We start from the raw sequence: 144,179 nt of genomic DNA on the forward strand, positions 1-144,179 counted from the left end.
TAAGTTCCTGGGTTAGTGGTTCTGTTGTGTGGTATGTGGTTGTTGGTGAGTATTTGCTTCAGGTTGCGGGGCTGTCTGTAGGCAAGGACTGGCCTGTCCCCCAAGACTTGTGAGAGTGTTGGGTCATCCTTTAGGATAGGTTGTAGATCCTTAATAATGCGTTGGAGGGGTTTTAGTTGGGGGCTGAAGGTGACCGCTAGTGGCGTTCTGTTATTTTCTTTGTTAGGCCTGTCCTGTAGTAGGTAACTTCTGGGAACTCTTCTGGCTCTATCAATCTGTTTCTTTACTTCTGCAGGTGGGTATTGTAGTTGTAAGAAAGCTTGACAGAGATCTTGTAGGTGTTTGTCTCTGTCTGAGGGGTTGGAGCAAATGCGGTTGTATCGCAGAGCTTGGCTGTAGACGATGGATCGTGTGGTGTGGTCAGGGTGAAAGCTGGAGGCATGCAGGTAGGAATAGCGGTCAGTAGGTTTCCGGTATAGGGTGGTGTTTATGTGGCCATAAGGAAAGCCTCTGAAAATGCTTTGTGATGAAAGTTCAGCCCCATCTACTGGAGAATGGCCTTTTAAAGCCAAAGTTTTAACACTAGAAATTGTACTGGCAAAGTATATATACACATGCACACCTAGAGCTGCATGAACCAGAGGTATCTGTATATATACAAATTGGGTAACTGCAGGTACACTAATATAGGACCAGATTAGGATGTGCAGTTACCTGGTGCAAGTGTGGGTTCGGCATGCTTACTATTTAAATGGGCATTTTTGAAAATTTGATCCATGATGTTTTTATGTAGGTTCTATGCAGTAACCATCACCTTCCCCCTGGGCATCCTTTGTGTTCTTTCCCTTTCTTCTCTGTTGTTTTCCCCTATAATTTTCTTTTTAAAAATTACTTTAGTCCTGTTCTGTCTCTAAAAAGCAAGTTTCCGTTTTGTGTGGGTGTCCTTTGTGTCTGTCATTGAAAGTTCTTCAGGGCAGGGATGATCTCATTTTCTGTCTTGTACAAACACATCATCCCACTTAATAAATATTAATAAAATACATTTCCATTTCCAGCCCAACAGAGTGTGCTGCTCCTCCCATTGCCAACTCACTGAAGCCTCTGGGTGGCGCAGTAAGATTGGTGACTGTGTGAATAATGTAAGCCATTGCATGCGCCCCCACTGCTATGTATTAGCCCTGTGATAAAAAAGGATCTAGAGATCTGGGGCATGGTCTCTGCTTCTGCCCCTCTTTTTTGCCAGCAGCCTCCAACAGCCAGCTGGAGATTTGCTGAGGCAACTTTAAATTAGATTGCAGGCTGCACTGGTTTCCAGTTATCTTGGGAAAAAGGGTAGCTTGAAGTCCTCTTTGCTCCTTCCTCCTCTGCTTCAGAAGCTCTAAGTAGAGCTCTTGTGCAAGTGATGGTCAGGGCCCAACTGTTAGCTCAGATGCATTTTGCATTTTGATTCACACAAGAAATATTCATGACCTCACAGACTAAATTAGGGGATTAGGGGACTGGAACACATGAGTTATGAGGAGAGGCTGAGGGAGCTGGGATTGTTTAGCCTGCAGAAGAGAAGAATGAGGGGGGATTTGATAGCTGCTTTCAACTACCTGAAAGGGGGTTCCAAAGAGGATGGCTCTAGACTGTTCTCAATGGTAGCAGATGACAGAACGAGGAGTAATGGTCTCAAGTTACAGTGGGGGAGGTTTAGGTTGGATATTAGGAAAAACTTTTTCACTAAGAGGGTAGTGAAACACTGGAATGCGTTACCTAGGGAGGTGGTAGAATCTCCTTCCTTAGAGGTTTTTAAGGTCAGGCTTGACAAAGCCCTGGCTGGGATGATTTAACTGGGAATTGGTCCTGCTTTGAGCAGGGGGTTGGACTAGATGACCTTCTGGGGTCCCTTCCAACCCTGATATTCTATGATATTCTATATTCTAAAGGGCCTTAGCAATATAATCAATTATTACATGGAAATGATAAACACAGGAAGGTGACTAGATTTCTGAAGCTAACTTTTACAGTCACAGCTATTTTAATATCTAAGGCTGAGATTTTCAAAGCAGCCTCAAGGAGCTAGGCACCTGACACCCATTGAAATTCAATGTGTTTTGGGCACCAAACTCCATTAGGCTTTGTTACAATTTCCAGGCCCTCTGCCCTCCCCTCTCCTAGGGGCCACAGGGACGTGGTGCCAGCTGCTTCCGGGAGCAGTGTGGGACGAGGGCAGGCAGGGAGCCTGCCCTGGCTCCGCTGTACGCTGCTGCCACCCCGGCGCTGCTCAAGGTAAGCGGCGCCGGGCCTGGAGCCTGGAGCCCGCACCCCTCCTGCACCCCGCACCTCAACCCCCTGCCCTGAGCCCCCTGCCACAGACCACACCCCTCTTGCACTGAGCCCCCTGCTGCACCCCTCCTGCACCCCAACCCCCTGCCCTGAGCCCCCTCCTGTATCCCACACCCCTCCCACGCCCTGCACGCCCTCCCGCACCCCAACCCCCTGCCCCAGCCCCACATTCATGGCCCTGTATGCAATATTCCCACCCAGATGTGGCCCTCGGGCCAAAAAGTTTGCACACCCCTGGGCTAGGCACACCATCCCTGCCCATCCTGGCTAATAGCCATTGATGGACCGTCCTCCATGAACTTATCTAGTTCTTTTTTGAACCCTAATTGTTTTAATCTATTATTTTTTTTGGCCGGGGGGGGTGGGGTCAGGAGAAAGTATTTCCCCAACAAACTCTAGTTTATACATGCCCCTTCTATTAAATACTATAACAGACATTGCCAATATCCCACATGGTCTTTTGCAGGTTGCTTTGTTACACATGAAAGGAAAACCACAATACAAACTGTGAATCCAAACTGAATGAGAAGTGCTCTCTCTCCCCTTACCTGATGTTTATTTCTTTTGTTCACTTCCACCACTCTTCCATGCCTGTTAAAGAGAATTTCTCAGAAAAGCATTCATAGTTACTGTGGAACAGCCACTATAAGTGAGAGATTTAAATAATACCGCCCCCACTACGTAAATGTAAAAGGCTTATTATTGTGTTGAATATAGTGAACACTTACTGTGCTGCTTCAGTACTGCTAATAAACCATATCAAGCCAATTTACCCTGTCCATTCAGTAGTCCCAGATATCAAACCTGCTGCTACAATGCTGATTTTAGTATTGGGATGAAAAGCTGGAAGCTCTGAGGCTTGACCAAATATCAGTACAGCAGGAAAGCAGGAAACCTTGACGCTTTAACTGCCTGACCAGTTGGGCTACTTTCTGAATTTCTCCAAAACAAGAGAAAAATACTGTACTCATACATCAGAATTGCACAAATGCATCTTTATTCATTCGTTTGTATTTCTTTCTTTTTTTCTTGCCTGCTGTCTGTCTTGCTTTCTTGCTCATACCTAAAAGTTAAAAACAACAAAAAATTATAATTGGCCCTTCCTTCTCTCCTATTACATGTAAAACTGGAAAGAAATGCATTGTATCTGGAAACCAAACAACCAAAATCTAGACTTGAAACCCAAACAATTTGGTGATACCACTAATGATACACTTAACAGCAGAGATACATTAATTAAGATGCAGTTACACTGTAATTACAATATTTTAATTTTTGATACCTGTAATCATAATTAATTCATATAACTTGAAGCTTAACTTCATGTCTGAATTACTTCCAATTATTCTTTTAGTCTCAAACTCAATACCTTTTTTTTAGACTTCTGGTGAATTAACTACATGGTAGTTATGCTCTAATTAATCTGAAGTTATATTATTTCATATGTGTATTTAATGAAATATACTACAATCAGTGGTTTAACAACACATCTGAATTACCTTAGTTTAAAGTGAACCCTTTTCACTGTGTATTTCCTAACCTACCGATCTATATAACTACACTGTAATCAATAGCTCTGTATTGTCAAGTGTATCCACGTTGTCTTTCCAGCTATTTGTCTAGATGTGTATCTGTTGGGTATAAGCAAAATGTGCAAAGGCACCCATCTGAAAAGTGCACTGTGGAAAAAACAGGATGGTAAATTTAACCCACCATGTTATTCTGTATGATTTGCACTTGGGAAATGCATCTTCCTTGTCCAATAATTCCTCATCAAAGAGCAGAATAAGCAATAACAAAACTGTGTGCACGTTTTGTCTCATTAATTCAAGGATTACTTAAGATATTAATGATCTTTTAAAAGTTTAAACTATTAGTGCATCTTGGCTTTGTTTCATATCACAGCTTTATAATGCAACTTAAATTGCATTAAAATGGAATCTCCTTCTTTGCCTTAAGTCACCATGAAAAACCAACCACCTCTATTTACTGTAGAAATTTTAAAAAAGATACTAAAGTGGTCCTAAACTTTGCTAAGGCTTCACCTTCTTTTCAATCTTACCTTGCAGCTCTTTTCAGCTTCCTGCCTTCTGCTAAAATTCATTCTCTGACGAGCCTTTGAGCTGTCAGTCTGTCTCCCTAGCCTCTCTCTCTCTCCATTGTAACTGGCAATTTGCTTGAAATTGTTTTATTCCTTCCCTGGCCATTTGACTGCAGGGAACAGTTACTTAATGTGTCTTCTTTTATAGGGGCAGTGCGCAGAAAAGGCAAGTAGGCCAATTAAGTGGCTACTGCATTAGCATTAACCTTTTTAGAAAGTGTGAGCATGGTGTCTAGAAAAGATTCAGTACTCAATCAGTTTCTCACAGCTAGAAAAGTACTATTTTTGCTTACTGACACTAATTCTTCACTCAATCTCTTGTATTGGTGAAGGCACATTGCCAGAGTCCCTTGTTGATAGGCATATCCATTTCCAGCGTGTGGATAATTTACCCCTTTATTTCATGTGCAGTGGCAGGTTAAGAAAGTTCTTGACTTGACTGCCAATAGACCACACTTTATTAGCTGTCACTTTGCCCCTCCTGTAAATCTCAAATGGGACTATTATGCCTTTTGGACATGGTTTTCAGCCATGTACCTGTTGTTTTTATTATATTAGCATCAGTGGTGGCTAAACTTCCAAAGGTTCAGTGGTCTGGATAAGTATCCAGAATTGTAAATACTTTCCCGAACTTTAGGTTCCCCAAACCAAGCCTCAGGACCTTTCCTCATGATACAACCAATCTCTTTCCCCAGTGCACCTCTTCTCCTCCTGCATCTGCTGTCTCCTGTGGGGAGAAAGCATGACAGCTTAATATCCATCTCCACACAGTTCTTCTTCAGAGAGTGGCTTGCTCCATCCCATTCCAGTGTAGGTTTGCGCTCTCACCAGGTGAACTGATCTGATGTAGCACAACGCAGTAGCCCCTCCACTAGGTCCTACTGATTTCCTCCTGGATCTATGCCTGGGAGTGTTCCTCAGTAGTGTGAAATGCTTGAACACATGAGATCCCTCTCTCCATTCTTAGTAGATTAGCAGTTTTCTTGGGCATGGAGGAAGGAAGGAAATTTGTGCACTTTCATATTTCATAATACCATGAAGCACTATGATAGAACTACACTCATGTTTTTTCTAATTGTAAAAGCAACAAGATCAGCAGGAACTGATGGAGGGATGTCCATAACACAGGAGTGGGAAAACATGCCAGCTGTTTTTCCATTGAAGATGAGATACTCGGGGCTGGACTGAAAGACATCCCACTCTGGATATACCTGATAACATAGGTTGGTTCTAATTTGAGCTGGTTGAACATTTTGTAATCAAAGCCTTCTTCCAATGACAAATGGCTTTTTGACGAACCAGAATTTTTTTTTAACCAAAATATATCAATAAAGAAACAAAATAAAACAAATGAGTTTATTGAAAAATGTTGTTTGTGTTGAAAAACCAAATCTCATTTTTTGTTTGTGTGTGTGTGTGGTTTTTTTAATCGGTAACCAAAACTTACCAGTTTTTGGTTGATGAAAAAAATCTGGTTTGGGATTTTTCATCAACTCCCCTCCCACAAACAACGGAAGGAAAAAAAATGGTGGGTTGGGTTTTTCTTGGTTTGTTTTCCCTGAAATTTTTCACAGGGTTAAAAAAACCAAACACCAAATACATCACTGCTCTAGTTCTCATTTGCTTAGTCTAGTCTATCTGTGTTGTATTTCAAAAGCACTTATCTCAATTTCTCAATGTCAAAAGTATTAATCTCACAGACCTCAACTGGTGCCTGATCCTGCCCTGTTGAAGTCAATGGGATCTTCACCATTGACTTCAAGAGGTTGAGGATCAAATCCCTGGAGAAAAGAGAAAATGAAGTAGAGGAAGGAAAATTGTGGACTTCTTGCTGCCCTGGTCAAGATGAGTTGCTTCTGGAGGGTTAAGTGAGCATGTTCAGTCCGTACATGGTCTATCATAGATTCATAGATTCCAAGGCCAGAAGGGACCATTGTGATCATCTAGTCTGACTTCTTGTATAACACAGGCCATAGAACTTTCCCAAAATAATTTGTAGAGCAGATCTTTTAGAAAAACATTCATCTTGATTTAAAAATTGATAGCAATGGAAAATCCACCATGACCCTTGGAAATTGCTCAAATGGTTAATTACCGCATGTGTTAAAAATTTACACCAAATGTCCAATCTGAATTGTTCTAGCTTTAGCTTCTACCCATTGGATTATGTTACACCTTTCTCTCTAGATTGATAAGCCCATTATCAAATATTTGTTCCCCATGTACATACTTAGAGAGTGTGATCAAGTCACCGCTTAACCTTTCTCTTTGTTAAACTAAATAGATTGAGCTCTTTGAGTCTATCACTATATGGCATGTTTTCTAATCCTCTAATCATTCTTGTGGCTCTTCTCTAAACCCTCTCCAGTTTATCAACATCCTTTTTGAATTGTGGACATCAGAACTCGACACAATATTCCAGCAGTGGTTGGACCAGTGCCAAATAAAAAGTGCCCTAGCCTCTTCATTATTTACTACTCCCTCAATTTGTGTCTTATCTGTCAACTGTATCAGTGATAATTTTATATTTTGTTCCAGGTCATTGAAAACAAATGTTAAGTAGTGTAGGGTCAAAACCAGATTCTTGCAGTATATATATACTAAAAACACATCTCTTCAATGATGATTCCCCATTTATAATTACATTTTGAGACCTATCAGTTAGTCACCTTTTAATCTGTTTAATATATGACAGGTTAATTGTATAAGTCTAGATTTTAATCAACATGTTGTGTGGTATCAACTCAAAAGTCTTACAAAAGTCTACATATATTACATCAAAACTGTTACTTTTATCAGCCAAATTTGTAAGCTAATAAAAAATAAAAATTGTAGTCAGCCACAAATTTGAGTACAATGGAGCAAGATCCCAACACAAATCCCTTATAGATGCATCCCACAATTCACAAATTACTTTTCAATATTACCTAAAAAGTTGTAAGGTTCAAAACAGTTTCAACAGTCTTAAGCATCCCAGTTGCTTTGCTAGTGATTATATAAATAACCTTTAATTTTGCATATCTGTTCTCCTAGTTAAGCTGCTCTCTTAACTCTGAGAATCAAATGTTCACAAAGCAAATGTCAAACTGAAAATTAATATGTTATGAAATGAGAAGCAGTGAAATAGAGAAGTGATATCCAATGAAAATTGCAGGCAAAACTTTAGCAATAAACTACTTAGTCTGGTACTGGTTTCTTATCACTCATATTTTGAGGGGAACCCTTCACAGGTCTTTTGCTTTTATTCTTGAGGCCTCAAATAGCTGACTTTTCCTCTGGATTCTTTTCACTGTTGCTTTGATTGACAAGAGTGACATGAGATGCTGCTTCCACCAGGCACATAGAGCCAAATGTTGTTCTCAGTTTACCCTGTTGTAAATCTGAAATAACTAAATTTGCATCAAAATAGTTACTCTGCAAGTACATCAGTGCAACCGAGAGCAAAATTTGTGCAGTGTCCCCAGGCCTTGACAGCCTGGAAATGAAAGACTGCATGATGGGTCCGAACTTAGATTCCCCTACAGCAGCTAGATTGCAAGACTACCTCCCTGCACCTCCCACCCCCAGAACAGAACCATGCTTTCTCAATCCCATGTGTGTAGAATGTCTGAGGGATTCTGACCAAGCCAAACATCAGCATTAAGAGTTAACAATCTAATCCACTAGCATCTAGTCTAATATGCTTCCATGCTGGGAGGAACTGCAGTTACATTTTCAATGTGTCACCGACGACTGGACACATTAGAAACGTCATTCCTTGTCAGCTAAAAGAAACACTTCCTTTCTCATCTCTTCAGAGACGGGTGATATCAAAATAAGTTTCAAGTGCAGGGATAGTGATTGAGTGCCCAATCCTGCAGCCACTGAAGTGAATGGCAAATTTCCCATTGATTTCAGAGATGCATAATCAAGACTTTAGGGGCATGATGAGGGAAGCTGTGTCAGGATATATAAACCCTGCACCAGCGAGGAAGGGATTAAGCAGCTGTTCTGGGCCCAGGAAGCCCTACCCCACCACTCCTGCAAAGCACGCATTGCTTGGAGGAGGAACTCAAAAGGAGAGCAGGCTAGCTCAGTAGGGCAGCAGATAGTGGAGGTGAAGTGACTTACCTTCTGAGCTCCTGAAGAAGCTCTTGTGAGATGATGAGTCATCCCTGAACTACATCCCAATTAAGTCACATGCACTGATGAATCATTCCTTTTGCTAGGTTACAGCCAATCCACAAGCCTAGAGTGGGTCTGATGACTCTCAGGGCAAAGATGTAAACCTCATACAAGAAACAGCATCTCAGTTTGCCCAGCATCACTTAATGGTTGGAACTCTTCCCAGCCTGATAGTGGTGACAGACTCCACAGACTTAAGCCTGCTCCAGCCCTGCTCTGACTCTAGTCTTGTTCCCAGACCAACTCCAGCCCTAGCTCTCAGCCCCACTCTTGCTTTGTTCCCAACCTTGACTCTTGTGTCCTTATTCTGGCTCTGACCTTTTGGTTCCTGTTCCTGTCCTGGCTGCCACTGCTTTAATCACCAGGCTTGACCTCCAGGATTTGGTTTCTGACAGCTTTGCAGGAGCTCCTGAGGCCTCACCGTAAAGATGTGGCCAACCCAAAGGGAAGAGACTTGGATTCTCAGAAGGGGGAGACTTTATCTTTGATTTCCAGTTATTTAATGTCTTTACTTTACCTGTTGGAAAAGATGTGACTGGTAGTAAGTGATCCAGGGAGGCAACAGTATAGCACTTAGGTCGTACAGGATTTAGTTGCTTACACTGGGCCCCGGATTCGATCCTGATGGAGATGGTGGGCCTGGGTTCACCCAAAGGGAGACTTGTACACCCAAAGGGGGTGCCGAGGGGAGAAGCTGATCTATGATTTGGGGAGTCTAGGGAAGAAAAGCCTCTGAGGATTGAGGAGTCAAGACTTCAGTCCAGGGGATTCAGAGGGCTAACCCTATTGCTGGATTTTCTTTATATAACCCAAGAAGGGCAGTCATACAACACATGACGTGGCTGGAGGGTTGAGTCATGGAAGGGATACACCACAACTGGACCACAGTGGCTGTCAAGATGGCTGCCAGGAAAGAAAAGGACCTGCCACACCCTGTTTGACCACTGAGTGGAGTATCTAGTGATTGATCCCTTCAGAGAAATTATAGGAACTCATGGAAGGTAATAGTTTAAACAGCTACTTTTGTTTTACAAGCATTTGCAGAAACTGAGGGTTGTAGCAGTGGCAGGTTTGGTGGTGCAGTAAAATAGACTATTTAAAGGCTGAAGAGAGCAGGAGATTTTTTTTTTGTGGCTAGTAAGCTATCTAGATACCTAAAACAAGGAACATCCCTGCAGCCAGCCATGGGCATTAGTGAGAACCTAAAAAGCTAAATAAAGAGTCCTTTATAAAAGCTCACTTGGGGTGTTCAAATAATCACTTTGAACATCTTGTAGCAGCCACATGCACATAAAGTACTTTCCCTTCTTTGTGACTAATAATTGGAGCCAGAGAGAGTGCATCCATGGTGTCACAGATCCACAGCCAGCATTGTAAAAGCAGTAAGGTTTATCAGATGTCTGGAACACAGCATAGAAAGTCCTTGATTAGCACAGGGAAAATGAAGTTACAGCACGATCCATTCTGGTTACCCAGAGCCCCAGCCAAGCGGTGTCCACTCTTGGCTCCCTCTCTATCCCCTTCTGTTCAAGTTTCCAGGCCAGTCCCACCTGGCCCCTCCTCAGTCCTTTGTTTTCCAGTTGATCAAACAAGGCTGGCTTCCAGGAAGGGTGGGCCCTCCAGGGCAGTTAGTTGCTAGGCACCAAATGTCCCTGTGGTCAGATTTACCATTTTCTTCATGGACTCCCCAGTGACGGGGGACAGGCCAGTCAGTCACACCTGTGAGGTAGCCTGCCCAAGAGTAAACAGCCCTTTCCCATCGTCTAGTTAACAATGCAGCATGTAGAGGAAACTGAGGCACACAGTCATACAAAATATTACAGAACATTCCCACTTGCCAGTGAGAGATGTATCACTGGTACAGCAGAGCTAATGTGGACAGGGCACATACCTCTGCTTCAGAGCAGATCTAGATGATACAGTGGTTTGAATGCTGGTGCCCAGTATAAGCAGTCAGGGGAGCTGCAGTGATGGGAATGAAACAGTGAGAGATCCTCCAATAAAGTCTAATGTGGACCAGTCCTACAGAACAAGATAGCCTAAGGCATCAGTACTACTGATGCAATGGGTCTATACTTTCTTTCTTCTGTAGAGGAAGTCTGAGAACAGTTATTACTGAACAGGTCATTTTTGTGTATAACAGGGAATAGAAAATGACAGACTATACCAAGGAAGACTTTTTTTTGTGGGGCGGCGGTGGGGGGAGAAGATGACTTTCAAAACTACAGATGGGAAGTGGGCACTTAAACTGCTCTTCATGTCTTAGAAAATCTCACACTGTCCCAGGAAGCTTTACTTGCAAGGTGTACACTGAAGGAACAGAGAGGTAGCAGAGAGTGGAAACAGAAGGAAAGAACCACATGACAGTCACTGATACAAATTTAAACCACAAACAGGTGATAACATCACTCAGTCTGAGGATGCTGGAGGCTTTTCATGTACCACGTTAGTAGCTGCATCCTTCCCTATTCCTACCAAGTCCAAGCCATCAACAGTAGTGATTCCAGGCATTTTTAGTATGCTTTTAATGAACATTCTCACACTTCAGAAGTTCAAGTTGGCATTTCAATACTTCTTTTTAATGTATCAGAAATCGCTGTAATTTGTGTCCCATGAACCATGCATTACAGCAACAGGATTTGAAGTTCACATTATTAGGTCGCTCGCCTTGATATCTAGCTAATTGAAAGAAACCTTTCCTGAAGGATAAAAAGGCATCACTCTGTAAACCAAGTGCTTGGTTTTTTTTTTTTTTTTTTTAACTGATAGCACTGATACAGTCGGCTCACAAGTGACTGGCTCTGACGCTTTCCAGTTTGGAGAAAGCTCTTTGTCCATGTCAGATCACTTCAAAAATTGTGCACTTTTGCTTTTCAGTATTTATTTTTGTAAAACGTGGCCCATCCTAGCCCCTCTATGCTGATGTGGTGGCACAAGTGTCAGCAAAGGAGCTGCAAATGGCTGGGGGGATATTCTCCCAGTGCAGCAGCACCATGTGGCCCTTATCTTACCATGGTGGTGTAATTTATGCCCAGAGGATTATATCAGCCCCTAGAGCAGCCCAGAATGCAGATGGCACAAAATAACATCTCTCTTCTTCCCTCAGCTGCAGCTTCTGTGCTCTCTGGAGGTGCAGCACAGAACCTACCCCTGTTTCTCAATGTACTTGGGGACTATCACTGGAATCTTGCCCTTAGATAAAAGTCCTCTAGAATGTAACAGAAAATTAATCTTTTACAGATTTGTTTTACCCATCTTATTGAATTTATTAGAGAACGAGATCTCTGCTGTAAAATTTTGCACAATGGTTAAAAAAAACAAAACAAAACCCTACAGAAGACAAATCATTCTCTAATAAATTCAATAGGGTTCTCTAGTAATTACTCTAAAATCCTATTTTAATCCTTATTCCACTGTATCAGATTTTTCTTTTAGGGTGAAATCCTATAAAAATATTACCCCTCTGCAGCGGGCCTTTTTGAAAATTGTAATCCAAATCCTGCAGCATTTTGGAGGGAATTTCTGAGAAAGTGTGGCAGATACAGATCCCTGCAGCCAGGCAATTCTTTTGATTAAGGTTCTCAGATTTAAACAGTGTTTAATCAAGGACAACAAAACCGAGGGAAAGCCAGTTTCCAGGTGTGCCTTCTTGTGCAGATGGTCCTCTGCCAAAGAGAATCAAAAGAGACTTAATTACAAGAATGATCAGTAGAGTCAGGCAGAATGAGAAATTGTGCTCTCTGATGGAAGCAGATCATTACAGAACAGCAGTGCGGCTTGGCACCGGGGCAGGAGGAAGCTGCTTCTGAAGGACCATACTCTGCTTTTTGAAGTCTGTAGAGACAGCATAATCCTCACTGTAGTGTTTAAAGCATTTACCCCCCCCCCCCCCCCCAAAAAAAAAAAAAAGGCACCATGACCACCTTCTCTGCTCTTCCGTCTCTGTGCAGCTCTAAACCAGCAGGGCAGGCAGCATAGGCATGGCTGCTTGTCTCCTGCTGTGAGTGTGCCAGGGTCCTTTCCAGTCTGCTTCCAGTCAGCCCAGGCTTTCAGCATTTGGTAAATCCTAGAAGGTGCTGCCTGTAAAAGGCAATGCTGTGGGTTGTACGTGTGTGTGTGTGTGTGTGCCGGGGGGGTGGGAGTGGGATGACACTATTTCTATTCAAAAAGAAAAGGAGGACTTGTGGCCCCTTAGAGACTAACCGATTTATTTGAGCATGAGCTTTCGCGAGCTACAGCTACTGCACGCATCCGCTGAAGTGGGCTGTAGCTCAGGAAAGCTGATGCTCAGATAAATGGGTTAGTCTCTAAGGGGCCACAAGTCCTCCTTTTCTTTTTGCGGATACAGACGAACACGGCTGCTACTCTGAAAACTATTTCTATTGCAGTTAGGTCCCACGTAAGACCTACAGCTATGCTGTGCCGGGTGCTATTTGTGTTTGATCAGGAAAACGTGGCCCCTGCCGCAAAGAGTTTCCATTCTGAGTGACTGCAGAACCTCTTTTTGGTAATGCTGAATGACGAAGGGTTTGCCAAATACTGTTTTGTATTCATACATATGGAATGGGGCACAGCAGGAGCAGCAAGAACATAACATTTCAGCAGGGCTTTTGGGTCTTCAGGAGCTAGATTGACCTTATCAAGGCCCATCTGGGTCAAGGAGTTTAAAATACTAAAATGAGATTTGGGATGTGATGTTGCCATTTGTGTGTGGCTGGGCAAGAGGAGAGAACAGGTCAGCTCCTCCCTTTCTTCTGTTTGCTCCTCGCTTTCTTTCCCTTTCTCCATACTATTTACTTGTAAGAGTTTTCATTTTGCAGTTCCTCTAGTGCAGACTCCACTTCTGCCATTAGTCTGTTGGCTGCCTGCCTTTTGATAATTCACAGGAGATAGTGCTTCTGGCAATGTTGAATCACTGGGGGAAGTGGACTAGCAGTGCATTTAATAATACAAGGATCTCAAAGTGCTTTACAAACATTAATTAATTCTCTCAACACCTTTGTGAGGAAGGCGAGAATTACTGTACACATTTAAAACTGGGATCAGAGTGCGTAAGGTCAACATTCCCCAAAATCATTACTAATTCTAGATGCCTCCGTTTTTGGGTACTCACCTCTGATGTCTAACTGGGCACCCCAAAACTGAGACATCCAAATCAAAAATCACTTTTGAAAATTCCTAAGTGACATTCCAAGGTCACTCTGATGGGGCAGAGTGGCCCTGCACTGGCACAGCAGGGGTTAACACTTCCTTCCTAGCAGAGGAAGCCCCGCCCTGGAAGCTCTGCTGGGCATGCTCCAACTGGAGAACAGGTATAAAAGCCTGGTGGGGAAGGAGGCATGCTGCCAGCTGCTGAGGGGGGAGGGACAGCCTGCACACCAGGATCCGGAGGCCAGCCAAGCCGGGATGCACCCTGATACCCAGATGGAGTATGTCACAGGAGGGGAACAGACTGGAGGAGCCCCTGAACTGGAGAACCTGGTGTTTATGGTAGGAAGTGACCCAGGGAAACTTTAGAGGCAAACTGTTAGAGCCACATGGACACTTGGTGTGTTGTGGGAGGATCCCTGCTGAACTGGTGGTGAGGGTAGCTTGCCAGTACCAGGGCCCTTGGTTGGGACTTGATAGAGAGGGTGGACCTGGGTCCACCTACCAACCCCTGACACTGTGGAAATCCTATGGACTCTGGCCGTTAGGCTGCACTACCCTGCTTACAAGGGGGATTGTATAGACTCTGCCCATTAGGCTGCACTGCTTCAATGTGGGGAGTGTTTTATATGGACCCTAGTCATTGGGCCCAGATACTTGGGGCAAATTACATGGATTCTGGCCAGTAGGCCACACTACCTTGCTGGCTGGGGTGATTGTGTGGAAGGAGGCCATTAGGCTGCAACCGGCTGCCCACAGAGAGATGGGCATGGGAACTTGTGAGTGGTGAGATTCTGACACTCCATCTCACCCCTGCCACAAAAAGGAGCGGGGCGGTGCCCAGACCTACCACAGTCGCACACAACCAGCAACACAGCCAGGAACAGAACTCAAGAGTTCTGACTGCCAACTGCTGCTTTACCATCTAAACCACACTCCCCCCCAACAGTAGCAGTAGTGTAATTTAGCCCATTTAGAGGGAAATTCGGTATAGATACCCAAACTTGGAAAGTACCAGGGAGAATTTGGGAGGTCTCAGGACAATACTGAGTTAATCCAGTCCCACTTTTGGTATTTAGAAAATCAGACCTGTAATCTGTCTCTGTAGGGGATCTAAGCATTCACAAGCTTTTCCTTTCTGCTGCTTTCTGCCTCTTTTTTGCCCAAAGACCTAATAACTATTTTAGGTAATGTCATACTGTGATAAGGCATGTGTTCTGTAAATGAAATGAAAGCATTCAAGAATGAATTAACAGATAAGGCAGGACAATTTTGGAGAAAATGGCCAAGTAATTTTTCAGGATTTAAAACTTGTATGCTATTGACTCAAGTGCATTTGATCTTCTTGGGTACTTTCTCTGATCCTAAAGCCTGCTTATAATATCTAAGATAAATAGATGGAGCATTGTGCTTTCCTGATGAAAAGTGCCTCCTTCTGCTCCTGCTGGGATGAGGTAGCCCTACACTGCTCCTGGGCAGCCCTGTCCTTGGGAGCCACAATGGCTCCCATAAGTAGTTGTCCACAAAACTCCAAAGTGTGCAATTCTCTGGCAACCTCAATTTTCTTTTTCAGAAAAGAGGAAGGAGGAGATCAAAATACAAACTTCTACTGAAGTCATGGCGTGCTTTTGAAAAGGCATAGCAGTAAGCTTATAACACAACAGCACCCCTTGATGAAATGTAGGTATTAAACCACACCCACATAACTAAATTACACCAGTGTTATATATTCACATGCTTCTATATACGTATAGATAAGTATCAGTGATGAAGCTAATTGGCAAATTCAAGAATGAATTAACCATTTCCTGCAAAAATTGTTGGCTATATAACACTTGAGAAACCATCTTTTAGTGGCTTTTCACACTCATTTTGTAGGTATTCCATTTTTGCAAGTTAGCCTGGAGATTAATCGTCACTGTCCACCTGGTAAGTTTTGGTTTTCAAAGTTAGTGGCTTTTTGCATGCATAAGAAGTCTTAGTGTCTTTGTATACCATTTTTATCCTTGCATTTACCCAAAAGAAAATTAATTTTAAGTCACCTTTGGTCCAAGACCCAGCATGGAAGATTTCAGTTGAAAAGGAGAATTTATAAGAGATCTCTGTGCATTTGAAAACACATCATTATAACCAAGAATGTTAAAGTAGCTTTGTCGCTAGTATTCATTAACTGTGAATACTAAAAGGTTGCTTTCTTTTTTTATTAATACAAAGTGTGATGAAACACTTAAGGTGTAACCCTGCTGGCAGGTGTTGTCATCAGCAATAAGGCCTGGATTCCAAATATCTCGGTTCTATCTTGACAAATAACTAAACTAGCCCAAGTCCCCATCTAGAATTTCTGGGATCACTAAATACTTTCCCTGGTGCCCTTCTCCACTCACAAGCACTGAGTTTGTGAATGAAACCAAGGAAACTTCATTATGGGGGGAGAGGAAGGGAAAACAGCATCAACTTTGGATAAAACAGCAAAAGTCTCTGTACACAAATGATAAGAGAAACATACTGCATGGTAACTTTGGTAGTCCATTAATTTGATTCCCCATGTCTTCCTATGAATAGCCAATAGGTATAATACCCCTTCCTCATCCACCATAACCCACTCACCATTTGGTGCCAGTGGGTACCACAGTCCAAGTAGTAAAGTGCACTCAGGTATGCTTGTCTCAGTCCCTTGAAGTGCCTGTACCCTGTCCTGTCTATTTCCCATCAGAGTCCCCTCAACAGTACAGGATCCTATTTGGAGGAAACAATAGCATACCAGATCCCTGAGCAGAGTCCTGGCCACAAAGCAGGAACCTCTCTTCTGTTAGCGGAATTCTGCTACCCAACCAATTCTGAGTTTGTATGCAGTTATGGTGATTCCACAGTGTCACTGGAGGAATTCTGGGTAGAAATTTTCATGCTCACTAAACATTCTTTGTAGCTATACATAGATTGGATAAATATGTATTTGAGGACTGTTTAAAATATGCATTATATTAATAGTATAAACATTTTTCTCCATGAAAGGAAGTAAAAGATTTGGAGAGTTTTTATTACTAGTTTATTTTTGTACTTCTGACATTTAAATGTAACTCTTCTAGTCTACTTTTAGACCCTTTTTAAGGGATAAAATGTGCTCACTAGCCTAGTTGTGCTCTGCAGGGTGTTTATAAGGCTTAGTGTCAGCTTAGGTGGTACACCCAGGAACTACATTTTAAGTATCAGCACTTTGCCAAGGAGTGCTTTCTCAAATACTCTTACTGCCAGAATGCTTAAAAACAGAACATGCTTTTGATAAGAAAAGGCCTAATTGGGTTTAAAGAATAAAGTTATTTTTAGTTCTTTCCTTTTCATTGTCCTGATGTCAAGACTTCTTAAATAGTAAATAACAATTTCTGAAGCTATCAACATGCATCATTGGAAAATAGACATTCAAAAGACAGTTCTCTATCCAAGGATCATGCAGTTTGAATAAGGCATAAAACCACAAGGGATTACAATAAAAGGAGGGGAAAGGGGAAGGATGGATGAGGCTTACATCCATGAAAGATCATGGGATAAATTTGTTAGAGCTGGATGAAAATGGGAACATTTTAAACAAAAGTCACACCAACTTGGTGACTTTAGATCTCTATAGAGATGGCCATAGATCAGGATGAATTTCACAGAAATTATGAACAATTCATCCTAGCCCCAATCCAAACCACAAAATATTGATATTTTTTACTAGCTCCATTTATTGTTATATGCAATACATTGCAAGTGAGTTAGCGCCCAGACTTGGGATCATATTCTCCCCTAGGGGAGAATATATGAACTCATTTTGAGAGGAGGGGAAGAAAACTCCATGAGCTTCAGCTCCTAAATTTTCTTCACCATCATTCTGTTGGTGGCAGGGGCATTGCTCCTCTCTTCCTTCACTACACTGTTTAATTTGTGCCAGGGCTGAGCCCCAGAACATCTGGGCTTGGCAGTTCATAGCCCTGGCACTTCTAGGCTTGCTGCAGCAGTTTTTCGTATTAAAAAAAATACTTGAGTCCTGGCACCTCTTTCATAACAAATTAAGCACTGCCTCACTATGGAATGCACAAGAGATTCAGTTCCTAAACCAGCAGCTGTCCTGAGTTCCAAACAACTGCTGGGATGCCCGTCAAAGAGCTGGGCCATGCCTACCTCAGGCAGGAGCCATACTTCCACAATAGCAGCCATGGAGGAGTTAGCATTAACTCCTATGCAGCTTTCTGGCTGGGAACCCATGGTCTTGACATCTGATCCTGTTGTGGACAGATGATCTCTGGCTTCATACCAGCACCTAACCTAAGTTCCCAGTTTTCACAGAGGAGTATGGTGTTAATGTGTGTCTCTGGGCCAACTTATTCTATCAACAAGTGTTAACAGACCCTGACAGCAGGACTGACCTGATGGCGCTTTAGCAGAGTGGCTTTCACAAACTCCGAGGGATGAGGACAGCATCTACCCATTCCCCTCCCTACCTCATTTAGGTTTGGCATGTCTAATGCACCCATCAACAAAGTATCCAGAAGCTTTTTCCTTGAAGGGCTTTTTCTTTCCTCCATCAGCATTTATTATTGCAGCTATGCATGCTATAGAACGGGTGCTTCCCCTTTTTCTATGACCACCTGATTATTTCTGCCTGTTATGGCTCCCCAACAGGAAGAACTGGCTCTTGTACTTTTGGTGTGTGTGCACCTTCTGCATCCAGACACACTTCCTCTGCTCCCCAAAATTTCATAAAGACACTGTTTACCTTTAATATTGGTAATGGAGTTGCTATAATAAAGTCATCTCTTCGCCTTGCACTGGAGTCTTTGGTGAAACTATTTTCATTATTATCTAAAATGCTGCTTCTAGCAAGGGGCGAGTCATTTCTAGAGCTCTCTGATATTCTAAAGTTTATATCTAAATCTAGTCAATGTTAGTAAAAATTCTAAGAATAGCTGTCATAGCAACTTGAAACTACAACCTTTGTAGGAAAATACCCTTGAGGCTTGCATCCTCAAGGTGATGTCATCTCACCAAATGGCACTATAGTTATTCCCCAGTCCCAGTGCAGAATAATTATAAAACTCTGCTCTATTAAATTTAAATACAGGCACTAAAATGTTGGCTGCATTGTGTACTCTCAGATTGGAGATAATGTTTACAGAATGCTCATTGAAACACTCAAGGGAAAAAAAACTTCTATAGTTCTATTTTTCAAATCAGTTTCTCTCTTTGGTGAGTGTCTGGGTTTTTCACCAGCTGTGGGAAATGTACCATGACACTCTCATAACACTAAGGCAGTGCCAGTAATTATAAAAAAGAGTATTTGAATGAACTGAGGGATTATACAGATGAACTCATATTTTACCCTGCGATCTCCACTGCCAAACTCATATAATGCTGCCATCCCCTATTCCCCTCCCCTGCCCAAAATGGACAAGATAGAACTCCAACTCCATGACATGCAGGTCAAAAAGGCCATTGAGGGGCTGACTGTTTGAATTTCCAGAAAGGGGAATATCAAGGGCAAGGCAGATGTGACCACCCAAATTCCAGGATTATTTAGTTAGTGGTAAATGGCAAATACAGTTCTATGATTGTTTTCTGATTAAAGAGTATGGGTCATACTCTAGTTTCATCCAAAATCAGGGTCTGGTTCTTGTCAAGATTCCTTCTCCACTCTGAACTCTAGAGTACAGATGTGGGGACCTTCATGAAAGACCCCCTGAAGCTTATTCTTACCAGTTTAGGTTAAAAACTTCTTCAAGGTACAAACATTGCCTTGTCCTTGAACCCTGTACTGCACCACCAAGCATGTTAAACAAAGAACAGGGAAAGAGCCCATTTGGAGACGTCTTACCCCCCAAGCCCTACACCCCCTTTCCTGGGGAAGGCTTGATAAAAATCCTCACCAATTTGCATAGGTGAACACAGACCCAAACCCTTGGATCTTAAGAACAATGAAAAAGCAATCAGGTTCTTAAAAGAAGAATTTTAATTAAAGAAAAAGTAAAAGAATCACCTCTGTAAAATCAGAATGGTAAATATCTTACAGGGTAATCAGATTCAAAACATAGAGAATCCCTCTAGGCAAAACCTTAAGTTACAAAAAGACACAAAAACTGGAATATACATTCCATTCAGCACAACCTATTTTACCAGCCATTTAACAAAAGGAAATCTAATGCATTTCTAGCTAGATTACTTAGAATCATAGAATAACAGAGTTGGAAGGGACCTCTGGAGGCCATCTAGTCCAACCCCCTGCCCAGAGCAGGACCAATCCCAACTAAATCATCCCAGCCAGGGCTTTGTCAAGCCTGACCTTAAAAACTTCTAAGGAAGGAGATTCCACCACCTCCCTAGGTAACACATTCCAGTGTTTCACCACCCTCCTAGTGAAAAAGTTTTTCCTAATATCCAACCTAAACCTCCCCCACTGCAACTGGAGACCATTACTCCTTGTCCTGTCATCTGCTATCACTGAGAATAGTCTAGATCCATCCTCTTTGGATCCACCTTTCAGGTAGTTAAAAGCAGCTACCAAATCCCCCCTCATTCTTCTCTTCCGTAGACTAAACAATCCCAGTTCCCTCAGCCTCTCCTCATAAGTCATGTGTTCCAGACCCCTAATCATTTTTGTTGCCCTTCGCTGGACTCTCTCCAGTTTCTCCACATCCTTCTTGTAGTGTGGAGTCCAAAACTGGACACAGTACTCCAGATGAGGCCTTACCAATGTCGAATAGAGGGGAACGATCATGTCCCTCGATCTGCTGGCAATGCCCCTACTTATACATCCCAAAATGCCATTGGCCTTCTTGGCAACAAGGGCACACTGCTGACTCATATCCAGCTTCTCGTCCACTGTCACCCCTAGGTCCTTCTCTGCAGAACTGCTGCCTAGCCATTCAGTCCCTAGTCTGTAGCAGTGCATTGGATTCTTCCGTCCTAAGTGCAGGACTCTGCACTTGTCCTTGTTGAACCTCATCGGATTTCTTTTGGCCCAATCCTCCAATTTGTCTAGGTCCCTCTGTATCCTACCCCTACCCTCCAGCGTATCTACCACTCCTTCCAGTTTAGTGTTATCCGCAATCCACACCATCTTCCAGATCGTTAATGAAGATATTGAACAAAACCGGCCCCAGGACCGACCCTTGGGGCACTCCGCTAGATACCGGCTGCCAACTAGACATGGAGCCATTGATCACTACCCGTTGAGCCCGACAATCTAGCCAACTTTCTACCCACCTTGCAGTGCATCCATCCAGCCCATACTTCTTTAACTTGCTGACAAGAATACTGTGGGAGACCATGTCAAAAGCTTTGCTAAAGTCAAGGAATAACACATCCACTGCTTTCCCTTCATCCACAGAACCAGTTATCTCATCATAGAAGGCAATTAAATTAGTCAGGCATGACTTTCCCTTGGTGAATCCATGCTGACTGTTCCTGATCACTTTCCTCTCATCTAAATGCTTCAGAATTGATTCCTTGAGAACATGCTCCATGATTTTTCCGGGGACTGAGGTGAGGCTGACCAGCCTGTAGTTCCCAGGATCATCCTCCTTCCCTTTTTTAAAGATTGGCACTACATTAGCCTTTTTCGTCTTCCGGGACTTCCCCCGATTGCCATGAGTTTTCAAAGATAATGGCCAATGGCTCTGCAATCACATCCGCCAATTCCTTTAGCACTCTCAGATGCAACGCATCTGACCCCATGGACTTGTGCACGTCCAGTTTTTCTAAATCGTCCCGAACCACTTCTTCCTTCACAGTGGGCTGGCCACCTACTCCCCATGCTGTGCTGCCCAGTGCAGTAGTCTGGGAGCTGACCTTGTTCGTGAAGACAGAGGCAAAAAAAGCATTGAGTACATTAGCTTTTTCCACATCCTCTGTCACTAATTTAACAAGTTCTAAAGAGCATTCCAGACCTGGTCCCGGCAAAAGCATCACACAGACAGACAGACCCTTTGTTCCCCTCCAGCTTTGAAAGTATCTTGTCTCCTCGTTGGTCATTTTGGTCAGGTGCCAGCGAGGTTATCTTAGCTTCTTAACCCTTTACAGGTGAAAGGGTTTTTCCTGTGGCCAGGAGGGACTTTATGTGTGGTGAAGGCTGACCTTTCCTTGGTGGATTCATCTAGCAGTACCTGCCAGTACCCATTGGTTAAGACCAAGGTAGAGATGAACTGGGCCCATCCCAGTTTCTCCAATAGTTCATCTGTGCTTGGCATTGGATAGTTGTCTGGGCTACTTACAGCATTTAGCTTACAGTAGTCCATGCAAAAACATATCTCCCCTTCTGGTTTGGGAACTAGAACCAGTGGAGATGCCCATGCACCACCAGAGGGGCGGATTACACCCATCTGTAGCATATCCTGGATCTCCCGTTCTATAGCAGTTTTAGCTTGAGGAGACACCTGATAAGGTTGGACTTTAATTGGGTGAACATTACCTTTGTCAATGAAGTGGTACGCCCGTTCAGTCAGTCCTGGGGTGGCTGAGAATGTCAGCGCGTAGCTAGTGTACGGCTCCTTGATCTGCTGTCGCTGCATACGCCCAAGGGTCATGGAGAGGTTCACCTCTTCCACGCCACCATCACTTTCCCTCCATAGTAGACACCTTCAGGCCACTCAGCGTCATCTCCTCCCTGGGCTGTAAACTGACAAACCTGTAATTCTCTGGAATAAAAGGGCTTTAGAGAATTAATGTGGTACACCTTAGGCTTTTGGTTGGAGGTGGGGAATTCTATGAGATAATTAACAACTCCCAGGCGCTCTTGGACCGTGAATGGCCCTTCCCACGACACTTCCATTTTATGGTCCTGGAGCACCTTTAAGACCATGACCTGGTCCCCTACTTTGAAGGAATGCACTCTGGCATGTTTATCATACCAGGCTTTTTGCTCTTTTTGAGCATCCTGTGGGTTTTCTTTAGCAAGGGCTAAAGAGGTTCAGAGGGTGTTTTGTAGGTTGGTTACAAAGTCCAGAATGTTAGTCCCTGGAGAAGGTGTAAACCCCTCCCATTGCTGCTTCACCAACTGTAATGGCCCCTTAACCTCGTGGCCACATACAAGTTCAAATGGTGAAAACCCTAAACTGGGATGTGGTACAGCTCTGTAGGCAAAGAGCAACTGCTGCGACATTAGGTCCCAATCATTAGAGTGTTCATTTACAAATTTTCATATCATGGCCCCCAAAGTTTCTTTAAACTTCTCCACCATGCCATTTGCTTGATGGTGGTAAGGAGTAGCAACCAAGTGATTCACCCCATGAGCTTCCCAAAGGCTTTCTATAGTTCCTGCCAGGAAATTAGTTCCTGCATCTGTGAGGATGTCGGAGGGCCAACCTACCCTGGCAAAAATGTCTGTTAGTGCCTGGCACACACTTTTAGCCCTGGTGTTGCTTAGAGCTACTTTTCTGGCTATCAGGTGGCAAAATCCATGAAAGTCAGCATGTACTGCTTTCCTCTGGGTGTCCTTTTCAGAAAAGGACCCAGAGTATCCACAGCTACTCACTGAAATGGAACCTCAATGATGGGGAGTGGCTGGAGAGGGGCTTTGACCTGGTCTTGGGGTTTTCCCACTCTTTGGCATACCTCACAAGACCGGACACAGGTAGAAACATTCTTACCCATTCCCTCCCATTGAACAACTTTCCCAAATGGTCTTTGGTCCTGTTCACCCCAGCATGGCCACTAGGATGATCATGGGCTAAGCTCAAGAGCTTGACCCGGTACTTAGTTGGAACTACCAACTGTCTGAGGATGCCACTCTTCCTGGTGTCCACCAGAAAGAGTTTCCTTGTATAAAAGTCCTCTTTCTACAACAAACCTGGATTGATTAGAAGAGCTGAGAGGCGGTGGGTTGCTCCGTGCTGCCATCCAAGCTCTTAGGAGGCTTTCATCTGCTTCCTGTTCAGTCTGGAACTGTTCCCTTGATGATGGAGACTTCAGTACCTCATTGGATTGTGGATCTGGGCTTGGTCCCTCTGGAAGCGATGTAGGGGATGAGGCTGTTTCCGTTGACTGTGAACTGCTTTCGGCTGGTGCACTACGTTGGGGTTCAGGCACCGGCTGAGCCTCTTGTGTAGGGTTATCTGCTGCTGCCAGTGCAGGTTCGGTGGGGCCCGCTGGTGTTGGGGTTGCAAGTTCTGGATTCAGTGCTGGCAATGGTTTTGGTGCTGGTTGTTCTGCCGGTTCCGATTCTGAGACTGGCTCTGTCTGGGTCTCTGTGACTGGATCCACTACTGCTGTTGCAGACGTTGGCATGGGGTCCGGTTCCATTATCTCTGACTGGGTCCTGGTATAAGTTTCCGGAACAGAGCTAGGCATGACAGCTTGCTTAGCCTGGCTGCGGGTGACCATTCCCACCCTCTTGGTTAGCTTCACATATTTGGCCAAGTCTTCCCCCAACAGCATGGGGATGGGATAATCATCATAGACTGCAAAAGTCCACGTTCCTGACCAGCCCTTGTACTGGACAGGCAACTTGGCTGTAGGCAAACTGAAAGAGTTTGACTTGAAGGGTTGAATCGTCACATGGGCCTCTGGGTTGGTTAAGTTGGGGTCCACTAAGGAAGCATGGATAGCAGACACCTGTGCTCTGGTGTCCTCCACACGGTGACCTTCGTCCCGCCCACGCTTGCAGTTTCCCTCTGCTCCGAGGGTATCTGGGCCTGAGGACCTCTGGTGTGATTCCAGTGCAATGAACTGTAATCTGTTGGGGTTCTTGGTGCAGTTGGCTTTTACATGCCCCGGCTCATTACATTTAAAACATCGTCCAGCTGACGGGTCACCGGGGTGAGGTGGGTTGCTGGAGAACGGTGTGGTGGGACAATAAGGTGTCTGGAGAGTTCCTTGGTGGGTAGTTGGGGCCTTGGGCTGCCCCCGGTAGTAGCGTGAGGTTGGAGGTTGTCCCTTCTGGTCTCCACTCCAACTGTGGCCAGGATTATTCCTCTCTCCACCTGTTTTGTTCCGGTTTGCCCCTTCTGATATTCGCCCCAACTGCTACTAGTTTTTTTTCTTTTCTGCCACTTCCACCCATTTGGCTCTAATCTCCCCTGCCTTGATTACAGTTGTGGGCTTCCCATCTAGGATGTATCTTTCTATTTCCTCAGGAACACCCTCTAAGAATTGCTCCATTTGCATTACGAAGGGCAACTCTTCTGGAGATTTAACACTTGCTCCTGATATCCAGGCATCCCAATGTTTCACAATGTGGTAGGTATGTCGGGTAAATGACACGTCTGGTTTCCACCTTAGGGCTCTGAACCGCCGACGGGAATACTCAGGTGTTAGTCCCATTCTGACTCTCACCTTGGTTTTAAACAGTTCATACTTGTTCATGTGTTCCTTAGGCATTTCAGCTGCCACCTCTGCTAAGGGTCCACTGAGCTGAGGCCTCAGCTCTACCATGTATTGGTCTGTAGAGATGCTGTACCCAAGGCAGGCCCTTTCAAAGTTTTCTAAGAAGGCCTCTGTATCATCAACTGCCTTGTAGGTGGGGAACTGCTTGGGATGTGAAGTGGTACCTGGAGAAGGACTGCTATTCTGCTGAGCCTTTGCCTTCTCCATCTCCAGTGAATGCTTCCACTCTTTTTTCCTTTGCCTCCATTTCTTTTTCCTTTACCGCCATTTCTCTCCTGTGGGCAGCCTCTTTGGATTTTTCTGCCTTGGGTTCTGTCATCTTAGCCTCTCTGTTTTTAACTAACTTTAGACCCAAGAGTTAAATAAAAACAAAAAACTGGCTTGTAAAATTTTTGGCTGTAATGTGATACCTATGTTCTCTGATAGCTATTCTCAGCCTACAGAAAAATCCTTTGTCTCCAGGCAAATAGACAGAAAACCCTTTAGTTGCTCTTAGCTAAAAAAAAAAAAAACCCAAAACTCTTCAGGTCTGTGAAAAACATTCCATTCAGCACAACCTATTTTACCAGCCATTTAACAAAAGGAAATCTAACGCATTTCTAGCTTGATTACTTACTAACTTAACAGAATTTCTGAAGAGCATTCCTGACTTGGTCCCTGCAAAAGCATCACACAGACAGACCCTTTGTTCCCCACCCCTCCAACTTTGAAAGTATCTTGTCTCCTCATTGGTCATTTTGGTCAGGTGCCAGCAAGGTTATCTTAGCTTCTTAACCCTTTACAGGTGAAAGGGTTTTGCCTCTGGCCAGGAGGGATTTTATAGTTTTGTATACAGAAAGGTGGTTACCCTTCCCTTTATATTTATGACAGCTCTATAATCCTTGTTCCTGTAACGAAGCGCCCATAACAGATTCGATATTGTATAGTTTCACCAAGGATTTGAGTCTCTGTTCTTATGAAGTTCTTTCCCCCAACATATGCTACCATTAATTGTTTACATAAAGACCTTCACAGATGATGTTCAACCCTTGAATTAAAATTACTTTGCTGATTTGTCTGACATCCTGCCAAATTATAAATTCTGAGACAAGGGGCTGAAAGGAGAGATTAGGAAATTGAAATTAGCCAGGACCAATGTTTAGTCAAAAGCTGCAGAAATATACTTGAACTTGTGGCTCTGAGGAAAAACAAAAGAAAAACTATGTCCTAAAAGAAGTCATGAAGTGCTATGAAATATATTACTACTGTCCTTATTATGTATTGAAACAGAAAACCTTATGTTCTTTATATTGAGAAAGGCAGCAAAGCAAAGACAATAAATGTGTTAGACTTAGAGTGGTTTGAATTGTGTTAATACAGTTCTATTAGTTCTGGGCTGCTTTGAAATCATTGATTGTTCCTGAGAGATTATGATACACAGAATTTAGCTATTGTTACCATGTGGTTTTCACTTTCGAAGAAAATCAAAAGTATCCCTCTGTCATGGTCACAGCCTGGGTTCAGACTAGATTTCAGCTGCATGCAAATTAAGAGCAAGACTGACTGATAGTTTGTCTGTGGGGGAAAAAACTGTGGGCTTTTTGTGGAAATGTCCTATCAGTCTTGTGAACTCCATTACTGCATTTCCATGCTATGAAAGCTGTGGTCTGTGAATTAAGCCCTTGATTTGTTCTTGACATTCAGAAAACCTTCCATTGGGAACTCAAATAAGAAATATATTAGCTTCATGTCAGGCAGAGCAAGGCCTCAGCCTCTAAAGGCCTACTCTAACAGAAAATATGCAAGGCCTACTGGGTAGTACAAGGTTTGAAAGCTGAAGATGCTGGCTCCCTGACAGATGACCCATCCAGGGTAAAGTTTGGCTGACTATATGAGAGTAAAATGGGAGAGAATCTCTGAAGTAGGGAGCTGTGAAGCTGCACAGAGGGATGATGAGCTCTGGTGAATGAGCTCCTTGTCTCCTACAAGCTACACTGGATCCGGTTTGTCCTCTAGATCTATGCAAAATTTTCATTCTACAGCACAAAAGGGCTTTAGGTTCTCTCATAAACCTTCACCTTTGCTCATGTTCACTGAAAGCTTTATCTAGGTTTATGAATCTTTTAAATAAACCTGGGACAAATTCACAGTAAAACTTAGCTAAAGTTGGCACAAACTTAGAGACCCACGACGCTACAATTAACTCAGACAGACATACAGAAAGATGTTTACTCATCTTGGCCAGTTCCATGTGGTGTGGATTATGAACAGCTTTGTGCTAGCTGAGAATTCTGTGGAGATAATAGTTTGAATTCCCATCCTCCCCACCCATGCCTGACAGCCCAAGAAATCAGGATATTTTCCTACTTGTATCTTGATCATGATAGGACCCCATTTTCTCCTGTTTTACAGGAACCTTCTTACCCTCTATTCCTCTGACTCCTTCACCAAAACACACAGACAGACAAACACACACACATTCAGAATACTTTTCTTCCCCATCCCATGGGATTGGAATACTCTAGCAGATCAGTAATGGAAAGGTGGTAGTGATGGGATGTGAACTTGTTACCCGGGGTTCTTTCAACCCAAAGCTCTTGGTAATTTTTACTTGGTGTGAGGTGGTGTCAGGAAATAAATCAGGGAGACCCAGCTGTCCGACTGATAAATGGCTGGCATAAACAGGACAACACGAGTGCTTTCACTTAAAGCTAAACTTTACTTAGTCTCAAGCACTTTTACTAACCTGTTGCAGACGTGTGTATAACACCCCCAACCCTTGATAATTACCAAAGCTGAATGTGGCTCTTGAGTGGCACAGTGGCAGCCCGTCTGCTAGTGGGGAACGCAAGATGCATCCAGAGAGAGAGAGTCCAGTCCTGAAGAGTCTCCCTACCTCAAACTTTTCCCCCTTATTTATACATTAGTAATAGAATGACATGTCCCTTAAAGAAAACTTGTTAAACAAGCAGTTCCAATGGGCAAGCGCGAGGCTCCTTCTGATTATCGATTAACAAGGTATGGGTTTTCCCAGAGTTTGCAGCCTTGAGGCCCCAGTAGACATTCCTGGGGCACATCCTGCTCTTCTAAGATGCATGTATCAGCAACTTCAACACAATTCTTATCAGGAAGGACGCGGGGTCAAGCTGCTCTCTCTGTTGCACCCAAAAACCCCCTTCCCCTCCTGCCTTGGTTAAGCTAAGCCTGCTGTCTTGGCTGCTTTTAGCAATAAGCCATCGTGGTTTCAGGCACTTTACTGGTTTGCCAAAGTCTCCCCGTACAAACTGAGCACCGAATCTTGGCCTTCCAACCAGGAGCTCAATACACAACTGTCGCAGATGGCTTCAGCTTTATTCAGCTTGAGGCCTCTCTGATCCCAAAACACTGCTAGAGGACTTTCTTCTGGAGTTGATTCCCACAACTTGAACTATGAAAGAAATATATAGGAAAAAGCAGAAAGGGAGAAGTGGCAAAGTCTGGATACAATAATTCTTTTCATTGTTTCTATATCTTTTTCCACTTCATTGACAATTACTGCCAGCTGACAAGAAACTGAATTGGTCCACTAGACTGGTCCTCATTGACTCTCTCATTACCAAGCACCCTTGGATAATATGACAGAACAATATATCTCTATCTATCTCCTTTACTCTAGGCACTTAACACACTTATAAAAATAGATTACTCCCATGACCTCTCATAGAGCAATAACTCTTCCCCTCTCCTTAATGAGTTAGGAAGTGTCTAGAGTAAAGGATAAAATCTCTCCTTTTATTGAATCAAAATCAAGAATATACAAACAAATAAGAAAATAATTTGTTTTGATAAACTAATAAATGGCACAAGATACTTTCCATCTCTCCTTATCTCTCAGCAAGGATTTAACAGTTGAGTGGTCTGCTGAAGTCTCATATTACTACTTAGCTTTTACTGTTTTTATACAATATACTGCAATACAATTATTAGTGCACTATGGTGCCTGTTACAGTGTGTATGTATAACAGCTAGCAGATTGAACCTGATCTTGGTTGGGACTTCCACGCATTGGAGCAATAATAATAAGTAATGGAGCAATATCAATAACTAAGAATAAATGAAAATAAACAAAATAAATGAACAAAGTTCAAATCTCTAATGCATTTCCATGCTCCTTTGTTGTCTTGTTTTCTTACTTTGTAATTTACAAATACACTAATTTGCAATGCTTCTTCTCAGTCAATAGTGCAGATTAGTGAGGTTCTATTGTACATATACATAAAACCCAGGAAAGCATTTGTTTTATTTCATTCTCACTGCTAAGATGCCTCTAGGGCTTTGCATTAGGAGAAACTATAGAACAATCAAAAGGCATTATCCTACCGCGGGTAAGTTGATACACAGAAATACATTAGCAGTTCTTTTTGGGCTTTACACCAAAATTGGTGTTAGATAAACATAAGAGAAGCAGGATTCAGAGTAGCAGCCGTGTTAGTCTGTATTTGCAAAAAGAAAAGGAGTACTCCTGGCACCTTAGAGACTAACAAATTTATTTGAGCATAAGCTTTCTTGAGCTACAGCTCACTTCATCGAATGCATTCAGTGGTTTTGTTAGTCTCTAAGGTGCCACACGTACTCCTTTTCTTTTTGCAAATACAGACTAACACGGCTGCTACTCTGAAACTTGTTGTTATGCAAGGCACTGAATTTAGCCGTATGGACTGGAAATCTATCAACTTCATAAGAGAAGCAGAGTGTTTTGGATAGCTGACATGCGATCTGAGAAGAGAATACACACAGAAGCCATATACCTTCAATGATGCAAATTACATCACCCACAATTTCTAGCAGGCAGGCAGGCTTTTTTTCAGAAACAGTATCTTTACTGATGCTTTTAAAGGAAAAAAACTACTCACTCTGAACTAGACTCTTCAAGACAATGGGATTACTTTGCATGTTTAAGTGCTACTCATACTCACAGCAGAGTACAGAAACTGGCCTTGTGTTTGTTTTCTTTCAGATATACAGGTGCCATTTCAAGCCATCCATGATACTGATTAGCTATTTTTAGTCAGTTTTCTTCTGTTTATTTCCACCCCAAATTCCTTCCTGAAACAGTCCCTGTGTGTTTCATTTTATAAATTAATTACTGGAATAAAAAAAATCCGAGTCAACAATGTAATGCTGAGTGTATCTCAGGATTGTTCATTGCTGTAACCTTTGACTCTGATCTTGTTTTGTTCTGCCCTTGTTATTTTCCTGTAAAGCACCTTGTGCATACATAGCACAATAGTAGAAATAATAATACAATAGCAAAAAAAAAAGTTAATGATTATTAACAATAATATTACACCATTTTAGTTTTTGTCGTGTTTCCCTCCATTCTCTACCACTCTACTTCAGAATATCATTTATAGGATTTTGGAATTTAGTGTGGGGAATTGTATGAGTGTTCATTGCAATTTGTGGGTGGCATCCAGTGTGGATAAAAATCCACTGAGCTAGTGACCAGAAAATAAGAGATATGATTTTGCTGGTAGACCCTGGTCAGTGGGGGAAAAAAGGAGACGTGAAGTCCTTGCAACCTGGGGGTCCCTCTTGGGTGTCATCTGTCCCTTTACAGGGGGGGAAGGTGAGAAGATTCAACAGAGCATGCTGAATCCTTGGGGTAGGTAGAGGAGAGTCTGCTACATAGGTCCAGAGTGACCTAGAGAAATTGGAGGATTGGGCCAAAAGAAATTTGATGAGGTTCAACAAGGACACTTAGGATGGAAGAATCCCATGCATCGCTACAGGCTGGGGACCGACTGGCTAAGCAGCAGTTCTGCAGAAAAGGACCAGTGGATGAGAAGCTGGATATGAGTCAGCAGTGTGCCCTTGTTGCCAAGAAGGCCAGTGGCATATTGGGCTGTATTAATAGGAGCACTGCCAGTAGATTGAGGGACATGATTATTCCCCTCTGTTCGGCACTGGTGAGGCCACACCTGGAGTATTGTGTCCAGTTTTGGTCCCCCCACTACAGAAGGGATGTGGACAAATTGGAGAGAGTCCAGCAGAGGGCAACAAAAATGAGGCACATGACTTACGAGGAGAGGCTGAGGGAACTGGGGTTATTTAGGCTGCAGAAGAGTAGAGTGAGGGGGGGATTTGATAGCAGCCTTCAACAACTTGAAGGAGGGTTCCAAAGAGGATGGAGCTAGGCTGTTCTCAGTGGTGGCAGATGACAGAACAAGAAGCAATAGTCTCAAATTGCAGCGGGGGAGGTCTAGGTTGGATTAGGAAACAATATTTCACTAGGAAGGTGTGAAGCACTGGAATGGGTTACGTATGGAGGTGGTGGAATTTCCATCCTTAGAGGTTTTTAAGGCCTGGCTTGCAAGTCCTGATACATTCCCCCCAGGCAGGCCGCTTCTTTCTCCAACACAGCATATCCTTACTGAACTCAGCATCCCACGCCACTACCAAGTCACACCCACATGCTCCTCTTCTTGTCCCCTTCCTCTCCACAATGGGCAGAAACAGCCTAGTGGCATCTTTGGTGCAGCTCACAAAATTCTACAATGCAACTCTCAAGTTACTAGAGCCGTTTATGTGCCAGAGTGTGTGGTTAATCTACAGCAGGGGTGGGCAAACTTTTTGGCCTGAGGTCCACATCGATGTTGTGAAACTGTATGGAGGGCTGGGTAGGGAAAGCTGTGCCTCCCCAAACAGCCTGGCCCTTGCCCCCTACCCGCCCCCTCCCACTTCCTGCCCCCTGACTGCCCCCCTCAGAACTCCTGACCCATCCAACCTCCCCTGCTCCTTGTCCCCTGACTGCCCCCTCCTGGGACCCTCACCCCAACTCCCCCTGGGATCCCACTCCCTATCCAACCCCCCTGCTCCCCACCCCTTTACCATGCTGGTTAGAGCAGCAGGAGCTCGCAGCCCTGCCCTACAGCTGGAGCCAGCCCTGCTGCCCGCGCTGCTCAACAGAAGCAGCGGGCCAGATCTCTGGTGGTGCGGTGAGGTGAGGCAGTGGGGGGAGGGGCCGGGGGCTAACCTCCTCGGCCGGGAGCTCAGGGGCCGGGCAGGATGGTCCTGTGGGTCGGATGTGGCCCGCGGGCCATAGTTTGCCCACCTCTGATCTACAGAGATACATCATACGCAAATGGCTATGGCAAATTGAGGGACTTATGATAGAATTTTATGGGCCTCGCTAAAGCTTTAGCTTGTATGCAGAAAAGCAAACATTTATCTTTGTGTTTATTGTACTATTTTGGTACTAAGCACTAGCACATGATATTATAAATAACTGCCTTGGTCCCCCTCACTTTTCTTCTTCCTTTCACTCTTGTGTTCCTTCAATCTAGTTTTCTTTTGTATCTTTTTTCCTCTGTATTTCTGTAAGCCATGTCTACACACAGATGTTGCACCAATATAGTTAAAGTGATACCACCATCCTAATCTGAAAACAGTTATACCGGTATAAAAATTCTTAAACTGGTATAGTTTATTCTCATATGGGAAGGAGAATAAGCTATATTGGTATGGGCACTTTTAATACTGGTATAACTACGTCTACACTAGGGGTTGTACTCATAACTATTTCAGTTAAAAATCACCCACTTAATTGAAATAGACAAACAGGTACAAAATCTGTGTGTAGATCAGGCCTTAATATAATTTCCCTTTTTCTCCTCCTTAACATTCTCTCTCCCCATTTTATTCCTTTCCTTCTGTGTTGTTCCTGTCCTCCTTATAGTCTCTTTTTTCTCTCCCACTCCTTCTCCTCTCTTTGTCCCCAATCTCTTCCACTTTACTGGCCCCATTACTATCTCCCCCCACCCGCCTTGTACTCTTTTGTCTAGCTTTGCATATTGTCCTGGAGCATGCTGTAGGCCCTCCCCTTCCCTCACAAACTCACCCACGCTCACACTGCTTCTGAGACTCACTCACACAAATACTTGCTCTGCTAGTTCAGACTTACATTGTCACACATTCACACTGAAGACCATGCTGAATCTTGCTCAGTGGCAGGAAGACTCCCTCGTCTGGGATTAATCTGAACATAGTTTATAATTTTCTCTCGCATTGGTAATCACAGATTTGCTACATGTTTCAGTGTGACATTTCAATACCTCTCTCATCCCTTACATCCCATTGTCACAGAATGGCAGCCCTGGGACCTTTACATTGGTGCCACTCACCCACATAAACACAAGCCCCCCGACCAACATACACTCCCTCATTCAGACAGTCGTCGTGCCTAGTTCTCATAATCATATACTTTGTTCTATTCAGGTTCTTATGTTGCACCCATCCCTGTAGCAGTATCTGAGTCCAGGTCTCCACTACCACTTACTTCAGCATAATTTACGTCGCTCAGGGGTGTGAATAAGCCACCCCAAATACTGTAAATTACACCGACCTAAGCGCTGGTGTGGACAGCACTGTCTGCGGGAGGCTTTCTCCCACTGACATAAATCCACTTCCGTGAGAGGTGGTAGCTAGTAAGCTGATGGGAGAGCTCTCGCTCATTGGCATAGAGCATCTTCACCAGATGCGCTGCACTGATGTAGCACTTCTAGTGTAACTAGCCCTATGCCCAAGCTTTTGGTCCAGCTTTCTAAGAGTATGATCCAAAGCCCACTGAAGTCAATGGGGGTCTTTTCATTAACTCCAGTAGTTTTGGATCCGGCCCTAAGAGCTTTCACTCTATTTTACACAAAACAATCTGACCTCTCTGCAATCATCATCGCCAAGTAAGGGGTGCATAGGTAGCAATACCGGCTCTGAAATAATTATAATTTCAAATTGTTCAGACACTGTAAAAAAATCCATTACATTCTAAGATGAAAAACTATCCGTATTCTCTTGCTCATTTCCAGATATCTACCAGCCTGGAGTGTACATCGGAAGAATTTAGATTCACTGTCACTTATTTTGAGATTACTTTCAGATTATGTGGAGATCTTAAGAGAACAGAGCAACACAGGAAAAATAAAAAACAAAATCGCACTCTTATGAAAGCTCTGGGATTTAGAATTTTTCGAAGCATGTACTGTATTATAACATACAAATATAAGCCTTGATTTCAACATCTTACATAAATAGGATAGAAAGTGACTGAAATACTGCCAAAGAAAGACCTAAAGACTTTTCTTTTTCTGGTTTTATACCTACGAACTGATCAGAATAGATTTGAATAAAGTACTGATATTACTTCCACTATTTTAGGTAAAATTAATTGAGATGTAGATGGCTTTATGATATTACACAGATATTGGACAGGGGTTTATTGACAGATAATACCTTTACACGGGATTTTAAAAGTCGACTCCCTTTTGAGATGAATGATGAAAGAGCACAGTAACACTTTCTGAAGATGCAGAAGCTCTATCTAAAGAAATGAATCCCCACACTTATCAGGAGAATCTCTGTCATATCCTATTGTGTTATGTTATGGTTATGATATCATAGTCACCGTCAAAGCACCTGGCTTGACCCTGGGCACTCATACAAAACATCAACAGTGCTTCAATATCACTTTCCAAAATAATGTACTATTGGCACCCAAATATTTATACAACCATACATTTAACTGACTGTAGTTATTAGGGATGTAGCAAACTAAGAGCAAATGCCCTCAAGCAATCCCCCAGAAGGCAAAGAAGGAGAAAAATAGTCTGGAAGGTCAAGAAATCTGTATTTAGCAGGACACAGGGAGGAGGCAAATTTCAGAGTCAAGAATCCCTCCTGGAAGGCATCCTCTTTTACAACAATGGAGGGCTAGTTTAAGTCTCTAATGATTGCAGCTGATGCTATGTAACAGAGGGGGGTGAAGTAATCTCTCATATATAGAGTTATCTGCCATACTCGTTGCTAATAATTTATCAATGCTTTTAGCCTTTTCTTTTTTTCTGAACATGGTTTGCAAACTGCTCCTAGCTTTTATTAACACAATTCCCAAGTATTTGCTTAATATTTGAGACTTGTTTCTGAGCTCTTCACTTTGGCTATTCCTGTGCTTGGAATGCTCATGACAATAGTGCAGAGCTGTGCAGGTTCCATGCTTATGGCAGAGAGCGAGGAGGGTTGCATGTGTTTGTGGGATTTTTTAAAAAGGCATAAAAATTACGGGATATGGATGACATTATGGGATGAAGAAAGTTGCATGCTGGGAAGTTCACCCTTACTCCCAGTCACTCCTGGGTGACTCATTTTTGACTCATCATGCATTGCCAAAACTTTCCAAAAAACAGTGAGTGGGATGATGACGAGTTGCACACTAGGATACCAACCACGGTGCACCACACTATGCATCGATACAAGCGCGTCTGATGAATATGTGCAGCGCTGACATGAGGAGACAAGTATACACATGCACAAGAGTTATACTAACTGTGGCGGCTTTATGCCGATGAAACGTGAATTGGCCAAAGTTTGCAGTGTAGACATGGCCTCGGAAAGGGAAAGGATTTTCCTCAAAGCAGATTTAACGTTATGTGTGTCCAAATATGTGTTATGGTCATGTGTTATGGTCATTTACACATGCAGGTACCAGAGTTTTGCACTGCCATGGTAACTACAGACACAAATTAGACACAATTGTGCACACAGCTTACATACACTATTGCACACCTTATTTAATTTAAAATCAGATCCTTCACTCTTCAGGTGCAATTGCAATTGGCCATTGTATGCTAAAATTCTTAAAGTATTCAATTAGCTGCTCATTACCTAAACAAATTCAAGTTTGACCTATGTGAAATGTAAAAAATGTAGAAAAGATGTGTTACAAAGAGGGCAGTTTTGTTTATATCCAGTTATGCTACACTTGTAAGCACTAAATTAGTAGTGCCGGGTATTGCTTGTGGATGTCTTGTTCTCTAGCTTACTCCCCTTTCCAAATGTTGTTGTAAAATTGAAAGAAAAACGTGTCTGAAATGAATGAGATATTTAAAGTAATAATATACTCAGCAGTAGTTGTCTCACATTGGTACATGCTCTTAGTATTTTTGATCACTTAACACTTGGATATATATTCTGCTCTCTCATTGGAGGGGAAACTTTTTTAAAATAGGAGAATAATGAATAACAAGTGATGAAAGATAAATTAGCATGTACTCTTGTACAGCTGTAATAACCTTTTCCATGTGACTACAGATCCAAAAATCAGCCATTCCCTGAACATGCAAAAATTCTTCTCTAGGCTTCTTAAAGACCTTAGTAAAAGTCCTTTAATCAACACCAAGACACCTTTCAGCAGTGGCTTGATCCTGTAAACAACTATTTGCTATACAAAGGTTTGTTTGAATCTCAGCTATGAGCGGAATGAATAGACAAGAAAAAATATTTTCTAACAAGTTTCCCTATCCTTAATTCACCTCCAATTTGTGATTTTTTTGCCATCTCAGATGGTATAATTGAGAGCGACGTACAGTGTAAACATCCAGTCTGAAACTATTGCGGGGGAGGATTCAGAAATCAGTTCTAAATTATAGTTATATTCAATCCAACTGGTATGTTGGGCAGTCCTGCACATATACCAAATTATGGAAGTATGCCCAAGGGTTTGACCCTCTCATTGCTTGCCATACCAGTGTGCCATTACACTGACACACTGCATTGGAGAAGGATGAATTCCAAGCTACTTTGCTGAGTCTCGCAGAACATAACTAATATGCCTTTCAGGCTATTTTTCACATCAAGGAACAGACAAGGGAAAGTGATATTTGCAGCAGTGACATCTCTTCAGTGGAATAGCCTTAGGGGAAAAAAATGGGTGTAATCTCTTAAAGGTATCCCATAGGAGGTTGACGCTAACTGCCTCATTATTCTGTCTATTTTATAAAAAATACTTCATGAGGAAATCAGATTTTAAATAAAAATATTAATACATCGTATATAAACACATTTTGGGCCAGGTCCTCCCTGTGTCTGAGCTATATTCAGCTCAGTGGAGGTAGGAAGCTATAGGAGGCTGTAACTTACACCACTGGTGCAAGATACCTAATGGACTTTATGCCAAGGAAAGAATAGCAGAGCATAGCAGAGCTCCACCATGCCTCAACCCACTCCTCTCCTAGCCCTACATATCTGCTCCATTATCCATCATGTCTCTTATAGTAAAGGTGAGGGTGGTGGGGCAGAATCTGACTTTGCTAGCCAGACTTAACTGGGGTTTGTATTAGGCACAAACGGAGCCAATTAGCAGGGTCAGTCGTCGGGTTCCATTACTCAGGGAGCAAGTGGGTATTTTGGGGCCCCTTGATGTTGCTATTGAAAGAGAAAAAAGAAAGACTATCCCGAGGCTAGTTAGACCGCTGGAAAATTTTGAATTTTAAGAATTTAAAAAAGTAAAATTTGGCTCCTGTGTCAATACTTTACTGTGATTTATAATTTATATAAAGGATGAAGCTTCTCCAGTCTGCTGCTGTCCTACTGCTTAACATTGGATAACTTTGAACCTCTTTTGGCCTTTTTGACAATAATTTGGAGCCCCTGGAAGACCATTTTGGGGTGGGAGGAAATGTCAGTTTTGCCTCTCTAGTAGCACCAGGCCTGTCAGTTAGGACATTAAAATTTATGCTGCTGTATAAATAGAACAATAAATATGCTAATGGTAATATTAATTTATATAACAGTTGACATATATAGGGCAATACCTTCACTTTGTATACACATGAAACAAGCCAGCAGGCCCATTTCACCTTAACTCATTTTGTGTAAAGCACCATTTTGAACATCATCATGATACACTCACAGTCCAACTCCTAATACATTTCTTGAGGGGATGATGAGCATTGGCAGATTCGCACCTGTCACTTACTGACTCATGGAGGTTGAAGTTACTGGAATTTTACTATATGTCATAGGGGTGTTCAGTTACTAAGGTGATGAGTTCAAAGAACTGACTGTTAACAATTAACTATGATAAAGGTCTGATTTTGATACTACCCAGGAGCTCAGTTGTGCTATTTAGACACCACACAGAGTGATGGGCAGCATAACTCTGCATTGCCCTTGGAGGGATCAGGGAGGAATTGTTAAGTCACCTATGTGCACGAAATCATCTCTTTCCCAGAGACACTTCTGTGATGGTTTATAAGCTCTTCAGGCCTGATTCTAATGTCCTTACTCATGCTGACAAGCACTTTACAGTACAAATATTCTCATTCATTTTAGTGGTATTACCTATGGAGTAAGGTGCTACTCACTGAAAGTAAGGCTATCAGATTCTCTCCCTTAATAACTAAGGATTTTGATCTTTGAATTTCAGAGACAATAAATGCATTATTCTAGACTACTATTTACTTAGAAAAATAAACATACCTAAATTGTGACTTACGTAAAAAATGGTTGCTGCAGCTGTATGTGGACAATAACAAAATATAGACCGAGCTCCACACCATCCATGTCTTTTTAGTGACTGAACTTTTATCACTGACAAGGAGTTTTATTTTTCATGTGCTTTTCTATCCTTAATTGTTCTTGCTTGAGGAGGTTACGTGAAAGGCTTTTGTAAGTAATTTGCTTGCTGTTTGTACGTGGACTTTACAGATGAGATTTCCCAAGCAAGTGCTACTTGGGTCCACCATCCACTATATGTTGTGGTTCTACTGTCCATCATAATATTTACTAACAGAGGTCCCAAGAGGGCAGGAATACAAAACTAGCGAGAGTGTGAAATATTTATTTCAGAATAATGATAATGTCCTAAAATGTTTTTTTTCCTTGTTGCTATGTTGCTCAGAAGACTATGCAGATCTAAAAGGCTCAAAAAGCTTTGTGCTTGGATGTTATAGCACAGGTAAAGTAGATTTTCAGGGACCCCTAATAAGAAGACTCTAAGAGGTCCACGTAGCACCTTACTTCTGTTTTTATTACCTCAGAAGCAGCTGTTTGTTTGTTTATTTATTATCAATCAATTTGATTTCTTTGATTGATGAGACTAAGTATAAATACACACTAAACTGAGCAATTATTCCATTTACGGAATTGACTGTCATGATTTTGGGCATTTCAGTTAGCCAATATTTTCAGAACTGTTTGTGCTGATAATGTATGCTTTTATAATGCATTGAGGCAATGCAAAATGTGCAAATGACTTTATCAACACCTACAAACATGGCATCTTCTGTGCTTCCTGGATTTTACAAAAGTGAGATGTTGTGAAACTAGAGTGAAAGCCACGGTCCCTACACCATGCACATTTAGGCATTGTCCTACAAAACGTTGCTTGTGTGAGTAGAGATTATTTACATTAATGAGGTGTGTCAGACTGCATGTTTTACTTTAAAAATTAAGTAGAAATATGGTTATATAATATAAATTATGCACTGATAATTTATAAGACACTTATTTCTAAGTACCTAAGGCATCTATATGCTTTGGCAAATTAGAGATATTTTCTCTTAGATTTAACTTTAATAAAACTTTATTATAATACAACTCTGTTAATGAACTGCAATAAGACATAAACAGCACATTAATTAAATTCACAGATGATACTAAATTGGGAGGTGGTGTGAACACCAGCAAAAACAGAGAATTAATATACAGGGATCTCAAGAGGTTAGAAATCTGGGCAAAAAATAATAAAATGAGACTCAGCATGGAAAGAGGCAAGATATTAGAATCACAGAATCATAGAAGATTAGGGTTGGAAGAGACCTCAGGAGGTCATCTAGTCCAACTCCCTGCTCAAAGCAGGACCAACACCAACTAAATCATCCCAGCCAGGGCTTTGTCGAGCCAGGCCTTAAAAACCTGTCAGGATGGAGATTCCACCACCTCCCTAGGTAACCCATTCCAGTGCTTCACCACCCTCCTAGTGAAATAAAATATTGTAATGCAGCAAGGGAACAGTAATCTGAAATACATCTATTCAATAGGAAGGAGTTATTTGGAATGCAGCAGTGATGAAAGGGTAATAGTGAATAGCAAATTAGATATGGGTCAGCAGTAAAATGTGACATCCTCCACCTCTGCAATGGCATGCTCCTTCCTATTCCTTGGTCCTCCAGCCAGGTCACTTCCAAGTTCTTCCCTCTCAAGAATAGTCCATAAACAAAAAGCCAAGGAAAATTAACAAAAACAAACTGAGTTAGTAAGTGTGTGTGTGTGTGTGTGTGTGTGGGGGGGGATACTACCCTGTCAGGGTGGATCAGGATCAGGCCTTCTTTTCTCTCAGGGAGGACCCTTCGGGAAGTTGTTGTCTGGGAAGGCCTGCCCTTCCTCAGGAGCTGAGGCCATGTCTACACTACAAAATAATGTCAACTTATATGATGTTGGCATATAGCTACAGCAGTTATTTTAAATTGCTTGTGTGTGTGCACACTTGGCTTCTTGTGTTGGTGGTGCATGTCCTCCCCAGGAGTGTTTATATTAATTGTTTTGACAGTGTGGGGCACTGAGGGATGGTTCCTGAAAACCAGTAACAGTCGATGTAAGTAACACAGTGTCTACGCGGACACTGTGTCAAATCATGTCAACTGTGATTCTATGCCGCTCGCGAAGGTGGTGTTATTAAGTTGGTGTAGAGAGGCACTTACGTTGGTGGGAGCCAAATTTAAGTGAAGATGCTTCCACAGCTAGGTCAACACAAGGCAGCTTACATTGACATAACCACATAATGTAGACTGGGCCTGAGAGTTGAAGATCTGTTCTCTTCCCTAGACAGCCCACAAGTGAGCTGTTCTGCTTCCTTTTTACCTCCTTCTGCTGCAGGTGTTGAAGTGTGATGGGGCAGGGCAACTCCTTAACCCCTTGGTGTCCATGTGCGGTTTGTATACCCCATCACAGACTAATGTATTTTGATACAAAAGGTACTATTTCTTGGGATGATGGTCAGTGTTGGAAAATGAGACATAGGAAATCTAGGGTTATTTCCAGAATAATGCCCTTTGAAGGTGAAGATGATTCTTCTCATATAAGTAGGGCTGGCAGAAAACAAATTCATTTCATGAAAAATTGTGAGGTTTTGAAAGTTGTTTTTGTTCCAACATGGAACAAAAACTAGACTTTTCAAATATTTTTTGAGAAATACCAACCCACACCAGCTTTTAGACTGTTGTTTAGACTCATGTCTTTGCTCTAAAATCAGGCAGAGCAGGGATATGAATCTAAGTCTCCTACATCCCAGGAAATTTTTAGGTTATTCTGGGATGGGTCACTATTTTGTCAATTTTTTGTTGACCAGCTCTAACCATTAGGATATAGCATGATTAATAAATAAAATAATAATAACAACAACAACTTCCAGACAGGGTGACAATTAAGCCATGTCACTCTAGTTATTAGTAAACAATAGCTGTAGGGAGAGGCTCTAATAATGACAAAGGCTTCTTTAGAAAATTGCAGTGCCACAATTCCCACTGTACACCTCTCAGTACAAATATCCATATTTTGGCCTCAGACTTATATACTTCCCAAGTGCAGGGACAAATCAGACTAACTGAGAATTCTGTTTACACAAACTGTATAAAATATAATAGCCATGAGGGACTTGTCTTCATAAAGTAGTATTTAATGATAAATAATTTTGTTGATGAAAATTGCAAAATGCAAGTTGCTCTTCCGAAATTCCTAATTCACATAAAATCTTTTGAGATGGTATATTATTGTAGTATAGCTTATAAAACTGATAGGTAGTAGCAATCAATTGATCCTCCTTTTTGCAGCTGTCTGCAGCCCTGACCACTAGGTCACTCTTCCCAACCAATCCCAGAGTGAAGACCATTACAGTGTCATTTCATTGTGGTCCTGCAGGGACTGGTTCTTGGCCCTACACTACTTAGAAAACATAAAATCATCATTGATAAAGTTTGCAGATGACACAAAAATTGGAGGAGTGGTAAGTAATGAAGAGGACAGGTTACTGATTCAGAGGGATCTAGATTGCTTGGTGGAACTGCGTGGAAACAAACAAATGTGTTTTTATATGGCTAAAGTAATATAAATGTATGCACCCAGGAACAAAGAATGTGGGCCATACTAACAGGTTGGGGGACTCTATTGTGGGAAGCAGTGACTCTGAAAAAGATTTGGGGGTGGTGGTGAATAATTTGCTGAACATGAGCTCTGAGTATAGCACTATGGCCAAAAAAGTTGATGTGATCATGGGAGGCACAAACAAGGCAATCTCTAGCAGTAGTAGAAAGGTCCTTTTCCCTCTATATTTGGCACTGGCATGACCGCTGCCAGAATACTGTGTCCAGTTCTTGTACTCACAATTCAAGAAGGACTATGATATATTGGAGAAGGTTCAGAGAAGACTCATGAGAATGATCAAAGGATTAAAAAACTTGATTTATAATGATAGAATCAAGGAGCTCAATCTATTTAGTTTAACAAAGAGAAAGTTAATGAGTGAGTTGATTACAGTCTATAAGTTTATACATGGGGAACAAATATTTAATAATGGGCTCTTCAATCTAGAGAGAAAGGTATAACATGATCCAATGGGTGTGTGATGGGGTCAAGACTCCCACTGGCGCCTCCCACTGGTTGTTCTGGGAATTAGTTCTGTCCGCTGCGGGGCGTCCTCAGTGCCGGACGTCTTGCCCGTTGTCCGTTCTGCTGCCCTGGGACCCATGTTGCTCCCCGCTCAGTGGCGTCCACTTCAGGACACTGCCCTTCAGCAGTGCCCATTACTCCAGACTCTCCCCCTTCCGGGGGGGGGGAGGGGCAGGGTTAACAGCAGTCTTTGGGACTGGCACCTGCCTCAGTGGCCAAACACAACCTAAAGTCTAGCCCCTTAGCTCAGGGGCAAGTTGCAGTCTGTACTGGCCATCTTCCATGGCCAGGTGCAGTGTAAGGGGAGAAGCGGGGGGACCCAGGCCCGCCCTGTACTCTGGGTCCCTACTCAGGGACCCTCTAGTTGCAGCCCCTTTCTGCCCTCCTTCGTTCCCCTCTTGTCTGCCTATTCTTCCCTGGACCAGTTCCCCTTTGGCCCCATGCACCTTCTCGGCCCTTTGTAGCAGGGTCTGCAGCCTGGCAGGTAATGGGGCTGGAGCTCTCTCCTGCTCCCCTGAGCCTGCCCAGCACTGCTCTGTCCTGTCCAAGGTGCTGGCTCCTTGCTTCAGGAGCCTGTCCTCCCTCACTAGTCAGGGAGAGACTGCCTTCTTCTCTGCTAGGCAGCCTTTATATAGGGCCTTGTCCAGCTCTGATTGGCTACCTCTTCCTTCCCCTTTTGGCCCTCCACAGGCCCTCCACAGGCCTTTATTGATTGGTGAGAGCCCCACCATAGGGTGGAAAATGAAAGTAGACAAATTCAGATTGGAAATAAGGCATACATTTTCAACAGTAAGAGTAATTAACCATAGGAACAATTTATTAAGGGTTGTAGATTTTCCATTACTGACCATTTTAAAATCAAGATTGGATGTTTTTCTAAAATATATGCTCTAGGAATTATTTTGGGGAAGCTCTAACATCTGTGTTATACAGAAGGTCAGAAGAGATAATCACAATGGTTCCCACTGGCTTTGTTACCTATGAAAAAGTAGAGGATGAATCCCAAGAAAGGAAGTGTGTCTTAGTTGGTGGGATGGCGGGTAGGTAGTTTAACTTTCTTGTCTGGCTCAGAGGTGGCAACTAGAGCTTGGTGGGAAAAAGTGTTCCTGGCCCAGCATAATTTTGGAGAATTTGAAAATTTGTCTCTTCCTGAATTACAAAGAAAGTTGAGATCTCAGTTTTTTCTCAGATTAGCAATGTGCAAAAAAAGTCAGTTTGAGACAATTTAAATATTTCATTTAAATAATTTCAAAATATTTCAGTTTGACTCTTTTTGGCTACAGTTAACTTAAAATTTTCAACAAAGTTGTTTGAAATTGGAAAAAACCCCCAAAACCAGAATGATTTTTGCTTTGAAAATATCAAATCATGATGATTCATAATTTTGCAACTTTTGTTCAAAATTTTTTTTAAAAGAGAAATTAATCAACACTGCCCCTTTCTTGCAAAGAGTTTTGGTTTCAATGAATCAGCATTTTCTGATGAGAAAACGTTCCACTGAAAAATTCCTAAAAAGCTCTAGTGACAACCCTATGACGACCTTAAAAATCTATATATACCGAGCAAGGACTGAGAGAATGGCAGCTGGAAAAGGCCACTTGAGTGCATAATGGTACCTGCATGACACACACCAATATGCTGAGAAAAATAAACGTAACTACAATATGTAACCCCCTCATAACAACACTGAAAAGTAGACGTTTTGTTCGATTTGTATTAGATTTTAGAAGGTTGGCTCACAGATTATTATTTCCCTCTTTTTCTCATAGAGAACTCTAAGGGGCACATCTCACAATGCCTAAGGAACAAATTATATGTTTTGTTGCCCTAAATAATCTTGCACCGGTGACCTCACAGTGCCTGAATTGTCAGCTCAAAGCATTAATGTCTGGGCTTGGACAGCACTTTTACTAGAAACCTAAAGCCTACTGGCATCTGGTAAGCATTTCCTACTTCTGAGCTTTCCTTTGTTAGAGAAAGGAAGGGGGAAACAAACCAGAAAAATGTGTGGAGTGGAATCTAAAGAGGTTGATACAGTAAACAGGCTTACTCTAATGATCCAAAGCTTAATATATCTGGAAGAAGTACTCTGACACAGAGCTGCTGAGATGGTTAGTAACTGTACCAGCAGAAACTTGACTGCCAAATTATGTAAATGCTCACACTCTTCTGCTTCTAATAAACAGAAATCTGACTCTGATGCTAATAGATAAACACCCAGGCTTTGGTTAAATAGATAAGCATTTTCCAATTTAGGGAACTGTGCTTGTCTGCTTCATGGGGGACATACTGTGCGGATAACAAAAAATAAATTAAAAAGGGGAAACTTTGGCTAAATGACATTTTGACATAATTTAGGATGATATTTTTTTAAAAAGACAGACCACAGCGCTGATGCCTTTGCATTTTAAATAAATTAGCATAATATAAGAAAGTGAGTGACATAAATTGTTACAGTGGATAACTACTAGTCTCTATGAAAAATATCTTTGCGACAGTATAAAAGAATTATACTCTTTAGGAGACATTTATCAACACAGAGGGACTGTTCTTTAGTATCTGTTTCTCTTTCTTTGTATTTGAGGATAATAATTTTATTTGTAAAGGGCCAAATACTCTCCCAAGTGCACAGCTAAAGAAATCAGCAGCAATTCTTTCCCCAGGCTATGGAGTTGATCTGCAGTTGCTAATGCAGTCTTCAAAACTGCAATATATCCTTGGTAGTGGGCAAAATGAATGGAGGATACATGTAGTGGCAGACCCACTACTCTCTCCCGTGCCTGACATGCTAAACAACTGTTAAAGGGAGCAGCCACAAAGGTCTGTTCCATGGTATGTGTGGGGTCTGTATGCATCAGAACCATATGAACTTCTTGCTGCTCTCAGGGTCATCCATCTTAGAAGAGCCAAGAAAGCATCTTTTGCCCCAAAGTCAGTCCTTTCCTACCAAGGCAGAGAGGTTGTTGCACAAACAGTTACAATATGATAATAATGTCAATGGGCTAAGGCCTTGGAGACGGAGACTCAGAAGATTTGGATTCTCTTCCTGCCTCTGCCACAGGCTTCTAGGGACCTCTGGCAAGTCACTTGTGTCCCAGTTCAATAAGGTGCTTAAGCACACTCCTAACTTTAGGGATGCGATTAAGTCTCGTTACAGTCTTCTGAGCTTCTTTGAGTTGGCTCCACTTCCTGGAGCTCAGATGACCTGTAGGGTTCTGCTCTTCTAGTTTGGTGGCTTCAAAGGCCAGATTAGGGGGGAAAGAAGTGGTGGGAGTCTTCCAAACACAACCATCTCCTGGCATTTAAATTAAATGTCACTCACTCACTCACAGCAGTTTGTACAGATCATCATAATATGATAGTCTTGTTCCTTCCTCACATGCTTTGATCAGGAGTGAAATAGCTAATGATCTTACCATTTAAGACCCCTGAATCAGGAACACAGCCCCGTTCAGGAAAGCCTACCCTTATTTTTAGATACTTAGATGTTTTCCTCAACTGGGATGGACTTACACACATGCTTATGTGTATTCCTGAATCAGGGCCTCTTACCATTTTGACATCTGAGTTAACACCTCAGAGAGATTAGTGGGTCCGTTTTAGACTTATTGTTTCAGGCTCAAACTCTGCCACATACCACTTTATCTGTTACACTCAGTTCATATTTTCAAGGTTATCTTTGCAACCATAATAATTAGACTTTTTTTTTTTTTTTTTTTACAGAATCCAAATATAAATTCTGCACCACTAGAAAGCAGCCTCAGAAAAAGCCATTGTGAGCTAGCTCAATTTGAGCCTTGTTCGGACACTTTTAATTTTGAAATAATAGAACACATAACTGATGATTTGGTATTGAAATACTTTTCAAAGCTACTAAAAATCAATAAATTATACTTTATTTCAGTCCGTTATTTGTTTTTCAGGGCACAGCTGATCTATCCAACTCACTCTGGACTGCTTATATTGTGGCTTCAGCCAAGTGCTATTGGCAAATTTGGTAATACTGGTATCTGCAATGATTCTACTGGCAAATATATAGACTCTTTCACATCATTGTCCTTTTCTCAATAATTTTCTCTGGTATCTCTGTCCATTTCTGCACTGTATGATCATGAGTCTTCTGTGCAGTTTCTTACTTGTTTCTCAGGTAGACTGATAGGCTGGATGTCAAGCCAGATTTTGTTTATATAAGATGTAAAAGCAACACATTTGTTTCTGTTGCATTTCCTTGAGTTATGTATGTAGATCTGGTATTGGTTAGGTGTGAGTAACTTACAATCTCTTGGGAAGTAAAGTCTTTGTTTACCTGACTTATGATTTGTGTTAAGGAAGCCAGTCTTTTGTTGATACATTTCTAAATTCCAAAAGGGTTAGATATAGATCTTTATTATCATGAATAGCTTTCTTTAAGACATTGTTCACTGTCCGCATATCATTCTTGGCCGTCCTTCATTCTGGGCAAGCATTCCAGTGAGAAGCTAATGTAAGCCTTGGTGAATTTCTGAAATTCTGCACTTGGAGATTTGGGGTCCATAGTCACTGAACAGAAGCTCTGGAATCCCATACCTTTCAAATTATTATTTGACTTTGATATCCATCTGTTGGGAGATTAAAAAAAATCCCACTGATTTTCTACATCTCTGTCATAATATTGATTCAGTAGCATAAAATTGACACTTCCTGCAATGTGGGCTTGGGAAGTTCTATATTAGAACTAGAGATGAAACAAATTCATGTTTCACAGTGTGTAAAATGACACAGAAAGGCAATCTGGATCTATCTGGATTTATTGCTACAGCTTCCATTAAATCTTAAAAACGTGAACATACGGGGGTATGAGAAAGTCTAAAGTGGGTTGATTTTGCAGAGCAAATATTTGCCACATTGTATTGAGATGCACAAGGAGAAGCCATGAGAGGCTTTCAGTGATATAACTACATATACAGGGTTAAATAATTCTTCTTCAGAGGAAAGCAGAACTAAAATATTCCTAAAGGTTACATGCCATCTCTTCAGACCATTTAAGGCTTTTGAAATGCCACTCTGAAGTAAAATAACTACCTCTCCAGAAGAGTCATTCCATTAGAGAGCCGGCTAACATCAGTACTGAGATAAATGGGAGTGCAGAAAATTGATTTTACACTTGTGCTGTAAGTGTGGTCAAATGTTATAGGCCAATACATCAAATAGGATTCTAAAGTATTGCTGTGGCTGAAAAATAATAATATAGAGGATATTGTTAAATACAGCTTCATATGTACTTTTTTGCTAGGTTTATATTAAAATGTTCACTTGCAATGTAACACGAGCTTCATTTTCTTTGTATTCCACTTCTCTCTCTGTCAATAATATTCATATAAAAATTGACCTCACTATTCCTTCAACAATCATCTCTTCTAATTCAACTCTCTCTCTCTCTCCAAACTCCAGCAGTATGGCAGGTAAATAGTAAAACACATACTCTGCCTCATACAAGATTGTTCAAACCTTAATGGAGTAGAATAGAAGATTATATGATATTTCAACATAATTATTTTCCAGTAGGACTGTTGTAGCACAGAGAGACCTCTCAGATTAAATAAAAAAGTACTATTTGCACAAATATGATTTGATGGTACCAGATCTGTTAGCAGTATTGAGTAAGCTACTAGCTGCCAGCCTGTTTTCCTCTTTTGATTTCTATTCTATCAGATGTTTCTGATTTGAGCAAGGCTGTGTCTGCTTTGGAGCCTTGCTTTGCTGATGCTGGTTAAGCTGCACTACTACCCAATTGGGACCAGCCATTTCTTTTCATGTGTTTCAGACTACATCATGGTTGAGTAATGGCAAGGATGATTAATGCAATATTATATTACTTTCCCTTCCTTGCAGTGTTAAATAGTCTCCAGGGTAAGTAGGCAGAGGGACGATGACATTTTGAGAAGCCCCAGTGTACTCTTGGCATCTTAACAAGAAGACATTTGTCATTATTTTCCCCCCGACATATACATTAAGAGAAGGATTCACAACAACACTAGCATAGTTCAATACACACAGTAGAGTGCTGGTAACTAATGTCATCAAAAGATGGCTGTTCTGATAAACTAGGAACCTAGACTCAGTTAAACAGGCCAAGTTGGGTAGGCACCAGGAGGAGGGGAGTGTTTTGTGGGACTTCATTCTTGGTGAGTTTTCCTTCACTGATGAGAGGGAGGTAGACAGGGAATGTTTCGTTTTTATCATCTTCCGTTGTGTGGCACTGTTGAAAATCTTGTTCTTGCCTTTTTCCTGTTGAGCAAAACAGTGAACCAGTGGAAAATACACTTACAAGTTATAAAATTAAAACTGAACATAATAATACATACCAAATTCTGCTCTCAGTTACTTTTGTGCAACACTGCTGACTTCAGTGAGATTGCACAAGTGTAACTGAGAGCAGAGTTAATCCATTATATTGATGGAAACATAAAATGTGATTTTCAGACCATCCTTGGACCGGTTGTTGCTCTGTGCTTATGATCAACTTCAGGCATTCCGTTATCCATGATAATGTCTGTCAAAACAATGTCTCCATCTGAAGGCCTGGGTTTTTTTACCCATGAAAGCTTATGCCCAAATAAATCTGTTAGTCTTTAAGGTGCCACTGGACTCCTCATTGTTTTTGTGAATAAAGACTAATACGGCTACCCCTCTGATACTTGTCTGTCAAAATGTATCCGTTAGGTTGTAAATTTGGGTTTGGAATGGAATAGAAGAAGATGGCTATCTATGCACACACCTGCTGAGTAACTTATGGGACAATTTGTACTGTATGAGAATAGAATCAGTACTGGAGCAAGTGTCTCTGTGCCCACAATCATCCACCATTCAGAGAAAATATTAATAGCATTTGCCAATGGTTTGAAGTGTAAGGACACTTGGGACATCCCTGTGAACATCCTCCATTTTGATTTATCTCCAAGCTCAGGTATATTCCATCCAATAACTATCAAGACACTATGGTGATGGAAACTGTGTAAGAATCTACTGTAGATAGACCGAGGGTGCACAATGACTATAAGCTGCATGAACTACACATGAGCAAAATGAAGTACTTGTCTATTTGTGGAATATGGGCCTTAGGCACCAGAAATATAATTTTAGTTATAATTTTATAAAATTGAGAAATTGGCTTATTTGCTGAACATTGATTTTTTTATATAAAATTCTATCTTTTCTGATCAGTACTATTTTAATGCTATTCTCCTATTTATCCTTAAAATCTTTGAATACAGTGACATGGTGTAATTTGTTTAAAGGGCTCAGTACAGTAATGTCACCATATGTGATGCACCATTCAATTAAAATCATAAGAAAATTTGGGAAGGGTTTAGGATTGACAGTATGAGCAGGGTATGTTATTATTCTCTTGCTGATGAGTCATGAATGGCTCTTGATTCCCAAAAAAAGATAATTGGGCCCTTTATGGTTTTCCTAAATAATGGAACCATAATTAGAAACAACATGAGTCTAGTATCTGAAACAAATTCTCCTGTTCCACCCTGTCAGATACCTTCTTCACATTCAAATACTTTAGGGGAGAGTTTCAAAGGCACAAAGGGAAGTTAAACACCCAATTCCCAGTGAAAGTCAACAGAGTTGGGGGCCCAATTCCCATTTGTATCTTGGAAAATGTCCCATCTGGTCCACATTAAATGAACAGTTTATCTGTTACCTCTGGATATGAGCTGGATATGAGTCAGCAGTGTGCCCTTGTTGCCAAGAAGGCCAATGGCATTTTGGGATGTATAAGTAGGGGCATAGCGAGCAGTTCGAGGGACGTGATCGTCCCCCTCTATTCAACATTGGTGAGGCCTCATCTGGAGTACTGTGTCCAGTTTTGGGCCCCACACTACCAGAAGGATGTGGATAAATTGGAAAGAGTCCAGCGAAGGGCAACAAAAATGATTAGGGGTCCGGAACACATGACTTATGAGGAGAGGCTGAGGGAACTGGATTGTTTAGTCTGCAGAAGAGAAGAATGAGAGGGGATTTGATAGCTGCTTTCAACTACCTGAGAGGTGGTTCCAGAGAGGATGGTTCTAGACTATTCTCAGTGGTAGAAGAGGACAGGACAAGGAGTAATGGTCTCAAGTTGCAGTGGGGGAGGTTTAGGTTGGATATTAGGAAAAACTTCTTCACTAGGAGGGTGGTGAAACACTGGAATGCATTACCTAGGGAGGTGGTAGAATCTCCTTCCTTAGAGGTTTTTAAGGTCAGGCTTGACAAAGCCCTGGCTGGGATGATTTAATTGGGGATTGGTCCTGCTTTGAGCAGGGGGTTGGACTAGATGACCTCCTGAGGTCCCTTCCAACCCTGATATTCTATGATTCATACCCATCTTCCTTTAATAAGTTCTGCCTGAGATGGATGTAGTGCCATAATTAGGGCATTAGGTTTTTGAGTTTGTTAAAAATATCTGCCAAAATATTATCTAAGTCTATTTTGTTGAGAAAGACAGGGTTATAATTTGCATATATCTGCCTAAGCCCACTCTTTTTGGTAGGAAATGAAGAAATTAACTTCTCTCTATTCTTTCTTCCAGAAAGTGGACATTCCATTTGTAAGACTCCAGTAGAAAATTTTAGGTGCATCCTATGTTCAAACAATTTGCTATCTCCCTAGTCTTCATTTTCCATGGTGGGAGTTACCATCTGAATACATACATGACTTAATTTATGTCTGAACCTATGACACAGTTTTCCAGTAAAGTCTTCCATTGGGAAAGGTGACTATAAACAAGACTGTCACAAACAAACAAACAAAAATAACTTGAACATGACAAAAAATCACACCTCACTGTTTGAGAGATAACATCTTTTTCTCATACTAATACTGAATTTTATACAGCATTTAGACATCAAGGTGTTAGGAACACTAGAAATACCTAGAATAGATGGGCTGATTCATGGAATCACTTTTTGAGAACTTTGCATGAGGTAAGCCACTTCAAAAGCCACAGATAATTTGTGAGGTACTAGAAATTCACATTTACAAAGGGCATTGAAGAAATAATACAATTTGGTGATTAATTAAAACCTCTCCCACAGTGTTCTGAATACAAAGAATCACCCTTAGGCACAGCTAGCTGTAAACATAACCATAAAACTAGGAACATACCTGTTTTTTCACCTTGTTCGTAAGGTTGATGATTTAATCAAAACAAGATAGCAGCCACCCTTTAAAAAAATGAAATGTAATTAATATTGCAAGCTGGAAGATTTTCAAGGATTTGATTATATAGACTATTATGATTAGATCTGTATGAGCTATTTGTAGGGAACAGTTTATTCAGTGAATTTAGATGATTTAGCATGAGCTTGGTATATTTGCAAACCTCGCGGAAAGTACTGTGGGAAAATCTGCAGATGCTGATGGAACATCCTCATCTTAGCCAGCTAGCTGGCTTTCCTCCATCATCCAAAAAGATGCCACTGCCCTGTCAACCTGCAGATCTCCTTCACTTGCTGCTATTCTCATTTAGGATGCTAATAGCCTTTGCCTGTTACATTCAGGGTAAAGCAGCCTTTTGAGTCTTTGAAAGGCTTCAGATGGCTCATGGCTGCACCTATATCTCTTTGCATTCAGCTCTGAATTCGAAAGTTCTCCTTGGCTGGGCAATCAGTGAACTAACTTGATCTCCTTAAAGCACAATGAGAAAGATGAATATATCATAGCACAGAGACAATACACTATGTTTTGTCCCAGGGTAAACAGCATGAAAGGATGGGAAGTCAGATGCAGGGAGTAAGGTGGGGTTCCACTGGAAGTGTTAAATAAGTTAATACTGAACTTCAAGTGAACCGCCAGGGGGTGGTACATTCCAGCTTCTCATCAACCAAACTGCAGGTTTAATTAGCAAAAATCACCATGTGAGTGAACTCTGGCGTGTTACCACAGCTGTAGAGGTCTATGCTTTATACCCCTCAGATCCTTTGCAATTTATTAACTTCAGTCTTTCTCATATACATATTCTCGTCATCTGGTACACTCCCCTTTTTGATCCTTGCATGCTATTCATCAAAACATGTTTCCTTTTTATGCAATAGGTCATAACATTTACATGGACTGAGAAAGTGTGGGGCACTAAACATTTTATCTAATATAAAATTCTGCTTATGAAAACAAACCACTACAATATCTTATGGAGAACGAGATATATTCAGATCAATCAGCTCTGTCAGGGAAAAACAATAACCCTCTTTCCCCCCACAAAACAAACAAAACAACTGGAAGTCAGTTAAGAAGAGGAAAACAATAAGAAAAAGAAATATGAAGGTCAAAACAAGAAGTATTCAACACTTTTCTTTGCCTAGTCTAAGGGTGATTTCCAAACAAGGGACCAGCCCTTAGTCTGGTTTTGCAGTCTAACTGAACAAAATCCTTCTCTTTTCCATTACTTTATCATCCCTACAATTCCTTAATCTAACACCCAGTTATTTTTCTCCCTTTTAGCAAAATTATACTATCCCACCCCCATCATTACCCTCTTCATGCTATTTCATCTATACTAGATGCCACTACCCAAGTCTCAGTAGGCCCTATCTTTGATGTTATTTCCACCATATGGTTGGAGTTAAGTTGTCGGCATGTATCAATCTCTGTTGGGCCCTAACCACCAGCTTAATTCAAACCTTTTACAGACCAGGGTTTCCCTAGCTCAAAGATACCCCATATTTCATTTCTTGGGAACAATTTCTCTCTTCAAGAAAACATTGCCAGTGTTACCACATCCTCCAGATGCAATTCAGCAAAGATAGAAAGCTAGATGCCAGCTAGGGAGGAAGGAGAGTACAGAGGGGGAGTTATTTATTCAAACATTTTCAAATTTAACAGAGTTACAGCTTATTTTCCAGATCTTAGCTGAGGTTTGAATCAATTCTTGGGATTTTTTTTTAAATTTATCCATCTGTAATTTTTGGTTCTCAAAGAACTGAGGGGTACAGGATGGAGCTTGGAAATGCTGGAACCCCCTAAAAAGTAACCAACTGTAAATAAATCAGAGAAACCGTGCAGTGCTCTATGCATTATTACTCTCTCCATTGCTATTGGAAATGTCATGCATCCCATCAGCTAGTTTCAATAAAGCATTGTTTGTATGAAGTATCAGAATAAACCAGGTAAATTGGGGATCAGGATTTGGTACATCACACAGCATTTAAGTAGTTAAATTGTTGGACAACAACTATATATCCATGACTCTTTTTCTTTCATTTAAATAAGTAGAGCATACCTGTGATGTGAGCTTTGAACAGGCTTAAATCTATGCCTCATTTAGTTGAAATTAAGTCTAGCTTTAATAAATACACAGAAAGACACAGGGCAAGCATGTCATTTCCAGCACACTTCTTAAAAATCTACTATGGATTAATGAAATGGGACTGAATAGAGAAGACAACTGTTTTGTCCAAGTGTGCCTTAGGAATCACTTGTCACAGGAGAAAATGTATTGTAAACACAGATGGATTCAGTTTAAAATGTTTGATGTCTAGTTTGGATAAACCCAAAGTTTTGACACTTAGGTTAATATTATGTGAATTGCTCTATTCTGTAATTTCCAGAAGATTAGTCTCTCTTTAGAGATTTCTAGTGCATCTTACATTGGCCAAAGACAGAAATACACTGAAATACCACCTATTTTGCAGTATTTTGTAATTTCCACTTTTGGGTGAAACTAGGATGTTTTGCAGTAACTGAAATTATGTTTCTAAATGTTTAATGAACCTTTAGACTCCTCAGATTTGATCTGGTTTCACTGTAGTTAACCCTAATGCTCTGGTCCAGTTTTGGGTGGTCAATGTTCATGTCAGTTCTTATTTTATCCAAGCCAGCTCACTCACTCTAAATTGTAACAGAGACCTCCTAAGAGCCAATAGTCACTACTACTAAATAATCCAACATTACTGGGGAAAGTTTGTTTCATTATATTGATGACCAGGGTACCTTATAGGAAATCTTTGGATGTGTGGTATATGACTTTACAGAATTATTATTGACAGTATGTTTTTATGTTCTTTCATCTTTGCTTTGCTGTATATATGGAATTAGGATTTCTTGCAAATTATAGACTTTTAGTTCATATGTTGTTGGTGTACATGAAAGGTAAGTAGCAATTGTATTGATTGGTATGTACAATCACATTCACTGAAAAGATCAGCTTTTAACCTTAGATTAGAGACTCTTCCATCACGGTTACATTTCAATGAAATAATATTTCATCACTTTTTAAACTCTGCTACTTCCATATTGGTTCATTTGTTAATAATGGCTCTCCCCTGTTGTTTACAATAATGCTACATAATTGCAACATAAGTATATTTATCTCTGAAAACACACAAATTAAAAGCCTTAATATGTGTGCATTCCACCCTGTGTAATTGTTCTATTGTCCCATCAGGCCTCAAAAATCCACTAAATAATGACCTGTTAATTCATATAAAGGAAAAGCAGTGAGAAAGGAGAAAATTTATTAACCTCCAGCTAAGGAAAAGAATAACTATCAAAAGGGGGCATCAACTCAACTATTTATTTATTCATAGACACTAACCAAAGAAACCAGAACTGGCACAGCAGGCTTCTTTTGTCCTGTCATATTTAGTAGGATTCGTATGGGATAAGAATGTATTAGAATCATATTAGTCTGCTTATACTGCAAGAAAGTTAAAATCAGAGGGGTACCACAAAATTCCAATAATCTGCACTAACAGATCAGGGCCTCAATATCCTAAACAAACAATTTACAGTCAGACCCAAATTAAGACCCTGCCTCCAAATAACCTTAAACACTGAGAAATTTTGGATTCAAATCCAAACTTGGAGGTTAAAATTAATGAAGCTTTATAAAAAGAATGTATTTGTCCAGTGCCTAGGACAGTGGGGCTTTCAGAGCTACCACAAAACAAATAATGAAATATATTAATCCTTTCTGTACTGGAATAATTGGTCACATTTTGAATTTTCAGTTTTAAAAGCCAGGTAAATATATCCAATCTGGGCCTGAAGTCAATGAGCAGTTGGTAGTTAAAATGGAATGTTTCCCTAATTCCTAGAATATGAAGAAATGTAGCCTTTGAGTTTATTTTGGTGAAATGAAAGTGATTAAAATTTTCAGCACTGGTTTATTTTTAAAAAAAGTTTATCCCATTCACTTTCACACAGTAGCATGGCCGGGGCCTCCAGATAATTTGGATAGATGGTGAAGCATGACAAGCAGGGCTGAAATTAAAAGGAGAGGGGGATGGATCTCTCTGTCTCTGATGGAGCCTATTCCCTAACTGAATGTTGATACATTATCAGTCAGAGATAAAAGTCATTGTTGGCATGGATAAAGACTCTTCTGAAGAGCTAATTGTTGCTGGTTCCCTCCCCCCTCCTCCCCCCCCCTGGGATGTGCCAGATTGCACTAAATGGCAATTCATTTTCATTCAGATTGCCCCATGTACCCTTCAAGACAGGCTTGATCTCTTCCTCTGCAAATTATTCTGTGTGAGCACTGTGATGTAGTATGTTCAAAGTTTGTCAATTTGGGGCAATATGATATTTGTTTTCTCTATTTCACTTTCATTCATGCACCGCCCGCAGAAAGCACGAGAGTCCAATGTGAAAATGTAAGCTTGCCTTTGAATGTTCACATTATGCTGCACTGAGTTTTTGCTGATATAACACAAAGTGTGGGTGGATATTTGTTTATTTGACACTACAAAAATTACAGCATTAACTACAAACCTTGTGCCCTGGATCTAGCTAGAATGTTCTGCTTGTAAATGAGCAGCGGGCAGTCGAGCTGTGACTCTCAAGACCGTGTGAGAAATCACCATGGAATGTAGCACACAAATTCACATCAAAACTGTGAAATGGGGTTTTCAGCTGTATTCCCCATGACACCTTTTCAACTCCTAGACAAATAAAAATGTTAAGAATTTGTATGTCTTTGCCTACTCTTTCATGCTGACACACTGGAAGCATTAGTATATCTTTCTGAAAAATCTGAAGGCTCTGACTATTCAATGTAATGTAAAGAAATTGAAAACTGTTCCCTGTATCATGCAGACCCCAGCACAGCTATGGAGAAAGTAAGTAAAACAGAAGTAGTTCCCATTGACTCATTACTACGGGCTGTTATTGGATCAATTTTATCTCCATATGTTCCCCGAATATTTCTCGTTTACACATATATTAGTTTAATTTTCTTTATCTGCTGCTTAAAGACAGTTCACCTACAAATCCTTCAGAATTCAACAGCTTAACCTCATATGTAAAGAGAGGTGCTTATGTCATTCAAAACTGATAAGAGACACATTCTACTCTTTTAGTTCCATGCTTCTATTTTAATAATTGGAGATAAATTAGTATTAGTAAGTAATAGATTCATAGAGTCTTTTTCTAAAAGCTCTTGTAATCCAATGGTAAACTACTTTCAAGATCACTGAACAGAATTTTACATTGCTATGATAAGCTGAATTGGATACTTGAGACTGCATTACATCAGAGCTTATTATTAATATATTTGCAAACATTCATTTGAACAGCTTATGAAGAACTTACTATTTTTCTTAAAAGTTGTTTCTACATTTTATTTGTAATCAGAAATGTTTTAATGTTAAAGAAACATTATGTTATGTTAGATATTTAAGAAATGTCTCGTATCACGGTGGAGTCTACTTCAACAAATTATCTTAAAAGTAGATATGAAATGTATTGTCTTCATGGGCCTAGGTACTGAATCAAAACATACAGAAAGAGTGAGATACCTTTAAATGAGCACTTACTAAAAAAGCTTATGAAATAATCAATTTTTTATTTAAACATTATCAGGCTAGCAAGTTCCTGCTATGTCATTTCTGTAAAAATGATCTTCTGCTCTGCAAAATGACTGTGTAAAAATGGGTTTACTCCACACGTTTCCTTGGGTTTATTCAGAATAGGATCTGCTCATTGCAGTGAGAAAGTGTTTTGCTGCATTTTATGCTCCTATTATAGGTCCTGCAGAACCAATGTTGCTAAGAGAGTATGAACTGGCTTCCATTTCTTCAGCATAAACACAGTGGTTTACTTAGCTCCACAAATCATACTTGTGAAAGCCTATTGAAGGGGATGAAGATAGATATCACTGTGGGAATAATTTGAAAACAAGGAGATGGGATCCTGAGAAGTAGTATCGGTATTTGTAGCAGCAAAGTGTTAGTTAGTTTTTGTTTCAAGTGAAACTTTCACACGAGTCTGCTATCTCCAAATCACAGTCAGTTTGGTTTCTGCCCAAACCCACAAATATCAACTTGATTACACAAAAGTTCAGTGGACCTTGGGTGATACTATTTGCCTGACTAGGACACCTCCACCCTATCCTTTTTCTTCCTTCACATCAGTAAGTTCAGATCCAGTTATGCAACTTGATGACTTCATCTAAAACTCTTTCAAAAAGCCATGGAATGGGCAGGATGCCAGAAAAAGGAGGCAAATTTAAGGATTTTGAAATAATTACTAACATCAGCGATGTTACTGTACTGCGATCCTTGACCCATTGAATGGGATTATGTGCACAACAGCTGCTTCAAGAGGAAGGCTGAGAGCTGTATTGCTACAGAGACATGGGACCAAATGACTTCATGCAACAGGTGGAGAAAATGAATGTACACACACACACGCAAAAAGGGAGAGAAGCTGGGTTTTGCATACACACAGCATGATTTTCTCTATGCCTGTATCTCCAAGGTGATACTGATAACAGCTCTCTGATTGCAGTTACACAAGAAAAGACTTGGAGACGCTCCATCAAGGAAATAGTGATTCCGATATACAGTATTCAGAAAAGTAATGATCTGACCCTGGAATTCCAGTCAAGATGTCATCTAATATTCACAGATGTATTGTCAAGAGTGCATGTTCCACTTGATGACACACGACCAGATGATCTGGAACAAGCAGTAACTGTTCATGTGAACAGCTATATGCACCAGGAATATGAAATGAGCAGAAAGATTGCGTATTAATCTATTCAGCCAAAGACGAATGAAACGTTATAAGCAGTATTATAAGGGATAAGTGGTGGATGGAAAAAGCAACACTTCCCAAGTGAATATTCTTAATATAAAAATCAGCTTCAGTGATGTTGGGAATATTAACTAAATGTAAGAAAGAATAGAGGAAGGATACCCTCATTTTTTACTGAGAGGGTAATTAACCATTGGAAAAATTTATCAAGGGTCATGGTGGATTCTCCACCGGTGGCAATTTTTAAATCAAGATTGAATGTTTGTTTGTTTGTTTTTTTCCAAAAGATGTGCTCTATTTCAAACAAGAATTAATTCAGGGAAGTCCTATGGCCTATATTAGATAGCAGGTCAGACTAGATGATCACAGAGGCCCTTTTGGCCTAATAATCGATAGGTAAATTAAAATGAAGAACTGGAGAAGTTGCATTCTGGTTATGGATGAACAATGATCTTAATCTATTGGTAAGTAAATATGGAATTTGCTTGAAGTATGAAGTTGTACAACAGCAAAGATTATGACAGGACCTATAACTCCACATGAATGGCCTATAGTGACTTGGGACAAGGTTGAAATTTGTTTGTTTGCCTTGGGAAAATATGTTCATATGATGATAATGGATTGTTTTGGCAACTTTCTAGAAGCAGTAACTCATGGAGATACCGCAGATTCCGCTATGGTCAGTCCCATTAAACCCATGTTTGTACATTTTGGAATTCCAAATATTGAAATATGAACAGTGAACTATGATTTCCTTTGTGTAGTGGTTTATAAAAATGTAAAATTAAACAAAATGTAAACAAAGCTGTGACAAAATACATATTTCTGAAAATGAATAGCATGAGAACTTTAGATATAAGGTTGAAATCCTGGCCCAACTGAAATCAAGAGGAGTTTTCCCATTGACATAAATGGGGATAATATTTCCCCTACATTTATTAAGGACTTTAGGAAGATACTGAAGCAATTTGAAGTTATGTCATTGGGTAAGTAGTCTTTTAAATTTTCAAGATTATTCTGGTGAAGTTATTTCATAGCTCTAATGCATAACTAATGGGTGAAATTAAACAAGTAGGTATTTCTTTTGTACTGATTATATGTGTGGTTTTTTATTCTGGAGATAGGGTAATGTGTAACATGTCTTTATTAAAGATTGTGGAAGTTTCTTAGACTGATACTGTTATTGGAAATGCTACACGGCTATAATTGTGACTGAGAATATGAAAGGAGATCTTTGTGCACTCCTTTTCTGTAAGGATCACACAGCAAGAATATTTAACCAATAATGTTTTTTTAGAAAAAGTAATCTCAGCAATGAGTAAGTTTATTTTGTTTGTTTTGTTTTTAAAGATCAATTTCTCTTGCAGTGGCTTTAGTAAGCATGAATAAACTTGGATTTATAATCTTTCCAAGCTGCTTTTAGAATGCTTTCTCTGATACTGCTAACTTTTATTAGTCCTGCCAAATCTGTTGGCTTATCTATGCAGCACATGGTTATCATGGGAAGAACATAGCAACATGTTAAATCCATGTAGTTCTCTCCTGGTTTCTGGTGCTCCAAGATATCCTATTGATTTTGGAATAGCTCACGCCTCACCTCCCTCCTGGCATCAGATATAAGAGAATCACAACAGCTGGGAAATCATCTGAGAACAACGCAGTAAATAATGACACATGGGAAGGAGAAAATCTGTCCAAAAGCAGGCACCTCTTTCCCTTTTGTGAGCCTAAACATTCTTTTCTTCAGTGGAGTGGAAGCAGTTTTCAAAGACAACACCTCTTCTCTCTCTAGCAGAACATGTTTTTCAGAGACAGATTTTAATTGCTCTAATCTCCCTGTTCATTCTGCATGGAAGAGGTCCTTCATGCTGTAAACATATCCTCTTGGAAGATGCATCAGGATAAATAAATACAACTGTGGCTTGGTATACGGGACTAAAAGAACTTTGATCCACTAGAAATGTAGAGTTAGCCAGAAGGCCTGGACCCATTCTAGAAATGTTAGAAGTAGGCTTGTATCTGGTATATTGAGAACAAAACAAAACACAACCCCCTCAAACAACCCCCCACCTAAACTTTAACAAATTAAAACAAATTTCAAAAAAATTGCAGTGTACTGAGAGAACCGTTTATTTTAAAAAAAAAAGGTACAGTACTTCTAGCGCAATGGCCCAATCACAATAGCATCACTGTTTTAAGTATTGTGCACGATTCACTAATCCCGCCCCCCCCCCCCAGTTTTACATCAGTCTATCTTCACTGACATCCAGTGTTTAATTTGTAATGAAAGAGGTGCCAGAGCTCAAGCAGGTAGGTACCAGGGCTGAAGCAATTTTTTTACACCCATGCAGCAAGAGGTGCCGCAGCTATGAACTGCCGAGCCTAGAGGTTCTGGGGCTCAACCCTGGCATAAATTAAGCACTGCTGACATTGATGGATTTGTCAATACAGAAATGTAACATTGGAGTCATGCAGTGGTGAATCAGGTCCACCATGTTCTGGACTCAACACAACAAAGGGCTGGGATGTTTTGGCTTGGAAAGACTGATGGTGTCTTGCATTAGAAATTACACGTTGCTATGCTGTGGAGAAGAGAGTATATTACCTGGATGCTGGTAGTTCCAAAAGGGTTGATGTGGATAGGTGGATGTGACCCATGTGCATTTCTCTCCACCCTGTGTCCTTGTGCAGAAGGGCCCAGAGAGTCTAGGAACAGTGTTAGATGCCCTTTGGGGGCAGGTAGGGTTACAATGACCAGTGGCCTCACTCCATTTTCACATTGACCAGCACAGCTAAGTCACAGAAAGCTGTACACAATGCATCCTGTTGAAGGATATAACAACCCCCGCTCTAGCACTTGTTCCTTCAGCACCCCTGATGAATTCTAGTCTGCACCAACCAACATATTCTGTAGGTTAACAGCCACCTTATAGCCTGTTAAATCGCAGTAAATGATTCAGTGAAATCTGTCTTAAGTAACAACCCAAGGGGGCAGGAAACGTTGGTCGTTCAGCAGAACTGATCTTTAATGAAAAGTCCTATCAAATTGTTCTGCAAGCCTTTGGAAATACTTTAAAGTAGCTACTTAAGAATGCTTATTGAGTTGGTTTTCATGCAAGTTTCTGTGCGTATTTTATTATTGTTTGTATTATGAGAGTGCTTAGAAGCCCAGTCAGAATTGATTCTGTTCTAACAGACAGTAGAAGTCAGTAGCTGCCCAGAACAAACTTTTGAGACGAGGATGTTGATTGCCAGATTCACTGAAAAGCTGACTACTACATAGTTCTGATAAAGTTATTCTAATACTGTTGATATTTTGACTGTAGAGAAAGGTGACACTGATGCTGCCTTAGCACTCAATGAATTGGGAGGATATTGTTGGGAGTCTGAGTAAACTTTTACAAATCCTTTGGGAATTATTGACCAGGTTCTCCGCTGGTGTAAAGAAGCATAGGTCCCTTGAAGTCAATATTTCACCAGTAGGGTTATGATAAAGGGGAGAGAGAATTTGAAGGAAAAGATTAATGTTAGGGCACCTAAAAAGTCTAGACATGGTCTCTGCCAAGAAGTGCATACAGAAGAAGAGGAGAGGAAAGATAAAGGTGACACAGTTACCCATTAAACTATGTACACATTGACAGTTCTGTTAATAGTGTATTTGGGTAAGCTACCAAACTGAGTCCCTCTCAGTCCTCTAGGGAGAGTACATAAGTGAGTCTTAGGAGGGAGCTGAATAAATAGGTTTGGGGAGGTGCACACACACACACACACACACAGAGGTATTGACATGAGGTAGGGTGAGAGGAAAAGTATTTTTAAACAAATTCTAATTCTATAAAAATCAGCAACCAATCCATTTAATCAAAATGGCTCTATCAGTCTGTAATGATACATATTGCATATATATGTGGCTAGATCTGGAGCAATAACCTGTGCTGAGAGAAGTTATTTGCCCTGATAGGGAAATTGTCCTGCAGGCTCTGATCCAAATCGAGTCTTTCCATTTACTTCAATCTGCTTTATTTCAGCCCTGTAATGTGCAAGACTGTTGACAGTGATCAAGTTGCAGTCAGTGTGATGGAAAAGTAGCAGATATAACTGAAACTATGGACTGGCTTTAGGGAAAAGTTGACTTAAGGACACTGAGTCTTGTATTTAGGACTGGTGATGTGCATGGGACAGACGGTTAGATATCTGAGTACAAAATGTGTTTCTAAATCAGTTGCATGAATGGTGGAAAAACAGTGACGTGCATTTATATACTGATTTTAAGTTTTCTGGTATATATTTCAGCCAAACTGAGTGGGCAAGGTGAGGACCAGAAGGTTGGCCATGAAGGAATTTAAACTGAAGAATCATTCTGGCACTTGACTAACAGAAAGCAGCATGAGCTTGGGATATTAATTAAGGAATTAAAGATAAATGTTTAGCCTAAATACAGTAAGAGCAGAAACATAGATACAGAGAGTCCACAAGGAAATATTAGTTTAAAACAAGAAGGGATCAGTTTTCAGGTTCCAAGCTAATTTTGTAGTTGGTGCTTAAAGTGAACAGCAGATGCTGTTTCTGTTTTACTGGCTTTATTGAGGGGTGCTGGCATCAGAAGCTAAAGATAAATCAACTAATCTGGAAGACATTTGGAAAATCTGGCCTGATGTAGCATAACCTTTTTAGAAATTCATGGGTCCATATTACCCCAAAGACATATGAATCTCTGGCAGTTTTTTTTCCTTGGTTTATTAAGAAGAGTGGGCATTCTGTTATGTGGTCCAATCCATTGGGTCAAGGAAAGCAACATATAAATCATTTAAAGCAAAGCAAAGCAAAAAACAACAAAACAAATACCCCCCCCCAAAAAAAAAACCCAACCCCCCCATACATCCTATTAAATAAAGAGACCCAACTCAGAAAATTAGAGAGGGTTCTAAAGGCCAGAAAGTGTGGAAGCATCTCTCTCAGGAATAGTATACACAAGGTATGGATAAAATGATAAAAAGGTAACAAACAAAGGTTAGGTGATTCTGAGATTAAGGATTATACTGGGGCTTTAGGTCTTAGCCTGTATAAGAGGTGGTATGTAGCTGTATCATCCAGGAGCAGCATAAAGGAATTGTGATTGTGGTTCATCCCTTGCTTTTGTGGGAAGTAGCTTGCTACATCCTGTTGTAAGGTGCACAATATGCCCTCCTCATACCTGCTCAACTCTGCTGACTGGCTTGTTGTGGGGTCAAACTGTGTCTCTGCAAGCTCTTCACACCTCTTTGGCTACCAGCATTATAGAGAAGTAGTGACCCCTGGAACCTGCTCTCCCCCACATTGACATTGACTTCAGTGGGGCTCTAGCCAAAAGTAGAGCACGTTGGAGAAATCTGACCTGAGGACAAGTGATTGTGGTGTGTTCCACATCAGAAAGAAATGGTTGCAATTTCATAACCACATAAATATGGAATACAGCATCCCTAGCTACTGCTTTTAAGCTAGATGGATATCCATACACATTTTCAACTCAGAGATTTTATTGGCATTATGTTCTCTTATTGGCACATGATCTGTATCAGAGCCAGGCCCAGTGCCTCTTCCCAACGACTAGCCTCTCCTGATGTCAGGGCATGTCAGGGGTGTGATGGGACGAGATGGATCTGTACTGGGCCACAGCAATCCTCTAGTGACACACAGGGCCTGCTAAAGGACCCTCAGTCAGTGGTGGATCTTGGAGCAGTCTGGCTTCTCTTTCAAGTGTCACTGGGGCTGTGCTGTGGTACAGGAAAGACTGTAACCCAATAATCATGGAACTCCAGATTGCCACATGTAAAGTCACTGTACAGCACAAAGCCATGCTTGGCAGCCTGCTCTCCTGAAGAGAGGGATTGATAATCTCCACTAATAAGTGGAGCATGGACCTCTATGAAGCTTTTGTCAAGATGGACCCAAATCCAGAACATCGTAGACTGTCTCTCAAAGTTTCTCAAGTACTCACAGAAATTCTGTGAGGAAAAACTGGATAGACCCTTGTAGAAAAGGACTCACCTTTGTCTCCTCAGGAGATATCACAGACGGAGCCAACGTGGCCTGAACATAAACAATCTTATTCACAATGTATATTAACACTGATGAGTTATTTCTATTAGCTCAGCATTATTGTAGACCAAGACATAGGCAGTCATAGAATCATAGAATATAAGGGTTGGAAGGGACCCCAGAAGGTCATCTAGTCCAACCCCCTGCTCGAAGCAGGACCAATTCCCAGTTAAATCATCCCAGCCAGGGCTTTGTCAAGCCTGACCTTAAAAACCTCTAAGGAAGGAGATTCTATCACCTCCCTAGGTAACGCATTCCAGTGTTTCACCACCCTCTTAGTGAAAAAGTTTTTCCTAATATCCAATCTAAACCTCCCCCACTGCAGCTTGAGACCATTACTCCTCGTTCTGTCATCTGCTACCATTGAGAACAGTCTAGAGCCATCCTCTTTGGAACCCCCTTTCAGGTAGTTGAAAGCAGCTATCAAATACCCCCTCATTCTTCTCTTCTGCAGGCTAAACAATCCCAGCTCCCTCAGTCTCTCCTCATAACTCATGTGTTCCAGACCCCTAATCATTTTTGTTGCCCTTCGCTGGACTCTCTCCAATTTATCCACATCCTTCTTGAAGTGTGGGGCCCAAAACTGGACACAGTACTCCAGATGAGGCCTCACCAATGTCGAATAGAGGGGAACGATCACGTCCCTCGATCTGCTCGCTATGCCCCTACTTATACATCCCAAAATGCCATTGGCCTTCTTGGCAACAAGGGCACACTGCTGACTCATATCCAGCTTCTCGTCCACTGTCACCCCTAGGTCCTTTTCCGCAGAACTGCTGCCTAGCCATTCGGTCCCTAGTCTGTAGCTGTGCATTGGGAGGCAGTCATGCCTCCTGGTCAGAGCAGTGGTGGTCAGGAGCCAGGAACTGGGGATCAGAGACATGAGTCCAGCCAAGAGTCAGAGCCAGAGTCAGTCACCAGGGGTGAGGCATAGAAGCAGGGATCTAGAAGAAGATAAAGTCCAGTGTAACAGCCATCTGGAGACTCAGTTGCTTAGAAAACTTCTTGTGCTCTCTTCTGGCTTAAATAGTGAGTCTGAGCCAATCAGAGAGTCCACACGTCTCCTCCAATTGGGAGCTTTGTGGGCAATGACTATCGTGAAATAGACTCTATCAGCCACACTCTTTGTTGCTGGATCATGGCTGTAGACTGAAGCTTACGTGGGGATTTATAGACTCATGGACTTTAAGGCCAGAAGGGACCATCATGATCATCTATTCTGACCTCCTGCACATTGCAGACCACAGAACTTCACCCACCCAATTCTGTAATAGACCCCTAACCACTGGCTGAGTTACTGAAGTCCTCAGATCTTGATTTAACCACTTCAAGTTACAGAGACTCCACCATTTACTCTTGTTTCAACCTGCAAGTGACCCATGTCCCATGCTGCAGGGGAAAGTGAAAAATCCGCAGGGTCTCTGCCAATCTGACCCGGGGAGAAATTCCTCCCAACCCCAAATATGGCAATCAGTTAGATGCTGAGCATGTGGGCAAGGCCCTTCAGCCAGCCACCTAGGAAAGAATTCACTGTAGTAACTCAGAGCCCTCCCCATCTAGTGTCCCATCACTAATCCCTGGAGATATCTGCTGCTAGCTGTCGCAGATCGGCTATATGCCATTGTAGGCAGTCTCATCATACCATGCCCCCCATAAACTTATCAAGCTCAGTCTTGAAGACACTTAGGTTTTTCACTCCCACTTTTCCCCTTGGAAGACTGTTCCAGAATTTCACTCCTGTGATGCATAGAAACTTTCATCTAATTTCAAACCTAAACTTGTTGATGGCCAGTTTATATCCATTTGTTCTGGGGTCCACATTGGCATTTAAATAACTCCTCTCCCTCCCTGATATTTATAGAGAGCAATCATATCTCGATTCAGCCTTCTTTAATTAGACTAAACAAGTCAAGCTTTTTAAGTCTCCTCTCATAAAGTAGGCTTTCCATTCCTCAGGTCATCCTAGTAGTCCTTCTCTGCATCTGTTCCAGTTTTAATTAATCTTTCTTAAACCTGGGAGAACAGAATTGCACACAGTATTCCAGATGAGGTTTCACCAGTGCCTTGCATAATGGTGCTAGTACTTCTTTGTCTCTATGGGAAATACCTCTCCTGATGCATCCTAGGACTGCATTAGCCTTTTTCATGGCCACATCACATTGGTGTCTCATAGTCCTCCTGTGATCAACTAATACACCCAGGTCTTTCTCCTGCTCTGTCACTTGCATCTGATATGTCCCCAGCTTATAGGAAAAATTCTTCTTGTTAGTCACTAAATGTATGACCTTGCACTTTGCATTATTAAATTTCATCCCATTTCTATTAATCCAGTTTACAAGGCCATCCAGATATTCTTGTATGGTTCAAGACATGTAACCTGTCATAGGCATGAGGAGAAACACTGCTGGCAGATAGATTGGTTCCCAATGTGTGTTCCCATTGCACTGTTAGGAGTCAGTCCTTTGGCCTACTAACACCATACAGCCAAGTTCAGGGGCATGCAATTCCCAGCTGAAGTCAATGGTTCTTGTACATATCTAATTGAAGAGAAGATTTGCTGTATAGAGTTCTTACAATAAAAAGAAGTCTCATTTGTAAACTATTTTTGTCAATTAGTTGTGTTATTGAAAGTTACTGTAAAATTTGCAATATTTACAATATGTCTCTAGCTCTTAGTTGGCACACTGGACAATTACATGCCCTTATAACCAAGAACATAAAACTGTGCATGGCCTTTCATGTCAATGGTCTTAGATAGAGAGAAATCTTAGCTCTAATACTAAGACTATATGCATATACTGGGCCTTCAGCATGTCTAATTTCATGTCTATCTGGAAGGGAAGCATAGTGCTTACTTACAAGGTGGTATGCCAGTTACAAATGGGCATATTTGGTAACCAAAGACAGATTTCAAAGAAAAACTTTCAGAAAGCAAAAAGAAACACATCTTGTACTTGGATTCTCCTGGAGGCTTTCAGTAACAAATTAGAGTCACAGAGTCTCCCATGCGGTGGCACTTGTGGACTTTAGACTTCGAAGAAGTTGTATATCCTCTATTTTCTTTATTTATATGTGAAGTACTGTGAATTTGGCAAATGGAGAAATAAATCAGAGCTGCAGTCTATGTTTACAGGACCTAGGATAAGATGAGGAAGGGAGTCCTAAAGTGGGTCTGTGGAAGGGTCATGGGTTTAGGTTAGCAAAAACTACATTCTTCCCTCTTTTCTCTTGCTAAGGAGAGATGGGTGAAGCAGTATCTCAGCTCTTTTCTTTAAAGTCAGTACTAATATAAAACCAAGCATCAACACTGCAATCCCTTAACTCCCCCCAAAACAAACACCCCCCCCCACAAAAAAAACAAAGCAAGCACATTTTATTCCAAGACCACACTCCCAAATATAATCCAGTCACCACCCTGACTTCTCTTCATCCACTCCTCACTAACCAAAACAAGCCCATCCATTCCTTCCCACCCTTAATCAGGATCATTTTACCGGTGCCCCTTCTATCTGCCCTTGCTCCCTTCACACTCCACAGATAGAACATCCACCCTCTCCTAGTATACCCTGAAAGGCTTTCTCATCTCCCGATTCCCAGTAACCTCCTCCCATTAAGAGTATATCAATATGAAAAGAAGGATTATGAATAAATTAATTTAAAATATTTTGCATTTATCTAGTGCTTTCCATTGGAAGGTCATGAAGTGCTGTACAAACCCTAGTGAATAAACCTCACGTATAGCTATGCCCATTTATTAGATGAGGAAACTGAAAGTGGAGAAGTTAGGAGCCCAGTTATCTTGTTCAATTAAGTTGAGGCTGGTAAGACGACCTTAGGACAATCTTGTAGCTCCCTGACTGTGAGACTCATCTGCCAAATGGCTGCTCTAACTTGGATGTGGCTGCCCATAGCCTCAGTGGGCTATTCCTGCAGCCAAGTATAGCTCCAGCAATGCTAGATCACATAGCCATTAAGGAACTAAAAGCAATGCTCCAGCCTGCCCTCTTTTCTTCAGCCATGCCTGCAATGCAGGGGGCTGAGAGGCCCAATGCAGCTTCATTATGCCGTCTGGGGATTTCCTCTACAGACTGGGAAAAGCCCCCAGATTTCTGGCTCCTTTGTGCTGTTGGAGCAGTAGCTAGACAGAGTATCAGGCTCTAAGCGCCTTGCCCACAGCCACAGCTCACAAAAGGAGGTACAGACAGGAACAGAACAAAGCTCTTTTGGCTCCCTGTGCTGTGCCATAACTGCAAGACCACCCTACCGCCCATAAAACATACTGAGCTTAAAGCTGCATGTGCATATCTCATTACTTGTGGCCTTTCATTCCCTGCTCCCACTTCTTCTGACAAAACCCTTCCCATATGTTTTCTTTTATCTCAGTTGCAATTTCTTTATGTTCCCTGCCTTCTATTTATTGTTTCATCTCTCCTGTTTAATATTTTCTGTAACCGTCTCACATCACACTACCCCTTCTCTGTCCCTCCATCAATTCTTCTCTGACCTACACATCCTCCCATCCATTTTCTGGTCTCCCTCATCTCCTGTCTCTCCTTCCCAAATCCACCTTCTCCAGCTCTCTCTCTCCCACTAATACACCCATCTCCCTTTCTCTATCCACTTTTCTCCACCTCAGCCTTTTCTCTCACATATCACCCCTCACACTGATCCTTCCCCAATCATTTTCTTCCACATTTCCCTTTATTCCATTTCCCCACATCACTTTCTCCCAAGGGTAGGGCAGCAAGGTGGGAGATCAAAATGGTTTACAGAACCCTAATGATGCTGGCCCATCAACGTCAGACTATTATCGTAGTATTTTAAGATATGGAGCAACAAAGGTGTTAAGAACTGAATGAGGATGGAGGGAGCAGATTTTTAGCAGCTGCATTCAGTGTTAAACTCTTTTCCTGAGTCTGGCATCTACAACATAGAACTACAGTACATAAGGGTGTCAGTAGTTGTAACTGGTATTTTTGTAGTGTTTGTGTACACGTAGCCACAAAGAAGAAATTTTGCTCCCTAACATCATCTGATGAAGATGAAAATAGGATAGTGACCTCGAGGTAAGTCTTTTCCCTTCTTACTTTCAAGAGAATGTTAGAATACACTTAAAAGAATGCAATCATTGCCTTAAACATTGCTGCTTAGCTTACCTTTATCAACCAGTGTACAATATAAAATGACACATCAAATCATCTCATCTAGGATCTTTCAAAATTTGTTACCATAAATGCACGAGGGAGAGAGAACACTACCTATCTGAGAATAGCAAATAGCCTCGTGGTTAGAGTACCCATCTAGGATGCGAGTGGAAAAAATTCAAATCTCTGCTCTGAACCAGCCAGAGCAACACCTTGAGAGTGGGTCTCCTGCATCCCAGGGGAGTGCCCTAGTTATTGGCAGTTCTGGGTTTCTCTCTCAACTCTGTCCTGTACCTGAGAAGCCTTCCTGTGGAAATGGATATGTTTTCCTCAAAAAGTTTGTGGAGATAAATCAGCGCTTTTCAGTGGAAATATGTTTTATCAACACACTCCTGACTAGCTGTACTGTACCTAAACTGGTTGTATAGTGGGACTGAACTGAGAGAAATGGGAGGCAAAAGCGGTTCCTACCTTATGGAAAGGGCTTTGCATTGAGTCTCCTTCACTGGAGACTGGAGAGATGGTTCCACAATGTAGGTAGATACAGAGTGTAGAGATGATTTCACAATGAGAGCCATTGGTGTAGAGGTGGCTTGCAACAAATAGTAGTACCAAGGTGGCTCTTTGCTGAACTTGCAGAGGGCTGCAACAATGCTGAGCGAATGCTGGTGAGGGCCCCCCTACCCTCTACCCAATGAAGCTGGAGTCTCTCGATCTGTATTGAGTGGTGGAACCTCCGGACTAGATCAGGCTGCACTTCTCCTAGAAACTTGAGACAGGCCTGCTCAAGTGCACCTCCAGACCCAGGGACGATGATAGCCACTGACACCAAACTATGTGTGGGGTTCAGTGGAGGGACATTTGCCTATTGGGTGTTCACACTGGTAGTGGGGAAACTGAGCTTAAGGACTGCTGCCAAAGTTGCTACGGTGTTTCACATATTACTCATATAAACATAATGTTGATTTAGTGGTGCTGTGTTTTTCCAAGTTCATGTTGTGTTTCTTTTCCTGTAATAATGTTTTCCCTTGTTATAGTCACATATTCAGTGTTTGTGAGAGGAGAAGCATTGCCTATTAAGGGCACCTAGGGAAGATAGGTAGTTTTTTCCCACGTTTCTGGCTGGAGGCTCAAGCTCTTGGTGTTTGTTAATTTTAGGAGAGGCCCCATGACAGGGAACTGTCTGTGACTCTATGGTAAGACTGGATAGTGTTCCAGGAGTTCACATATTTTTACTGACTTGGTGAAATCTAGTTATAGAACTCACCATAAGCTTGGAGTGTCTGCCCTGTTTTCTGACAGTCCGCCCTGAGGTAGGCACTCATAGTTGTGAGCCACTCCAGACAGCATGGCAAGAGTCACTCAAATTGCTCAGCTGTGTTCAAACTGATATTGAGCCATATATTTTGACTCACCTGGCATATGTATCTTGACTCGATGGAGAATATCATCATGAAATCATCATGCAACCTGCGGAAATGCTTGCTCTTCCGATCACATACAGACAGGAAGTACAAGCAGTACGTTTACCATTACTCATTCCTGTCAATACAAGTGCTGTCAGTTAGCCTCTGTGGATTTACCTCTAGTGTGAACTCTTCACATGTCACCCATGAACATTTCCTATTGTGAGGGGCAGTGCTATATGAGTTGCTCGGAACTGCTTACTCCATACACAGGCAAGCAAGCCCCTATAAATTCACACAGTAGACATTACAAATAGACTTCATTAAAAATGAAGGAGGAGTGGTAGATACGCTGGAGGGCAGGGATAGGATACAGAGGGACCTAGACAAATTGGAGGATTGGGCCAAAAGAAATCTGATGAGGTTCATTAAGGATAAGTGCAGGGTCCTGCACTTAGGACGGAAGAACCCAATGCACAGCTACGGACTAGGGACCGAATGGCTAGGCAGCAGTTCTGTGGAAAAGGACCTAGGGGTGACAGTGGACGAGAAGCTGGATATGAGTCAGCAGTGTGCCCTTGTTGCCAAGAAGGCCAATGGCATTTTGGGATGTATAAGTAGAGGCATAGCGAGCAGATCGAGGGACGTGATCGTCCCCCTCTATTCGACATTGGTGAGGCCTCATCTGGAGTACTGTGTCCAGTTTTGGGCCCCACACTACAAGAAGGATGTGGATAAATTGGAGAGAGTCCAGCGAAGGGCAACAAAAATGATTAGGGGTCTGGAACACATGACTTTTGAGGAGAGGCTGAGGAAACTGGGATTGTTTAGTCTGCGGAAGAGAAGAATGAGGGGGGATTTGATAGCTGCTTTCAACTACCTGAGAGGTAGTTCCAGAGAGGATGGTTCTAGACTATTCTCAGTGGTGGAAGAGGACAGGACAAGGAGTAATGGTCTCAAGTTGCAGTGGGGGAGGTTTAGGTTGGATATTAGGAAAAACTTTTTCACTAGGAGGGTGGTGAAACACTGGAATGCGTTGCCTAGGGAGGTGGTGGAATCTCCTTCCTTAGAAGTTTTTAAGGTCAGGCTTGACAAAGCCCTGGCTGGGATGATTTAATTGGGGATGGGTCCTGCTTTTGAGCAGGGGGTTGGACTAGATGACCTCCTGAGGTCCCTTCCAACCCTGATATTCTATGATTCTATGATTCTAAAAATGATGTCACTGACCTTATGTGAAAGTGGCCATGTTAACAAACAATCTTTTCTAACCCCTGGCAGTAAGCTGGCTCTATATGGAGGATATCTAATCTATGGAGAGGAACTACACACTTCATTTACTATCTTAAATAGAAGCTATGGGCTTGTGGATTAAAGCAAGACTTGCAGAAAGAACGAAACATCCTAAAATTGTAAAATTACAGTTTTTGTACATGGGATTTTCCAGTGTTGAGGATGAGGATACATGAAGATCTGTTAATGCCTTGGGAGTAATCTTGACATCCTTAGTCACATCTTACATAGGTTTCAAAGGGAGATTTTATAGGTAAGGACTGACTAACAATGGCCCACGTTCCCTTCTGTGCATGGAAGAGGTCCGAGTCCATAGGAGGGATGTTCTGTCTAGGTAGCGTGCTCATCCATCCCCCTAACCCAGTGCAGGAAGTGGCTTGCAGAAAGCCAAAGGAGCAGGGGAACTATCTGGGCTCTTCAGGCTTCTTTGTCACACCAAACGTACAGGAAAACCTGAAGTTGTAGCAACTTGCGTTGCTTTTACCTCTGTACTATGTACTATGTATTCTGTGTCTGGCACCTGCAGTACCTGTGGGGGATGGAGGTGGAATATACAGCTAGGTTCAGATGGGCTTGGGAAGCACAGCTCCTGTAGAAAACATGCTCTTCAGGATGCAGTAGGAAATGTAGGGGAGAGTCTGCACAGAAGATCCCCTGAGATCCCTGGGTTTAGGAAGCAAAGCACACTCGCTAATAGAAGAATGAGTAGGAAACTCCATGGATTCACATTTGTGGCATTTCCTTTCCTACTCCAAATGGGAATAACCAGCATGTAGGAGAATGGGTGTCTGATTGAGGATTTGGTCCTTTATGCCCATGTCTTCAGAATTCTCCTTTATTATGAACAGAGCCCTAACTTAGTCAACTATTCTATTGCCATTTTCTAGATCTCACGCTGCTGCTTCAGTGAAGAAAGCAGTCTCCTATGTTTTGATATTCACCAGTCCCAGAAGAACTCTTCATTTAACCTTTACTTTCTCAATGTCAGCTTCACCTTCAACATCTCTTCTTATTATATGTGAGCCAACTACTGAATTTCTGCAGCATTGCTTCCTCACCTTTTGAGTACATGGGTGAGATTAAAAAAGAAGCGTTTTCAAACTCCTTCTTTTATCTCACCCACCTATTCAAAGTCAGAAAGCTACAGTATACGATGCAGTCGTTTCAGTGCACCTTATCCAAAGGAAAGCTTCTGCAAATATATCATGTTGTCATATTCTGCATTTTATACTAAAGTCTGAAACCTCATGTTTTCAGACCAAGAGGCATTTTGATCACTCATCTATTCTTAGGAATTGTGATCCTGGCACATTCATGCTTTCCTTCATCTTCAGTTCTAGCACTTGAAATACTGGCTCAGGAACAGGAAGATAGAAGGATTTCGGAGTCTTACACAATAGAAATTGAAAGTCAATATTAATTATTTTTAAAGGTGCACTGTAAGGGTAAAAATCATATTTATCATATATATGCTGTATCACTTGAGGATTACCTGCTCTGTTCATCCCCTCTGAAGCACCTGGCATTGGCCATTGTCGGAAGACAGGATAATGGGATAGATGGACCTTTGGTCTGACCCAGTATGGCCATTCTTATATTCTAACTTCATACCTATATTACAAATTACACTTTAATTTAATAAGACTGAAAATATTCAACAAATCAAATGTACTTTTCACTACTTATTATAAGATAATCACATAGATACTTTTCAGAGTAACAGCCATGTTAGTCTGTATTACTGTTTGCATATTTTTTCCACATGGGACAATAAAAATAGACCATCTAGTTTCATTTTTTTGGTGAGTTTGTAGAATTTTGTTCTTATTCATGGGTTCAGTGCTGCAATGTTTGCACTAGAAACACTGCAGGGAATATTTATTCTTTAAATGGCTTCATTTGAAATGAAAAAAGTCAAGAAAGTATTTCCATAATCTTTGGCTATTGACAGTAATTCAAAGCAGTAGAGGAACTAGGTAATTTAGGATCTGTGGTTTTTTGTTTTCAGAATAAGGGCTAGGATTTGTTTGTTAAGAATTAGGGCAGAGTGAAATTATGGCATGATTAATCACAAAATGTCACATGACATTTGCCTTTTCATTCTGTGCGATTTTTAAATCCTTGAAATTTCCCTTCTCATCACATTTCTAGGGCCAAGTTTTTTATTTTTAATCCATTTCCAGTTTGAGATTTTGCACTTTTAAAAATGAGTGCATCTGAAATTACATATTTAGCTTTTGGAGAGAACTGAGATTGAGAACGAATGACAAAGACACATTTATATCATTTTATGCACACAGTAGCTCAGGCCAGAAATTGGCACAGCCAGGGATATATGTGCTCCAGGTCCACTGCTACTGTCTTGAGTTGGCTGTGCAAATAACTGAATATTCACTTCTGGTGCAAGTCAGAAATATAAAACCTTTTTTTTTTTTTTGCTTTGGGTCAACCTGAAATGAAGATATGTAAAAATGTTGGCAACCTGAAACACTGAACAAAGTTTCATTTCAGATTGACCAAACCATTTTGGTCAACCAGAAATGGAACATTTCATTTTGATTTTGATGGGGTTTTAAACATTTTCAAAAGGTTTTTAAAATAAAATTGTGGGAAAATCCAAAAAAGTTAAAATGTTACATTTTTGGGAATGATGAAATTAACCATTTCAATATTTCCATTTTTTTTTCAGTTGAAACAATTTGCTGAAATTGACCCATATGCACAATTTTTATTTTGGTTAACCAGAATCTGCATTCTCCAGCAAAAAAAGTTTTAGCATAACATGTTTGCCTCGCTGTGGGTACGAGCATCTCTATCACATTCTGTGTCCCCAAGGCTTTTCACCCCACAGAGGGGGTGTGTATGGCAAACGGTGGGGTTAAGTCTTTGCAAGGAGTGACTCAAATGTGAACAGTTTTCCATTGCTTTGCACCTGCTATCTCCTATCATGCCCAAGTGCAGGAGGATCAGAAGCAGGATTGGAGAACTGTTCAGTGGAGACACAGTCATACAGACTATGGATGAGAGTAGTGGGATCCATAGTCTCCTCCATAGTCTGATGTCTTGCAGCTGGCAATGCAGGTGGCTATGGTACTTATAGGTATAAAGTGGTTAATATAGACATTTTCTCTGCTGCATCAACTACTAAACCCAACTGTCCTTCTGATATGTTTTGGTAAGGCAACCAGACCCAGAAACAGAAATAGAGGGGGTAATGTCATTTTATTTAATGTTTTTCATACCCAGTCAGCTGTGTGGCGAGGAGATAAAAGTGAATTAGCTTAAGTGTGAAAAGGGTATTTCACACAAGGCAAGGCAAGGATCAGAGCAGACTGCCTGGGATAATATCACAAACACAAGAAAAATGTACCCCATGGCAGTCGCTTCAGTTCAGATTTTTCAATAAGACAGTATGGGTTTCGGTGACACAGTTTGTCCGCCTTATCTCCCATATAAAGACCAATAAAAAACTTGAAACATTCAGAAATAAAGTCTTAATCAACAAATGAAGTATTGAGGAAATATAGCAGACTTCAGAAGAGCCCTAGGAAGACAGAAAGATAAAAGTGTGAATTAATTACATCCTGAGAACTTTAGAAACTATAAGACACAAACCACCTCTTTCCAATAAGCAGCCAGCAACCTGTCAGTCAGTAAGTTTGAGATACTACACTGAACAAGCTCCAAACTTTCCTTCTAGCCTCAGGCAGCTACATTAAATCTCAGGACTATTAAACTCAGATATTTAGAAGGAAATAGATAGTGAGTAGCCTACAATATCAGAGGTCTCTCCAAGAGACATCTCTAAACTCTGTCAGGAATTGAATAAGCAGCCCCTGAAGTTAGATCAAATTGAGACAAGGTTTAGACAAGAGGAAGAAGTGCAGTAGAGTAAGGGAGTGCTGATACTGCTTGTTACAATATGCTAGTGGGTAACAAGAAACCATCTTTTAAGGCAATCTAAGTATTTGCATTCATACATACAAAAGAAACCTATCTAGTGGGCAATAAACACCTAATGTTAAGTTGGACTCCTGGCTAGGAATGGAAAGGTAGCTTCTCACATACTGACACAAAACATGAACTTGAACCCACTTCTCTCATAGCAGTAAAAGAGACACTAACACCAGATTTCACACAAACATTTAATAAAAAGAAAAGGAGTACTTGTGGCACCTTAGAGACTAACCAATTTATTTGAGCATGAGCTTTCGTGAGCTACAGCTCACTTCATCAGATGTATACCGTGGAAACTGCAGCAGACTTTATATACACACAGAGAATATGAAACAATACCTCCTCCCACCCCACTGTCCTGCTGGTAATAGCTTATCTAAAGTGATCAACAGGTGGGCCATTTCCAGCACAAATCCAGGTTTTCTCACCCTCCACCCCCCCACACAAATTCACTCTCCTGCTGGTGCTAGCCCATCCAAAGTGACAACTCTTAACATAATCAAGTCGGGCTATTTCCTGCATAGATCCAGGTTTTCTCACATCCCCCCCACCCCCATACACACACAAACTCACTCTCCTGCTGGTAATAGCTCATCTAAACTGACCACTCTCCAAGTTTAAATCCAAGTTAAACCAGAACATCTGGGGGGGGGGGTAGGAAAAAACAAGAGGAAACAGGCTACCTTGCATAATGACTTAGCCACTCCCAGTCTCTATTTAAGCCTAAATTAATAGTATCCAATTTGCAAATGAATTCCAATTCAGCAGTTTCTCGCTGGAGTAAAGAGTTGTCACTTTGGATGGGCTAGCACCAGCAGGAGAGTGAATTTGTGTGGGGGGGTGGAGGGTGAGAAAACCTGGATTTGTGCTGGAAATGGCCCACCTGATGATCACTTTAGATAAGCTATTACCAGCAGGACAGTGGGGTGGGAGGAGGTATTGTTTCATATTCTCTGTGTGTATATAAAGTCTGCTGCAGTTTCCACGGTATACATCTGATGAAGTGAGCTGTAGCTCACGAAAGCTCATGCTCAAATAAATTGGTTAGTCTCTAAGGTGCCACAAGTACTCCTTTTCTTTTTGCGAATACAGACTAACACGGCTGTTCCTCTGAAACCAAACATTTAATACATAGTGTTCCACTAAAGGCCATTTTATGCCAGATTTTCAGACCCAGATTTTAATTTTTGCAGGCACAAAGTGCAGGTGAAATTTTGAGCCCACAGTTATTTTTCCGGAAGGAAGTCAATATTCTGAATCTTAGGGGGATTTTTTGTTTTGTTTTTGTTTTTTTGGTACACAGGAAACAGATAAATACCATGTAACCTAATTGGGTTAGTATGATTTTTACAAATTCTGATTTCTTTAGCAAATACTCACATTTGCAAATTGAAAGAGTGGCTTTCCATGAATATTCTGGAAATTTTTCAAAACTCTTTATTTTTTCAGGCATTCCTATCTGTAAATTTGGGCACCAGGATATTTGTGGAAAGCAAACAAACGCAAAGTGACTGTGTTTAATCATTCAAATGAATATTTACAGAAAATGTTTTCTTGTATTTGGTTAGCTCTTGTCTTCAAGTAACCTTTACCAGCATTGTTACAAAAATGAGAACCTAGCTAGCTAGCTAGCTACATGTTTCATAGTACTTTGGTAAAGCTGCATTTATACTCTGCTTATCATTTTTTATCTGTGTATTTTCTACTCTATAGCAGTGCTTATAATTAACACTACATGTAGTATTGAACATGTAGACTGTTCCCTTCACTGTCACAATTATTATTTAGTAATCTGAAGAGAAGAGAGTTTGCCCTGGTCTACACTAGGAGTTGAGGTCAAATTTAGCAGTGTTAAATCGATTTAACCCTGCACCCATCCACATGACGAAGCCCTTTTTTCCGATTTAAAGGGATCTTAAAATCAATTTTCTTACTCCATCCCCGACAAGGGGATTAGCGCTGAAATCAGGCTTGCTGGCTCGAATTTGGGGTACTGTGGACACAATTAGACGGTACTGGCCTTTGTGAGCTATCCAAGAGTGTTCCATTGTGACCGCTCTGGACAGCACTCTCAACTCAGATGCACTGGCCAGGTAGACAGGAAAAGGCCCGCAAACTTTTGAATTTCAATTTCCTGTTTGGCCAGCGTGGCAAGCTGCAAGTGACCATGCAGAGCTCATCAGCAGAGGTGACCATGATGGAGTCCCAGAATCGCAAAAGAGCTCCAGCATGGACCGAACGGGAGGTACGGGATCTGATCGCTGTATGGGGAGATGAATCCTTGCTATCAGAACTACGTTCCAGTTTTCGAAATGCCAAAACATTTCTCAAAATCTCCCAGGGCATGAAGGACAGAGGCCATAACAAGGACCCAAAGCAGTGCCGCCTGAAACTTAAGGAGCTGAGGCAAGCCTACCAGAAAACCAGAGAGGCGAATGGCCGCACCGGGTCAGAGCCCAAAACATGCCGCTTCTATGATCAGCTGCATGCCATTTTAGGGGGTTCAGCCACCACTACCCCAGCCGTGTTGTTCGACTCCTTCCATGGAGATGGAGGCAACACGGAAGCAGGTTTTGGGGATGAGGAAGATAGCTCACAGCAAGCAAGCGGAGAAACCGGTTTTCCCAACAGCCAGGAACTGTTTCTCACCCTGGACCTGGAGCCAGTACCCCCTGAACCCACCAAAGGCTGCATCTCGGACCCGCCAGGCAGAGAAGGGACCTCTGGTGAGTGTACCTTTTAAATACTATACATGGTTTAAAAGCAAGCATGTTTAATGACTAATTTGCCCTGGCATTCATGGCTCTCCTGGATGTACTCCCAAAGCCTTTGCAAAAGGTTTCTGGGGAGGGCAGCCTTATTCCATCCACCATGGTAGGACACTTTACCACTCCAGGCCAGTAGCACGTACTTGGGAATCATTGCAGAACAAAGCATTGCAGTGTATGTTTTCTGGCATGCAAACAACATCTGTTCTTTATCTCTCTCTATTATCCTCAGGAGAGTGATATCATTCATGGTCACCTGGTTCAAATAGGGTGCTTTTCTTAAGGGGACATTCAGAGGTGCCCGTTCCTGCTGGGCTGTTTGCCTGTGGCTGAACAGAAATGTTCCCCGCTGTTAGCCACGTGGAGGGTGGAGGGGCTAGCCACGCACTGGGGGGAGGCAAAATGTGACCTTGGAACAAAAGCACATGTGCTATGTATATAATGTTAACAGCAAGGTTTACCGTGAAAGAGTGTACCCATTGTTCTATAAAATGTGTCTTCTTAAATACCACTGTCCCTTTTTTCTTCTCCACCAGCTGCATGTGTTTCAAGGATCACAGGATCTTCTCCTTCCCAGAGGTTAGCGAAGATCAGAAGGCGAAAAAAACGCACTCGCGATGAAATGTTCTCTGAGCTCATGCTGTCCTCCCACACTGACAGAGCACAGACGAATGCGTGGAGGCAGACAATGTCAGAGTGCAGGAAAGCACAAAATGACTGGGAGGAGAGGTGGCGGGCTGAAGAGGGTAAGTGGCGGGCTGAAGAGAGGGCTGAAGCTGAAATGTGGTGGCAGCATGATGAGAGGAGGCATGACTCAATGCTGAAGCTGCTGGAGGATCAAACTAATATGCTCCAGAGTATGGTTGGGCTGCAGGAAAGGCAGCAGGAGCACAGACCGCTGCTACAGCCCCTTTGTAACCAACTGTCCTCCTCCCCAAGTGGCAACACTATGCGGTCCCACCAATCTGTGCTTGTTTCCCGAGCCCAGAATTGGCGTTCCACTGCATGAACCTGTCCCATTAGCACCATGATGCCCATGTTGCCAGGGCCCGTGCTTTGAGAGAAGTCTGTGTCCATGTCCCCATCACTCTCGTCACTGTGCTGACGTCGCCTACTCGCCCAGTTTCACTTTGCCAGGTTCTGGTGCTGCATATACTGCTGGATAATGCGTGTGGTGTTTAATGTGCTCCTAATTGCCAAAGTGATCTGAGCGGGTTCCATGCTTGCTGTGGTATGGCATGTGCACAGAAAAAAGGCGCGGAATGATTGTCTGTCATTGCCCTGACGGAGGGAGGGGCGACTGATGACATGGCTTACAGGGTTGGCTTACAGGGAATTAAAATCAACAAAGGGGGTGGCTTTGCGAGAAACTGAATGGCCCCCTCAAGGATAGAATTCAAAACTGGGTTTAGCAGGCCGTTGATTTCACGGAGGGAGGGAGGAGAAAATGAATACACAACAAATCTGGTCTATTTCTTGTTTTGAGTCACTTCATCTATCTTTATACATCTTGCTGGCAGCAGACTGTGCAGTACGACTGCTAGCCATCGTCATCCCCTGGGTGCTCGGCAGAAGACAGTGCAGTATGACTGCTGGCCATCGTCTTCTGCTGGCTGCTGATTAAAAGACAGTGCACTGCCGTAGGACTCAATCGCCATGAGACGAAACTTAAAAGGGAAATGACCTGGCTGAGTCACTCCCATGTTTGCCCAGGCGACCCTGACCTCATCAAGGTCAGTTAAAAGAGCACCCAGGACTACATCGACGATGGCTACCAGTCATACTGCACTGTCTGCTGCCAAATGGCAATAAACTGCTGCTGTGTAGCAATGCAGTACCGCGTCTGCCAGCACCCAGGAGACATACGGTAACGGTTAGCTGAGCAGGCTCCATGCGTGCTTTGATATGGCGTCTGCACAGGTAACTCAAGAAAAAGGGCGCAAAATGATTGTCTGCCCTTGCTTTCATGGAAGGAGGGAGGGAAAGGGGGCCTGACGATATGTACCCAGAACCACCTGTGACAATGTTTTAGCCCCATCAGGCACTGGGATTTCTACCCAGAATTCAAATGGGCGGTGGAGACTGCGGGAACTGTGGGATAGCTACCTACAGTGCAATGCTCCAGAAGTCGACGGTTGCCTCGGTACTGTGGACACACTCCGCCGACTACATGCACTTAGAGCATTTGTGTGGGGACACACGCAATCTACTGTATAAAAACGCTTTCTACAAAACCAACTTCTATAAATTCGACCTAATTTCATAGTGTAGACCTACCCTTAGAAGCAGAAGCGGGAGTGATGCAATGGTCATTTGATATAGTCATTAGGGGATTTTCAGTCCCCTTCCAAAATGATACCTGTATGAAGCTGGCTAGTGTTGCTTTGAGCACAAGGAGAGTTAAAATACCTTTACTATGGACTTTGTTGTTAGGAGAAAGAGGAGAGAGATTTACTGCTGTATTATTGATCTCTTTGTATTTGCTTTCCCAAGAGTATGTTGCTACCTGCACTGTATTACAATTCTCTCTTAATTTAAAGGATATGTTGTTTAGTGTATAAACAGCAAATGAGCAACATTCAGTGAAATTAGTCCCCAGCTGTTCTTCTGTTTACCTTACTGTAGCTTAGACCTAAGACCAGCAACATTTCTTCCCATTATCTGTACTTTTGCTATAATATGTGTGTATAACAGGTGAGACTGGTATTGCCACCTCTTATTAGGTTGCCTGACTCTGCCTCATTATAAGACCCTGTTTTTAGTTGCTTATACCTTTGCCAAACTTTAACCATTGTGGCTGAAATTTTCCCTTCTGAAATCTGTCTCAGGCTGATTACTTGTGTAAAATTTCAGCCAAAGTGCTTCACCCATTTCCAAGAACATGGCTAGAGAAAAATCCACGGTTCTTCCCATTTTAGAACAATCATGTCAACCTTTTCTTTGAAAAGATCTAGCTCCCCCATGCTTTGGAGAAGGTGGCAGGTGTGGGGAGGTGTCCTTTATGCAAGAGATGTGCTGTTTGCCATTCCCATGAAAATCTGCCCAAATTTGGCCAAGCTTTAGCCTTTAAAAATTGCAGTTTATATATGCTCAGAAGAGACTAAAATGTATGAGAAAAATCTCTTAAGGTTCCTTCCTTACTGAGCATACTTGATCTCTCACAGCTCCAGGGCTGACCAGACAGTGCATGCACCATCCCACAGAATAATATGGAGCATGTTACAGCCCAGGACTACAGGCACAAAGCTGGACTTTTCTTGTAACAGAAGTTCCCAACTAATGTGGGGTGGACACTGGAACTTAGAACAAGGAGCCTGTATCTGTGACCAACCTGCTGGCACCCAGTGTGGAGAAGGACACCATCTGATTTGAATACAGAAGGGACAAAAGCTGGGCCTGGAGAAGGAACAGATTAGGACAAGGAATCTGGTGAGACTGGGACTAGAAGGTAGGGAGAGAAACTGTTATTTGGAGTTGAGGGGATTGATGGGATTGACAGGCAAAGAGACTGGGACAAGGAACCAGTAAAGGGGAGAGATTGAGGCAAAGAGCAAAGAGTGGGATGGACAATGGACTGAGATGGGATGAGACACCTGGGGAGTGAGACTGGAATTTTGAGCCAGTGAGGTGGAGAGGAGAGAGATAGACCAAATGAGGCACTGAGAGGGGAGAATGGGAACTGTCTGGGTAAGGAGGTACAAGGTATTGGTGTGGGAGGGGGAACTGGGGTCAAGGTATTGGTGGGAAGAACCTAAATGGATCTAAAATGGGAAGAACCGTGGATTTTTCTCTAGCCATGTTCTTGGAAATGGGTGAAGCACTTTGGCTGAAATTTTACACAAGTAATCAGCCTGAGACAGATTTCAGAAGGGAAAATTTCAGCCACAATGGTTAAAGTTTGGCAAAGGTATAAGCAACTAAAAACAGGGTCTTATAATGAGGCAGAGTCAGGCAACCTAATAAGAGGTGGCAATACCAGTCTCACCTGTTATACACACATATTATAGCAAAAGTACAGATAATGGGAAGAAATGTTGCTGGTCTTAGGTCTAAGCTACAGTAAGGTAAACAGAAGAACAGCAGGGGACTAATTCCACTGAATGTTGCTCATTTGCTGTTTATACACTAAATAACATATCCTTTAAATTAAGAGAGAATTGTAATACAGTGCAGGTAGCAACATACTCTTGGGAAAGCAAATACAAAGAGATCAATAATGGTGTGGGAGGGGGAACTGGGACTAGCTTGGTAAGGAGATTAGAACTGGATATGGGGAGGAGAAGAGATTGGAAGATGGAGACTTGGGTTTGGACAGAGAGACCAGAGAGGGAGACTAGTACTGGCTGACAAGCATGCTGAGATAGGGATGAGAAACCTGAAGAGTGGAGACTGTGCCTGGATAGATAAGAATAGAACTGGAACAAGGAGCCACAGTTTGGGGTACAGGACTGAGACAAGGACAAGTTGGAAGGGATGGAGTGGAAGGGATCAAGCTTAGAGAAATAGGTAGAGCTCTGCGCAGATACAAATTTATATTCACAGATGGGGATATCCACGGATATAAATCACTATCTGCAGAACCTCAGGGCTCTCCTGGGAACCGCAACCATGAAAGGAGCAGAATGTGGGGCTGCCACTCACAGGAGCCAGTGCCCTGTGTCAGAAGCTCCTCCACTGTGGCTGTACGACCCCTAGCCCTGTCCCCATCCCTTCCACACAGCTATCTGAATCTCCTGTCTGGGGGCATGCGCGCCGCTTGAACATAAGAGCGCGACCGGGGACAGGTGCCGGTGAGCCTAGTGCCTGCCCCAGTGGGCGGGGCTGGGGGCGATACAGCCGTGCCAGAGGAGCTACTGGTGTAGGGTGCTGGAGCCTGGGAGCAGTGGTCCCACGTTCTGCTCCTTTTTGCCACTGCGGTTCCCGGGAGAGCCCTGTGGTTCCGCAGACACTGATTTATATCCGCAGATATCCACATCTGTGGATATAAATTTGTATCTGTACAGGGCTCTAGAAATAGGCAGTAGAGGCTGTGCCCACATGAGCACTCTTCCCTCCAAATCCAGGAATCTCAGGATTCCTAAGTCTTGCTATTTCTCTGCTATCAGCAAATATCTGTGAAACCCATTGGCAAAGAGGGTGTCCCATTGCCCTCACCTCAAAGGGGTTTTGTGTAGATATGTTAATGAAAGTTTTGAAGCACTCAGATGCTATAATGATGAGCATCATAGAAAAGCTAATGAAGAAATTAATAACTCTGTTTGCAGAGCAGGGTTTGAATATTGTGTAGTAAATAAGGCATAGGGCCACACATTGAACAGCAAACAATACAATATTGAATAGCTGCTCACAATCAAGTCGGTACTGTCCGCCCTGTGCACTGACAGAGACAGGAGTCTCATGGAAAATCCAGGAGTCCTGTGATCATGTCATTAAAGACTGTATCATAGTGCATATACACGATGGGCCCAAATTATGGTTGCGCAGGCAACTTTAATTCTGGCATTGCCTAACTTTTGAATGCTTGACTTTGCAACCTTAATAATAGTTTTAGCATAGTGCTTTGTGTGTAATACACACGCACACACACACACAACTGGACTGTGCCCTAAACGCGTGGCTCTCAACCTTTCCAGACTACGGTACCTCTTTCAGGAGTCTGATTATCTTGTGTACCCCCAAGTTTCACCTCAGTTGAAAAGTACTTGCTTACAAAATCAGACATAAAAATACAAATGCATTACAGTATCCCAAGTTATGTGTAACATTTTTTCACAGATGGTTCTTCATATTCTTTTATACTTTTTCTTCCTCAAGTCTCCTTCACTCTCCAGGTGTTCTCAGTTTAATTCCAATAGTGGACATGCCATGTCTTCTTTAGCCGCTCAGTTAATTAGAGATCTCCTCTTAAGCTCATTGGCTGAGTGTTTTCAGCAGTCTAAATACTAGAATGATATTCATGCCTTCTCTTAACTCTCTTTATTTGGGGATTAAATGTCAAAGTCAGTTGGACATGTTATTTTATGCAAAACTTTTCAAACTTCTTCTGCTGAATTCTTTCTATTTATTTCTTCCCAGTCTTCAAGAGCTGTATCTTGTTTTGTTTTATTTCTGTTGATAGACTTCCCATTACAGTGAACTGTAGGACGCAGTCCCTTTGTCTAATAACACTGATTGTGGATTTGTTTATTTTTATTAAATGTGCTGAACAAAGATTCCAGAATGTGCTAACACGGGAAAATAGACACACAGGATCAGAACTTGTTAGCTATGTCAACATTCCGAGACTCATATACCTGTGGGACTGAGCAGGCAACAGAATTCAGTAAATAGTAATTATATTTATAAATCATTGTCGAGAACATTCAGGGCCATATCCTACAGTCCCTACAGAGCAAAACTCCCAATGAAATCAAGTAAGACTTTGTGTTTGGTATTGTATGCCTACAGTCATTGCAGAAATAGTCAAAACAGATAGATGTCTACATTCTATCACAGGAGCAGTGGAAGTGCCATATTGATCAGGTCAGTGGGTTCATTTCTCTAGTAGCCTGCAGTATCCAATACCAGATGCATCAGAGAAACCGTGTACTACACAGTTAGGGATAAATGGAAGTTTATTCCAAAGCCCATCAATTAATGGTCTCGGTGCTGGCCCTCAGGCTTCCATTAACTTCAGTGGGCTTTGGATCAGGCCTTGGGTGCGCATCTGTAACTTGGCTGTAAGGCAAGTAGTACATTCTGCAATCATTTGCAACTGCAATTAATAAGTGCCAAAAAGTGGTTGCGGGTTCAGAATTAGACAGTTTAAAATTTTGGCTTACATCTGCTTGCAGTCAGGCTTATAAGCACTATGGTTTTAGTCAGTTCAACACTGATGTTTTCTTTATGCAGATAGCAGCTCCTGTGTGAACTGCCAAAGCAAGATACCATGCCAAAGATAAGCAGTAAAAAGTTCATTCCTATATATATTGCAAAGGCAATTTTTCTAAAAATTATAGTAAACCCTAATTTCTAAAATAAATAGCAGATTCTAGGGAGTTTGTGCCATCAGAAATTGCCATGGCCTGGGTGCCATATTGCTAATAACTTTAGTAGTTTTTCCTTATCCATTGAAGGCTTCCTTGATGAAGTTTAGAAGGTTTTAGAATTCCTGCATATTTTGGCTTAAAATTTAAGTAGAGAGAGAATACCGCAAGACCCTTTTTCTAGGAGATTGGCCTGAATTTAAATATGTTTCACAATTATTAATTTGAATAACTTGTGCTTTACCAGTCCAGAAACAATCCATTTTTTTTCAGACTTGCTTTCACATTTCTCAATTTCACACTGTTTACTCTCCTTGGTAGTGCTAAGGAGTTTTTTGAAACTTGAATCTATTGGTACAAACATGAAAGTAGGATTCCAACACAGCAAAAATGTCCAATTTTGCTTAAGGACATTAATGGACATTTTGATCTCTAAAATTCTCCTTACAGGTGATCTGGGATCATGCTCTATTTCAAGCCTCTAGATACTTATATTGAAAAAAGGACTCTCATTTTGCATTGTAACGTGTCTACTTTGCATAATAAATGCTATCTAGGCCACAGGCAGTATTACTGTAGGAAAGTAGGTGCTGGTACTCCCGCTATTTGTCACAAGGTGATTAAAACGAGGAAAATGCCGATAAATGAATAAGTGTGCTTTGTTATCAGGCAAACAGGCTGCACAAATCAAAAGCGAGCACTTTAGTACAGAGCAAGTTATACTGGAATCAGAGTTGGATTTTGAACTTGCAACTGCCTCTACTCGAGGAGGCCTCTGTAGCCACGCAGAACCCCAGTGCATTCTATGTAGCTCTGTGGGAGGTGGAGGTGTCTGCCTCTGTGGAGTTAGTTGCAGGATGGGGATCACAGGGATCTGATCAGTAATAGGCTTTCAAAAGTACAACATCGTAATTCACATTGCAATGTGGTAAGACCTAGCAAGCATTCCTTGAACACTCTCATTCTTCCATCCAAAAAGTATCATGGGAATTTATCAAGATAAATCTAACATCAAGCCTGAAGTTCTCATTGGTCCATATTCATTTTTTTTGGTCTCTCTGTACTTGATTGTGGAGGGGGGAAATGCCCTATTATTGTTAAGGAAAATGGCCTCATATTTTTATTCTTTAAAATTCAAATAAGAACTTTCATTAAAATTGAAATTCTTATGCATATAAAGATTGAATATACTGTAATGGAAATTCATGTTTTAAATAGGTTGCTGAACAGAGACAAAAATTATAGCCAGCCAACTAGCATTGTAACTATTGGACCAAAAAATTATAGACTCATAGTACACAGCCAAATGCTTAAGAATTCTTTCCATATACATATATTACTGTGAAATGCCAAGGGGCAATCTGAATCCTGCAATCAAAAATAATTGTGCAGACTAATAAAAGATATAATCCATCTTTTGGAATATGAAGGTCTGGTAAGGACATGAGATTTGAAATGAAACCCTGGTATCTATTGGGTAAGTTACAAAAACTGTTTCCAAAGTTGAAAGAAAAGTTTTCAGATTTGTATTTTGTTTCTTGAACTGTCCCTCAACACAAATGGAGTGAACTAAAAAGGCAAACATAGGAGTGTGTGAAGGCCTTTGGGAGCATCTGGCATTTTGACTACTTGACTTACAGTACAGATATTTACACTGAAAAGGAAGCATTTATCTCTTCCTGTACGTATAATGTAATATTGTGTGGGTCAATTGACAACATGACAAGATGAATGATTCTTCTTTGGATGTAATCTATTTTGACTCTAAACCTGCATTCTCCATCACTTTGAATGACATCACTCATTCCTGGCTTCAGGAGTGGCAGCAAGTGCAGTCAGACAAGAAGGTAAGACTGGTTGTTGTTTTTTTCCATCTCATACATTAGTTTGTTAATAAGCAAACCTCATTCTGGTACCTGTGATATTCCTTTGGATTAAGATAGTGACTCTCAATTTGTGGGTCCTGAACTAGAAGGGTGGAATGGGACCTTAGGTGTGCTTTCTCTCATTCCTCTGGTCTTTTCATAATGTGGATGCACTCAGTGCTTGCCAGCAGTTTTCCTCTGTGGCCAAGAATACTTGAGCACTTTGAATGTAAAAGCAATTACAACATTTGTTACAATGAATGAGTGAGGTAATCTATTCTCCTTTTTGCCCAACAATAAGGGCACCTGAAGGCATTTTGTGGTGCAAAATAGCTGCATACAAAGGAGGAGGCTGATGTGGGAGACCATGCAATCCTTTGAGAGAGTGTGGAGCTAATGGGTTTTCCTAGGTTTCAAACTCAGTGTATGTCTTCGCAGTAGAGGCAACATGAGTAATCACCTGTGAGGTCAGCTCAGGCCAGATGTGAGCAGTCAAACAGCAGAGCCATATCAGAATTACTGAATCCTCCGTGGTGCTGCACTTCCCTGTGTGTGTGTCACTAGGTCTTTTGGAGGCATATCCAGGGTTCTTTGCACTGCAGGAAATTGAGATGCTCTGCTTTTTCCCAATGAAGTGTGGGAGAAATTGGCTGTACTTTTGGGTGCACAGGGGGAATAGTGTGAAAGCTTTGGAGGACTATCAGCCCTCGAGCAGTTTAGTCTTACTGCAAAATGGGTGGTTACCAACCAAAGTGAAAGATACACTCATGTTGTAGCCTATTGCCCCAGACAGACCAGCTAACCTGGGCTGACAGCACCACTAAACTTGGATGAGAGGGTTTTCCGGTGTGGACAGGAAAGGAGTTAAAGGAACACCCAAGTAAATGCCTGATCATGGGCTGAGAACTGGAACAATGCTGTGTATTACACAGTCAGGGTATTGAATCTGATGTGGTCCCTCCAAGGAAATAGTCCAGGTGAGTCCATGGAGAAAGGCAGAGGCTCAGAAATACTTGCTTCTTGGGATAGGGCAGTGGTTTCTTACTTAGAATTCCTGAAAATGGGGCTGCCTGCATGCAGTTTGTTCATGTTGCTGTTCAAGGAAAGTGGCCTGTTGTACTTTTTGTTTACAAACCAACACACCAACCATCAACCTCCTAAGAAAGTACTATTTTGTTCCAAACAGAAACTTACCAGTATGATCCTGAATTTTGGCTACTGAACAGCCCAGGGTATAACAGTATAAAAAAGGGAGAGAACTAAAGGACTTTTAACACATTCCTTTTTTGTAGTAAATGTGCAACAATCAAAAAAACCCAGCCTCATCTGATTTCATTTCCAAGCTCTCAGTGTGAGAGGTGTAATATTTAACTTGACGGATAGTGAACATTCAAATGTTGACTAGAGAAGAAACCATTTTAATTTGTATAGATAAGATTCATACCAGGATGTTTTGTAGGTGACGAACACGTATAATAGAAATGTGATCTTTTAAAATGCATTTCATGGAATCTCATATTCCTATTGATTCTAATACAAATGAATTTTTCAAAGATTCTGCATATCTCAAAATTTTGTCCTCTGAACTTCTCTGTGGCAAACTCTGTGATTGTACATTATCTTTTCTCGTCACACCACAAAAAAAATACAAGCACCTGCGGCCCTGAATAATTTCAAGTTATGAGTCCATTCATATGCCTTTGATCAAGGAAGTCACCTTTATTCTTTAATAGGCAAATGTACTGTGACTTTGCTTTAGGCTTTCAGTCTTTCTATAAACAGAGCTAGAATATTGGTTTTAATTTTCGACTTCGTCTTGATCAAATAATATACATGGTGTCACTCGCAAACTCTATAGAATCTTAGGGAGATGATTCACTGTCGTCATTTCTCCTCAACAGTCACACATCTGCCCCAGACAGACATCATTCCTGTGAGCCTGGGGCCGGTCAAATTGGTCTGCCTCAGGTTTGCTAACTCAGAAGTGAAAATAGTTCCCAGACACTTAAAGGCCATTGTTAATCTTCTGAAAAGGACAGTCCTTCAAATTGAAACTAGTATCTACATTGTCATATCTATTCTCAATTTACGGCTATAGGCAAAGTGAATTTTATATCAAGAAAGAAGTATCAAATTATTATTACATTAAATTAAGTAAAGGCGGGTGCTCTATGGGGTGCTTAGGATGAACAGCACAACATGTTTAAGGTACTATGCAACTTCTCCTTATCAAATTCTGCTCTGTCACACCTGTATAATTCAGGAGTACCTCCACTGATTTTAATGGTGTTACTCCAGATTTACATAGATGTATCTGAGGTTAGAATCTGGATCATTAGATTTTCTGCAGTAACTAGACTTTTGAACAGTTTATTTATATAGCCCCATACACTACGTTTGCATGTTGCTTTGTAGACATTCAAGAACACAAGGCCCGTATAATCTAGTAATAGTTAAAGAGACTATCATTTGGGTTTCAAAATGCCTTGAAGCATAGTCTGTTAATCAAAGTTCCCTGAATTATGATGGCTCTCTTAAATTAGTCAAGCAATTATGATGTTGGTAACTAGCCCTTAACCTAATAGTTATGGAGCTCAGAGTCTAGTTGAAGTTGCATAAAAAATTGAGGAAATCTAGCACAATGAAATCCTGATTAAGACCTCTAGATGCTACCACAATGCAAATTAATTATGATAATAAATGTGATACAGGTGAAATGGGGTGCAGTTAATAGGTCACGAAGTAAGTGATTCTAAGTCGATCTAAGATACGTCGACTTCAGCTACGCTATTCTCGTAGCTAAGTTGCGTACCTTAGATCGATTCCGCCCCCCTCCCCAGTGTAGACCAGTGTAGACTTAGCCTTAGTTGCTAAGTCCATTGTAACAACAGAAGTGGTGTAAGGGAGAGAAGCTGTCACATAGAATGCCATTGTGTGTGATACTATCACTATACATTGTACAAGTAGCATCACCTGGCATTTTATGGCCAAAGAGGTAAAACGTCCATCCAATGAAGTAGCAGCCACAGCAGCACTGGAAGCAGGTGAAGCAGTAGCTGCCAATTTTCTTAACACAGGTCATTTCAGAGAATTAGGCCTGCTGGGTGTAATAGTAGCAGCTGCAGCAGTAATATCTTTGCCAATGTCATGTTTTCTAAGGAGGTGTCTTGACGGATCCTGCTGCTACCACTGCTGCCAATGTAGGCGATGATGTTTTACTGTGGTACTGAAGTTCAGTTTCATCTTTGGTAAATGGGCTGAAGGAGTTTTTCATTGTGTGATAGGTTCTTGTTATCTGCAGTTTGGTTTCAAGTAAATTTTCAGGGATTATAAAGCTTCTTTTGCCTAGCTCTGCTCTGAGCTCAGTCGGTGAGCTACTGGCAATAGGAATATTTTCTTGCATTATGAAGTCTACTTCCTGTTCTTTTTCGGAAGAATCTGCTGTGAAGTTCAGAGGGAGGTGACACCCTGAGGAATCCTTTAAGGATCAGGGGCTACTAGCTGAGAGGCCACTTGGCCCCAACAGGGCAAATGGGTGGGAGTGAGTTAATGGTCTGTTCTTGAAGATGACCACATGTAAGAAGTGGGGTTGCAAGGTAGTTGGGAGTGGGGATGTATGAACAGCATCAACAAAATTTTTTTGATTATTCATGAATCTGAGCTATTATTCCAAAGAGAAGAGAAGTTGAATCACTTTAAGTTCGGGTGGGATCTTGGTGCAATGTATATGTTTCATGCAGCCCTAAATGTATAACTGGTGTCTTGCACATGTTATGTCTTGATTTGGATGGGAGAGATACACAAGACGCAAAATTCAGTCCTGAGTTATGCTTATTGGAACTCCATTGATATAATTAAAGTGAATTTCTTGAGGAGAGCTGCTGAGTGTTATGAGAGGAAAAGTAACTCCAAAGGAGACTTAAAAAAATATTTACATGGGAGACAGAGGAAGTATTTAGGGCCAGATGGTGATCTCATTTACACTACTGTAAATCTGGATTATCTCTATTGACCTCATGACTGGTGACTTCAGTAGAGCTGCTCTGGATTTACAAGGTGAGATCACAACTTGGCCCACAGTGTATTGTAAACTGATGTAAGCAACTAGAGTCAAATTCTGCCCTCAGTTATATCTGTGCAACTCCAGTGAAGTCACTAAGTACTTTCTCTGTCTCTCCCTAATGCTATGTAATATTTCTTGTCTCCTTTGTAATATTTTTCTCTCCCTGCCACAACCTTCTGCAGCTCGCTCTGAGAAATGGTGATGAACTAGCAGAGCTGTGACCTTTCATAATAAGAAATACCAGGAGACTGCCTGTCTCCCACTATTTTAACTGTTTCTCCTGCTAGAAGTAGTGAGAGGCTGCTTTTCATCGGCCTTCCAGTGCAACAATGGCAGTTTGCAGGCTTTTCCGTCTCCTCTGATTGGATTTATATTTGCATCTGAATAGGAATCAACCCAATATTTGTTTCCACAAATATACAGAAAAAATGTGTCCTCTGGTGTATGCACACAACTCTGAAATCAATGGAAGTTATGCATATAATCCTAAGGGCACTCAATGAAACTGGAGTTGGAGATCCATTAGCAGGGTTATTGAAAGGGATGGAGAATAAAGGGCAGTTGTCCCACATCCAGGTTTGCTGTGGAAGGCTCAGGAGCAAAAGGAAATCAGCTCTTACCAATATCTTCTCTTCACATTGCACCTGCTAAGATAATTGAGGAAGGGAAAAGTGCTGGGGGAAGTGCTGGGTGACAACACCATCATGTAACAGTTTCCCAAATGCAATAGGAGCAGCATAAATTAAGATCAGAGAAGCACCTCATCAAGGGTGATGAGGCCTTAAATATCAGAAATATCTCTGTTTATAGGACCTCTCCTGGTGATTCTGCTGGAGCTATAAACCCTGTGTTTTGTCTGAGGTTTTGAAAATCACCCTGCAGGCTGAAATCTGCTGAAAGCAAATGCAGGCTACTTAAGCACATGTGTGCCTCCGTGGCCATCCCTACCTGGCCTGCCATATGTTCTCTTAGCTCTCTTCCCATACCCCCACATATAGGTTGACTAGATGCTCTCGAAATTGGATGTCTCCCTAGCTTTTGAGGGACAATGAACCTCTGAAGCAGATTTATAAATAAACCTACCCATTTTCCGCACATTCCCCCTTTTTAAACAAAATTGCTTCAGAACTATTCTTTGTCTTGTGATGTTGCTCAAGGGGGAGACAGAGAAGCAGGTACCATTTCACCCTCCCTCCAAGCTGGCAAAAACCTGCCACCTCTATCCTCATCGAAACTCTGCACTCATCCAACCCTTACTCCTGTCAGACATATGCCTGTGTTTTACTTTGAGAAGCTGGGTCACCCTGCTCCCAGCCACTGTGACATGGTGGTAAAGGAGAGTGGGAAAAGTGAAGACTGTGAGGGGAGGGCCGAAGGGAAGAGAAGATGAGATCAAAAACATGTAGGCGAGAGCCAGGAATCGGGAGTGAGAAAGAAACAGGAGGGAACAAACCCATGGAAGGGGAGGAGGGACAGAAAAGAGGAAAAGGAGGGGGTGAAACAGGGGAGGGGTGGAGAGTCAGAGGAAAGGGCAAAGATGTGAGGAAGAAGAGACAACAAAATGTGGAGGGGAAAGAACAAAAATGTGGGAAAGGGGAGGAACAGAACAGGAGAAAGCAAGTTGGATGCAAAGAAAGGGGGAAGAATAAAAACTGGGAGGATGAGGTAAAAGACGCAGAGGAGAAGAGGACACAGGGATGGGTGAGAACCAAACAGACAAGGAGTGAAAGGGATAAAAATGTGGGGTAGATGAACAGAGAGATGGAGAGAGAGAAGAAAAATACACCAAATAGGAACCAGGACGAGGTGAGGTGGAAAGCCATCGATGGGCCATGGCAGGGACAGGGCTGAAAGGGACAAAGCAGAGCTGGGTGGGGTCACCTAAGGGGATGAGGAATGGAGACGCTCTGCTGCTGCTCCTTGTTCTACACCAATAAACCTGCCCCTTAGGGCCATCTGTGCCACTTCTCTCCATGCAGGGTTAATTGCTGCAGCATATCCTCAAGGGCTTTAGAATACATCCCCAACTTCAGTACTCCCAACGGGGGGTGAATGTTGGCCACAAAAAAAGAATTACATTCCTTGTATCTCTCTTGTAATATCTTTTCCTTTTTAAAATCTGTTATCCTTATATGGAGACCTAATTACTGTACAAAGGCCACCTATAAACACTTGCCAATTTTGCCTTACATAAATAGATACGGTAACCTCAGTATTTGCCGTATTACCTATACTCATCATCAGAAATACATACGTAACACTGATGTCACTGTATCTACTTATCTGCGACAAAACTGGCAAATGTATAAAGGTAACCAGTCTACATAGGATATTATAGATGCATATAAAATCTCAAAAAAGTTAAACATAATAGGAATAAAAGGGACAAAATATAATAGTCTGAACAGTGTATGAAAGGACTACATTCACAGATTTGAATAGAATCGGCTTTCCTGGAAATCAAGTATCAAAGTAACCTTTGTACAGAGAGAGAAGAGAGCCACAGTAAGTCATTTTCTAACTGCGAATGAATGAAGAGGTGGTAGCTGGACATTCAAAGTACATTTTTGAAGAGCACTCCTTAAAACACTTTGCAAAATATTCTTAACACCTAATTATATTGGGCTAAATTCTGCTTTCTGCTGTAGTACTTAAATCATGCTGGATGCTGTACAAATGCATCAGAAAAGACAGGCCTGTCCCTGAAGAGGATAGCAGTCACTGCCGAATTGACGCCGCTGCAACAGCAGCGGAGCTGCAGCCAAATTGCCACCGCACCCGGCAAAGTGGCGGAGCTGCCGCCCAAAAGCCGCCATGGCGGGAAGAGCAGCGGGCCTGCCGCCAAATTGCCGTCGCGGGACACGGACTGCCGCCCCATTCGGAATGCCGCCCCAAGCACCGGCTTGGAAAGTTGGGGCCTGGAGCCGGCCCTGCTGGTATCACCCACTGTATCACACCACATGATCTGACTGAAACGGAATGTACAAATTCAGGAGAATGCATTCCAATTAATATTAAATGCAAGTAAATCCTGTTGGTGGATCTTTGTTGCAGTTGCCTTGACATTGTCAACAGCTATTAAAATAACTTGCAAAATCCCTTTTATCTCTGACCAAGAGAGAGTGAGAGAGCAAGAGAGAGAGAGAGAGTCTTGTATACAATTTAGTTATAGATTAAGCATCATTCTCTATTGCATTTACAATTTGCTGGAGTTTAGCATCTTTCTTTAGCCTCTGTTGTGCCATCTCCATTCTTCAGAATAAACACATATAAAAATGATTTGAAGATTTCTAAGGCTATGCTTTTACCGTGCACTGCACTATAGATTTTCATTCAAGAGTAGCTTGTCCAATATTAATTGCTTGTGTTTACAGTTGGTTCTTGTAACTGATCTGGTAATTTTTTATCTTCCACCAGAGTTCCCAAATTAAATCAGCTTGTCCCCTCCAGGGCTACCAGACTGGACTGCATTTCTTCTGAGCGCAAAGAAGCATTCTGCTCTGGTGAGGCTGCTTAGGAATTGGATATCTTTAAGCAATGAGTACATACTACCAATCTAAAATGACACAAGATAGATTAGGAGCTTGAAAAAGAAGTGTTGACCTTTTACTGGGTAAAACACCAATATACTACTTCCTATTATACAGTTCTGTGGTGATGTATTTCAAAATATGATTTGGAAATGCCAAGCATTCCATCATTATTGCTTACATATTTGTCAGTAGGGTCAATAAAACTGCTAAAAAATAACATGGGAAATTAACTTGCTTGATACATGTGTCAAATTTGTCTTTTAATCCGTATAGTGTCTTGTGTAGCTCCCTCTGCCTTTTTTAAAAAAAATCTTAACTATTTTTCTTATCAAATGAAACTTGTCTCTTTGCCATCCTTGCCCTAGGTAGCTGGTTCTCCTTCTCTACCAGATCTGTTTCTGAACTCTGATTCACCATACTTAGTTGCAGGGGTATTCTTCTCTGCTCTGAGGTGGTCAGAGGAGTTGGGTAGTAATAACTGATTTGAAAAAATAGGTAGACAGGAACAATCTATAATGTGGGAACCACAGTGAATAAATATAGTGCGTGGGGCGTACCTATCTTCCCCTCAAACATTTTCAGTGTGCCTGCCTGTCTCCTTTCTCAGTACTTGAGCCAAAAAAAAAAAAAAGCAGGCCAGTCAGGGGAGCAAGAACGAAACAGAGAAAACAAGAGACCAAACAACCAACAAACCAACCAAAAATGGCCAGCCAACCAGAGTGGAAAAAAAGCACAATAATATGGTGCCCACGGAAATAGCCCTGTTAGCCCATCCCTAGAACTGGCCCTGTAGTGAAGCTCAATAATTGTATAAAAAGAGCATGCTTGGTGACTTGTGCCTCTATATTAATTGCTTGAAGACTCAAATCATATTGAGTATTCCATTGTTCCACTATATGTGCTTTTCCGTTGCAAGATTGTATACTTCAAAAAGGGTCTCATTACAGTACCATATCCAGAATTCTAAATAGAATAGAGAGAGGTAAATACTTAGAGCAGCGGTCTCAAACTTGCGTCCCGTGGGCCATCTGCAGCCCGCGAACCTCCCCAGTGTGGCCCATGGGGCTCCAACAGTTTTCGGGCCAGGTCTCTCCCTTGGCCCCATCTGCTGCCCCTGGGTGCTTCCCCACCCCCAGGCAATTTTAAACAGCCAGGGGGCCAGGAGTGCAGCAGAGCTGAGCAGCGTCTGTTTGCTCGCTCCACATCGCTGCCGACCCCGCCCTGTGGCCCCGGGGTGGCCCCGCCCTGCCTTGGAGCCCCAGGTAAGCGCCGCACCCCCTGATCCCCTCCCAGATCCTGCACCCCCACCCCCTTCCTACCCCCTCCCTGCTGCCCCCAAACTCCCCCCTAGAGCCTGCACCCCCTCCCCACAACCTCCCAGCTCCCAAACTCCTTCCCAGAGCCTGTTGTGTCAAATGCTAGAAAAAAGAATCATTAACAGATTTGAATGAAAATGTTTTAAAAAATCCCACAAAAATGTTGTCATCCAATTTATGAGCTACAGGGAATTTGGTATTTATGTGAATATTGGTTTTGCTATGGTATGATGGACTTCTGCTTTTCATGACTCCAAATAGTTTCCCGCCTCACTCCCACAAATTATGTGAATCTGGACCCAGAGAAAATATTTCCTTCCATAGATTTCCCTAAGGCTGGAGACCATTACATTTCTAACTCCTCCAGTCTAGTCCTTTTGGAAATCCCAGATTATATTCTGAGCCAGTGTTGTAACGCAATGTCTTTATAAACATAGGAACATAAAAATGGCCGTAATGGCTCAGACCAATGGTCCATCTAGTCCAGTAACCTTCCAACAGTGGCCAATGCCAGATGCTTCAGAGGGAATGAACAGAACAGGACAATTATTGAGTGATCCATCTGCTGGCATCCACTCCCAGCTTCCGGCAAACAGAGGCTAGGGAATCTCAGAGCATGGGGTTGCATCCCCTCACCATCTTGGCTTATACCCATTGATGGACCTATCCTCCATGAAGTTATCTAGTTCTTTTTTGAATCTTGTTTTAGATTTGGACTTCATAACAACCCCTGGCAATGAGTTCCATGGGTTGACTGTGTATAATGTGAAGAAATACTTCCTTTTGGTTGTTTTAAACCTGCTGCTGATTAATTTCATTGGGGGACCCCTGCTTCCTGTGTTATGTGAAGGAGTAAATAACACTTTCACTTTCTCTACACCAGTCAAGATTTTATAGACCTCTATCATATCCCCCCTTAGTCGTCTCTTTTCAAAGCTGAAAAGTCCCAGTCTTTTTAATCTCTCCTCATATGGAAGCTGTTCCATACTCCTAATCATTTTAGATTAAAGACAATGGTTTACTTGGGATGAAGATTATAGTCCTGGCCCTGGGAATTTTCCCACTGACTTCAATGGGAGCCTTTAAGTTTAAATTTCCAAGAAGCTATTGCTGTTGCCTTAGATACCAAAGATTTTAAGTAACATTTTTCAGATTTATTTTTAAAAAATGTCTGGTTCTTATCTTTGGTTGTAAGGTAGGTTCCTTTTTCTTCTGCCGTAAGCAACACTGATCATACCGTAGATGATGGGAAAGCTGGATAGAGGGTTATGAAAAAGAAATTTTTGCCAAAATGTTGAATTTGTCAGATTAAAGTGCAGCTCACTATTACTCCAAACACGTCGCAGAACTTTCATCATGAAAATATTATAAAATGTTATTGATATATTCGGTTTGCCTCAAAGTTTTGATGAGCAAACACCCATGCCAGGCAGTGTTGAGAGTAGTACAGATATACACTGCTTTCTTTGTTGGTGATGCCTGGGTGGCTGTTAATATTTTTCTGTTTTCTTTAAACTCTTTGATATCGCAGAGGATGTACAGTTTATGAGAAGTACTTGACCTCCTAATGGAATCCAAGGAAGAAGCCTCCATCCCTTTGTTTATGAGAACAACTTTATAGGGCTCAACATCTGCATGAAACAGAAGCATGGTGTCAGTTCTGCCCTTGAGATACAGAAGAAAAGCACAGTTCCTAACACATTCTTTTTTCTTACAAAACAGAGGGGACAACACATTAAAATGTTGGCTCTTGGTTCAGAATCAAAAGCAGCCTCTTTTCTCAATCAGGTCAGTTAGACACAACATTAATCTTCAAGCAAAAAATAATGGCAAACAGTATTGCATTGCTTTGCTTTGGTCTGGAGCCTATGTCTGCTCTTACAAACTGGACCAAATTAAATTAAATGCAGAACCTTAAAGGATAAAATTAAATGTGCCCTTTTGGGACTTGTTGAATACTGTCTCCTGCTCTACTCTCTTGATATTTATATCTAATATATTTTATATCTATTTATATTCATTACTCCGTGCTTCCTTCCCCCTTCTCTTTGGCTTTCTGGTGTTGGGGCTTACACTTAACAATCATTTCAACTTTTTGTTATTAAAATGCGGAACATGAAATAGTGACCTCATTCTGCGTGTTGTCTTTTGATTCCCACATTTTTGCCTCCCACTTGGTAGGAGCACTTTGATTTGTCTTTGCTGTGGCCCTTTGTGACACTCGTACTTCCTCATGAACCTGTGGCATCATGGAGCTTCTTAATATGACTTCTTATTCCTTGATCTCCCAAAAATGTGCTAGGAACTTCACAAAACAAGTAATGTTCCTTGTCCTGGAGAGAGTGCCAATTAATTTTAATAAGACATGACAAGCAAGGGTCATATTCAGGAGGTAGATAGGAAAGGGAGAAGACTGACTGTAAAGATAAGATCACACAGTAAAGCATGGATACAGATTGATGAGTCTATTACCTTGTGTGTATTATCTTTCCTGTCCACAATACTTGCCAATTTCACAGCAGAGGTGAGGTTTTGGGAGGGGTTTTAATGTGTGGCACCATAGTTATGGGAAAAGGGGGGAGGGATTTTCAAACTTTAAGGGCATCATGGGAAAACAGAAGGGGATGAAGAAGCAGAATAGAGAGGGCTCATAAAATATGAGAGCAGACCAAGTCCAAGATGTAGGCAGGGGCTGAGTAATGTAGAGCCATGAAAGGACAAGAAGTTTGAATTTAATCAGCAGTACACTGGGGAGCCAGTAGAATGACTTGAAGACATGGTCAAACCACACATGACAAAGATAATTTTGGCAGCTGCATTTTAGATGGAGTGAAGAGGTGGGTATCAAGTGAGTATCAAAAATCAATGAGAGGAAGAGGTTGCTGTTAATAAGGGAAAAGCTGAATAGGGAATGGATGAGCAATTAGGCTACTGGGACAGAAAAGAATTGCTGGATCTTAGAAATATTGTGGAGGAAAAAGTGAGAAGATTTGGCCGTAACTTGGGGAAGAAGGAAATGGAGGAGTTGAAGATCAACCCCAGGTTGCAGGATTAGGGGAAAGGAAGAAAAGTGGTGGTGTCAACTATAACAGGGAATCAAGGTAGTGAATCAAGGTAGCCATTAAGAACTTACTTACTGAGCTATCAAGGATGAAATGTCACAGGAACAGTGAAAGATGCATGACTAAACTGCTGGAGAAAGATACAGAGTGCAGAAATAAATTTAAGAGTTGTCAGTACAGACATGAACATTGAAACCATGGAAGCGGCAAAAAAAAAAAAAGAAACTGTGTTAAAACTTGGGAGAAAAGAAAGATTTTTTAATATAATTTTGAAACTCTTAACATTAACTGTGTGGTTGAGTGAAGTTGCCCTAGCTTGCTTGCAAAACTATTTGGATCAGATGCTCTGCAGGTGTAAAAAGGTACAACCCTTTGGAGTTCAATGGAGCCATGTGGTGCCCATTTACACTAGCCAAGGATCTGTCTCTTTTTGCTTATTCTAACATCAGTTTATGTGCCAAACTCTCGTTCGCATTAATGAGAATTACATACGTAAATCCCAGTTGTGCTGATTGAAAAATAGACCTTAAAACACTTTTATGAAGAGGGGGAAAAGTGCTTGAGCTCTTCCTTAGCAGCTCTTGGGCCTACACACCTTTAAAAAAAATAAAGATGCTCTTCTTGAACTTTTAAAGTACAGCTCACCCTCAAGAAACCTTTCAAAATAACAATGACCCTATTAGTCACTTATTTCTGTAGTGCTCACAGTTCAAGGTCTCCTACACTGAGAGCTTTGTGGTTATGAAGACTGAGCACTCCTATTCCAATACAAATATGCCCAGAGGTGATACAACATTGGATATCTATACAGAAATCACTTCAACCACTCTGAAAGTGAAGCCACTAGGGCTGGTTGAACATTTTCCGTGGAAACTGCTTTTTGATGGAAAATTTGGTTTGCTGTGAAAAAAACGGAGTGTGCAAAACCTGAAATATTTTGGTTTGGAAATGCTGCCACAGTCCCTTACAGGAGTTGTAGTTAAGATGTCTTATGTCCCCATTCTACTCTGCTGGCCCACTCAGTCTCCCATTCAGGAACTAGCTCCTCTTCTCCACTAGAACTTTGGGGAAGGCCAACTTCCCAGATGTTCCACCCCAGCTGCTCTAGGTAGTTTTTATGCTATAGGCAGTTTTTATGGCCATATGGATGCTACATCAGCCCTTGGTATGTTGGTGGTGAGGGGGAATAGGGTAGAAATCCAAAACAATGCAAGCATGTCTAGCTACATAACTCAGAAAATTTATGGTGCTCCGATGGGCTGCATGCCATAGATGTGCCTGTGGTAAAAATTTGGCCCACTAATTGGTAATAGTTTGAGATCTGGGAAAAGCCTCAATGTGTTGTGAAATTCTCCTTGGTGCAAAATGTCCACCACATTCACTAATTTTGTTTCACAGTGATCACAATTGTCAACTCAGCATTTTCTAGTAGTTATCATGAAGAAATATGTGAGATACCTTAGATATTTCCTACTCTACATACAGAGGAAAAACTTCATTTTTTCAGGCCCACAGTGCCAACAGTTGGCAAATGTTAATTTTTGACAGGCACAGACCTAATTCCTCACCTCTTTTGAATTGATAATGCAACAGAGTATTTGGATAGTAAGTTACCTAAGCCTTGGTCTTTTAAACACTTGGGGCCACATCTTCAACTGGTGTAGCTCAGCATAGCTCCAGTAAAACCAGTGATGCTGATTTCTACCAGCTGATAATTTTCTTACCTGGCTTTAAATTTAAATTCTACTTTTCCAAGAAATCTCTTTTAGACACTGGTGCCTGTATGTAACATGCAGTACAAATCATTTCTTTGAAAAGAAGCCTCATTTGATGTTTCATTTGGCACATAGTACAGCTTACTTATTTTTCCTTTAATAAAAAGCTTTATAGATCTTCTATCAGCTGAAAATGTTATGCCGGAAAACAAGCTGCAAGCATCCATTTCCACTCAAGCAGATTACAGTTAGTTAGACAATTTTCTTTACATTTTATGGACATTAACTTCATATGGGATACAGAGATGAATTTATTTTCTTAGACTGCAGAGTCTTGCCTCAGCTTTCACGTCTGTTTGACATTATAATCTTACGTTTGATTTTGTAGTATATTAAATCTCACTCTCTCTGATCATCATTCATAACTTTAGTTACTCTCAGATATTGAACACGATATTTATTTGCAAGCTACAGCTCTATTAGCCACCTAATTGTGAATTACCTGTAATTTAAAGGTGTCAGGACCCTGGTATTGAACTCAGGCCAACAAGCAACGTCCTTAGTTGCTGTGCTATGGTGATGTACTGAACCGGTACTCCTCATCTACAGCCTTAATGTTAATGACCTACAGGTACAAAGCAGCTACTCCCTAGACCTCTGATTGGATGGATTGGCAGCACTCTTACAGGGTATCTGGAGTATATAAAAGGTCCAACAGGAAGATGAAGTTATCTGAGCAACAGACCATTGTCTAATGATTCCTCCCTATATCGGCTTGCCTTACTTCCTAGCCCAAACCTGCTGCCTTGTCTGATACTGCCTTGCTGCCTCACCCGACCTTGTCTCCCCAACCCACAGGCCCAGCCCCTTGGACTGGATCTTCCAGATACTGACCTCTGCGAGAACTCTATCTTCTTGGACTGCCTCTGATATGGATTGACCTGCTGTCTACTTGACCAGCTGCGCACACTGGACTACTCCTCCAGACTGCTCCCTAGTCTGCCTCAACCATTGGGTTTACCAAGGCTATAAACCAAATTCTGCTGTGATTTACCGCTCCCCCCACCTATTCTCCTACTCAACCCTATTGACTTCAGTGGGATTACAGAAGAGAGAATTTGTATATATAAATAATTGGTATAGCCCCATTATTTATATTGTATATATATTGTATATTTGGATAGCCCCATTATTTATCAAGTGGAGTGCCCCATGGATCTGTCCTGGGGCTGGTTTTCTTCAACACCTTCATTAATGATCTGGATGATGGGATGGATTGCATCCTCAGCAAGTTTGCACATGACACTAAGCTAGGGGGAGAGGTAGATACACTGGAGGGTAAGGATAGGGTCCAGTCCAGAGTGACCAAGACAAATTGGAGGATTGGACTAAAAGAAATCTGATGAGGTTCAAGTACGACAAGTGCAGAATCCTGCACTTAGGACAGAAGAATCCCATGCACTGCTACAGGCTGAGACAGACTAGCTAAACAGCAGTCCTGCAGAAAAGGACCTTACAGTGGATGAGAAGCTGGATATGAGTCAACAGTGTGCCCTTGTTTCCAAGAAGGCTAATAACATATTGGGCTGCATTAGTAGGAGCATTGCCAGCAGATTGAGGGAAGTGATTATTACCCTCTATTCGGCACTGGTCGGGCCACATCTGCAGTATTGTGTCCAGTTTTGGGTCCCCCCACTACAGAAAGGATGTGGACAAATTGGAGAGAGTGGAGGGCAACAAAAATGATTAGGGGGCTTGGGCACATGACTTATGAGGAGAGGCTGAGGGAACTGGGCTTATTTAGTCTACAGAAGAGAAGAGTGAGAGGGGAAACCAAAACCTCTCCAGCATATCATCAAGGATCTACAACCTATCTTGAAGGACAACGCCTCACTCTCACAGACCTTGGGAAACAGGCCAGTCCTCGCTTACAGACAGCTCCCCAACCTGAAGCAAATACTCACCAGCAACCACACACCACACAACAAAAACACTAACCCAGGAGCCAAACCCTGCAACAAACCCCGGTGACAACTCTGTCCGCATATCTATTCAAGGGACACCATCATAGGACCTAATCACATAAGCCACACCATCAGGGGCTCATTCACCTGCACATCTTCCAATGTGATATATGCCATCATGTGCCAGCAATGCCCCTCTGCCATGTACATTGGCCAAACCGGACCGTCTCTACACAAAAGAATAAATGGACATCAGGAATTATAACATTCAAACACCTGTAGTAGAACACTTCAATCTCTCTGGACAGTCAATAACAGACTTAAAAGTGGCAATTCTTCAAGAAAAAAACTTCAAAAACAGACTCCACGAGAAACTGCAGAACTGAAATTAATTTGCAAACTGGACACCATCAAATTAGGCCTGAATAAAGACTGGGAGTGGATGGGTCACTACAAAAAGTAATTTTTCCCCTGCTGATACTCACACCTTCTTGTCAACTGTTTGAAATGGGCCACCTTGTTTACATTGGCCTCATTAGCACTACAAAAGTGATTTCCACCCCTTCTTATCAACTGTTGAGAATAGCCCACTTCCACCTTAATTGAATTGGTTTGTTAGCACTGATCCCCCACTTGGTAAGGCAACACCCATCTTTTCATATGCTGTGTATTTATACCTCCGTACTGTATGTTCCACTCCATGCATCTGATGAAGTGGTTTTAGCCCACGAAAGCTTATGCCCAAATAAATTTGTTAGTCTCTAAGGTGCCACAAGGACTCTTCGTTGTTTTTGCTGATACAAACTAACATGGGTACCACTCTGAAACCATTCTTAACATTGTAGAGGGAGCTAGGAGCATATCAGCTGACATGCTTAGAGCCCTTAGATCCTCAAAAATCAGAAGTCAACCCCAGAAGTCCCTGCCATCCATTGGATGCTTTCTCTCATGGCTGAACAATATTTAATGCTACTTCTACCCCAATTATCTCTATGTGGAATTCCATAAGAGATCTGCAAAATACTCGGTGTAGAATGCCACAGAACCACATGTGAAAAATCTTTAGATACTCAAATATGTCAAATATTCAGAGAGGGGCATCCACAGAATTAGCCAAGCAGAGAATCTGGAGTGATAAAATATATTGATGGAAAATCCTGAAAGGTAGGTCATCCAGTCTATTTACTGTTAGAAAGCTGATATCAAAGGTGGGAAAAGGAGGGATGGTGCATTTGCTACACTCCCTGTTTCTTTGGTCCATGGCTTACTAAGACATGATTCCTACTTCTTTGCTTACTTCTGGCAGGGAAGTTAAGAGCCACAGAATAAATAGACTGCTTTCCCTTTGACTGTGCCTGTGTATATGTAAGGGGACTGTTGTCCCCTTACTAACATTCAGTGGGGGTGTTTTGGTTGGCTAGCTTCCAGTACTAAAAGCGGAAGGGTCTATGGGAAATCAGGACCCTGAGACTGACAGCCCCCAGGAACAATGGGGAGAGGCCAATGCTCCAGGTCAGCCTGAATGACAGGGCGGGCAGGCTAATCAGAGAGTCAGGAGGCCAGGGAGGTCCCATCCTCTGTGTGAGCTGGATTTGCCTGGGTCAGACAGAGTGGGGCTGAGCTGAGGAGAAAGCAGGGGCCCAAGCTGAGCTGGGGAGCAGAGCTGTGCCAGATCCAGAGAGACCAGAAAAGCAGCCCAGAGAGAGCAGACCCTGTCCTGGGAGCAGAGCTGCAGCCCCTAAGCCAGAGGCACAGCCCAGAGAGAGCAGACTTGCCCTGGGAGCAGAGCTGCAGCAACCAGAGCCAGAGGGGCCAGAAAAGCAGCCCAGGAAGCAGGTCAGTGCTGGGAGCAGAGCACAGAAGCAGCCTGCGGAGCAGACCTGTCCTGGGAGCAGAGCTGCAGCAACCAGAGCCAGAGGGGCCAAAGAAGCAGCCCAGGGAGCTGGAGGCAGAGCAGCAGAAACAGAGTGGTAGAGCTGGGGCTGGAGCAGCCTGGAACTGGGTGTGGTGAGCAGCTGGGAAGAGCGAGGCCCAGCACAGGAAGACGCCTCAGCCAAGGGGCTCTGCAGGCCAGGCTTGGATCATAACCCCAACAGGGCGGGGTGACACTGGGAAGAAGAGTCCTACCACTTAGAGCCTGAGAGCGTGTGGCCACCACCAGAGCAAGTGTCCAACCCACAGCATCCGTGGAGTAAAGCCAGGGCCTGAGAAGAAGGCCTGGGACTTACAAGGAACAAACTGTGAACTGCCCTGACATTCCAGAGACACTGTTTGTGATGTTCACTGCCACAGAGCGGGCTGATGTATTTCCTTTAACCTTTCCCATTTTTCCTTATTCTTTTTAAAATTAATTGTTGATTAAATAACTTGCATTTGCTTTAAATTGTATGTAATGGTCAGTGGGTCAGAGAAGTGCCCAGTGCAGAGAGAGTTCCCTGGAGTGGGAACACCCTAGCCCCTGTCCTAGGTGACCACAGCAGGGTTGGGGGTCAAGCGCCCCAGGAATCCTGGGCCCAGCCTTGTTGGGGTTACGAGGACTCTGCCAGACAGGAGAGTGGAAGAGGAGTCCTCAAGGGCAGGGAGGCCACTGGGTAAAGGAAGTGGGAGTGAGGACTCAGATCCTTTTGCTAGCCCACTTCACCGGGGTAGTGCAGAAGCCAGGAAAGTTCCCCACAAGAGCAGGACTATTCCCCCGCTTACATATATGTTGACTGGACCAGGGAGATGGGGAGTCAAGGCTCTGCCCACTCCTCTCCCTCCTGTGTGCAAGATTTAGGAAAAACAGCAGATTGCTCTACCTGTTCCCTTCTTGTAAATGGTGATCTTGATGGCATCCACAGGGAAGCAAGGTGATACCTAAGGATTATATATCAGAGCTGGTCAAAAAAGCTAAGTATATTTGCAAAAAAGTTTGAAAGTAACAGTAATTTTTCTTTGAATCAACATTTCCCATGATTTTTTCCCCATGAACTTTTATGAAAAAAGTTTCCCATTTTATTTCAGTGGAAAACTCTTCCACTCTTTTAAAGAACTACTAATTCACAGTTCAGAAATATATCAACAGTGGGTGAGATCCTTCTCTTTGTAGATAAAAGGTTTCAGAGTAACAGCCGTGTGAGTCTGTATTCGCAAAAAGAAAAGGAGTACTTGTGGCACCTTTGAGACTAACCAATTTATTTGAGCATAAGCTTTCGTGAGCTACAGCTCACTTCATCGGATGCATACTGTGGAAAATACAGAAGATGTTTATTTTTATACACACAAATCATGAAAAAATGGGTGTTTATCACTACAAAAGGTTTTCTCTCCCCCCACCCCACTCTCCTGCTTGTAATAGCTTATGTAAAGTGATCACTCTCCTTACAATGTGTATGATAATCAAGGTGGGCCATTTCCAGCACAATCCAGGTTTTCTCGCCCCTCCCCAAACAAACCCACTCTCCTGTTGGTAATAGCTTAAGATAACCTAAGTCCCCCACAACCTCACACAAGGAAGGGAAGGAAACTTTCCAACCCCTGAAGGAAGTCTCAGATGAAAGAAAATAAGGCTGTTTGGATGTCCAAGAGCAGTGAGAGTCCAGAAAGCCTCTAAGAACACAAACCTCCTTGATGAATGGAATGCAGATGCTCTTAGTTACATCCTTCAGAAGCTTCTCCAAGCTCACCAATGAAACCTCCATCTTGCCTGGGTTAAGTTTCATATAGGTGCTTTTTTAATCAAAGTTTTTAATCTTTCTGAACAACCCAAAGAGCTGGGTGATAGTGCTGTCTGCACATAATAAAGCTGTGTCTTACTTGAATGTAGCTGAAATCTGGAGCCCATGGCAGTTTTATAGTCATGCTAGGGGTTTAACCAGCACAGGACTGTACAGGTGACTAAGTTCAAGGTACAGGAGCAGCTGCTTTAGAGGAAGGACAGAAACCAGCATTCATGCAACTCCTTCTACCCCAGGAGGTCGACTGTGCCAAACACTGTGGAAAGATCAAGGTGTATGAATATGGACATTTGCCCATTGTCAATAGAAGACAGATATAATGTGAATAAGTTGAACAATCTTTATTTTGAAAGATAAAATAGTTTATAATAACTGCAGTCTGACCATTGTGAGTGTTTCCACAATTCACAGGGTCAGGTTTATTTTGGGCTGCTTTTCTATGTTAATGTAAAAATGTGCACATTTTTCCCTGTGTGGTGCTATAAAACACTCATTTCACCTCTCCCATTAGGACCTACTGTAGACACTAATTAAACCTCTAGAGAAAATGTTAATAAGAATGATTAGCGAAGAAGCAGATTTTCTTTAAAGAACAAGTCATACTGAGAGAGCTAATGTATTGGTGCTAAGTTGTGAAGTTAACTCATTGGACAAAAGTTTTAATGAGCTGGAAAACATCAGAAGTATTTTGGTTTTTTGCTTTGTGTGTGTTGTGTGTGTGTGTGTCCCCAAACTGTAATCCCTCAATTCCATCTAACAGTGTCAGACCATCAGGGATTAGTGTTAGACCCTGATACATTTGTTAAGAAGTTTGAAAGTTGGGCATTTATAGGGAATAATATGATTCCTGTGAGGGGTCAAGAACTCTTCAGTTTCTATCCAACAAAGCTGCTTATTTATTGGGTAGAGATGAGTCAGTCTTATCTCGTATGGTTGTGTAATGCCATGTAGGGAACTAGAAGGTATGAAATATTTCTGGCCTCTTTTCAGTTTTATGGTGGCATAGGTATTTTATTATAATACATTTGCCCTAAATCCTCAATAAGACAAAAACACTAATACATACTATTCTGGATGTTTTTCCCATCAAGTCCTTCCTTACCAATTAATTTCTCTGTGCTAAGATTGTCTAGAACAATTTTACAAATGAACATTTCCTAAAATGCATTTAATTTATATTTCATATTATGAGAATTTACAATGAACCTAAGATCTGTGCACAAGCTTCCCAAATATATATCAGCAAAATAATAATCCAGCCACTGCAGGGAGCCCTGGGCCCTTTAAATCACCAGCCTGGGGAAGTCGGTCTGGCCCGGCACAGTGTACCAGCAAGTACCAGCTTACTTTCACCTCTGGCTACGGGAGGGAGGGAGAGGAGCAGGGATTGGGCACTATCAGGGGAGGGGGCGGAAAAAGGTGGGGCAGGAGCGGGAAGAGGCACGATGGGGGCTTGGGGAAAGGCGTGGAGTGGGAGTGGGGCCTGAGCTGAGGGTGGGGGTTGAGTACCCCTGTGGTAGAGGGGAAATCAGCGCCTATGCTTGAAAGGCTGCCATAAAAAATTTGGAGAAAAGTTGTTCTCTCTTGCTACAGAGGTCAGGACAAGAGGCAATGGATTCAAACTACAGCATAGCAGATTTAGATTAAATCTCAGGAAAAATTTCCTAACTGTAAGAACAGTAGGACAAGGGAACAGATTGCCTAGGGTGGTCATGGAAGCTCCTTCACTGGAGGTTTTCAAAAACAGGTTGGATAGCCATCTGTCTTGGTTGGTTTAGACACAAATCCTGCATCTTGGCAGGGAGTTAGACTAGATGTCCCTTGCAGTCCATTCTAACCCTGTGGTCAGAGGTGCTGGAACAATTTGTATAGTGGGATACTGAGAGCCATTGAACCAAACTGTAACCCTGATATATAATGGAAAGCACTCCAAGCTGGGGGGGGGGTTTAGGGGTGCAGCAGCAGCACCCCCTGAACCCCTAGTTCTAGCACCTATGCCTATGGTTCTATGATTCTATGTTTGATTGACTTTCAGTGACTTAGGGAAATGTCTAAGTCACTTTTGAAAATAGGACTTAGGGTAGAAATTTTTAAAGCACTTGGTGACTTAGGAGTCTAAGTCCCATTGATTTTTAGGCTCATAAATGACTTAGGGCCAGATTTTTAAAGGTATGTATGTGTATATCTCCCACTGATTTTAGTGGCACCAAAAATCTGGGCTGTTTGGCCCGTTTGAACATTTTACCCCAAATCTCTGTCCTGAGGAGATTCCAGTCTAACTCAGACAAAAAATAATGCATGGGGATGCATTTCTAAAACTATATGATTTGTCATACGACCCACATGTTAGTCTAAAATATTTTTAAATGAGACAGTAAAGAAAATAAAATCTACCAATCCACTTTTTTTAAAAAAAATGATAAACCAGAGAGAAAATCACCTGAGGAAAACAGAGCAGAGAAGAAATTACTGAAAACAGCACACTCACAGTTATGCAAAAAATGTTATTTATAAAAGAAAGCTCTTTTCCCACACTTTTGTAAAATGAAAATGATGACCATGGTACTCAACCACCTAAAGATCATAAAAAGATTCTCTCTAATTACAGGTCTATCCCTTTGCTAAGTGCGGTTGCTAAATGCTTTGAAATAGTGAGGGTTGATTGCTTCCAATATCCCAACTGAAAAACTGGGTCTTTGGGGCATTCTTCAGAATGGTTTTAGAAGAAAAAGGGCCAGTGTTTGATAGAATTATGAGCACCCTGGAACACATCAGAGAGTTTAACAGAAAAGAGTGCATCTTGGCTGGTTTCTTTGATGTGGAAAAAGTCTTTGATACCATATGGCTTAAAAGACTGTGCTATACATTTTCTGTTTCTAACTTGAAAATTGTCTGTTGAATTTAAAAAACTTTTTTACAATTTTTTTAAACACTTCTTGAAAAGTTTAGATAGACTCAGAATTTGCAATAATACTCTATCTGGGTATAAGTAATCTCTGCTTAATCCAGGCTTGTTTTTTATTACATTTTAGTGACATCTAGCATTCACTGATAGAGGGCTCTCAACCTTTTGTCTTTTTTTTAAAATATGCCCAAAACTTTAGGTCAGAATAAGAATTTGGAGGACCAAAATTCAAAGGGACTTCCACCTTTCCTCTAATTTTGTGTCCAGAATTAATTACAAGTGAAAAAATGCCAGCACAATTAATTCTGGGCACAAATGACAGCACTTAGGTATTTTGTTCTCTGATTTACAGACATGGTTAGATATAAAAATTATAGTATTTGGGTGTACAATTAATGACAGGTTGAAAATTAGGGGCTATTTCTGAAACATCAGCCCTTCAGATCTCAGTCCAGTAAGGTGCTAAGTATCTCAACTCCTGAAAGTCACCACCCTGCTGGAAGCGCTCCCCAATTTTTCAGCTCAGGCCCACAATCCCTCGGGTAGAGCAGGCCTAGTAACTGGAGCATGCAACTTGCTAGGCATGTTGCTGATTCCAGGAAAGACACTATGCAATAAAAATTGCTGCAATATATGTTTAACAGTTGTTGTGTTTTGGCACCACTTCAGCAGATTCTTCTTTTCAAGCAAACATCGGAGAGTTTGTTCTTGCAATTCACTATCAGAAGGAAAAGAGGAGGATTAGAAATCAGATATTTTAAAAAAACTGGAATAATGAGTCAAGACTCCTCAAAGCATTTTCTTATTTCTACAGACTTTTTCCCTTTTGTAACCTAAGTATTTGTTAAAGTAACAAGTTCTATGATGAATACAGTGATCCCATCAGAGCACTAACAGGGTCAGGGAGAGAGATCTAGCTGGCTTACATCAATGGAAGCAAAAAGTGAAGTTTTTATATTTGCCTTTGAGAAAATTTCTACTAACAAGCATGTTATCCATGCTCATTAAATGATTTATTGCCCATGCCCATGCAATACTGCATTCCTTGTGCACCCCAAGGTCTCATGCATATCCACAGGGGCTTGGAGTGAAAGGAATGGGTGCTATGTCTGGACTCACAGTCAGGCATACAAAAATGTGTGCATTTTTTGTAGGGAATGAAAATCTGTGCATTTTACATCTCTGTTAAGATGAAAGTGTGTTATGAAAATGAAGTACAAATGGGGAATTTGGTGACTCTAAGGAAAGTGATAAGTATTCATTGAAAATAATCTATGAGGATAAGGAAACATCTGTTTTTGCATGTAAGATCCTATTTCGAGATTTGATGGGGAATTATTTCAGTAACATGTTTTGAATTAATACTACTACCAATAAAAACCTTAGATGTGATCCAAAGAGAATATGGCATTGTGAAGTTAAGGTTATATATCAGCAACTCCTCTTATGACAGATCCAATCCAAAATCTATATAGTAAACCTATCTACTATAGGCCTGGGATTTATTTAGAGAGTTAGTTGGGGATGAATGCTTCTGAGTTTTTCAAAGGGATTATTTGGTACTGAAATGAGTGTGTCATATCAGTTAGTAAAGAAGTCAAAGAAGCTGGTTGTTAAGTGGCCACCTTTATTGATTGCAAACAAGCCCTTGCAAAATTGGCTATTGGGCATAACAGGGCAATATCTCGACAGTTCAGCAGAACCCAGAGATTTGGTGGCTGGTGGACGAAAGAGTCTGTCCCAGCAGATTTAAACCCATTGAAAACCAGGAAATACAAAAGTTAAGGTACAGGCTCCATCCCCTTGCTGCCCCTACCATCCACCACAATTTTCCCCTTTTCAGCTTCCTACCTCTCCCTTGTCTTGGTCCAAGTCCCCCAACACTTCTCCCCTTCCATTAATCCCATCCCCGATGCCATCCCCATTTATCCCCTTAATCCCCTCTCCCCATTGTGACACTGGCAAACCAAAAGCCAGCTCAGGCCAAGATCATAGGTGTTATCTAAAAATTGATAAACTCATAGCTGGACACCAAACCAGCTCACCTGAATGTTAGCTTTGTTCAAAATAGGTATTTGTCTTATAAGAATATATTTATTGTTTAGACTCTACGAAAGCTTGTAAATTGCTGCATGTATTATTCTGACTTGTAAGGTCTATAGACCATGCTATAAGGAAATTTGTAACTTTTGCTTTATAACTTTGAAGATATTTGCTCTGAACTTGTGAACCTGGACATGGGAAGCGTTCCTCCTCCCCAATTAATCTGTCAAGATTAAATGGGCCATTAAGGAACATCACGATACAAGTGGTTGGGTGAATGGCCCTATCATACCTTGGAAAGGTTACGAGTAAGGGAGCTTGTCTCGTAGATTGGAAGACTAAAAGGAAAAGATAAGACAGGGCCACATGAAAATTCTTCATCTTTTTGCTGATTGAATTCTTACAGGGCCAGAGACCTAAACTAAGGCAGAAATCTCCCGGGGTTACAGATTATTGACAGATTAGTACATCTCTGTCACCTTTAGGACCCACAGATGCTAGCTCCTTTGTGTGTCTATGTTTACTTGCTTTAAAATTAAATAACTCTATTTCTTTTTCCTAGTTAATAAACCTTTAGATAGTTTATTACAGGATTGGCTACAGACATTTTCTTTGGTGTAAGATCAAGGGTAGTAATTGAGCTGGGGTAAGTGACTGGTCTCTTGGAACTGGAAGCAGCCTGAATATTTTGTGATGTTTATTGTACGTAACCATTTATCACTAAGTCCAGCATGGCTGGATGGCAAGATAGACTGGAGAGCCTAAGGGGACTGTCTGTGACTCCTCCGGAAGACTGTTACAGTTCTCCATGAATTCACATTTGGTAGCAGGTGGGCAAAATCTAATTATAGAACATACCACCAGTTCAGCATGTCTGCCCTGTTTTTAATAGTCTGCCCTAAAGCAGCCACTGATGGTCATGAGCCACTCCAGACCGCGTGACACCCTCCCTTCACCAATGCCACAAACTCCTCTCCCTTTAGTCCCTCCAGTTCCCTGGCCCCTATACCACCATACCATCCATGTTCCCTCCAAAACCCTACACCTCTAGCACTGCTTTAACCCCACCCCTCACAATATTCCCTCTCACTGCTCTGACCCCCTATACTCCCAAGCAGCATATAAAGTTATACAAATCTGGAAATCCTATGAGAAGCTCATGTTAGTGCGGTTGTGTTACAGAAACCTTTTGACCAAATGACCCTGTGACTTGTTTTCCTTTGAACGCACTCACTTTCATTGTTCAGCATGATTACATTACCCTTACTATTTTATTTACTAAATTCTTTAAACTCCCCTCTTCTTAATTAATTCTCATTTCCTTGACAATATCTTGATTTATAAAAAGGGGAGTAGTGAGTCTGAGAAACACACATTGAAATATTACGTTCAGTTCTGATGCCCGTATTTTTAAAAGTTGGAGAGGGTGTAGCAAAGTACCACAAAATTATTTGAGGGCTGGAAAAATATGCCTCACAGTGAGAGACTTAAAGAGCTCAATCTATTTAGGTATTCAAAAATAACGTTGAAAGGTGACTTCAGTTACACTGTATATCATGTAAGACAATCATTAGAAAATTTCAGGTACTTAAACCTAATGGAGAAAGGCATAACAAGAACCAGTGGCTGGAAGTGGAAGCCAGATGAATTAATATTAGAAATAGGTCAAAAAAATTTAACAGTGTGGGTGTTTAATCATTGGAACACACAATCTCTTCATGTCTCCACATCTAGATTAGTTGCCTTTCTGGAAGATATTCTTTAGCCAAACACAAAAACAATTTGTTGGACTGAATACAGGATTACCTGGGTACAATTTAATGGCCCACCATATACAGGAGGTCAGGTGAAATGATCTAATGGTTCCTCTGGTCTTAAACTCTATGAATCTAGGAATATTTCTAAAATGAAATCAGAATCTGCATGTGGATTTTAGAGAACTTCACAATATTACTCTTAAAGCAGAACTTTTGGTCTCTCCACAAAACTTTCCAAAGGAGACCCTACAGAATGCAGGCAGAGAGCAAGGAACTTGTACAACATGGAATCACTGAAAATTGCCAAAGGTGAGACTCAGATTCATGGCATATGGGTGTATTGCTGGTTCAATGACTACTGCATATGTCCTTAAGCAACCCAATTACTGTGAGAACATGCTGTTGGAAATCCTTTGGCTGTTAACAGATCCTCAGACTTGTGCACATGCATTTTTCATTTTCTTTTGCTTGAGCTACTTAAACTCTGACCTGGAGTTCCTGGGTTGATCCTGAATATCTTCTTCAGTATAATGCCCCCAAAGGGGTAGTAAATGCCATAAACTTGACCCTACGCTACCCAGCACCCCCATGAAGTGCCGCAAATTTCAAGACTATCCACATCAGCACGTGTCTTTTAGAGCACTTAGAATAATTCATGTTTTAACAGAAAGCTCAACTTTAATTATAGCAGAGCTAGTGCTCTGCTATAATTAGGAGGACATTTAACTGAAAGGAGTTCTGTCAAGCAAAATGTAGTGTTTGTACCCTTTTTTGACTCTTTATTATACATACAGAAACCCCAATAGTTTTTTTTTAAAGAGCCTATTATTTTTACATTAGGAATATCAGTTTTGGCTTTCCTGGTTTTCCTGTTCTATTCTTTACAGGCTTTTATACTGCTCTCCTCACTATAGTATCTGCGAGACTTCGAACTGCGTATTAAATGGCAATTGTTATCTTTTCTAAAAAAAATTAGGCAGGACTTTAGCATACCACCAGTGCCATACAAAGCATGATACTTTTCACTGCTCCACCAAGTTCTTGAGCTGTTGGACTTCTTTGGAGACTAGAGATCCAGGCTCCCATTGACCCACTGAAATCTGGGTCCCATTGAAGTCAGTGCAAAACTCCCAAAATTTTACTCCTCTAATGGAAGTTTTCTCTGGCTTCTATTGAAGGCGTGTAGGTGCTGACTCTTTCAAAAAGACAATTTTATCCCAAGTGGTCATCAAGAGTCTGAGTTAAATAGATGTCAACATAAGCAAAGGGCTTGATTCACCCCACATGTGCAGGGAGGTATCATTTATAACTCCATACCTGATTGTGAATTGCCACTAGTAGGGTGGGAAGGTGGTAATGCGATCCCAGGGGACATCTGCCTTAAAGAGAGCAGAGCTCTATAGAAGCATCCCTGAGTGGGGCATCATCAACACCAATTATTCCCAGTGGAGTAGTCTCTACATTCAGTATAGTCTCTATATCCTAAATATGATGAATTCTATTGACATAACATAGAAAAGACAGAAGTCTGAAGTGAAAGTTGGTTTAACAAAATGATACCAGGCAGATTAGTCTGAAAACACACCCAAGCTGGCTCTAAATCTTTACAATGCTGCAACGTTCTCACTCGGGTGTGAAAAAACACCCCCCCTGATCCCAGCAAGTTTCAGCGCTGTAAAGCACCAGTGTAGACAGTGCACCAGTGCTCTGCCATGACTACACAAACCATGTTAAAGGGCTGCCACAGCAGCACTTTAATGTTGCCAGTGTAGATTAGCTACTGTGATTAGCTACTGTGAAGTGTTTCAGGGCACGTCTACACTGGCAAAGTTACAGCACTGGCAGTTACAGCGCCTCTCAGAGAACGCAGAAGGAAAACCGCTGTTGTGTGTTCACACTGACAGCTGCCTGTGCAATAGCATGTTCACACTTGCGGCACTTGCAGAGGTATTTAGAGTGGTGCACTCTGGGCAGCTATCCCACAGAGCACCTCTTTCTTTTTTGCCACTAAGAGTTGTGGGAAAGCAGAGGGGGTCACAGGGCATCCTGGGTCCTGTCCCAGTGCCCCGTGATGCATAGCTTCGCATCCCAGCAATCCCCGTGCTACCATCCACATTTGGTGCCATCCTTCAGCAGTTTGTTTGCTGTGCACCCTGCCTCTTTCAGGTTGCAGGAATGGGTCCCGAACTGCTGACCAGGCTGCTGCTTGCTTTGACCGACATGTCACAAGTGGCAGTGGAGTTATTCCTTAAATTACAAAGGCAAGAGGCGTGCGACCGTGATCTCGCCACACGTAGTAGCTACAACACAAGATTGCTTGTGGCATTCACAGAGGTGCTGACCACAGTGGAACACCACTTTTGGGCTTGGGAAACAAGGACTGAGTGGTGGGATCACATCGTGATGCACATCTGGGATGACGAGCAGTGGCTGCAGAACTTTTGCATGAGGAAAGCCACATTCATGGGACTGTGTGAGGAGCTCACCCCATCCCTGCGGTGAAAGGACACGAGAATGAGAGCTGCCCTGTTGCTGGAGAAGCATGAGGCAACTGCACTGTGGAAGCTGGCTACTCCAGACTGCTACCAATTGATTGCTAACCAGTTCAGAGTGGGAAAGTCAACCATTGGAGTCGTGTTGATGGAAGTGTGCAGGACCATTAATCGCATTCTGCTCCGAAAGACCGTGACTCTGGGCAATGTGCGTGAGATTGTGGATGGCTTTGCACAAATGGGCTTCCCTAACTGCAGAGGGGCGATAGATGGCATGAACATTCCAGTTCTGACATCAAACAACCTAGACACTGAGTACATTAATCACAAGGGGTATTTCTCAATGGTTCTCCGGGTGCTTGTGGATCACCGCGGGCGTTTCACAGACATTAACGCAGGCTGGTCTGGAAAGGTGTATGAAGCACACATCTTTCGGAACACTGGACTGTTCAAGAACCTGCAAGCAGGGACTTTCTCCCCAGACCAGAAGATAGGGGAAGTTGAAATGCCCATTGTGATCCTGGGAGACCATGCTTACCCCTTAATGCCGTGGCTTATGAAGCCATACACAGGGCAACTTGACAGCCACAAGGAACGGTTCAACAACAGGCTGAGCAAATGCAGAATGACTGTTGAGTGTGCATTTGGCTGTTTAAAAGCCCGCTGGCGATGCCAGTACGGGAAGCTGGACATGGCTGATGACCATATTCCTATGCTTATAGCCATGTGCTGTACACTCCATAATATTTGTGAAGGGAAGGATGAAAGCACCTGGAGGCTGAGTTTGAACACCCAGAGACCAGGCTACCAGACGGGCACAGTGTGGGGCCATAAGAATCAGGGATGCCTTGTGGCAGCAATTTGAAGCTGAAAGCCACCCACTAATATTTGTTGCTATGCTCAGGATTGCAGTGCTTGTAATGCTAGGAGCTGATTGGTGCACATGATGCAAGAAGGGGCCTTAACATAATTGTATGTTGCTTTGCAATGCTCTTTTTGCTTTCACTTAATAGAATAGAGATTGCTTTCAAACAAACACAATTCTTTTATTCAAAGACAACAATTGGAGGAGAGAGTCAAATGAAAAAATTCATCAGCGGGGGGGTTGACATCTCTGGCCTCCAAGTCATCCTCTGCTTCTGGGTCCCCCATCCTCTCTTCATCCAAGATTTCCTTCTCCTTGCTCGGTCTACTCTCGACTGACATGCGAGCCACTGACATTTCCACAGGGGCCCTTGCAGTGGAGGTGGAGTTGCCACTGAGTATTGTGTCCAGCTCTTTATAGAACCGGCAGCTCGTGGGCACAGCATCGGAGCAGCGGTTTGCTTCCCGCACCTTGTGGTAGGTGTTCCGCTGCTCCTTCACTTTTATCCTACACTGAAATGTGTCCTGGTCATGGCCCCTTTCAATCACGCATCATGAAATCTGTCCATAGGTATCATAATTCCTATGGCTGGAGCGCAGCTGGGACTGCACAGCCTCCTCTCCCCAAATGCCGAGGAGGTCCAGCCGCTCGGCATTGCTCCAAGCAGAGGATCACCTCGTCCATGGAGCAGACATAGCCACCTGGAAAGATGTTCTGAGTCCATTGCATGCATCACCAAGCAAACAGGAAGGGGATTTTCAAATTTGCAAAGGAATGTACGGGATGAGGATGATGGTTGTTCACCTGAGGGCAGGGCAGTAGAGTTCAAACCGATGATCAGAGAGGTGAGAACAGGCATTGTGGGACACCTCCTGGAGGCCAATTGCAGCACTGTAATCGCCACGATATCTACGTTGGCACTGCAGCGATGTAGCCCCGGAGCAGAAAGCTCTACGCCTCTTGTCAGGGTGGTTTTTTTAGAGCGCTACAACTGAGCAGTTCTGTGCACTAAGTGACTTGGGAGTGTGTACACCTTGGGAGTTACAGCGCAGAAAGCTGCTTTACTGCACACAAACTTGCCAGTGTAGATGGTGCCTTAGACAATGGACCACCTCTTATAAAAGCAAGACCTTTTTAATATTTCTCTGTTTGATCTGAGTCCACAGCCAATCTTTCTCCTGCACCCCCAAGAAAGCATTTAGAAATGTAATTGTGCCACAGAAAGTCTGAACTTTGAAAATTCCTCAAACTCCCCTTGCTGTATAAATACTCCCTCTGAAAGTTTATCTCTGAACGGGAAGGAGTCACATAGTGGTAGAGACTGTGAGGTGTGACAGAAATTGATGGCTCTCCTGGGTCTGAACATAATTGATTTCTGGCTCTGTGAATAAGCAGCTTTGTTACTTTTTTTGCCTTTAATATCCATCCATGCTTTGTTACTTCTTTTGCCTTTAATATCCATCCATGCTAACAACTACAAGAACCATGTGTACTACAAATAAAATATGGACTAGAAATGAATACTCTGAGCTTGTGCCCACTCATTTCCCTCCCAGCAATGAAATAACTATTCCTATCTATTCACCAATGCTCTTATATAGACCCTATCATCATAGTACCATAGTGCTTGCATTTCACGTCTTTTTTCACCTCTCAGGGGCTATGACAAGATCCATCTACATTTTTGTCTTGTTAGTGCATGGAAGTACAGGAGTTCCTATGTTCTAACTACAGAATACAACAGCATAATACAGCCTCATATACAGTACATATTAAACAGCCTTTAATTTCTTTCCAAGTTGCTTATTTTAGCTAATTTAATTTTGTAACTTATGCTGACAGAAAATACACTTTCCTGGCAAACACTTAAAAACTGGATTTCAGACTACCAGGACTGGAGATTTACTTATATTATATTTAAAATGAGTACAACCTAATGCTAATCCTGATGGACTGAAAGAAGATTTACAATTCCTCTAACTATAACGACAGCACTGATGAGACTGCAAGAATAAGGAATACTCATTTAATCAAAGCACCAATTTTATTCACTAAGTAAGGAAAAAATTACTGTAAAATCTATGGGGAAGAGATAGCAAGATTATCTCAGCTATAAAAAGAAAAGCTCGTATTAAAGCTGATAAAGCCAATGGAGTTGATTCTGCCTTTGGACACTCACATTGTCACAAACTGTGTCCTGGAAATTCAACTACTGAGTTTCTCTATACTGGAATGAATGGTCATGCTCAGTATGTCTTCTGGCCACCAGATTAGGGATTCTGTGCCCCAAATTTTTATTTCCTTCTTATTTCACTCAGATTCCCTTTGAAAACAAACACAAAGTCCAAATGGGGTTTGGGGGTCTTTCCATGATCCCCTTTTATTCTCCCTGCTCCTTCTTTCAGTCTGCAGGATGTTTTTGCATATAACAATTCAAATATTGTTTTGTTTTTATTAATCATGTTTGTTACAGATTTGCCTACCTGCCAACCAGGAATAGAACCCCATTGCATTAGGCATTGTGTAAATGCAGAACAGGAGCATATCCCTCCCCCAAAGAGCTTACAATCTAAATAGAGAGGCGAGACACAGGGTGGGGTAAGGGGTAGAACACACAAGAAGAGTGAACGATGTGATGGCAGCACATGTCATGTCGATGACACTTTTTTAGGAGTTTACTTATCAGAGATTAAGCTAAATGGAAAGAAAAGTGAAAGGAAGGGGGTGAAGAAGAGTGGGCAGAGGACAAGAGCACAAGAAGGGCAGGTGTGAAGTGACACTGAAGTGAAAAGACTGTGAGGGAGGAGAAGGGAAGAAGGTTGGAACAAACAGTCAATCAGCACAGGGCACAGAATCAAAACTTTCGGAAGCTCTCTGAATGTCCAGAGATGCCTACTTTAACTTCTTCTACCATCTGGAGTCCCTGGCTGGCTCCTCTCTGCAGTTTTTCCCCAAGGCCACATAAAGGGAGGAAGGGGAGGCACCAGCTGGGGCCAAAGTATGTGTGTGTGTGTGTGTTTTGGGTTCAGGGGAGGCCCATTTTAACCCACTCTCCCCCAGTGCAGCAGTCCCTGCTTTGGCTGCTTGCTCTCCTACCAGCTGGAATCTCAAACAATGAAACTCTATGGCAACACTAGTTAATCGCTTAGGCCCATGTGTTCCTCTCTTGTATTTAGGAAGGAGAGCAACGATTCCATGACATCCACTAGTCACTTTGCTATCACTATTTATTTAATGTGGAAGGTGCTCAGATACTGTGAGGATTTGCAGCAGTATAAAACTCTGTGATCGATAGAAAGATAGATAAGTTTAAAGACACACAATGGCAAACTTACTTGGCAGCCATAGCCAAATGAGATGAAGTGGGATAGGGACAGCATAACTCAACATTATCCACCAGGCTGTTTTATCTCTGGTACCCCCTATGATGTTAGAGGGCTGCTGCATTGCATGGTAATTTGTACTTAAAATCCTTGACAGGGATGAAAGATTCAGAATGCTGTCAGACTAGTTTACGAAGAGGTGTTAATTTATCTCCAATGACAGTAGAGAAGGTGCTGAAGGAGCAGACAAGGAGACCATCAGTGAGAAAGAAATATTAGATACTGGTATAAGGCTACAAAATATTTCTTCCTGAAAGGAGCAAGCATAATCCCTGTATCACAGAGGCCATAAGGGCTCTTTTTTAATGTCTCATTTTATGATAGATTAGTCTGGCTCTAAGCACCCTACAGGTGTTGGCAATGCTGACGGCAACCAATTTCCATCAGGGATCCATGTTGAAGAAGCCCACGCAAAATACTGTACCAACGTTGGTGAACCCCCATGAGTCAAGCCAAAAAGAGACCAACAGTAGGAGAGGGCATTTTGTAATGATTCAGGTGATCCCACAAATAACTTTGTTGCTTTTGTCATCAAAGGATGATTTAGGGTCTTGCTTGAGACTATCTCTGCTCTAGCCAAGTAGTAGTAGTACAGATAGAGGACGCCAGCACAGAAAGCAGTGACTTCATTGAGCATAATCTTTTATAAGAATTTCTCAAGGCCTGACATTAGCCTCACACGTTTTCAAAGCTCAAAAAAGAATCATAGAATATCAGGGTTGGAAGGGACCTCAGGAGGTCATCTAGTCCAACCCTCTGCTCAAAGCAGGACCAATTCCCAATTTTTTCCCCAGATCCCTAAATAGCCCCCTCAAGGATTGAACTCACAACCCTCCATTTAGCAGGCCAATGCTCAAACTACTGAGCTATCCCTCCCCCCAAAGAGTTGGGTTCCTTTCAACTATGGATGAAAAGTTTGAACTGATTCTTATTTTATGAGATGACCCATCCTTAATGTATAATATAGGGCTGCTGTCTGTCTGTCATTGGCATTGCCACATGCCTGTTACTTAATATGATGTAGAGTTGGTTGCAGAGGGCACCCATTACAGAGAGACAGAGAGAGATTGAGATCAGAGAGCCCAGTTTAAAAGTCTGTTTTTCTTACAACTCTCCTTTCATCTCTTCTCCCCATGTTTTGTATTTTTCCCCTCCTGCTGGAATGAATGATGATGAAAGAACACTCTGTGCAACTCCAGGCAATCATTTTTTTTCTTCAGGTAATTTCCTTGTGTACCAAACAAAAAACCCCCAACACTTAAAGTAGCTAGTGGGTCTGATTTCCCAATTACCGGTGAACATTTTGGTATACTCATAATTACCCAAGAGGCAGATATTTCATTATATCCACTCTAAAAGTACCGGACTCTCTTGGGTAATCATGTGTATAGATGCTCTCAGATGCTTTTTATGTGTCTCAGATGCTTTTTCTAAAAAAAATGTAAAAAAAATGAAGATTTCATAAAAAATAATTTGTCCCAAATGGGTTATTAAAGATGAAGGGGCGAGTTGGTAGAATTCGATACAAAAAAACCTCACAAGTTTGAGTGATGACTGTTTGGGGGACTGAATTTGAAAGGCACAGCAATAACCTACCAATTGACTTCCAATTCTAATTGTCTGTTTGGATTTGATTTCTTTCCATAAATGTAGTAATAAGATTTAAGGATTGACGGGCACATATATAATCAGCAAGGCAGTAAACGGAGTTTTTTAGAAAGACGCACTCAAGAAATGACAAGAATATTCACAGAAATTAGAGAAAATCCTCATAGAAAATGAATTTGGATTTACTTATTTATCTTGTGTTAAAAAACCTTTTAATCCAAAGCACAATGGGTTTTTTTTTAAAATCTTGTAAATATTAGTGAGTAATTATAATACAGTATTTTTCTGTTTCAAAATAATGTATTCATATGATTTTCAAGCATTATAGATTAAAGAGCTGCAGCTCTGACACAATTTATTTCATGGAAATATATTTTTAAAGATAATGGGGAGTGAAAGGTAGTTTTCATAGATTCTAAATCCGGAAGGGACTATTAAAATCATGTAGTCTGAATTTATACTTGATCTTACTTCAGAGATGAGTTTTGTTGTTGTTGTTTTAAAGAAAGATTTATACAAATCTATTTGGCAGCTCTTGAGATATTTGAGTTAGGGTTAAAAAATGTTTTTTCCCAGCTAAAGTAAGGAATTTTTAAAATACATTTTGTAGCTTGGACAAATGAAAATGACATAACCCCCCACAAAAAAAACCTGTGTACATGGCATATGTTTAGTGATGATTAAATTCCTCTGCCATGTCTGAAGAAATTTATTTTGAAACAGTGAGACCCTGTATGTTTGAAAACAGCATATACCTTAAATATGTTATTTAGCCATTTAAGTTGCAACATAAAAAGAATACAAAACTGCCACAAATATCACCTTTACTGGCACTCTTAGGAGAGAGGCCCAGAATTAAATGGGCCAGGATAATGAATTGCCCATTTCCTTCTAGTGATGGTCACTACAGGTCAAAGCTCTCTTGGGGTCAGATTTCACGGAATAAAAAAGAGGGCAGTACTCTTCCAAGGTACCTCTGCAAAACGAATTCCACCCATTTGAGTCACCAAAATGAGATGCTGCTCACAGTAGATGTAGATTGAGCAGATATTCAAAATCTGATCATGTATGCCACCTGGCTCTCCTGGGCTCCTTGAGCTTGGGAAGAATTTGAAATAGTTAACACGCTATTGACGTTTAAATTATCATCACTGAGCATCTGAGTATACCTCACTGAGATGAAAATGGGGCAAGTCACATCTCTCAGAACTATTTTTCCAGGCTCTGTAGACTTATCTCCACATTAGTTATACTCATTTTCAAGGACTTCTTCACAACCATAACAGCTAGAATTTTACTTTTTTAGAATGAGAGCGAGATTCTGGAGTCCAAGATAGTAGACTCGAAGAGGTGCATGGATATGTACCAACTCTTTCTGAGCTCTGGGGCTCTGACATGTCCAGTAGGGAAGTCTGAACAGCTGTTGTCTTTGATTTATCTGTGGTTAAATAGAAGATTTCAGCCTTCGAAGATCATTAATTTGGTACTTTTCAGCAACACTAAATTCACTTTAGGAACTGAAAATAATAATGTACAAGCAGATTATTCTCCCCCTTCCCAGGGAAAAGCCACAGAAGGGGCACCATGAGGACAAAAACTCCATCAGGTTCCCCACTTGCACAGTTCTTCTCATTTATTTTCTCACAGGTTGGGCTTTGCCAGCAGCTGCTAGGGGCACAGCGTTCTCCAGTGCGTAAGTGGAAGCTCTCAAAAGTAAATGCAGCTTTCGGATTTACATCCGGCTGCTGTGTGGGATTATGGTCATACCGCAAGACTTGCCTCAGACCTCTCCCACCCCCCAGTTTCATAGGACCTGGTTCAGTATTTTAAAAGAGGGCAGGTTTCCCAACAAGCACAATAAAACTGGGCCTGGGTCAATTCTTAAACCAAACTGGGTAGAATTCAGTACACAGCACATGCCCGTACACCTTTTTGGTTTGTTACCAAAGCTAAGGCACTACTACTGTGACTCTGGTGGGTGGCCTGCACACCTTTCTGCTTGCTTTGAGAGCGAAGATTGTGGAAGGCTTTCCCCACACTTAGCCTTGACACCTTTACTGGGCTCTAAAATTAAAAGGAGAGCATGGAGCTTGCAGAACAAAACACAAACAGTGAGAGCAGTTATAATGACCTTCAGTTTATGTACCTTTACTAAAACACGCATTGTCTTGTGCAGATTTTGAATTTCATATTTTCCACTGCATATTTTATAGACCGTCTAGACTGCTAAGTTTGTAGTGTGTTTTTTAAGACTCCCTTAGGAAATTTGCCAACAAGCAGCAGTAACATCAGACCACTATTGGTACAAATGAAGCATTTTAAATCTATAGTGCAGAGTGGAACACAAAGGAAAGTGGTTCGACAGTCCACATTTTGTTGAGCATAAAGTAATTATTTATTTGTCAATTGTATAATCTATCTGTCCAGGTGCTTTACAGTGCATGACCCTCATCTCTGCAGTATCTGACTATTGAGGTGAAATTTACACACGTTAAAATTAATGTATTTGCTATAAACCTATATTAAAAATTAATCTTACTTCTCTGAAGCATGGTTTGACCTTATACCAGGGGGAGAGGGACTATCCTGCAACCATCATCTCCAAGAAAATGGAAACTATAGCTAAAGACAAGCATCCTCTATTAAAAAGTGTAATAGTCCCAGTGGTGGGACTATTTATAATGGTTTATATGAATATTTCAATCATCTAAAATATCAGATTGAAAATTGCATGTTAGATCAATGTCCTTTGGAAGACTGTAGCAAGCCCTTTGTGAGCAAGTCATCATTTGGTACACATATTTGAAGATACTGTAGTATAAGAACTTGTCTTTTGAGACAGTGTCTGGTGTTTGCAAAGCTCCTATGGATATGGATTTTATGTCAAGTGAAAGTAGCAATGATAGCACTGGAATTTAATAGAATTATATCCTGATAGAAAGAAACTCTAGAAATGGATAGAAAAAACTCTACTGTGGATGTAAGTAACGTAACTGTTTTTCACCTGGATCTACTAACAACTTTTTCTCTCACATTCTGTAATCAGCTGGATATCTTGTGGTCAAATTACACTTTAAATGCAGTTATGTTGCCCCATTGTAGATCCTTCAGAATGGACTCATCCTTAAAAATGGTTCATAAGGAAAGCTCATATATTGAACAGCTGACAACAAAAGGATTGGCTTAGTGCCAGCCTCAAAAAGGTGGCTGTAAAGGTTGCCAGTCCCCCAAATGACCTATTTTCCTTTTCTCTAGGTCTTTCTGCATATTGCCACGTAGGCCTTTTTTGCAATAGAAGTGTTTCAACGATTTTAGGAGAAAGGAGAAGAGAAAACATATCAGTGTAAGCACCTCACACATCAACAACTCTACAATACCCAAACTATGCGTGCAAATATGAGGTCTATCTAGCTATGAAAGTGTGATATGGAAAAAAAGAGTATGTACCGCTTCTTTAATTTCTAATGAGTTATTGCTTTCTACAGAGTTCCGTGGCTGTTTTGATTGTCAGAGTTGCTGCACCCTTTACCAAGGAGACACACCCTGCACTCTTTCACAGAAATTCTGCTTTTGCTATTTTCCTTGTTATTTCCCTTAAATTGAAATGATTCCAATGTAGACTGATACTGTGTATTTTCCTCTATGCGCTGCGAAATATCACAATTTACTTTAGAAAATAAAATATTTTCATACAGAAGTACATTTTGGTTTCAAGCATCTCAGGGATTATGATAAGTGACAGAGAAGATGTGAATAGCTTGTATTTTTGCTTAGCACCTTCCTACCAGAAATATTCAGTGAATAATATCACTTTGTGAGGAATCTGAGTACTATTTTAAGGTCTTCTTTCCAGAGGCTGAGCACGATATAGCTTGTAAAATATGGCAGAGTCCCACCTAATTCCACCTCATTTGATATGCTAAGGGCAGGTAGTGAATGTTGGACTATCATTCCAAATATCGTATCTTCCCTCTTTTCATCAGCTAGTGGGTTGATTTCCAATTATATTTTGAGAGGATTCTTAGTAACCATGGATTTTATGGAACTGCAAGCTCAACATGCAGCTTTTCCCATCTCTGCTGCTTCCAGTTGTTTAGTAAGAATGCTCAGACTGTGAAAGAATATTTACCTAATCCCCAAACAAATAAAGGCCAATTTCCTTAATTCTCATTATAATATAAATCCTTTGAGACTTGGCTTTATGTTCTCTGTGCTACATGGCTGCATCTCCTCAAGAGCAACTATATCCTTTCTAAAATATGGTGACAATACTATATACACTACTCTCAGTAAAGTTCAATTTATAGCTTACATGGTTACAACATCAGCTCCTTTGATTTATATTGTATTCCCTCTGGCAATACAATGCTGTGTCCTGTTTGCCTTCTTTATTGCAGCTACAGTACTCACTGGATTGAAGGTTGTGGGGATTTTCCTACATTAACTTTCACATCTTTTGAACAGGTTGAGAAGCTAAATATATTGTATTATGGCCACTATGTCCTCTTCTGTCTGTCATTACATTAATACTCCTCAGCAACATCATTGGTAAGTCAGCAAACCATGAACTATCTTTCCTTAAACTAAGCTGGGCATTTTCAAGCAAGCCAATGTATCTGCTTCTTTAAAATGGAGCCTGCCTGTTTTGTATATGGTAGATCTCTCTCTAAGACCTTTGCAACTGGGATAATTGGGTAGAACCTTTTCAAGTAGGATAATATTAAATTATTTGTATTCTTCAGCTACGTATTTTCCTGAGCTACTTATTTCCCACCGCCCATTTGAATTCCGCTGCACATATGAAACTTCCTCCTCTACCATATTCATAATTAGCCCATCTAAGAGAGGATATTCCTTGATTAGCTTAATTGTAACCTGACAAAGAAATTGCATCTATATTTTCTCCATCCATTCAACCACATTGACACATAATGTTCTCGCACTATCATGCCATTTCACCGAGAGTGAAACTCTGGACATCAATCAATAGATATGTAACACACAGAAATTCTGTTAAGACAATGAACTTTATCTCATTGCCCTATATAATATAGGTCAAGATGCAAAAAGTCAATAATCCCGTCATATGCCTGGGGACAGTATTCACTGAGTCCACTGGCTAGTATTACAAACAACAAGAGAGTTTTCCCTTCTCAATACTCTTTACATCTGTCCCTTAATGCCTTACAGAAATATTCAAGAAAGCTTAATTCTAAAAGCTTACAAACAGCAGATGGGAAAGCGTTTCACCCTAAAGAAGTGGTGACCAGAACAGAGCTACAGCTGAGAGGCATTCTACAGTTGTGTGACAGATCTGGAATTTGGAGCTCAAATTCATGATGATGCCATAGGTTGAGAGCACTCTATCAGTTTGCAAATCAGTATATAGTGATTTCTTCCAGGCAGACCTATTTTTGTATTTTTCTTTGAGGCAGGTTACTGACTAATTTCCCACAAAATAATCTGTTCAAGTCATACCTTGTGGTAGATAATTCATAATTTTTGGTTTGGAAGCTGTTCAGCACACAAAGGTGCCTCCTGGACACAGAACTTTTTAGACCTGTCTTTAAAGAAAGGAGTGCTGGTTCCTAAAGAAACATTTTCTAGTGTGGTCTTCTTGGATAGCTAATTCTTCTCCTTGCATTTGCAGTGTTTGCTGAGCCACCGGACAGCAGCTTCATTAGCACAATGAAGATCCCTAAGGCCATTAGGAAATCTGATTAGCTGACATTGACAACATGCACCACTGACTGATGGAAAACACATTGACGAAGTGGGTCATTGCGCAGACCCAATGTGTAGAGGCTGGCTGCTCATATTCCGTGGCTAGTTCGGAGCCTATTCAACAGAATCATACAGCTAATAGGGATACATCGTCAGTTATTCTACATGGATAAGTTACATATTCTGTTGGAAACATAGCACCTCCAGTCTTTAATCGGAATTTTTTGAATTGATTAGGCCCAGTCCTGCAGTCCCTACACAAACAAAACTCTCAGTGATGTAAATGGAAATTAAGAACATGCAAGATCACAAGATTGCACCCTTCATTATTAAAAAGTTGTGAACAGTTTCTCCATCATTTCACATTACTGGCCAAAATCACCTAGATTTAATTTAAAACAATAGCCCCAAATACCTTTACAATAGTTTTCTGAGGCAATACTTCCTTGTGTCTGTCATATGTGCCTCGTAATTAACCTTGCTAATTGACAGCAGTGGTTTTTGCACCTAGCAATCCTAACTCAGGATCCAGAGGTAATCAAAAAATGGAGACACCGTCCTTTCTCTCTTTGTTACAATATACTTTGCCTGAAGAGGGGAGACTGATACTTAGCATGCTGTTTCAGAGGAGACCATCTTTTTGTTCTGTGTTTGTACAGGGCCGAGCACGGTGAGGTCCTGGACCACGAGTAAGGCTCCTAGATGCTACTGCATTACAAATAAATAAAATAATAATAATCATTTTACCTTATAAAGAGATCCCCAAATGAAAAACCCCATTTAAAGAACAGGGAACATTTCAATAAAATCTTTCTAGTATCTTACTGGCACTGTGTATTCCAGGATTTTTTTTAACCAGCTATATTTTTTGAAGACACAAAGAAAACAAAATAAAACTCAGGCTTCACAGTATATTTTCCCAGATTCTTAAAAGCCAGTGTAATGTAACTGGAGGAAGACTTCTCTCTTGTGCCAGAATACATGGCTATGTCATTGAAAACATAGATTACAGGAAAAAGATACGTTCAGTGGATAATTTAAAGGGGAAATCTAATTTCTACAGCTATGTAGTGGCATGCCATCATGATTTACACAAACACAGCTGTATACACAGAGCAATCAAATGTGGCCTTAAGGAATAGCCATGTATTGACAACTGAAAACTGACCACAAGGTGAACAGATGGAGCGTATGTAGATCAATTTTAATGAAATAATAAAAGCTCACCATTTTGTTTTACCTCAGTCCTCAGAACCAGTGCATGATGTCCAGAAAGAAAGCAGCCAAATGTAATCTCTCTGCTTTATACTTATTTATTTTTAAATATTAGTTTTTGTTTCACAGGAAAAAATATTTTTTCTATAACCCACCAAAAGCTGCTTATAGGTAAATATTGATGTTCAGCAAATGTGTCAGGTTATTTCAACATACTTTTCCTTTTTAATCATTAAAAAGAAAAGGAGTACTTGTGGCACCTTAGAGACTAACCAATTTATTTGAGCATAAGCTTTCGTGAGCTACAGCTCACTTCATCGGATGCATACTGTGGAAACTGCAGAAGACATTATATACACAGAGACCATGAAACAATACCTCCTCCCACCCCACTCTCCTGCTGGTAATAGCTTATCTAAAGTGATCACTCTCCTTACAATGTGTATGATAATCAAGTTGGGCCATTTCCAGCACACATCCAGGTTTTCTCACCCTCCGCCCCTCCTCCCCCCACAAACTCACTCTCCTGCAGGTAATAGCCCATCCAAAGTGACCACTCTCCTTACAATGTGATGAAAATCAAGGTGGGCCATTTCCAGCACAAATCCAGGTTTTCTCACCCCCCCCATCAAGCATTCTTACAACTACAATACCCACCTGCGGAAGTGAAGAAATAGATTGATAGAGCCAGAAGAGTTCCCAGAAGTCACCGACTACAGGACAGGCCTAACAAAGAAAATAACAGAATGCCACTAGCCATCACCTTCAGCCCCCAACTAAAACCCCTCTAACGCATTATTAAGGATCTACAACCTATCCTGAAGGATGACCCAACACTCTCACAAATCTTGGGAGACAGGCCAGTCCTTGCCTACAGACAGCCCCCCAACCTGAAGCAAATACTCACCAACAACCACATACCACACAACAGAACCACTAACCCAGGAACTTATCCTTGCAACAAAGCCCATTGCCAATTGTGCCCACATATCTATTCAGGGGACACCATCACAGGGCCTAATCACATCAGCCACACTATCAGAGGCTCGTTCACCTGCACATCCACCAATGTGATATATGCCATCATGTGTCAGCAATGCCCCTCTGCCATTTACATTGGTCAAACTGGACAGTCTCTACGTAAAAGAATAAATGGACACAAATCAGATGTCAAGAATTATAACATTCATAAACCAGTCGGAGAACACTTCAATCTCTCTGGTCACGCAATCACAGACATGAAGGTCGCTATCTTAAAACAAAAAAACTTCAAATCCAGACTCCAGCGAGAAACTGCTGAATTGGAATTCATTTGCAAATTGGATACTATTAATTTAGGCTTAAATAGAGACTGGGAGTGGCTAAGTCATTATGCAAGGTAGCCTATTTCCCCTTGTTTTTTCCTACCCCACTCCCCCCAAAGCGTTCTGGTTAAACTTGGATTTATGCTGGAAATGGCCCACCTTGATTATCATACACACTGTAAGGAGAGTGGTCAGTTTGGATGAGCTATTACCAGCAGGAGAGTGAGTTTGTGTGTGTGTGGTGGGGGGGGGGGGTGAGAAAACCTGGATTTGTGCTGGAAATGGCCCACCTTGATTATCATGCACATTGTAGGGAGAGTGGTCACTTTGGATGAACTATTACCAGCAGGAGAGTGAGTTTGTGTGTGTATGGGGGTGGGGGGTGAGAAAACCTGGATGTGTGCTGGAAATGGCCCAACTTGATTATCATACACATTGTAAGGAGAGTGATCACTTTAGATAAGCTATTACCAGCAGGAGAGTGGGGTGGGAGGAGGTATTGTTTCATGGTCTCTGTGTATATAATGTCTTCTGCAGTTTCCACAGTATGCATCCGATGAAGTGAGCTGTAGCTCATGAAAGCTTATGCTCAAATAAATTGGTTCGTCTCTAAGGTGCCACAAGTCCTCCTTTTCTTTTTGCGAATACAGACTAACACGGCTGTTACTCTGACACCCGTTTTGAATCATTGTAACTCTATAAATCTTCATCTGACATATTGGTGTGTGCGTTTTAGACCATACGTTCTGCATTGCAGTAAAAAGCACCTACCAAGCCATGGAAAGAGTGCCACAGAAAGCATGCATTTTTTATGGAACGCAAGAGTAAATAGCTGTGTTAGGTTATGTAACTTGATGGGGTGTCTATTATCATTACCTTTGGGCTGGAGTAACTCACAAGCTCTCCTTTTCCACCTTGATCACTCTTGTCTTTTAATTGAATCTGAGTACTTTATGAGCAGGAGTGAGCAGGAATGTAGCGTTTTTGGCCTGGCATGGTCTTCTTGCAGGGTTAGCAGGTGCATAATTGAAAGCCCAGGGGCAATTTCAGCTATGCTCAGGAAGAAGGGGTACTTGAACGACAGAATGGATGTGGTAATAGTGCGCTATAAAAAAAATGGAAATGGGCAAAATGCCTTCTGAAATAGGTCCAGAGAGTGATGAACAAAATGCCACTCCAAATAGATGATGCAAAAGAAGTTAGTCCCAACACAATTAGTAGGTAAGGAACTGCCTAACAATGTGGAAATCATGTAATAACAGGAAATCAATCACATATGAAAGGAGTCAGACACTTTCCAGCCTGCACACATTGCTTTTTTCCTCTCCTTTCTATAGTTCACAAGGGATTAAAAAGACATAGACATGCCATCACAGAAATAAGAAATCAACAGGAAGCAATGCCACTCAGTGTCCAAATTGTTCAGCTTGCAACAGACTTGAAATGTCACCATGGGGAAAGCAACCTTAAGCATTCTAAGTGATATATATTCTAATTCTTTCTACTGTGCATGACAGCTTCTTTAATATAGGAAGGTGCTTGTCTTCTAGGGATTTCTCAGTGGCACTCAAGGCCCATTATGTATGTGTTTTTGGTTCATGCTAAAGATAGACCTGAACTCAAATTCCAACTTCAAACACTCCTGAATAGTGAGGAAGTGTGGGTCTCGATCCACACATCATGGTTTAGGCACACCTCTAGAATATATCTCAGCATTGAGACTGGAAGTCTTCCTACATTACTTTGCCACCAGGCTATAAAGGGGCAAAGTAGTGCAGGAAGCAGGTTAGCGGTATGGGAAAAAGAGACTATTCCTTCAACAGAGACAAAAAATAGTGTTTAGGGTGACACCAGAAACTCTATTGATTGGATTAATGGATCCGTAAGACTGGAGATAATCCTTTGATAAACTTCCAGATTTTCAGAACATGGGGAATAGGAGGACAATGGCTGTATGAGAAGCAGATCAGTACAGACTGAGTGGGGTGGTAGTGGACAGGGATGCTAAAACAATTTGAATAGTGGGAGTGCTGAGAGCCATTGAACCAAAGTATAAACCCTGTGTATGATGGAAACCACTTCAAGAGAGAAGGTGCAGCAGCACCCCCAGCACCTCTAGTTCCAGCACCTATGGTAGAGGAGCGTTAGTTAGTGGGCCCACAACATCACTACCAGTTTGTTAACTAAATGAAGAATTCTCTGTCTCTTTCCTTAGCTGGAGTGAACCCAAGATGGCAGCCACAGGGTTCAAGTAGTCCAGCGGACCACCACAGTTTTGAGCTCCAGGCATGATATCCTGTGTGATGTGATAATAAAGCAAAATCAGTGCATTTGGTGCCAAGAATTTCAAAACCATTTACATTTGGTTCTTTTCGTTCTTAGCTACTAAGGACATGTGGCTGAACAGTGAATGTCACTAACTGGAAATTATACCAATAGAAGCACCTACTGTACACAGAAACTTTCAGACACAGCTTCACATATTTTATATTTTTTTTGTTTATGAACTCAAAGATATATTTTTCTGTTAATCCAGTATGACAAATATTTATCCATCATTTAAGGCGGTGGTTGGCAACCTGCGGCCCATGGGCCACACGCGGCCTGTCGGGGTGGGCCACCGGATGGTTTGTTTACATTTGCATGGCTGTCTGCAGCTCCCAATGGCCATATTTCACCGTTCCTGGCCAATGGGAGCTGCAGGGAGCGGCAGCCAGCACATTCCTGCAGCCTGTGCCACTTCCTGCAGCTCCCATTGGCCGGGAACAGCAAACCGCGGCCACTGGGAGCTGGGGGCAGCTGTGCAAATGTAAACAAACTGTCTGGCGGCCCACCAGCAGATTACCTTCATGGGCTGCATGCGGCCCGCAGGCCACAGGTTGCCCACCACTTATTTGAGGTCTCCCACATATACCTGATAAGCCTCACATCACAATGTTTGAACAATCATAAAATATATTTTTCTATATTTACTTGGTGTTTAATTTTTTCTATTTTACCTTGTGACTTGCTATATCAGTGTTCTCGAGAGATGAGAACTAAATCAGTGGCAGCAGCCAAAGAGTCAGTGTTGCATATACATTAATATGCATTAGTATTCTTGTCAGCAAGTTAAGGAAGTATGGGCTGGATGAATGCACTACAAGGTGGGTAGAAAGCTGGCTAGATTGTCGGGCTCAACGGGTAGTGATCAATGGCTCCATGTCTAGTTGGCAGCCGGTATCAAGTGGAGTGCCCCAAGGGTCAGTCCTGGGGCCGGTTTTGTTCAATATCTTCATAAATGATCTGGAGGATGGTGTGGATTGCACTCTCAGCAAATTTGCGGATGATACTAAACTGGGAGGAGTGGTAGATACGCTGGAGGGGAGGGATAGGATACAGAAGGACCTAGACAAATTGGAGGATTGGGCCAAAAGAAATCTGATGAGGTTCAATAAGGATAAGTGCAGGGTCCTGCACTTAGGACAGAAGAACCCAATGCACAGCTACAGACTAGGGACCGAATGGCTAGGCAGCAGTTCTGCGGAAAAGGACCTAGGGGTGACAGTGGACGAGAAGCTGGATATGAGTCAGCAGTGTGCCCTTGTTGCCAAGAAGGCCAATGGCATTTTGGGATGTATAAGTAGGGGCATAGCGAGCAGATCGAGGGACGTGATCGTTCCCCTCTATTCGACATTGGTGAGGCCTCATCTGGAGTACTGTGTCCAGTTTTGGGCCCCACACTTCAAGAAGGATGTGGATAAATTGGAGAGAGTCCAGCGAAGGGCAACAAAAATGATTAGGGGTCTGGAACACATGAGTTATGAGGAGAGACTGAGGGAGCTGGGATTGTTTAGCCTGCAGAAGAGAAGAATGAGGGGGGATTTGATAGCTGCTTTCAACTACCTGAAAGGGGGTTCCAAAGAGGATGGCTCTAGACTGTTCTCAATGGTAGCAGATGACAGAACGAGGAGTAATGGTCTCAAGCTGCAGTGGGGGAGGTTTAGATTGGATATTAGGAAAAACTTTTTCACTAAGAGGGTGGTGAAACACTGGAATGCGTTACCTAGGGAGGTGGTAGAATCTCCTTCCTTAGAGGTTTTTAAGGTCAGGCTTGACAAAGCCCTGGCTGGGATGATTTAACTGGGAATTGGTCCTGCTTCGAGCAGGGGGTTGGACTAGATGACCTTCTGGGGTCCCTTCCAACCCTTATATTCTATGATTCTATGATTCTATGATTCTAATAAGGTCAGTCCAAGTCATAACAACCTCACCAGTTCAAAAAAAATGTTTTTTAAAATCGGTAAACTGTTTATAAAATGTATTTATTTGTATCCACCACCCCCTATTCCTCTGGTGGGCCTTCTTCCAAAATAGCTCTTTGGGCAGCTGCTAGGAGCATGCCCTTCCTCACACCTCCAGGTCAATCCACAAATTTGGGGAAGGGAAGAAAGAAAATAATTACCGCTTTCAATACTAATAAAGAAAAAATTAACTCTTATGAGAAGATGAATTAGTTTCTTTTGTCTTGATGGGGTTTCCTCATGTAGCAAAACAAAGTACTTTAAAAACTAACAACTAATAGAATGATAGACGTTTCAGAGGGAAACAACTTACTGGGTTATCCTCTTAGTGAAGGATTGGCCTCTCTAGGGTTTATTCAGATGGTTTTAAAGATGCAATATGGCATCCTCCAGTTCCCAGGAAAGAGTTTTAAAAATTCCCACATTTCCTCATAGACTGTGGTTAAAGAAGAAGAACTGCTCTTGAGTTCAAAAGTTTTGTAGTTTGTAAACCTTCTGCCGGACTCCTATGTGCTTCTTCATTTTGACCTTGTACTTTTAAAGCAGCCAAACTGTCAAATTCAGCCCTGGGGTAAGTGGGTGCAACTCCAATGACATCAGCAGGCACTCTGACTTACATGAGGGCTGAATATTAGTCCATCATAACTAGACCCATTGTGTACCACAAAAGGGAAGTTATTTTAAAACCATTTCTTACAGTTAGGAAGTTTTCCTGAGATTTAATCTAAATCTGCTATGCTGTAGTTTTGAACCCATTGCCTCTGCTTTACTCCCTGTACAAACCTATCAAACTCATGGGGGAAGTATGATACATGCCATGTTTTAATGTCCTTAAGTACTTATCAGAAATCCAAATGTGTTTTGCCAGGGGATGTTAGACCTGAACTGTATCTTCAACATTTTAAATAATTTATTTCTAGCTTATGTTGAGTCGGTTGCATCTCATATATAAGTTTTACTATATTAAATATGTTTGGCTTATAGATTATGTGCTTTTTAAGAAAGAGAAGAAATAACTCATTACAAGAGAAATCCAAGAGATAACATAGCAAAATAGGCCCTGGGATGGGAAGTGCTGAGGGTTTTTCTAAAAGCTGAATTTAACAGCAATGTTTTAAATAGATTGGTACATGGATTTCCTGCTGCACACGATAATGATGTTGTCAGTAGTAGGTTTTTCCCCTCTCTGCATAAGCTCTGAATGTTTGAATGAAACACAGCAGCAGTGAGGAAACTCAACAGGAAGCACACAGTTTTATAAACAACCTTTATTTTTGCAGATTGAGGGTTGAACTGAATTATTTTCTTCATTAGAGTCTGACACTGCAAGCAATGTACTGTGTCACAAGGAACTTGTCAGAGCTTTTCCTGGATCCACCTAGTCTTCCCTGAGCTCAGCAGCTCCCTCTGCAACTTTGGTTCCTTCCTTGTTCCCAGCCTCTCTGAGACCCCCTGAGTAATTTCCACTGTTTTCCTGTCTCTGTTCTCCACTCTAGCTCTCTCTGCAGCTGCTACGTTGCCTACTGCCTCTTTATATGTAATTTTCTGTTTTCTTTTCACTCCCATAGCCCCTGCAACAGTCCGAGCACAGCTGCATTTATTCTATCCCACTACTGGAATTAATCCCTAAAACAAGTATCTGAATATTCTCTCTCTCCCTCTCCTGCTGTCCAACACATGTACTCAAAAACTAGTTCATAAACCAGCAAGTGAAACAAAGTCAAAGGCCCTACCAAGTCTAGTCAACATTTGACTTGCTTTCACTATAGAGAGAGTGCTTTAAAACTTTGCCAAACATTACCTCTTTTGACTGAAATTTTCTGTACCATGTATCTGTCTCAGGCAGAATTTATCTGGTAAGATTCAGAAAAATTGGTTCATCCACTTCCAAAATTAGGGAAAAATAAATTGTTTTGCCCATGTTAAAAACATTCTTACAATTGTTTCATCGAGAAGTTCTAGGGCGTCCAGACTTTGGAGCAGGGGCTAGAAATTGTCATGGGGAGAATCACCCTAATATCAGAAATATGACCTTTTTGTACACATGAAAAAATTGTCCAGATTTGACCAAATTATAAGCATTTGAAAAAAAATCAACAGTTCACACATGCTGAGGAGAGACTTGTCAGAGTTTGGCAGCTGAATTCACCAAAGAGTCTATCTCCACTGGACACGCTGCAGCCTGGGGAGGCAGGGGCTTTCCAGGACTTCCTCACAAATGCTGTTTTTTGGCTGCTGTGGGCCACTGTGGTGCTGGACACTGGAACTGAAAGCAGGTAGACTGTCTCTCTGTGCCTCTGATGCTTCTTGTTGGTGTTCAGGCAGCACTGAGGAGGAAGCCCCCTAACTCAGATGCAGAGGGGACAAGAGCCAGATGTGGAAGGGTGTCAGAGGGAGTAGATTGGGACAAAGAGCTGGGGAGGGGTGAATACAAGGACTAGAACCTGGCAGCATGGAAGGGAGACTAGGACTAGTAGCAGGGGAGCTGGAACTAGGCTGGACAAGGAAACTGGAACTAGGACCTATGAAGGAAAGACTGAGATCAGATAAGGAGCTGGGAGAAGTACTGTGACTGACCAGGCAAGGAGACTAGGGCAAGGAGTCAAGGAGACTATGGTGAGGTGCCAAGGTGGGAGGAAGACTAGAATCATACGAGGAGCCTGGAAGGGTAGACAGGAAGTGACTGGGCAAGGGGACTGGAATGGGGAGACCAGTGAGGTAGGGACTGTGGCTGTAGCTCAATTTATGAATTGTAAATTATATTGATTACTTAAGAATTCCCAGTTATCACTCTGAGGTTTGACAGGGTCTTGTCCCAAGATCACACCCAGTATTATTAAAATTACTGTTTAGTTGGGAATCCCAATGTGTACAGTTGCAACACTCACACTTTAGGAATCCTTCTGTATTTGTAATAGTTTATTAATATGTTTGGCAAAGTCACAACCTGAAATGTTAGCTATGATCTTCCTCATCACTTTTCTCCTCATCACCAGTGACCATCATTCTGGCACTTCTCAAGGGTTACATCTCTCTTTCCTCCCGCACACAGGCTACGATGTAATATTTATAATATGTTACACTGACAACACCATGTCTAATGCATATTCAGTAGGGATGTCTCCCCTCTTCCTTATTTGACCCTACTAATGTTGGAGTGCCCTTCTCCTAAAGGTTAGTATATTAATGATCTCAACTTATGATCATATACATGAATTCATTGCCATGGCACTCTTGTGGTCAGACATCTACAGATGTTCTGTCCTAAAATATCCCAAAGCTGGTGTTAGCTCCTGTTCCTGTGGCTGGCTGGTGTCATCATGGACAAACATCCCTGTTAAATATTTTATTCCCAGTTCCCTGAAACTTAGGGGTGATGGTTAGGCCATTTATCTGTGCCAAAGTTCATAGGCCTCAAGCCTTTTGCTAACTGCCAAATCCAATGTCTTACAGGACACAATGTCTGTAGGTTCTTTGTATTACTGTTGAATAAAATAAATGCTAAAGCTACCTCCATGGGCTACAGACTGGCTATATGAGGAGATGTACTATAATGAGGCAGCAGGGTACGGGAAAAGATTGGAATGAGGATCCAGGATGGGGACGGGAGTGGGGGGGGAGGAAGAGACAAAATTAGAACAGACTGTAGGGAACAGGAGCAGAAGGATCTGTCTCCCCCTAGAACCTGGAATAGAACCTGAGATTCATGCATCTCAACATTCCTATGTTACCAGCAAATATCTGTAAAGCCCTCTGGAAAAGTGTGTATTTCTTCTCGGTCTAGTGGCTGATATAGATAGACTGTAACATCTTACTATTGCTATTAGTTACTCCATTAATGTAAGTGGCAGAGGTCTGTGCTTTGGATCTCAAGTTTCCAACCCTGATAAGGAGCTACACTGGTGATATGATGCCAGATGATGGAATTTCTATTTTTCTTTTTCCTTCAGGTTTTTATATATATGCAATTAAACACAAAAATATGTTAATAGAATGCAAAGTCAAGCACTCAAAAATTTGGAAATGCCAGAATTAAGATTGCCTGTGCAATCTTAATCCAGCTCCCTTGTGTGTATGCATCATGATAGAATCTTTAATTACATGATCACATAATTTTTTTCCGCACGGAAATGAATAGTGCACGGGATGAACACTGCTCAGAGAATGAATCAGGGTCCTACAGTGAAGAAGATTGCTGTTTGTAGGACCCCAGCTTCATTTGTTATAGAAGTTGCAAGGTTTGTAGTGATGTTGTGCTTAGCTCAACAACAGCATTTGATGACTCTCATGATTCTGTAACATGACTGCTTCTTTGTTCTTTGCTGACCCCTGACTAAGCAGCTGAGACAAGTCTGTTTGTTAGCACTTTGGTAAGGGCTGTTTTTCTCTGATGCGTAGAGCTTCTATCAGCCCTGCTGTTTGAAGTCTTTGAGTGGTTAATCATTCCACGGTGGTGAGGATGGAGCTGAGCTGAGCTAAGCAAGGAGATTTGGTATAAGAAAATCACTTGCTTGGTGAACTCGAGAGCCATGAACAGAAGCAGCCAAGATGAGAGTTTCAGAGGGAATATAAAGAGGGAGGGTCAGAGACTTTCTTTCCAGATTCAGCTATGTGTGTGTGTGTGATTTCAAGATGGCCAGTGATGGAACAATGGTGGTGACCTGAAATGGTGGTACCATGTTTTCTTCCCGCCCTGAAACCAGAAGGGATTTCCTGTGTATGGAATGCAAGTTGGTGGCTGTGCTGAAAGAAAAAAAATGAACTGGAGGAGCAAGTAGAGATGCTAATTACAATCAGAGAAGCTGAGGAATTCATAGACAACCAAATTCGGGAAATATCAGTACCCCAGGTTTTAGGAACAAAGGAGCTGGCCACCAACGAGTTGGAGAGAGAGAGTAAGTCAGAGAGGATGCCTGACAGTTTCTAACTATCAGAGGCAAGGGGTTACAGTGGCATTCTACACAGCTGGAGACAGATGAGGATGGGCAGAATGTAGCCACCAGAGAGAAGAGGACCAGACGACATTCCACACAGCTAGAAGTTTCCAATTGATACCAGGTCCTCAAAATGGAAACTGTGGAAGATATCTCTCAAGATCTATCTGGTCCAAGGGAACAGAAACATGTAGTGGACACAGCTGTGGATGGCAGCTCAGCCCAAACTGTAAGAAAATCAAGTGTGCTCACAAAGAGATCTTCAACTGTGCAAGGAAAACAAACAGTCCTTGTTAGGAATTCAGTACTCCAAAGAATTGAAAAAAACATTCTTTATGGGACAGGTGGACAACAGGAAAGACATAAAATGTGACTCTAAGATTGGATAGGTTTCTGAAGTGGACGGGGAAGGATCCACTAGTGATCGTTCATACTGGCATCTGGCTTGTGGGATATTTCACAGATAATACATGACTTCAGGGAATTCAGAAGTGTGCTGAAAAAGAAGAATATCCAAGTGATCTTCTCTGAGATACTTCCTGTCCCACAAGCGAAGGAAGAGAGAAGGCAGAAGATTCTGCAAATGAACTGCTGGCTAGGTAAGAGGTGTAGGGTTTTGATTTTGTGGAACATTGGTCCATCTTCTATAGTTTGGATGGCCTCCATCTCAGCAGAAGGAGAATCAATCTCTTCAGGGACAGGTTGGTCTCAAGAAGGAGTTAAACTAATAACAAAAAGGGAGGGTGAAAAGATGGAAGGTATAATCACTCACCAAGTAGAGAAATGAGATGTTGAGAACAAAATTAATCAAAGAACAAAAGAACATGAAGAGAAAAAAATAATTAATCTTGTATGCACCAATGCTATGAATCTGGGTAACAAACAAGAGGAATTGATTTTTTTTATTTATAAATCTGATCAAATTGATATTAATGGTGGGATGAGTTGCATGATTGTAATGTTAAAATCAATAGTTATAACCTATTTAGGAATAATTGATTTGGCAAAAGGGGCTGGGAGTGGAACTGTATGCCAAAAATGTCATTACTTGTTTCTCAGTCACTGATAATTCACAAGAAAATGATCTTGAATGTTTATGGATCAATGTCCTAACAGATAAAGCACAAGATGGGGTATTAGCTGGTGTCTGCTATAGACAACCACTAGGGAACAAGATGAGTGGCTCCTTATGCAACTAGCTACAATGTCTGGGGAAAAAAGGGGACCTCCATTTGAATGACATATGCTGTAGGTCTCATGCTGCCTATACTAAAACACACTAACATTTTTGAATTTTATAGATGACAATTTCCTAACTCAAGAAGTGTTGCATGTAACATGGGGGAATTCCATATTAGACTTTGTACTGACATGTAAAGAGGAACTGATCACAGCTCTAACAATTAATGGTAACTTAGGTACAAGCGATCGTGACTTGATCGCATTTATAATTTATAAACAGAATGAAGTCCAGACAAGTAATATACATACTTGGTGCTTTAAAATGGCCAGTTGCACAAAACTGACAACAATTATGAACCGAATCAGCTGGGAGGAATCATTTAATCAGAAAAATGTGAATGATAATTGGGAACTGTTTAAGAACACTTTACTAGATGCCCCAAAAGTCACAATACTACATCAAGATGGAAGGCCATATTGATTAAAAAACTGACCTCGTTCAGAGGGGAAGTGAAGGCGGCTATGGAATAAAGGGTAAGCCAAAAAATGGAATAAAGGGGAAGCCAATAGTGAAGAATACAAATCAGAAGCTTGGAATTGTAGAAAATTGATAGGGTAAGATAAGACAAGGAGAAATCTCTAGCTAGCAGAGTTAAGGGTAATAATCAGGTTTTTAAAGTATATTTGGAACAAAAAGAATCCTAACAATGGTATTGTACCCTTACTAGATGGAAATGGTAGAATTATAAATAATAATGCAGAAAATGCAGAAGCGTTCAATAAATATTTCTGTTCTGTATTTGGGAAAAATCCCAGATGATGTAGCCATATCATATGATGATGATAACACTCTTTCCATTCCACTAGTATTTCAGAGGATTTTAAACAACAGCTACTAAAGTTTGACATTTTAAAATCAGCAGGACCAGATGACTTTCATCCAAGAGTTTTAAAAGAGCTGGTTGAAGGGCTCACTGGATGATTAATGTTGATTTTCAATGAGTCTTAGAACACTGGGGAAGTTTCAGAAGACTGGAAGAAAGCTGGAATGTTGTGCCAATATTTTAAAAAAATATTAATGCTAATCATCATCAGTTTATGGAAAATAGATCCTATCAAACTAAGTTGACTTTTTTTTTAAAATGAGATTACAAATTTGGTTGATAAAGAAAATAGTGTTGATGTAAGAAACTTCTGTAAAGCATTTGACTTGGTACTGGATGGCATTTTGATTAGAAAACTAGAACAATATAAAATTAATATGCCACACATTAAATGGATTAAAAGCTGGCTAACTGATAAGTCTCAAAATGTAATTGTAACTGGGGAATCATCATAGTGGATGTGTTTCTAGTGGGGTCCCATAGAGATAAATTCTTGGCTCTACATTATATAACATTTTAATCAATGACTTGGAAGAAAACATAAAATCATCACTGATAAAGTTTGCAAGTGACACAAAACTTGGTAGAGTGGTAAAAAATGAAGAGGACAGGTCACTGATGTAAAGCAATCTGGATCGCTTGATAAGTTGGGGGCAAGCAAACAATATACATTTTAATACTACTAAATGCAAATGTATAGGTCTAGGAACAAGGAATGTAGGCAATACTTACAGGATGAGGAATTCTATCTTGTGAAGCAATGATCCTGAAAAAGATTTGGAGGTCATGGTGGATAATCAGCTAAACATGAGCTCCCAGTGTGACGCTGTGGCCAAAAGAGCTGATGCAATACTTGGATGCATAAACAGGAGAATCTTGAGTAGGAATAGAGAGGTTATTTTACTTCTGTATTTGGCACTCGTGCAACCACTGCTAGAATACTGTATTGAGTTCTGGTGTCCACAATTCAAGGAAGATGTTCATAAACTAGAGAGGATTTAGAGAAGAGCCACGAGAAAACATGCCTTATAGTGAGAGACTCAAGGAGTTCAATCATTTACCTTCAGAAAGAGAAGGTTAAGAGTTGATGTGATCATAGTCTATAAGTGGCTACATGGGGAGCAAATATTTAATAACAAGGTCTTCAATCTAGTAGAGAAAGGTATAACATGGTCCAATTGCTGGAAGTTGAAGCTAGACAAATTTAGACTGGAAATAAGATGTAAAACAATGCCATTAATTAACAATTGGAACAGTTTACCAAGAGTTGTGCGGGTTTCTCCACCCACTGGCAATTTTTAAATCACAATTGCATGCTTTTTTCTAAAAAGGTATGCTTTAGGAATTGGGGAGTGCTATGGCCTGTGTTACACAGGGGTCAGACTAGGTGACCACAATGGTTCCGTCTGGCCTTGGAATCTACGAATTTGTAAAACAAACAAACAAACAAGCAAATGTCTCCCCCCAAGACTTTGATCATGTCTTTGATTTTTTATTTGTGTGAGTAACTGTTCACCAATGTAAGTAAAAGCGGTTACAATCTGGATTATAAACTCTATTGGTTAGTCTCTAAGGGCCACAAGTACTCCTTTTCTTTTTGCGAATACAGACTAACACGGCTGTTCCTCTGAAATCTATTGGTTTAGTTTAAAAAAATTGCAACAAACAGTAATAATACAACTACTCAGAAAACATTTCTATGATAGAATTGTTTTAGAACTGACCCTAAGCTGAAGTTTTTGAAGATTCTGCAATGTGAGGATTCCATTTTCCCAATGATTTTTAATTTGTGTGTAGCTTTGCATTGCAGAACTCCAAAAGGATTGCAAGAAGATACAGAAAAAATTTTGCCCTCACATTTACTGTCTGCCTGCCTGAACGAAGGAGCTACCAGAAATGTAACACGAAAGGTCTTACTTGTCAGACATTCAGCCAATTTTTGCAATACTCAAGGGGTTTGAATATTTTGAATAAACATTAGATGCGCATGTGAGCTGAACCTGAACTTCAACATTTGTGAGGATCCCTACTGCAAATAAAAACATTTTGGCAGATCTGTGGATAGGGCACTAGACAGGGACTCAGAACACATGATTTCCTTGCATGGCTCTGCCATTAGATGATTCTGTGACCTAAGGAA

The sequence above is a fragment of the Caretta caretta genome, chromosome 2 (genome assembly GCF_965140235.1).
Source record: "Caretta caretta isolate rCarCar2 chromosome 2, rCarCar1.hap1, whole genome shotgun sequence".
NCBI lineage: Eukaryota > Metazoa > Chordata > Testudines > Cheloniidae > Caretta > Caretta caretta.